Genomic DNA, 144179 nt, shown 5'->3' on the forward strand with positions numbered 1-144179 from the left:
AAAGAGGAAGAGGAAGACAGGCTCACCTCATTTCATGCAGAAATGCAGCTCTGTGTGGTCAGGCTTGCGGTGGTGGTTTGCGTGTTTACATAAACATGGATTGGTGCAAGTACTCCCCAAACTCCTATTGACTTACACTGACAGAAAGCTCAGAGCCCAGCTCAGAATGATTCTGATTCCAACTCTAACTGTCAAATCTCACCGATAACGAGGCCTGATGCCCCTGTTCTCTCCCTACCACTCTGTCAATGAACCTGGAGCAGAGATTTTCCATCCATCCATCCCGCTTCCCTCCCTCCCTCTTCCCTCTCTACATGCATTGGCATGCTATCTATCTTATCAACCCTAGAAATATTAGCATCATATGTATCTATGCATCTGAACTATTGAAGTATCTGAAGAACTATCTGAAGTATTGGCATCCAATCTATCTAACACCACAGAATGTCTACATCCATCTATCACACTAATAGATTTTTAAATATTTTTAATTATTTCAATTAATTATAATTATTAGGTTTTAATTTTCTTGTTCTTTTTGAAAGGGCTGAAAAAAAAAAATAACAAATTGCTTGAATGATTGCTTGTGTTCATGAAGGTTATTTGAAGTATACTCTGAATATTTTCTATAATTTGTTGCAACACTCAGTGGCAGGAAAAATGGAGAAGGATCATGATGTCAATCAGTGATGTGTTTCACTGATTCAAGGATATGGATAAATGTAACTTTAAACTTGGTATCATTTTTATTTTAGTTTCTATACTTTTGTAAAGCTGCTTTGAGACCATGTCCATTGTTAAAAATGCTATACAAATAAATTTAATTATATTTTGAAAATTTATTCTAGCATTTCAATTCAATTTATTATAACACATTTGAAGTTCTTTATACTAACCTAACTTATGTAGCTACAAATAATATGTTCACAGAGTCGATTCCACTAATTGTTATTTGCAGACCCCCAGGACCTTATTCTGAATTCCTCAGTGAATTTGCAGATTTTATTTCAAACCTTGTTGTTTCTTTAGACAAAGCATTAATTGTAGGAGACTTCAACATTCATTTTGATAAGTCAGAAGATCCTCTGAGAACAGCAGTTGGATCACCATCTTAGATTCAGTTGGTGTTAATCAAAATGTAATAGGACCCATAATGGAGGTCACACTCTGGATCTTATTCTAACATTCGGCTTAAATATAGAAAACATAGTCACTCTTCCACAGTCGGAATCTATCTCAGCTCACTGTTTTGTTTCATTTAAAATGCGTCTTAGACACGCGCTTAGAAAAGCGCAATTTGCCATGTTACCGTATTAAGCGTACATTTACGTCTGCTACTGCAGAGAGATTTACCAATAGTCTCCCAGAATTATCATGCATGATTGGTTCGCCGTCTGACCCCACAGAACTTGATCAGGCGACCAATTACCTGGAGTCAATGTTACGCAAAACCCTAGACACTGTACAGTAGCTTCACTTAAAAGGAAAATAATTAAAGAGAAGAAACTAGCACCCTGGTACAACGACCACACACGAGCTTTAAAACAATCAGCTAGGAAACTAGAGCCTAAATAGTGTCAAACTAAATTGGCAATATTTCAGTTAGTGTGGAAGGAAAGCCTTCAGAGTTTCAAAAATTCTCTTAGTACTGCTAGATCAGAGTGTCTCTCTCCCCTAATCGAAGATAACAAAAACAATCCTAAATTTTTATTTAGTACTGTAGCAAAACTAACTAGGAGTTACTGTAGAGAAGAGCACACCCTCTATATGTAGCAGCAATAACTTCATGATTTTTTTCAATGAAAATACTGATATCAGGCAAAAAATTCAAACTATTAATTTAACACCAAATTATTTGATAGATAATCCTTTAGATAATATAACTATTTCTGATCAGAGCTTAAAATGCTTTACTCCCCTTCAAGATCCTGATCTATTTCACTAATTTCCTCTTCAAAACTTTCATCCTGCATTCTAGATCCTTTACCCACGTCTTTCCTTAAACAGATATTACCAGTAGCTACTGAACCCCTTTCACCAAGAGTTATAAATTCTTCCCTTAGCACTGGCTATGTGCCTAAATCTTTTAAGCTAGCAGTTATCAAACCCCTGATTTAAAAAAAAAAACAGACCTCGACCCATGTCAGCTGTCTAACTATAGATCAATATCAAACCTGCCCTTTATCTCCAAGATCCTAGAAAAAGCTGTAGCACAGCAGTTATGTTCATTGATCGCACTATTCTACTTTTTTTTTATTACCTAAATTAAGATAGAAGAATGTGTAAAGGACATTAGACAGTGGATGGTCACAAACTTCCTCTTGCTTAACTCATATAAGACAGAGGTGCTTGTACTAGGACCACATGCAGCTAGAAGTAAGCTTTCTGATTACAGAGTAACTGTGGATGGTCTTTCATCTCAGAAAAATTGCCAAGATAAGAAATATGATGTTACTTCTTGAGGCAGAAAAACTTATTCATGCTTTTGTTACCTCTAGGTTGGATTATTGTAATGCCTTACTGTCTGGATGTTCCAGTAGGAGCATAAACAAGCTCCAGTTAGTCCAGAACACAGCAGCTAGAGTCCTAACTAGAACCAGAAGATATGAACACATCACTTCTATCTTAGCCACACTACATTGGCTCCCAGTGAAATTTCGCATTGATTATAAAATACTATTACTGACCTATAAAGCACTAAATGGTCTTGTGCCACAGTACCTTAGTGATCTTTTGGTTTTTTATGATCTGTCACACCTACTCTGATCAAAGGGTGCAGGTTATTTGGTAGTACCTCAAGTAGCAAAGGCTACAGCAGGGGGCAAAGCTTTTTCTTTCAAAGCCCCACAGTTATGGAACAGCCTTCCAATTAGTGTTTGGGATTCAGACACAGTCTCAATGTTTAAGTCTAGGCTGAAGACACATTTGTTTAGTCAAGCATTCAATGTATATTTTTTCTTAGGCAAAGGAGCAGATCTGGAAGGTTCATGGGCATAGAGTGTTTGGTGTACTGGGAGGTTTGGATGCTGTCGCCTTACCACCCTCGCAAGTCGCTCAGGTTTGCTGACTGTGAAGTGGTGGGACGCTTTATGTCCCGGGTGTTCATGTCTGTCTCTTTCTGGCTCTCCCTTTTAGTTATACTGTCATAGCTAGTCTTGACGGAGTCCCTGCCTGCGCTTTACACATAATCTACATTGTCTTTAAACATCACATAATGTCGAGCTGTTGAGCTATACATCCCAGTTTGAGTTTCCAGTATGACCACTGCCTCTACCCCTGGTTGGAGTCTCGTCGCTTGGTGGTGCTCACTGTTGCTGTGGATGGATCTGTGGGCACAGCCTGTGACCCAGGAGACATCCATGGACAGAGCCACTTGAGGACTTTCACACCATCACAGATCTGCCATTACATCTGTCAGCTTGTGACAGCAAAAAATTAGTGCCTATAATGAACTCAGAAACTACACTGACCTAATAGTTTCTCATGGGCCCTTTGTTGCTGTGGTAGAAAGGACATTAATTAGTTACAGTTACATTATTTACTGTTCAATGTCACCCAAGTGAGGATGGGTTCCTTTCTGAGCCTGGTTCCTCTCAAGGTTTCTTCATCTTAGGGAGTTTTTCCTTGCCACCATCACCACAGGCTTGCTCATTAGGGATAAAATAGGGATAAAATAGTTTAATAATTTAATTTAATCATTTATTTTTATTTATTTTTTGTTCTTTCTCTCCTTTCTCTGTTTCTCTTCTTTTGTAAAGCTGCTTTGAGACAATGTCCATTGTAAAAGGTGGTATACAAATAAATTAAATAATAATAATAATGAATAATTTCAATAAATAAAATGTACTAGACTAGTCTAGAGCCAACATCAGACGTTAAATCATCTACAACCACTATGAACAGCACTGTCCAGCTAAGACCTAAAGAGCTTTATAAAAAGTAAAACCAACCGGCTAAACGAGGTATAGTATAAGGTATAAACTAGTCTGAAAGACCAACTAAAACCAGCCAACCAGCTTTGCCTGGTTTTAGCTGTTTTTTCATGGTTATCTGATGGTCAGATGTCTATAAACCTTTCACCATATAGTGTCTGTACAAATATTTGGATCAATCAAGATATTAACTTGTTATAAATCTCCAACATTGATTTGACATATATAAATATAAATACCTCACCACAGCTAATTGAACAAGGAGTTCATATTTTTCCCCATTTTGTATTTTAAACATGTGGAGTTGCGAGGACTCATCTGAGCTGAGAGGATCCACCAACAGCATAAAAAATCACACTTCACTATTCAGATGGGTAACTTATTGCAGAAGGCAAAGCTAGATTAAAATCATGGGCAGCATTATTTTATTTTATTTTTATTTATTTATTTATTTATTTATTTATTTATTTAGATTAAAAGAATAGCTTGTGTTGAGTAAATTTTGTTGCATATTTCAAGTAAAATGAAATTAAATCAACTTCTTTTTCGTACATTACTTTGATTAACATGATGGATTAGCACTGTAGTAGTACTTTAATAGTAGCACTACTAGTACTCTACAACATGTGGAAACACTGGACTTTAGGTAATGACCGTCTATCTCACAGCATCGGCACAATGCAAGGGAATGTCGACGATCATTGCATGTGGACGCAAAGTCCGACCGGACATATCGAACGCGCATGCGCTTGCTCCAATGACAGAACTGCAAAAAGAGTCGGATCTTTATTCAGAGATTTTTAAAGTATAATCAGTTCACCTGATATTCACCTTCCAAATACACTACACAACATACCTGCTTAGACAAGCAGCAATGCAGTCGAACCCTATACTCAGTTACGCGCAGCTGACAGTGAAACATCTGAAAATGATCTTTAGGTATGTGAGTCGGCTCCCAACACGTAAAAGAGCCGTGTGAGAGTCGACTCAATTGAACGAAAACATCCTTAGACTGAACATGGCGAATGTAGTGCTCGAGTTCAAGGCTTCTGTCGGTGATTTAGACCCACAAAGTTGCCCACTGCTCATAATTGGGCAGCTCGGGTACTTGCAACAAATAAACTGGACTCAAGTTAAAGGGAAACTGCTGCCGGTGGTGACCAAAGAGGCAAGGAACACTAGCCATAGCACATATACATGGAACATGAGAGCTAGGCTAACTGGTATTCAGCATTATATGTCAGATGGGCTGTTATGCGTTGTGTAAAATCAGCTACATTAAAATTCATTATCTGCTTCGATTGTTGTTACGTATGTAATGGGTCTTCATTGCTGGCCAAATGCTGTTATATAAAGTAAATGTTATTCTAAAAAAAATAATAAGAACTACCCTTGCACTGGAGCTAACGCAGCGATTGTAGCTAGGATAGGATAGGTTAGCTTTTCTTTTAGCATCGGGAATACACCGCTGCTATATACGCATTCTTAGGTAACCTATTATAATAGAATAATAACTAAAATAATAGTCTTATCAAACTTCATCTTTATACAGTCAGGCAAGCATGTCTATTTACTGAACACATCTTGAGACAATGTGTGTAATATATATGTATGTAAGACCACTTGATCAGTCTCATAGAATATCCTCTTATTTTGTTCACAATTCTAATTAGAAATGAAAAAGACAAGCTTTCAAATATGTAACACAAATTTCTAAGGGAGTAATTTTCCCCATGACTGAATATATGCTTAATTAAATGCACAGTGCCTTTGTCCTGTAACCTTTGTACTTATGCCTGCAAAAAAAACCTTGACTGTGGGTTTCGATTCCTGAATAACACAGCTCTAATACATGCAGAAGGGTGGGGAAGCATGTGATGCACTTTGTTAGAAGTTACAAAGCCTATATAGACTCTAGCTCTAAGGAGAGAACAAACTGTTGGCTGCTGCTGATATGCACCACTTTATTCAACTGTTCTCTATTTTCATCTCTCTGTATCAGTCTACCATCGTTTGTTCCAACGTATGCAACTACATGATGGCTAAACACATTTGAGCCGTTCTTCTAAAGCCACTATTCTTTCTTAAACACTGAGCTTCTTCTTGTTTTTTAATATGAGGAAGATATAGTTCTATTAACATGCTCTTTTAAGCCTCATTTACAGAAGACAAATGTTCTAGTCACTCCTGAGGAGCATCCTCAGCAGAGAGGTTCCTCCTGCTGTTTCTGTACTCACCATCCACATGGCTGGTTTGAGTATTTGAACTAAATGTAATCCCAGTGACTATGGCATGATTGTTGGGTTTGAGTATTTCAGAAATTGTTGATCTCCTGAGATTTTCACACATGAATTATAAAGAATGTGCAAAAAATCCCCCCAAAAGTGTGAAATAAGTGGGCAGAAAAATATTGTGAATGAGAGAGGTCAGCTGACAGGAAGGCTACAATAATAGGCAACTGGAACTTTTTCTCAACATATGTCTGTATGCATAACTAACATTTTATGCTTTTCTTTCAGACATGGCAATTGGCTTTGAGCAGTCTCAATCCCAACCCTACAGACAGTTGCCCACTGTATCTGAATTATGCGAGTGTGGCAGCACTGCCCTCCCGTGTAAGCCGTCACAACAGTCCATCCTCTGCCCACTTTCTTACTCGGTTGGTTCGCACCTGCCTGCCTGCTGGCAACAATCGCTGCATCCTGGCAAGTTTCACTTCACTTCTCTGTTTATTTGTTGAAACAGATGATTTTGATAATGTATTAAATATGAATATGAAATGTTGCATCAAAGTTTAAGCTTTTAAGCATTTTCTGATATTACATGTACATTTGTTAAACAACATAGAACATGGCTCCTGTTGCTTGATTCCTTTCATTTTTCAAGTGATTAGTAATATTTAGATTGTGTGACTGACAGCTGTTTCTTGTTGCCCAGGTGTGCCTGTTAGATTGATTGTATAAACATTTAATATAGCTTTGAATGTCTACCATTGGTTTGAACCCTGCATTTCGCTGCATTTGTTGCTAAAGAAAAAAAGATATACCAGCACTGATAACATGAAAGAAAGGCATGCCATTTTGGCATTTCAAGTTGAGAAGAGAGGGGAAATTAGTCAGAGCCACTGCACAAGAATTGATGAGCCACAAATGTTTTGAGACCAAGATCAACCTCCACTAAAGTGATATAAACGCCAAAGTGTGGAGAAAAAGGATCTGATCCTGATTTAAAACATACAAGCTCATTAATTGGTCAAGCATAGTGGACCGAATGTCATGGCTAGGGGTTGCCTGGCTACTTCTGGAATGGGCTCACTAATCTTTATTTACGATGTCAATGTTGGCAGCAGCAGAAGGAATTCAGAGGATAGAAACTTTGTCAATTTACAGAGAAATGTATACAGTCTAATTAGGAGGAACGTTATCCTGACAATAACCTAAAAATAATGCTAACACAACAAGTTTTTATCAGGGGGAAAAAAGTGTAAGCAAGGTATATCATTTAAGACTGTAGGTTCCTGTAATATTGCTGAAGATTGGATGGCATGCCACAAAGGTGCAATCTAGATGTAAATATCAGGAAATAAAAGCTGAAATTCTCATCTCATATATTCAGCTCAAACAAAAACCAAAATGTCTTCAGTGTATAGAAGAAAAAAAAGAATTGTCTGTGTCTTTCCAGTACTTTCCGATTGTGAATATACAGTATGGGTTATGTTTCACTGTGTAGCTGTATTGTATGTCAGAAATGTAAGATAGCTTTACAGTTTTTCTTTTCTCTTTGCTCAGATGCTGTGTGAACTCTCTGATGTGTTTGCATCAGCGTGTGCCATTGCCCGTGCTTTCCCACTCTTTTCTCGCCGCTCTGCCTCATGCACAATGGAGAAGAAGCGTGTCACTGTGGAGTTTGTCATTGTTGGCCAGGAAACTAACCATTTGGATCCTTCCATGTTGGAGGTAATTCCTACTAATTATTAATTATTATTATATTTAGCAACACACCAACCTGTTAAATACCATAAAAATGTGGCCATTTTCAGGAATTCTCTATTTAACTCCCTGCCCTTATTAAGCCCTAATATTTTTGATGACATACTGCAATCATTCTTTGTTTCTAATTCTATCATGAAATAAATGTAAACGATTGATTGATTGTAGTCTCTTAACAACGTGGCTGATGGTGTTCGTCTGGCAGCACGAATTGTGGACACTCCTTGCAATGAGATGAATACTGATCATTTTCTGGAGGCAAGATATCTTACTCTAGTTATATAAGTGTGGATACATTTTACTAAAAAAACATTTTTTCCTCTGAAACCATTCGTATGACTTGATTAAGGATTACATTTCTGTATAGGAGATCAAAGCTGTGGGAAATGAACTGAGCATCACCCCGACTATTATTCGGGGCAAGGAATTAAAACAAAGAGGCTTTGGAGGTAAGAAGTGAAACATTATTACTAGCTTAGAAAGGACATGTTTATAATGTTATAAAAGAAAAACGTGCATTATCACAAGACACACTTGAGTAGATGTTTTTTAAACTACAGTGTAACCTTAGTTACATATTGTCTAGTGTAAACTTTAGCTTGACCCATTTTAGTGTGCTCACCAGTGGTTATAAAGTGTTTAAAAGCCCTCATTAATGAAATATTTAACACAATAAAATATAGTGTAATCAATTTTTTTTATATCTTATTTCAGGCATTTATGGTGTTGGTAAAGCAGCTGAACACCCACCTGCTCTGGCTGTGCTTAGTCACACCCCCTCAGGTGCCACTCAGACCATTGCATGGATTGGCAAGGGCATTGTATACGACACAGGTGGCCTTAGCATTAAAAGCAAAGTAGGTATGACTTTGACCTGCTAAACAATCTGGTTTGAGCTGTAGTGGAAAACAAGTAATGCCATTACATATTCAAAACTGTATCTGTGTTCAGTCCCTAATACATTAAAAAGACAATAATTCAGAATAATTCCCTTTAAATAGTTTCCAGCCTTGTGCAGAATGAACCAGTGTGTGCAGGTTTTCATTCCAACTTGATGACCTTTTGAAAGCCAAGATCAGCTGATTAACAGGTGAAATCGGGCATTGCTCCTGTTTGATTGGAATGAAAACCTGCATCCACACCAGCCCTTTGCATATAAAACAACCCTGCTATACAGTTTATCTCCAGTGATAAAAACAAACTAATAAAAAGAAAACACCAGTACCTGTTCATTAAAGTCACCAGGCCAACATGTTCTTGTTTGTGTGGAGAAAAGGCAAGCAAATAATTAGCATTTTGTAAAATAATAGTTCATTTTTGCTGTTAACAATACGAGAAGTTTTGAGAACCATATTTTTACAATGTCAGCTTCATGTAATGACCTTTTTTTATTCTTTTTATGCACATAAAAGTATCTGAATGAAATTAGAAACTATAATGTTAAAGTAAACCTGAAGTTAGCATAAGCCAGGCTTTACACTGTGTGGATTTGCACGACATGCTGTTGCTGACAGTTTATTTTTAATTATGGCTAAATTGCATCTAAATCAACTTTAAATTGCTAATAGCAACACTTAAAAAGCTAAATGGTGACAAAAATGTGTTCTCCCAAGCTGTTGCAGGTCAAGAAATTATTAAGTTAAATTCTTTATCATTTATGTTATGTGGATGCTCTGTAACTATATTGATATGCTGGAGGCATAATGTATATATTTTAGGAGGGTGGATTCAGTCATCAATAATTTTCAGTCCAAATGCTACACATGTAATCAACACAAACCCGCACCTTGGCATGTTGTGCCCAGCTAAGCGTAACAGTTGTCCAGTATAACTCTGAAACACTAAAATGCAATGCAGACCTTGTTGTCCCCTTAATCAAGTAGTTTGTACTGTTTAACAATCTAAACACCTATTTCTTCTCGTTTCACAGAGCACTATGCCAGGCATGAAGAGAGACTGTGGTGGAGCAGCTGCTATTTTAGGAGCTTTTAAAGCCACTGTCAAGCAGGTAAAGAATCTGTGCAGAAGCTACATATTTAATTGGAGTTGAGAGTCAACAGACTGCATTCTTACGTGGCAGAGCAGACCTTCTAATAAATTCACAAAGTGACATCTAACAAGTTCTTGGAATAAATGCCACTGTCCTATAGCATCATGCATATGTCATCTTTCCCTGGAACTCAAACAGAAAGGTGTTCATAGACCACCATTGTTGTGCTACAGGGGGCTGATGCTTGAACCTTGTAAGATCTGTAAAATGTGCACACAGTGACGCCTACATAGTAGCAGTAAAGAATTCCTGGAGTAGCATGCTTTAAAGTAATGCCTATGAAATACACCACATAGAGTAGGATGATGATGATGATGATAAAGATGATGTCCACCACCCACTGGGCCCCCCAGTGGCTTTCCTTTGTGGCAGAATAACACTTGGTCTAAACAGTACAGTAGGGTACTATTGAGCAGCAGCACCTTTTTTGCCAATATCAGAAACACCCATTCCAGTTACCACTCAAACTGTTAAAACCTCTAAATTCCATAGAAATACAATTAAATGATAATGTATAAACCAAGCCCTTACAAATCAATTAGATAATATTTAATTCTTATTCAAGCCATTTTGAGAAAAAAGTTGTTTACTGCTGATAGTTTATATGAGAAATCTCTCTGTATATCCTAGACTTAGTCCTAGTCTACACCTGTGGCATTCGGGAAAGGGGTGAATTGGGTTGCCTGCCATTTGAAGGCAAACCATAAAAGTGATCATGTTCTGGAGTAGTGAAGACATTACAAAGGCAACAGCTTCTGTACATTTGAGTAATTATTCCCATGCTAGCAGTAAAATGGCTAATGCTGGATCTTTATCAAGCTGGATACAAACAGATGTATGCCTGAATCATTCATGTGTACATTTACACAAAACATTGGGCTAGCAATGCTAATGAGCAAAAATGGATTCCATAGTGACCCCCCTCATACATTGAATGCTGATTGTTGTTAAAATGATTGTTCCAGTATATATTTTGCTGTTTACATCAGGGATTTAAGGATAACCTCCATGCAGTGTTCTGCCTGGCTGAGAACGCTGTGGGACCTACAGCCACCAGGCCTGATGATATCCACACACTGTATTCTGGAAAGTAAGCACTTATTTCACTGTACTAAATGTAACCTTTTCTGAAGCTGATGTTACCAAAATTTCTTTACCCCACTCTAATTACAGGTTCACTCACATAAAAGAAGCAGCTATAGCAAGTTAAGATACACTGTGTGGATAAAAGTATGTGGACACCTTGCCATCACACTAATACATGCTTGTTGGACATCCCATTCCAGCGCTTGTCCCCCACTTACTGCTATAACAGCCTATACTCTTCTGGGAAGACTTTCCGGGAGATTTTTGGAATGTGTCTGTAGGTATTTGTGCCTGTTCTGCCATAAGGCCATTAGTGAGATTATGGGACAGATGTCAGGCGAGAAGATCTGTTGTGGCATCAGCAATAAGCAGGCCTCATATGGGTGTGATGATCAGGTATTCACATATTTTGACCACATTATATATTTATGGTTACCATAAATGTGTGGGTAAAAATATGGGAACCATGAAAGTACATACAAAACCACAAAGCCAGCCAAAGCAAAGTATAATCCAATAACGCCTTGGATCTAGGCATGATGATCAGTTTTGGTTCTATCTAGTATGGAAATTTATATTCTGTTTTCTGATTTCTTGCACCAGGACAGTGGAAATAAATAACACTGATGCAGAAGGAAGGTTGGTTCTATCTGATGGTGTGGTATATGCCAGTAAAGATCTCTCTGCTGATATTATCCTGGATATCGCAACTCTGACTGGAGGTCAGGTGTGTAACTATCAGTTAATAAGCTTAAATATTATTTTCTCTCTGTATGCTGACTACTGACTATTTTGAAATGTCAAAGGTGGGTTAAAGAAGCTTGTTTATTAAATAAGTAAGTCTTACTACAGATTTGTAGTTCAAGCACATTGTATTACCTTAAACCTTAAAAATCACATGTGTAGAAAAATGTTAGCAACACTAAAGCATGCACTTAATAAGCAGGTTTGGCTGAAACAGGCTGTTATTTAAAAATAATACTCAGGTTTGTTCCATTATCCATCCGTTGTAAAAGGCATGTTTATAAAATACTCTTTTTAGCAACAAATGTAGGTCTGTGCCTTTCATGCTCTGTGCATGTTTTTCAGAAAAGCTGTTGCTTCCTTGGCAAAAAAAACCCCACAATTTACCAGTTTTTTTTATTTCGCTTTACTTCACGAGTCAAAGAATTTTGCTGATATGCCATAAAAAAACAGTAAATATTACTGCTTATTATAGTAATAAATAGAAATAATAGATTTCGTTCAGTTGCTGTATAAGAACAGAATTAGAAAGAGTCCCTTTAATGCCAATGTTTGGTGTGTTTTGCTTTAGGGAATCTCCACTGGAAAATACCATGCTGCTATTATGACCAATAGTGAGCAGTGGGAGACGGCATGTGTGAGAGCAGGCCGCAGCAGTGGGGATCTCACACATCCTCTTGTCTACTGCCCCGAACTCCACTTCAGTGAGTTCACCTCTGCAGTTGCTGACATGAAGAACTCTGTAGCGGTAAGATAACTGGAGGGACTTGGATAAATAAAACAGAGATAATGAACTTAAGTTATAGTTTTTAAACTTTAAAAAAAGTTGTTTTTAACTTTCTATGTAACATATACTTGGGTAATTAAATATTTGGACATTGACGAAGTGATTATTTTAGCCGTCTTTCACAGTACACTGAAGGAAATTCAATAATTAATGTGATATCAATGTGCAGAATTTCAGCTTTAATATGAGGTTATGTATATCCAACTCAGGTAAATGCTGTAGGAATTACACTATTTATGTTTCCCCTTGTTTTAAAGGACTAAAAGTAATTGGACAAACTCACAATTATAAATAACACTGTCCATCTGTGCTGTAAAGTGCCTTCCAGTGGATTTTTGAAACAATTGGCTTAATCTGGGCTGATGATACAGCACTTCAGAATTCTAATCTTATAATTAAAAGAATGTTGAGGTGGTATGAGGCCTTGAGGTGTTCCTTGGCTATGGTACTGAGTTCTGTAATTCCTATACCATTCACTTAATTTGGATGTGGTAGATAAAATAATTGCTTTGGGTCAATGTCCAAATATTTGCCAGTTAATTATTTACACTTTATTGGCAAACATTTGTGGACACCTGACCATCACACCCATATGCCTTTTATTATAATAACTTTTTATTATACACTGATGTATGAAACAAAAGGTGCACATATGGCATCATAGAAAGAAATCCTCCATTTGCATTTATTAATTGTCATTCTGATATATATTTTATTTTAGCAGTTGGTGAGATGCATTTTTTTCTTTGCAGGATCGTGAGAATGCTCAGAGCTCCTGTGCCGGTCTCTTTATCGGCTCTCACTTGGGTTTTGACTGGCCTGGGGTTTGGGTACATGTGGATATTGCCTCACCAGTGCACTCTGTGAGTAGAATTTATTTCTAAGCTATTTCAAAAGCACATCATCACATTTTTTCTTACTTAATGTTTTCCCAGTTAGCTCTCCACCTTCAGTCAAGAAGTACCAATTGAAGAGTGTGAAGGCTAGCATGTGCTTCCTCAGAGACACATGAAGCCAGCCACTGTTTTTCATGCTATGTCACAGCATTTATTAACACCTACTGCTCTCTTTTGTTTCTCTCTCCCTGATTAACAGGAGAGATTAACCCTGTCCATCTTGCCCAGAGAACACAGCTAAATTTTTTCATTCTTGGACTCTAGGCATGATATTTGGATTTTAAAGTGCAATCTCCTAACAACAAGGCAAATGCTTCTCTGTTGTACTATTTGAGGTCATATCTATATTTATTCTGATAAATCAGGTAACTAACAATGTGTAAACCAAAGTTGGTGCATGACAGTAGAAGGCAGTTGTGCCTGATAAGGCTCTAATCAGAAGGTCGGGCCCCAACACTGCCAAGCTAAACAGAAAAAAAATCCCTGTACTGTAATGCATGTATGACGAATAAAGCAGCTTCAGCAGCTTCTTCACCTTCATAACCAGTATGTCTGTAGCTTTTAGGCCATTCTGAAGGCAACAAAATATATTGAGAACAAAATATATTGAGAATAAATTTGTGGTTGTACAGTCATGGGAAAAAGAACATACACCTCTTAAATAACAATTGTGTGGTCCTCACCAACTTCCATAAATAATCAGAAAACTTCAGTTGACAACAGATCAGATTTTAACTTGTAGTAATTTTTCCAGAAAGTAAACATTCAGAATCAGAAACCAGATTTGAAAAACGTGTAACCGTTAGCAAGAAATGTTTCTCACATAATTTTGGATTTATTTTTGGCCCTCTTCTTTGCAACATTGCTTCAGTTCTTTGACGTTTGAGAGCATTCCTTTATGGCACAGCTATCTTAGATTTTATCTTATTTAGCCATTCAGATATTGATTTGCTACCGTGCTTGGGTTTATTGTCCTGGCCTCATATTTTTCTCAAGAATATTCTGGTATAAAGTTGTCAGAAAGAAAGCAAGTTTCCTGTGGCTGCAGAACAAGCTCAAATAATCACCCTTCTTCCGCTGTCCTTGACAGTTAGTATGAGGTGTTTGTGGTAATGTCCTGTGTTTGGTTTGACCTAATCTCACTCATCTGGTTTCTCCAAACTGTCAAAGTTTTTCCTTTTATAGCGGTAGTAACAAGAATAGTATGTGCTCATTTCATGCAGATATCCATTCCGCCAGTCATGTGACAATAGCAAAATACATGTTGTATGTAAATCCCAGATTATCAGCAGTTTCTAAAATATAAGCTCATCTGACATCAACAACCACCCCATGGCCTGAGTCACAAATTGAATTGAATGCATTGTACCGCTTCCACAAGTTTGGCTGATGGGATAATTGCATTAAAATATAGGTGTTCCTAATAAAGTGGCTAGTGAGGTGAATGTACTGTATGTAACAATTGAGGTTTAATCCAGAACACAGTGAAGCAGATTTTAAAAAGCTGAAGCAGTCTGATGAGTGAGAAATTGTGAAAAGAGTCTTCTGGTGACAATTAACTGGTACATTATTGTTATTAATTCATGTATTATTATTATTATTATTATTATATTAGCAGGGTATCATTTGCAACTTGCTGAGTAATTAAGCTAGCTTTGGAACAATGCTGTGTACGTGTCTAATAAATAAATAGTTTATTTTACATTACAGGGTGAACGAGCTACAGGTTTTGGAGTAGCTCTGCTTTTGGCTCTGTTTGGTCAGGCATCTGAAGACCCGCTTCTCAATATGGTGTCTCCACTGAGCATCACTGATGCAAATGCTTCCTCAGGAGACCAGATGGAGAGAGACAGCAAAAGGAGAAGATTAGTCTGAAGGGAACCTCAGTCCGCTCTAGTTTCTATATTCTGAAACCAGTTCAAAGCAGCAACATAATATTAAGTGGATAAATACTAAAACTCTCATTTGTTTGACGATCAAGCACTCGCAATCTAAACATTACTGTTTTTATTCACCTTTATTAGACATAAGAGCACAAGACATAATGATGTATGGAATAAAATTAAGGTATCGAAATAAATTTGTCATGGGAACGTTTACATGTATTTTATTTATCACAGTGTTTTTGCTGTAGTCCAGTGAAGTCACTTCACACAACCCAACATGTGAGGATAGTGAGAATTACATAATCTGTAATGGTACATAGAAAAATATAGTGGTGCAAAATGATGTAGACATTGAATTTCTTCATATTTGTGTGCAAAGTGAAACATTTGTTAAAGCTTCACTGAAAGGAGTAACAGGATTACAAGGTCTGTGCTACTATACAGTGAGGTGTGGATGCGGGACAGGTGTGCCCTTATGCTGCTACCCCAATCATATATACTGTATGAGTTACAATTAATATAACAGTCAAAAATAGGCAATCAAAAGAAAACAAGCATCAGTAAACTTGGCATGCTAGTTAACATGTCTAGTTCACATTACTGAATCAAACCTACATACTATTGTTGGTATTGTAATGGTAAAGACTTCTATATGCTGCTTAGTTTTTTTTTATATGCGTTACTGTTTTCAACCAGAAGGTGAAAACAATACCCAGAATGCAATACGGCAACTTGTAATTCAAGCACGTGCCTTACTGTGATTGATTAATCAGCACCTTTGAGGCACGTGACTCTGACGTCTCATGTGACTGCGTGCCAGGAAATGTAGCAGTGCAGACCTAAGGATTTTTCATCTTAAAAAGCCAGACTGCATGATCAAAACTCTGTACACTATAAAATCTGGACACATTTCAGTCCAACAGATTTTCAACAATATGGAGAGATATTTCTATTCTATTCTTTTAAGTTGCTCTGTCTCTGCAGATCCCGTTTTATCTTGAGTAAGTGGTGAACTATCAGTAAACTTGCTCAGAGGTTTACAGGTTAAGCCTAGTTAAACATGACTAGTTTATATCGGTTTACAAACCTGTAGTTCTACACCGATCGTGCTGTTCCAGAGGAGCTGCCATTAATGGGATATCTAACTTCAGCTAATAAAGTTTGTAGGGTCTGGAGGAGCAACTCCATTTTCAGTGTAACAATGTCCTCAGTGTTATAATTGTACAACAAAATGTATCATGCCTCCTAACAACTAAGGTGCACAAAGTGAAGCCCCAGTGTTTATATAGTGCACATCCTAGTGAAGTGCTGTGTGTTTGTTTGTTTTGTTTTGTTTTGTTTGTAAACAAAAAAACCCAAACACACCATGTGTACAACGAAGGCCTTCCTTGTTGCCCAGTAGTTTGAAGTGGCTTCCTCGGTCTTGTGACTTTATTGTATTTAAAACTTTTGGGGAAATTCTATAGCTGAATCGTGATAAGTCGGGAGTTTTGCGTTAAATCGTTTGCATGAAGAGAAAACACAGAAGTACTATAAAGCACAGCTTATAGAAACCATTTCAAATCAACATGGCTTCATATTTTAATCAGCACACTTGGGCCTCTAGAAGGATAAATACATATAGGGATTTTAACTACTGCATTAGTGGCTGTTAGATACTTTTTAGTTTTAAAGTATCTAGTAACAGCCACTAATGTGACTCCCTGTGACATTATTCTCCTCCAGTGCCAGTCTACATAGAGGTGTGGGTCCAAGCTAATAAATTATACTATAACTAGTGTTATGTATTTATTAAGGGAAATTAAATAATTAAATAAAACGTTAACGTCCGGCATGCGTAATTTACGGGTTTATTTACATAATTCACCTTAAGTCACCTTTGACATTTTACATAAGCTACTTAACTCCTCAATATCGCGAGTGTTGACCGATCAGCTAGCTAATGAAAAAAATATTGTAGAAATATTATCAAGGCCACGCCCTTTGAAGTCTTGCCAAACCTCTATAGCTATATAAAGCCTACTGCTCCTTATGTACTCACATGACTGTCAGACTGCACCATGCTTCGCCTGCTGCTCTTCTGTCTGTTTACACTGTCCGGTGTTTTTGCCGGACGCTATTTTAACAGCGATGAGCCGTGTTTCAGACCTCTACCCAGAAGAAGTCAACTGGGCGTCAAGTAAGAATGTGTTTAATTCACCTATTCCTAGTTATTGTAGAATGACGGGGTGTATGGGGTATTTGTGTGTTTGCCAGGGCATTAAAAAGGGCGTTTTGACTTTCATTTGCTAGTGAAAAGGTTTGTGGTTGTTTATAAGATATAAGGTTTCAGGAAGGGATTTTTTTAATTTCTTTACATGATTAAGATAAAGGGACCGTAAAGTGTTTAGCACGCTAACAAACTAGCCACAGTAACACTGTAAGTAGCTACATAAAGAACTTTCGAAAGTGTTTATTGTGAATTTCCTTTAAAGTAACGCTTATTTGAGCTAATAACATTATATTATATGATAATCTCCGCAGAGGCAGCATATGAGCCGTTTAATGTCTGTACGCAATTCACAAGAACTTGTTTCCCTTTGAAAGATAAGGGAAATGTGTAGCGCATCACGTTTCTGAACAGTTCATGGGTTAAAAAAGGGTTGTGTCTTACTCATTTTCCCCTTCTGACTGAAAACAAGTTATTTTTCCTGTTTGTTCAGATGCTGCACAAGCTTGTTGGCTTATTTACAAGTTCTTTTGGCATTTGAGATTTACTTGTTTTACACAGGTTGACAGAAATGTATCATTATATCAAGCTTTTGATCCCCTTAATTCTTGAAATGTTTGAGCTTGAAACCACATAATCCAGTCTGTTTTAATATAATCCAGATTGAAATTGATGTATTTTCTCAGGACTATTCCTCGTCTTCATGAAACTGTGAATGTTCAGAACCTGCCTAAAGCCTGGGACTGGAGAAATGTCAATGGCACCAACTTTGTCAGTACTACTCGCAATCAGCACATCCCCCAGTACTGTGGATCATGTTGGGCTCACGGTAGCACAAGTGCACTTGCAGGTACATTCACATGATGAAGGGAAAAACTTTTGCTGGGTTTTTTTTGTGCATGTTTGTTACGAGGAGCACTGGCTAAAAAAATTACTCATTTTGACTAGGCATATTTAGGGTGGGGATTTTTTTTTTTTTTTTACTGTGTAAAGTCATTCATCACATGATTTTGCAGCTGATCTGGCTGCACCACATTTTCTGCATGAATAAGGAAGTAGTAAAGAAACCATAGTTCTCTGCTATGATGATCAAGTGACCATGCTAAATTTTACATAAAACTGGAAAAATTGAGTTTGGAGAGTATAGGTTCTTCAGTAAATGATCAATTAATTCTCTTTATATTGCTGATCTATAAAAGATTCTTTGTTATACAGATCGCATTAACATCAAGCGGAAGGGAGCATGGCCTTCTGCATATCTCTCTGTCCAGAATGTTATTGATTGTGGGGACGCTGGGTCCTGCCATGGAGGCGATCATTCAGGCGTGTGGGAGTATGCTAACCGCCATGGCATACCTGATGAAACATGCAACAACTACCAGGCAAAAGACCAAAGTAAGACTTTATTTGGAGACACATAATGAAATATAATGTTTGCATGCAGTGTGGAAAATTTATGGTGTATGGTACAGTCATCTCTAGAATTACTGGAACTCTTATCAAAACTCAAACAAATTTTTAACGTCACAATTTCTCTGCAGTGGAACTATGAGACCTAGTCCAAACAGTCCCTGTGCTACAGTGTTTTTTGTCCAGCAAGACTATGCTTCCCGTAAGACCTGCTGCTTAGCAGTCATCTAGCCAACACAATTTGGCCCTTGTCAAAGTCACTCAGATCCTTACACTTGTCCATTTCCCGGCTTCCCTTGCTGCCTAATATATCCCACTCCTTGATGGGTCATTGTACCAAGATAATCAATGTTTTTCACCTCACATCACATCAGTGGTTTAATGTTAGAATATACAGAAGAAGAATTACACTGGAATTTCCCAGCCTTTAAACGCAGAAATTTTTTCAAACTTTTTTTAAACCCATGTTTAACATGTTGGTGTGTTTCTCCATTTTTCCATTATTGAGGAAATAGGTTGTAAAATCAGTCATACTAGTAGCACAAACATGCCTGACAATGTGTCACAATCAGAAGTTCTTACTTGTCTGGTTGTTTTTTTTTTTTCACCATTTGAAATGTACATTCCAGAGCATCTATTTGGAAGTTTGTTGACATCGTATACATTCATACAAATGAAATAATCACAGAATTGTTCTTTAATATGCCACGTAATGAGAGTTCACAAACTCCAGGATGATTGTAGACCTGATTAGAATGATTTAAAATGAATAATTAAAATTCACATACCAAGCCTGAATTCACTTAATATTTTGTTTTTTGTTTTTTTTATTGAAAACTAAAAAATGATCTCTGTTCTCTATGACCTGCATGGTTTCAGAATGCAAGCCATTTAATGAGTGTGGCACGTGCACTACATTTGGCCAGTGCAATGTTGTGAAGAATTACACTCTCTGGAAGGTTGGAGACTATGGGGCTGTCAGTGGCCTGGAGAAGATGAAAGCTGAGATTTATGCTGCAGGACCCATCAGGTACATGAAATGAAATATGGATAGAAAGATTTATCCTGTGCTTTGTTTGTTTTTACTTTTTATGCCTTTTTGATTTGCATACAAAAACAATATGGTTGCATTTGATCACATTAAATGCACACTTGGTTCCGTTTTAAGGTTCAACATTTTAGCAAACGTGTACAGAAGAATGAAATGGTATTTACTATGAATCAGCAGTGAAACTCGAGGCTCTGTTATGCAGTGAACAGTATTTTCCTGACAGGGAATGGATCCATGACCCCTCAGAGGGTAGTGTATTTACAAATCCATAGAATACTGGCTGTTCATCCAATAATGAAACCTTTCTATCCTGATGGGAGTGGCCTCTTCCAGGTTGACAGTATTCCCACTAGGAGTTACTGAATGGGTTGATGAATGTTTTTGTTTGCACAGTCATCAAATTTCAGCCCAGTTGTTAACACCTGTTTGATTTTGGATCAATAATAAAAATCTGGGATTATCTTTTAGAAAAATGGTGTTCATCCCTCCAGTAGATTTCCAGAGACACCTTAAGAACCTTTGTTACTTTTTCCTATAATTTTCACGTCTCTGTTTGTAAAATTAAACATAAAAGCAGCATGTTTATGCAAGTAAACAAGTGCAACCAGTTTTTCCAGGTTATAACCCCTGCAGTATTCTGTCCGATTATTTTATATAAGAAAAAACACCTTAACACCTTTAGACTTTAAAACAGACTTTAAAACACCTGTTTTTGATTCCAACACCCGAGCTATATACACACAGTAATACATTACCCACTCATACCGTCTATTATACAGAAATGACACGGAGATTTTTACCAAACATAGCTAGACACCTGTGCTGGAGGAAGTGAATCATCTTCCTTGTGTGCGACTGCATTTGTTGAAGAGAGACTCCTAACTTAAGGGTAATTCCTACCGTATAACAAAAAAAGAACCCCTAACCAGATTGGTTAAAAGGAAGTGCAAATGGTAAAGGGCTGCATGATCAGTAGGCTAAGTTTAAGAATCAACATTTGCATTTTCAGCATACAGGGCCATTGCCTACCTTTTCCTTGTGATATGTCTGCCACTGTGCATAACGCTGAAATTCAAAAGGTGATGTGCAATAAACAGAATGAAAGGGTTGTGCTGGCTGTGTATAGTATAAGAGGCAAGTTGTGTTTACACCATTCATTTTTGGAAAACTGAATAGTTTGTGTGTGTGAAGGGGGAACTAGTCAGTTCTGTTTTGTGAACACATTTCAATAAATAAGCCTTGTGTGTTCCTGAACCTGGTGGATTTGATGATATGTGGTGCCTCCTACCCAAAGGAACAGTCTATGGGCGGGGTGAGTGGGGTTTTTCCAAAATAGGTCCTCCATATTTTATTATTTGTGTACTAGTTTAAAGGCATTTCCTTAGGATCATATAATATGTACAGCATGATTAAATCTGATTGTTGCTGAGAACTGTTAGATGGTCAGATAGTTTCCATTTTATGCAGTTACCTTGCATAATGTCTGGATGGGACCACATATGATCTGTCAAAATAGATTTGCATTGGTTTATGGTTCTGCTACAAAATGAATAACTAGCTTAAAATATCTTTAAAACTAGTACTTTTTATATTTAAGTATGATCTTATATTTTAATTCATTTGAAGAAAACTGTAGTTGTAAATAGAATTAAACTAATACTTTTTTTTTTTTTTGCATTAATATGCATTTTTGGTTTTTGTTTTGTAGTTGTGGAATAATGGCTACTGACAAACTGGATGCGTACACTGGGGGAGTATACTCTGAATATGTACAGGATCCCTTTATTAACCACATTGTGTCTGTGGCTGGCTGGGGCGTTGATGAGAACGGAGTGGAGTACTGGATTGTCCGTAACTCCTGGGGTGAGCCATGGGTAAGTGTGATTCAATGAGTAGGTTTTTTTTTTCTCATTTCCTATTAGATCACATATTGTAATGTTTGTGTCTGAATTATGTTTAACTGTGACTGATTTATAGTTTGTCTTTGGAATACAACCTAATCCTAAAATAACTCATTTACGTGTAATAGCCATGTACATGTGTGATAGTCAAATGGATTCTTGAGTGCACATTTAGAGTGGGGGAGTCTGTAGGCTCACTCTAGCTATCATTTCAATTAAATAATTATTTGGATTACTTTTTTAAAATGATTTATTTTTAAAAATTGAATGTTAAATATCAAAATATTTATTTTAAAATATTAAAAATTCAGGTAGTACTGGTTCACTAGGTCACAGACCAACGATATCATGAGTTTAAAACTCAATGGGGAGTAAATATCAAATAATGCATCTGCTTAAAATATATAAATAACAGGAAACAAACAGTATTTCAGGAAGATGTACATTAAACATTAATCTTGATCTCTTTTTGAAATAGTCTAGGCACATAATCTAATAAGGCACAGAGATATGGAACTACACTTTCTGAACTGTTTATTTTATTATTTGTTATTTTTGTACAGGGTGAGAAGGGCTGGTTAAGGATTGTGACTAGTGCTTATAAAGGTGGCAGTGGGAGCCATTATAACCTGGCACTTGAAGAAGACTGCATGTATGGAGACCCTGTTTTGCCAAAAGGGTACATATCATGATCTGGAATACACATGGAGAGCACCCAGATTCACCTGCAACACTGGAGTTGTTTCCTAAATCTACTAAAGCCTTATTTCAATTGATTTAGGCAGGGAGTGTCCGTGTACTCATTGTCATTTCTGCAAACAGCTATGCAATGTTTTTATAAGTTTATGAAATTGGATGATTCACTATGTTTTGATAATGATTGTTATAGCTATGTACATGATTGTTTTTAATTTTTTAATGCATTTTTTAAACCAGTGATTTCTGGACCATGTTGAACATGCAGTGTTTTACAGCAGTCAATAAAAGTAATAAAGTATATAAAAATGCTCTAAATACAAGATGCTTTTTTCCCTGTACATTTGACATTCATCATGTTTGAAATACTACCTTTTATTTAATTCTTTTAAGCTAAAGTTTTGCTTCTTTGCTACTTCACAGCAACTGTGTGTGTGTGTGTGTGTGTGTGACTTTTCCTATGTACACAAAAGGCCTAGTTCTCTCAAATATTGTTCACAAATCTGTCAAAGCACTTCTCCTTTGCTGAGATAATCCATCCACCTCACAGGTGTGGCATATCCAGATGCTGATTAGACAGCATGATTATTGCACAGGTGTGCCTTAGGCTGGCCACAATAAAAGGCCACTCTAAAATGTGCAGTTTTATCACACAGCACAATGCCACAGATGTCGCAAGTTTTGAGGGAGCGTGCAATTGGCATGATGACTGCAGGAATGTCCACCAGAGCTGTTGCCTGTGAATTGAATGTTCATTTCTCTACCATAAGCCGTCTCCAAAGACATTTCAGAGAATTTGGCAGTACATCCAACCGGCCTCACAACCGCAGACCACATGTAACCACACCAGCCCAGGACCTCCACATCCAGCATCTTCACCTCCAAGATCGTCTGAGACCAGCCACCCGGACAGCTGCTGCAACAATCGGTTTGCATAACCAAAGAATTTCTGCACAAACTGTCAGAAACCGTCTCAGGGAAGATCATCTGCATGCTCAAAGTCAAAAGTCAAAGTCAAAGAAGTTTTATTGTCACTTCAACCATATATAGCAGATGCAGTACACAGTGAAGTGAAATGCTCCTCCTAGACCAGAGGTGCTACACAGAACACAGACAAAGTACAGTGACGCAGACAAACATAGAGCTATAACAGAGATAAAAAAAATTAAACTATAATTTAAAAATTAAATTATACTTAAGGTGCAGTCTTTAAGAACTAGACATACAACAGAAGTGCACAGGAAGACAAGACAGGACAAGACAGTGCAGACAAACAACATATAGGCCGACTTTGTGCAATGAACAAGACAATGTTAGTCAATGAAAGAACAGTATATACAGTATTGTACAGTAACGTATGTTCGTCGTCCTCATCAGGGTTTTGACCTGACTGCAGTTCGTCGCCGTAACCGACTTGAGTGGGCAAATGCTCACATTCGATGGCGTCTGGCACTTTGGAGAGGTGTTCTCTTCACGGATGAATCCCGGTTTTCACTGTACAGGGCAGATGGCAGACAGCGTGTATGGCGTCATGTGGGTGAGCGGTTTGCTGATGTCAACGTTGTGGATCGGGTGACCCATGGTGGCGGTGGGGTTATGGTATGGGCAGGCGTATGTTATGGACAACGAACACAGGTGCATTTTATTGATGGCATTTTGAATGCACAGAGATACCGTGACGAGATCCTGAGGCCCATTGTTGTGCCATTCATCCACGACCATCGCCTCATGTTGCAGCATGATAATGCACGGCCCCATGTTGCAAGGATCTGTACACAATTCCTGGAAGCTGAAAACATCCCAGTTCTTGCATGACCGGACATGTCACCCATTGAGCATATTTTGGATGTTCTGGATCGGCGTATACGGCTTTAGGTGGATGAAGCGTGAATTCTGAACAACCAAAGATTGCTAATTCAGCATGAGGACTAATATCTTTGCCGTAAGCTTTGGAAAACCATGAAAAAATGTCTGACCAATATCCTGAAAGTGTATGACAATGCCAGAAAGAGTGCAACAAAGTACCCTCTGAAATTTTACACCTGTCACATTAAGCTGAAAACTTGTGCAGTTTGGATTTGGAATAGTGAAGACAATAGGAAGACAATGGAATAGTGTACAACTTTAAACTGAATCAAATAGTGTCTACTATTAACGGAACAAGAGTGTATTCTGGCCATGATTTCAGTCCATTAGGTTTCAGACAGGTCAATGCCCAACTCACTACTCCATGCCCTTCGCAGATGATCAGTAGATGTTTTAACATGACGGATGAAAATAGATACAAACAGAGAGACCAGCTGTCTGGAGTCAGGGGGACGCACCAAGACATCGATAAAAGGATGTTGTATTGACATATTTTCAAACTTTTTTATTCTATCTCTGACATAATGCCTGACTTGTAGATAGCGGAAAAATGTGAATTGGGAAGCTGGAATTTGTCCTTAATCTGATCAAAGGAGGCAAATCTACCATTCATATAAAAATCTTGAATGGTTGTTAGTCCGCTCTTACTCCAGGCCTCGTAGCATTTGTCTGACCATGGTGGCTGGAAGGAATGATTAAAACAAATAGGGGTTCTTACAGAAGTCTCGGGTATATTGAGCACCTTCTTAATCTGATTGAGAATTCTGATGGAGTTTCTTGTTATATAACTCAGGTTAACAAGGGTGTTCGGTTTACCCAGCATAGAAAACAGCAAGGCCTATAAGGAAAAGCCACCCACCGAGTTAGCCTCCATTTTTACCCACAAAGGGGGATCAGGGGTATGATCCATTGTGCTGCAGGTGTTCCAATACATTAATGCTCTTGCGTTAGCAGCCCAATAGTACCGTCTAAACACTGGAAGGCCAAGCCCACCCTGAGATTTGGGCTTTTGCAGGTGGGCTTTAGATATCCTGGGGGTTTTATAATTCCAGATATAAGAAAGAATAACTGAATCCAAGGTTTTGAAAAATGCAGATGTGAGAAAGATAGGTAAGTTTTGACACAGATAAAGAAATCTGGGAAGGGACACCATCTGAATCGAATTGATACGGCCAATCATAGATAATGGGAGAATTTTCCAGCAATCTATATTATGCTTTAACATTGATATAAACTCTAAGAAATTTATTTTAAATATTATTTGGAGTTTTTAGGAATTTTTAAGCCTAGGTAAGTGATCTGATCGCTAACTATCCTAAATGATGTATGTTTTAAGAAACCTGGGCTATAGATACCTGACAGTGGCATGAAATCACTTTCATGCAAAAAGAGCGGGTGAAAGAGGGCAGCCTTGTTGAACCGAACGATATAGGGGGAATAAAGCAGACTTGTCGCCGTTGGTCAAAATAGAGCACGATGGACTGTTATAGATTATTTTTACCCAAGAGATAAATGATTGACCAATGCCAAAACGCCGCAGTCAATGTCAATAATTTGTCATGTGCCCTTGACCATCAATTACAGCTTGACAACGACGTCTCATGATGTTCACAAGTCGACTTCTTCTCTGCTGAGGCATGGCATTCCACTCTTCTTGAAGGGCGGCCCTCAGGTCATTGAGGTTCTGGGGTGCAGGGTTAAGAGCCTCTACACGGTGACTCAGGTCTGGATTCAGGTCTGAGCTTAATAAATAAAAAGACTGGGGATGCGGAAAAATAATAAAAATAATAAAAAAAGTGGGGCTGTGATAAAATAATAAATAAATAGAGTGGGGCTGGTGTGCGTGCAGGCAGTTTAGAACAACATCCGTATTTCAACCCAGTGTCATGACTACACCGGCTCTCAGGGTCAAAAAACAGACCGGCCCACCGGGTATCCTCCGGTGCTCCTGATTAGCCAATCCAGGCCTGTCTATAGCTATATAAAGCCTACTGCTCCTTATGTACTCACATGACTGTCAGACTGCACCATGCTTCGCCTGCTGCTCTTCTATCTGTTTACACTGTCCGGTGTTTTTGCCGGACGCTATTTTAACAGCGATGAGCCGTGTTTCAGACCTCTACCCAGAAGAAGTCAACTGGGCGTCAAGTAAGAATGTGTTTAATTCACCTATTCCTAGTTATTGTAGAATGACGGGGTGTATGGGGTATTTGTGTGTTTGCCAGGGCATTAAAAAAACTCCTTTTGACTTTGTTTTGCTAGTGAAAAGGTTTGTGGTTTAAGATATAAGATATAAGGTTTCAAGAAGGGAATTTTAATTTCTTTACATGATTAAGACAAGTGTTTAGCACGCTAATGAACACTCTTGAGTATCTATATAAAGAACTTTCCAAAGCGTTTATTCTGAACTTCCTTTATAGTAACGCTTATTCGAGCCTATAATAATAATAATAATAATAATAATAATAATAATAATAATAATAATAATAATAATAATAATCTCATAGCCGTTTAATGTCTGTACGCAATTCACAAGAACTTATTGTAGTTTCTCTTTGAAAGATAAGGAAAAGGGAGAACACAAAATATCCCTGAAACCAAACAGAAAAGCATGCGATCTTTACATTCAGCTGAAACCTAAACAAAGATTAGGATGATCTGTGTAATATAATAACATAATCTAGTCTGTTTTAATATAATCCAGATTGAAATCGATGTATTTTCTCAGGACTATTCCTCGTCTTCATGAAAATGTGAATGTTCAGAACCTGCCTAAAGCCTGGGACTGGAGAAATGTCAATGGCACCAACTTTGTCAGTACTACTCGCAATCAGCACATCCCCCAGTACTGTGGATCATGTTGGGCTCACGGTAGCACAAGTGCACTTGCAGGTACATTCACATGATGAAGAGAAAAACCTTTTGGTCATCACATGACTTGCTGCTGATCTGGCTGCACCACATATTCTGTATGAATACAGACGTAGTGAAGAAACCACTGTTGTTCATCCTCTGCTATGATGATCATGTGACCATATTAAATTTTACATAAAACTGAAAAATTGGGTTGCTGTTTGGAGAGGATAGGTTCTTCAGTAAATTGTCCATTAATTTTCTTCATATTGCTAATTTATAAAAATCTTATGTTTTTTGATACAGATCGCATTAACATCAAGCGGAACGGAGCATGGCCTTCTGCATATCTCTCTGTCCAGAATGTTATTGATTGTGGGGAAGCTGGGTCCTGCCATGGAGGCGATCCTGCAGGCGTGTGGGAGTATGCTAACCGCCATGGCATACCTGATGAAACATGCAACAACTACCAGGCAAAAGACCAAAGTAAGACTTTATTTGGAAACACATAATCAAATATGAGGTTTTTCATACAGTATGGAAAATTTATTGTGTAAGATGTGGTACAATTATCTCCAGAATTACTGCCACTCTTATAAAAACTAATTTTTAATGAAATCCACATGTGCCCTTAACAATAGATATGGCTTTTCCATCACATGGTTATTTTTTATTAAGGTCAACACTTTTTCCATCTCATGACTTTTGCTGTAATATCACAATTTCTCTGCAGTGGAACTATGAGGCCTAGTCCAAACAGTCCCTGTGCTACAGTGTTTTTCGTCCAGCATGATTATGCCCCATTGCATAAAGCAAAGTCCATGAGGACATGATTTGTCTGTGACTATGCAGTTCCATATGTTGCAAAGAACTGTGTGTTCTGACACCTTGCAGTCATAGCCAGCAATTTTTTTTGGGAAATTTACATTTCAATTACATTGTTTTTCATCAGGCAATTCCTTATTCCCCACACACATCACTAAGCTTTGGGCTCCCATTAAACTTTTGGCAATTCACCACTTGTCCTTTCTGGGACCACTTTAATGCTTTTTCTCCACTTATCACTGCATACTGGGAGACCTGCTGCTTAGCAGTCATCTAGCCAACACAATTTGGCCCTTGTCAAAGTCACTCAGATCCTTACACTTGTTCATTTCCCTGCTTCCAACACACAAACTGACTGTTCCCTTGCTGCCTAATATATCCCACTCCTTGACAGGTCATTGTACCAAGATAATTAATGTTTTCAGTGTGATTACATCACATCAGTGGTTTAATGTTAGAATATACAGAAGAAGAATTACACTGGAGAGCAGAGCAACTGTAGGCCTTTCAACATTATACTGAGACACATAACTAAAGTGTGCAGCAACACAAGTATAGCAGCTACCATCTTCCTACTGTAGCAGTTTACATGATATATTGATTTATCTTTGTGTTCCTGACCTTACTAGTCATCTTACTAGGCTACAAGCATCCCTCATTGCTAAGCTACACAGCTCCCTTTATCCATGTTCTGTTGGATTGGAACGGTGTCCTTTTTGACTTTTTGATATGCAAAAAAACAAAAAAAAAAACAAATTCTGGCTTCAGGAGCATCAGAATTACATAAATTGCACAATGAATGCTGGGTGTTTTGCCTCATGCTGGTGTGGAACATTGGAAACCTATAAGGTTAACATTTAAGGTAATTAAACACAGAATTTTTTTCAAACTTTTTTTAAACCCATGTTTAACATGTTGGTGTGTTTCTCCATTTTTCCTTTACTGAGGAAATAGGTTGTAAAATCAGTACAACATTCATACTAGTAGCACAAACATGCCTGACAATGTGTCACAATCAGAAGTTCTTACTTGTCTGGTTGTTTTTTTTCACCATTTGAAATGTACATTCCAGAGCATCTGTTTGGAAGTTTGTTGACATCGTACACATTCTTCCTTCTACACCTTCTACTCGGGTTAAGAGTTTGGGTGTCCTCCTGGACAGTACACTCTCATTTCAATCACATATTAATAACATTACCCGGTCTGTGTATTTCCATCTACGTCATATCAACCGTCTTCGTCCTTCCCTTACACAGAATGCTACTGCTATTCTTGTTCACAATCTTGTTACCTCACGTATTGACTATTGTAACTCCCTTCTTTTTGGTCTCTCTCATAAATCTCTTCTTAAACTTCAACTAGTTCAAAACTCAGCAACTCGTATCATCACTAAAACGCCTTCATTTCACCACATCACTCCGGTTCTGCAGCAGCTTCACTGGCTTCCAGTCAAGCTTCGCATAGACTTTAAGATTCTTCTTCTCACTTTTAAAGCTATTCACAATCTTGCCCCTTCTTACTTGTCTGATCTTCTCCATATTCATGTTCCCTCTCGTTCTCTTAGATCTGCCTCTTCTCTTCATCTTTCTGTGCCTTCTGCTCATCTCGCCACCATGGGGCAGAGGGCTTTCTGTTGCTCTGCTCCCCGGCTCTGGAACTCTTTACCTCCAGACATCCGTAACCTTGACTCTCTGTCTATCTTTAAATCTAGACTCAAGTCTCACCTGTTTAAGCTTGCTTACTCTTCCTAAATCTTACTTGCCCTCTCACACAGTCACAGTCTTCTGTATTTGTTTTTTGTTATTGTTGCTTGTTTTTTGTCGTATTGTTCCTATGTGCTTTGTTTTGTAAACTCATTGTTCGGTGTCCTTGGGTGTTGAGAAAGTAAATAAAATGTATTATTATTATTATTATTATTATTATTATTATTATTCATACAATGACTGTAGACCTCTCATCCTTAAAATGAATAATTAAAATTCACATACCAAGCCTGAAGACCAATTCACTTAATATTTTGTCTGTTTTTATGGAAAACTAAAAAATGATCTCTGTTCTCTGACCTGCATGGTTTCAGAATGCAAGCCATTTAATGAGTGTGGCACGTGCACTACATTTGGCCAGTGCAATGTTGTGAAGAATTACACTCTCTGGAAGGTTGGAGACTATGGGGCTGTCAGTGGCCTGGAGAAGATGAAAGCTGAGATTTATGCTGCAGGACCCATCAGGTACATGAAATGAAATATGGATAGAAAGATTTATCCTGTTCTTTGTTTGTTTTTACTTTTTATGCCTTTTTGATTTGCATACAAAAACAATATGGTTGCATTAGTCAGACTTTGATCACATTAAATGCACACTTGGTTCCGTTTTAAGGTTCAACATTTTAGCAAACGTGTACAGAAGAATGAAATGGTATTTACTATGAATCAGCAGTGAAACTCGAGGCTCTGTTATGCAGTGAACAGTATTTTCCTGACAGGGAATGGATCCATGACCCCTCAGAGGGTAGTGTATTTACAAATCCATAGAATACTGGCTGTTCATCCAATAATGAAACCTTTCTATCCTGATGGGAGTGGCCTCTTCCAGGTTGACAATATTCCCACTAGGAGTTACTGAATGGGTTCCAAAATAGGTCCTCCATATTTTATAATTTTTGTACTAGTTTAATGGCATTTCTTTAGGATTATATAGTATGGTATGTACAGCATGATTAAAACTTTGTTGCTGAGAATTATTAGATGGTCAGATATTTTCCATTTTACACACTTATACACAGATACCTTGAATACCTGGATGGGACACCATATAATCTGTCAAAATAGTTTTGCATTGGTTTATGCTTAAAAAAAAAAAAAAAAAGCTTAAAATATCTTTAAAACTAGTGAATGATGAAAACTGAGTTGTAGTTGTAAATGGAATTAAACTAATACTAATGTATTTTTTTGTTTTGTAGTTGTGGAATAATGGCTACTGACAAACTGGATGTGTACACTGGGGGAGTATACTCTGAATATGTACAGGATCCTGTTATTAGCCACATTGTGTCTGTGGCTGGCTGGGGCGTTGATGAGAACGGAGTGGAGTACTGGATTGTCCGTAACTCCTGGGGTGAGCCATGGGTAAGTGTGATTCAATGAGTATGTATGTATGTGTGTGTGTATGTATATATGTATATATGTATATATGTGTGTGTATGTATATATATATATATATATATATATATATATAATATTAATTAGAGATAGAGATAGAGAGAGACCACATATCAGTCACAGTTAAACATAATTCAGACACAAATATTACAATATGATGATATAATAAAAAAAGATATATATATATATATATATATATATATATATATATATAAAAATATTTTTGTGAGTAGTGTCTATAAAGATGTATTAAACATGTTTATTAGATATGATTGCAGAAAACGTGTTATTGTAGTCTAAATGTGTTGTAAGCAGAAAAATACTTAATGAATTAATTTTCAAGTCTGTAGGTCAAACATTTCTTTTTGAAATAGTCTAGGCACATAATCTAATAAGGCACAGAGATATGGAACTACACTTTCTGAACTGTTTATTTTATTATTTGTTATTTTTGTACAGGGTGAGAAGGGCTGGTTAAGGATTGTGACTAGTGCTTATAAAGGTGGCAGTGGGAGCCATTATAACCTGGCACTTGAAGAAGACTGCATGTATGGAGACCCTGTTTTGCCAAAAGGGTACATATCATGATCTGGAATACACATGGAGAGCACCCAGATTCACCTGCAACACTGGAGTTGTTTCCTAAATCTACTAAAGCCTTATTTCAATTGATTTAGGCAGGGAGTGTCCGTGTACTCATTGTCATTTCTGCAAACAGCTATGCAATGTTTTTATAAGTTTATGAAATTGGATGATTCACTATGTTTTGATAATGATTGTTATAGCTATGTACATGATTGTTTTTAATTTTTTAATGCATTTTTTAAACCAGTGATTTCTGGACCATGTTGAACATGCAGTGTTTTACAGCAGTCAATAAAAGTAATAAAGTATATAAAAATGCTCTAAATACAAGATGCTTTTTTCCCTGTACATTTGACATTCATCATGTTTGAAATACTACCTTTTATTTAATTCTTTTAAGCTAAAGTTTTGCTTCTTTGCTACTGCCAGCCTGTGGCTATCAATAATCTCTTTGCTACTTCACAGCAACCAGAGGTTCAATTCCCTTTTTATTGAAAGGAAAATAGCATCATACAAAACAATAATCAAAATAGTTACAGTGGATTCTTGCCACAAAACACATTTCAATAACAAAAGGCTTTTAAAATAACCTACATTAAGTGTGTAACAAATTTTCTGCGTAACACCTGGTTTAACATCAGCTCAACTATCCATAAAGATGTCTTTTATTAGGATCTAAAAATCAAATCATGACCATACTAAAGTTAAAGCTGAGTCTAAATTGTTGATGCAGGTGAGATTTCACTGGCCTCTTGATTAGACACTATCCAGGTCTTCTTGCACAGTTTCTGTAGGTTAGACGTTTCAGGCTGGTCTCAGTTTATCATGATGAAATTGGATTTGCAGTGTGCTAAGGAGAAATGGTATTAAAACAGAAAATCAGATTTAACTGAGGTAGTTAAAACAAGAAAAAAAAATTTGTGTCTATATAAATGAAAATCACACACACGTAAAGCTCCTATATATTAATTAATCCCTAGGTAGCAATTCCTACACAGCTGACCTGAAGTCCAGCATGTCTTAAGGGTTAGAAATTCAAGAAATTCAACCGATTTTACCTAATAATAGCGAGTTGTAAGAAGCCTTTGCCATTAAAAAAAACATTTACAATTTACTCTAACATATTAAAACTACATATATTTTTTGAACATTATTGTAGTTGACTCACCTATGAATTCAGTCACAGGATCATGCTCCCCTTCAGTGCGGATGGTTCCAGCTATACTGTCATTCTCCAGGATTGGTAAAAATAGCTGAACAAAGTCAGAGGTATATGGTGGAGCAATCACATCCAAAACCTCAAGGAAAAAAACAGAATTAATAATAAATAAATAAAAAAAAAACCCCCACAAATTTTGATACAATGAAAGCTTAGTAGTTAAAAATCCAAAGCAATAAGGGCTACACTGATTTAAAAACTCAATGAATTTTTAAGCCTCACCTCTGTTACAAAATATCTGATGAGTGAAATATCTGTATTGAGTTTCTCCAGGCATTTACGCATGTAGCTGACAACAGGCAGGACATAACCTCGACTTAAAAGGTGAACCATGCGGTCAAGCAAAGTCTTCTTCAGTTCCAGCTACATACATACACACAAACACAAGGAATTTAATATCCTTTATACTGGCCTGCATTCTTCAAATTAGAAAAAGAAAATAGAAAAAGAAATTAAATCAGAATGTGTGTGCAGACTTCAGTGCACACTTTAGTAAACAAATGAAAAATAATTTATTGGCCAAATATTGAAGCATAATTAGTCATACTTGTGTCTAGGACTGCTGCACCATCCATGTTTCTGCAATATACCTACACATTTATGCAGTTTTTAAATTAAATTAAATTAGCCTACTACTTGGCAGTAGCACAATGGAAAAATCCTGAAAATGCAGTAGTCATGTTCACATCAAACACCAAAATTTAGGAAAAGTGTGATCTCTGTGTCTTGGCATGGATAATGGAACCAGGTGGACTGGTATTTCAGAAACTGCTGTTCCCCTGGGATTTTCACTCAACAGTATATAGAGTTTATATAGTTAACATGCCCTTCAAGTCTTGTGGTTTAAGTACACTTAATTAAATTCCATTGCATGTGATAGTGGGATTTTATGTAAAAATACAACAACAAAAGTTTGGTGGGTGGATAAGAGATTTAAGAGGAAAATGTCAGAATTTAAGCTTCCAAGACTGGTATAAATTTACTCATATAATCAGTCTTCACAGCCATAGTAAGCAGATAGCATCTCAGCATGCACAAAACCCCAACCTACAGATGAATGGGCTACAACAGCAGTAGACAGCACTGGGGTCCACTTCTGTCAGCCGAGAAAAAGAATCTGAAGCTATCATGGGCAAGATTTTTTCCAGTCTTTAATGGTTCAATTATGCTGAGTCTGTGTCCATGATAGCCTCAGATTATTGATCTTTACTGACAGAAGTGGAAACTTTATGTGGTCGCCTGCTTTTGACGCTCATTAACCTGAATGTCTGATGAGCGTTCTGAGATGCTCTTCTGCTTACCACAGCGGTAAAGAGTATTATTTTATTTACCATAGGCTGTCTGTTATCTAAAACTATAACCTATTCCGATGTTTGGTGTGAAGATTAACTGAAGCTCTTGACCTGATTTTTTTGCACTGTGCTGCTGATTTGAAAACCGCATAAATTTACCTAATAAAGTGAACAGCAAGTGTATACAGATGTATTTTTTGAAACCAAACATTAGCATAAAATGTGTAAACAAAATGAAAACTTTAAGATCACCTGCTGACTGTTTCAGCAGAAAAAATAATGGTTCATGTTGGCTCAATAACGGTGTGCATTATGCATCATAAATATATTTAGACAAGTAGGGAAAGGTGACCTTATTTTAAGTAAGCTATTTTAATCAAATCAAGTAGAATTAATTAATTAGTAGAATATTCAAACGACTCTCCATATGGGGTGTTAAATACCGTAAATGTAAATTACACTGGGGCAAATTAGCACAATGTTCTTCAGTGGCCTTCCCAGTCTGAATCCAACAGAACACCACTGAGATTTGGTAAAAAGGCAGACTCAAAGCATGAAGTAGTATTTAAAAAAACAAACAAAACACAGGAACTGCATGCTGTCCATGTCAACATGAACCAAAATCTCAACAGAATGTTTACATCATCTAGGGAACTCTGTGTTCCTCAGTGTATAGCGTTCCTAATAAAGTGCTCTGTGAGTGTAGTATCTCATAAAACCTACTCCTTATCCATGTGAGGTTATTCGATCCTGGCTCTTCAAAGAAAAAGCACTGATATGAATCGGGATGTTTTGGCAATTAACAACACGCTGTCACAGTTCTAGTATGTTTTAAACATGCAGTGGTCCAATCACTATTAAAAACAAAAACAAAATAAAACAACAGGATTCTCTAGTTCTGAGTAATTACTGGCCCCTCTTAAAAACTTAAAAAGTTCTCTCCCTTACATCATTTTTAAATAATTACAAAATGTATGCAGTTTTCCAATCTGGTTTTAGGCCATTTTCATTTTTTAAAATGACCTATGACTTGTTACTTTGCTGCTGACTCTGGTGTTTGTTCCGTTCTGGTTTTACTGGGTTTGAGTGTTGAATTTGACACTGTCGATCATGCTCTACTCACTGAGCCCCTTCAGCACGGTGTTCTTATCTCACATATACACGCACACACAACATTTTCTGTCATCATAGGCAACCACAGTTCTTCAAAAGCCACAGGAACGTCAGAGGTTCCCTAGGGTTCCATCCTGGGGCCTGTAGTTTTTTTCATCATGCACATGCTCCCAGTGGGACAGATTATGAACTTACATGATATTGCAATTGTATTTAGATTAAAAAAAAAAAATTACTCAAATGAATAAAATGGTTACTTTCAGCTGCATCTTCCTCTGCAAAATGCAACCTAGTGCCTCTTAAAGAGGTATGTAGTGGATATGATGTTAAAAATTGGATTCTGTAAAAAGTGTATATATACATACATAAGAACTTTCAATGTATGATATTTAACTGTTCTCATTTTCTGTATGTGCCTTAACAAGTCTTTTGAACAAGAGTAATTTGTAGGCTTTGTCTGGGGTTATGATATGTGTATACAGAAATGCACCTGTTCCATGACGTCAAGTTGAGAATGTTCTGTTTCAAAGAGTTTCACAAGTAGCTGCAGCACCTGTGGGTGTAGGAGCTGGTGGCATGTACTGATCTGAGAAGGAAACAGACAGACATAGACTAGAAACATTTTCTTTCATTTCTTCTTGTTCCAACTAAAGGTACATGAAACAGCAAGCTGTAAGACAAACCATAAAATTTCAGAGTTAACCAAATTCTTCCATACCTCTTGAACTACAACGTCCAAAACTGTAGCCAAAGAACACCAAATGACTGTATGACAGCAGATTGAGCAAAATATTTACCTCATCCAGCAAGGCCAAATGGATGGGAGTGTGATCTGTCTGCAGCTGAAAGTAACGAGGTTCAGACACAGTCCAGTCAACCCACTTTAACACCCCCATTGCTACTACTGGAAACCTGACACACAAAAGTGTTCTGATTACAAAACAACGACAACAGACTAAAATGTGCATATTTTTACATGGAACACTGAAAAAGCTTAGATTTAGTGTATGTGTATGCAGACACCTGATGCACTGGTACAGAGTGCTGAGTTCTGCCACCAGCTCTGTAGCTCCTTTATTCTCATTACAGCACAGATTATGAACAGTCTCGATGGCTTTGGAGGTGGACTTCAGTTCATCCTTATTGATATTTACACGCTTGTTCTGAAAGAAAAGTGAAAAAAACATATACCATGCAATATGACAAAATTAAAAACGTTTAAGCAATTGTTGTGATAATATTTCTCTTCTTAATTAATATAAATTTTTGTGGCTTCGATCTATCTTTTTTTGTACCCACTGTGCTACAATTAAGGTATCTATTATTGTGAGCAAATATTAAATTTTAAGTATTTAATATAAAAACTCTGACAGAAATCAACATTTCAAAACAATTCCTATTCATACCTTTTTCCATGTCTCCACCACACTAGCTGCATAGGCCAGAATGTGAATATATTTGTGTTTGTGGTCCTGGTTTATCTTGGCTCCGGGTTTAAACAAAGACTGCATGAATAGGTCCAGGAAGGCTGGAACACGGATCTAAATACCCAAATAATGTTATGGTTATCCTCACTTACAAATCAACTTTGTAAACAGACAACACCTAATAATTATAATCCTCATGACGGAAATACACTACTGTTCAAAAGTTTGAGATCACTTGGAACTTTCCATTTTTATCTATTTCAAAGACATGATTTTTAAAGAAAGATCTACATTGTCTCACAGAGGCCCTTGCAACCATCAGCCCTCTGTTTCAACCTCATGTTATCTTTGTTATGCCATGTCATGTTTAAAAACTGTTGTACTGATTAAGGGAGCAATAAAAAACTTCTTTAGGTGAGTTTTGTATCTGGAGCATCAGGAGTTTGTGGGTTTGTTTACAGGCTCAAAATGGCTTGAATGAAAGTTTTCTTTTCGTTGTATAAACGTATCTTACCACGCTGTGAGCTACTCCCTTCATAGAACAGCGCAAACTGGACCTAACCAGAACAATAAAAGTAGTGGGAGGCCCCAGGGCACAACTGGAAAACAAAGACATTTCCAAGTAATCCCAAACTCTGAATGGTAGTGTATGTAATATAAAGTTTAAGCAGAAAAAGGCATGCACAGGCAGCAATGATGACAGGACCTGACACTGCAATAGATTTCTTTTTACATTTACTTTAAGTAAACATTTAACCAAAGTAAAAAGATGAATCTGGTTTAAAGTGAATCTAGCTTGAAGTGGAGTCTGACCAGTTCCACAGGTGGAGGGTCCATACTGCTGAACATCTTAAAAAGAACTGTGATATCTGCAGGATTAAGAGCCCCTTTGGACAGCATTGCACCGAGAGCCTGGCAGGCACGTGGGTACGCTGCTGCTGTCCCTAATGCCAGTGTGATCTGACTTGCATCATGACCACTAGGAACATAAAGAAGGAAGGGAGGGAAAAAAACAAATAGATTAAGCTAACAATCCATACACAAAAATGATCTACCCAATTTTCATTTTTAAATTATTATTATTATTTTTAATTTCATTAAAATGTTATAGAAAATTTTATTAGGGGCCAAGCAACAAGGGTTTATAGGCACCCTACAGAAAACATACTTGTGATATTTCTGTTCTTCTTCTACTTATTATTATTATTTTTTTTATTATTGTTATTTTTATTATATACCGTCGCCACAGGCTTGCTTATTGGGTTAATAGGGATAAAATAGTTTAATAATTTAATACTTTTTTTCTCTCCCTTCTCTGTTTCTCTTCTTTTGTAAAGCTGCTTTGAGACAATGTCCATTGTAAAAGGCACTATACAAATAAATTGAATTGAAAATTGAATTTAATTATTATTCAAGTATAAGAGAAAGAAATCTCATTTTTATTATTATTATTATTATTATTATTATTATTATTATTATTATATACATTTCTTCAAATCATCATGTATTGCTAGAAGGTTATATATGAGTGCTGGCCAGTTATCTGATATCTTACTGCACCTCTGAAGGGCAAACTTCTGCACTTCCTGCCCAATGCGACGAACAACAGATCCACCCTGCTCCTCCTGTGCCAGAATGGACATCATGGCCTGAGCAAAAAGGTATGTGTGCTCACCGTGACACACCATCTTCTGCTCAACAGACAGAACACACATGCAATTAATGTACTGAAGAAGCTTTGATAAATTAATATAAAAAAATTTTTTTGCAGAGACTCCACAAATAAATTAAACCCTAAAATAAATTTGGAGAAATCATAGGTCCTGTCTTATTACCATCTTATAGATCTCTGAATGTCACTGATGTCAGCTGTGCATTCTGGGTAAAGGAACATAGCAATGGTATTTTAGTGGTTTTTAATAACCAGAATTGAAGTCAGGTGAGATTTTTTTTCCCTAAAATGCAGTGTTGTGCTGCTGGGTGTCAGAACTGGAAAAGTACTAATAAACACAGTACTAATAAACACAGAACTGGAAAAGTACTAATAAACAGATTTAACCACATCCTACAGAAACTGAATGAAACAGAAGACGAATGTCATTATTGGTGATTAGAAGTAATAACTGGTCTGAGAAGCTCCCTAATCACTCATCTGAGTAACTACCTGTCAAATCAGTTAGCTTACTAAGAATTTAACAAGATTAGCTTGTTTCATTTATATTGCTTAAAAAACTATGATTAGCATACAATAATCTACCTAAAGAATTGTGATCAAAAGTATTGGAACAAATGACTAACGTGTGTTTTGTTTTTTTGTTTTTTTTTTTCTAACCTAGGTGTGCCCTCTTAAATTGATTACTTCAACAGTTATTAGCTGCGAACAGATGTTTACACTGGGTTTGCCTGTGAAGAATGATCAACCAACATGAAAAAAATAGAGCTATTTATGACTGAAAAGCACACCCTTTTGAATTTGAGAAAACAAAGAAAAAAAAAGGCATAAATAATGGGCATAGCGAATACAACAATTTGGAATATTCTAAAAACCACTGCTGTACTAACAACCAGACACCAAACAGGTCAGGCAAGGAAAACAACAGCAGCTGAGATTTACATTGTGAGCTCTGTTAAGAAAAGCCCAAAAAACGACACTCAGTGACATCACCCACAACCTCCACAGCCCAGGAGTGAAAGTATCACAATTCATTGCTCATAGATGACCTTGGAAGCAGAAATATAGATGCCATAACAAAAAACCCAATCATCAGCAGTAACAATCAGAAGCCAGAGTGGAATTTGAAAAAGAAATACAGAGATGAGCCATAAAAGTTCTCTAACTAAGATTGACCTCTACCAAAGTGATGGAAAGGCCAAGGTGTGGAAATGGAAAAGATCATGATCCAAAACATACATGACTCATCAAGTCAAGCACGAGGGATGTACTGTCTAAAAACGCCAATCAAAATTGAACTAAACTTCATTAAAATAACGGAACATTGAACTAAGAAAATTCATCAACAAATACCCAAAGCACACAATGCAACAAAGGACTTCATTAAAGGAAAAAGTGGAAAATGTTAGACTGACCAAGTCTACTAGACCTTAACTCAAATGAGCATGCAGAAGTGAAGACATCAAAAGCATCACAAAAGAAAATGCAACAGTTTGATGTCAATTGTTCACAGGCTTGATGCAGGTATTGCAACAGGCAAATAAATATGGTTTAACACTATATGTTCCAATACTTTTACTCACTTAAAAAAAATGGGTACACTGAAAGTGATTCTTAAACAGCAACTGTCTTGAGAAGTTAAATAAATCGTCATTTCATGCAGACCGACAGGAACAAAATGTTTTCTGCTATCCAGCGTAGCCTTGGTTTTAAAGGAGTGGTATTTCAACAGTAGCATGCAATACTTTTCCAAAACTTACAGCAAACTCAGGTAGGTTTTTCTCTAGGTTTTGTTCTCCGCCATCAAGCAGTGTGGAGAGCGAGGTACGCAACACTCGGGAGAAAACTTCCAGTTGCTGACAGGCTGTAGAGACACTCGTGATCTCCCCCTGGTATCCTGCATCTGAGATCAGCTGAACATCATCAAGAACAATGAACACACAAAACAGAATCACTTAGGATAATGAGAACTAATCCATAAAAAAATATAAACTCTTAATTGTAGAGTTGAAAAAACATCTTACTTCTATGTAATCCATACAAAGAGAAACTCATTCCACTTTATGCAAATTCTCACAAGCGTTACCTTGACTGTGAAGTTGAGCATCAGGCAGTCTGGATGAGCTTCAGCTAGTTTGTAAAAGAGATCTCTCCATGTAGTGTGAGCAATCATCTGCTCAAGCCAAGCTGGTGTCTGAAAAAACAACAGCAGATTACACACACTGAAAAACTAAATCAGAAATGGCAATAAAAATTATATATTGAATATCAATTCAAATTGCAGAAGCTGACTGACACATAACATTTAATCATGATATAACAATATATACATGATAATAATACAAAATATAGAAATTAGAAAAGCAAGACTTTACCTCTCCTTCTACTGTGAAAATAGAGTCAGCTTTTTGTGGGTCAAAGTGTTTGATGAGGAGACTCTTCAGATGGTTTTCTACTCGTTCCTGCACCTGAGCTGGCTCCACACCTAGATACACATGTAGGGGAAATGGTAGCATTTATACAGAAGTTTATACAGGACTTTATACAAGGAGTTACTCATGACGTTTAAATGATTTCTTATTCTATAACCATCACATAGCCTCAGGTTAAACACAGCAAAATCATTTTCATATTGAATTTTTAACTTCAAGATAAATATAGTAATATTTATTAACAAGAAGATTTATTTTACCTAATCATGATTCTATCATTTAATTGTCTGACAGTCATAAAAACTGAAACTACTGGCCCTGGTATAACATATTACAGAACTTGAGACACATTCTCATATTTTATTCCTCACTCCTTCAGTCCACTCCCTTACTGACTGGACAATCAGTGCAAAAGCTACTGATTACATATCTGTGATATCTCCACTTAGTGTTAGCTTGTGTGTACTAATCATGATTTCTTTTTATGGCTGTCAGTAATCTTGGTTGAGTCTCACCCATCTGAATGAGCCACTCGGCCAGCAGGTTCACAGTTTGGGCCACAGCAGTGTAATTCTCCGACAGGAGCTGAATAACATGCTCAGGGGAACCACCTGCCTGAAAATAGCTGGAGCAGTGAGAGACAAGGATAAACAACATGTGTATGAGTTTTTAATGACAAAAGATAAATGATCACTTCACCTCTGTGTTTTTCACAGCAGTTAAACTATCCGCTCTTCGTGAAACCATGATTAATCTAGCTGCTTGTTAAATTTAGAAGCGTGGCTTTTTTAAACAGTGGTAACAACACCAAAAGCACTCTCTGCAAACACAATCTAAACAACTTAACATACTACAAAATGATGATTATAAATAAATAAGTAACATAGGAAAACATTTCACAGAATTTTTGGGTATACAGATAAATAATTATAATAATATTATAGTATAATATTTTGCATCTAAAAAGTTACTGTAGAATTTTAAAGTAGATCAGTCCACATAATTGCACCAGGAGGCACTGTTTTATTCATTATAAAACACATTTTAAACTGGTAGATGATCAAATTCTCTTACATTAATTCACAGTGAGCTATGCTCTATGCTCCAAATAAATATGAAAATTTTATTGTAGAAATCTACAAAAGAACGAAAGTGTGAGGCCTCTTTCAGTGGGATAGTGCAGCATCCTGCCTCACTGCAAACATTGTTCAGGAATGGTTTGAGGAAGATGGCAAAGAGGTGGAAGGAAGATCTGTGGGAAGTCCAATATCTCCCAATTTACAGGACTGAAAGGATCTGCTACTTATGTCTTGGTGTCAGATACTAGAGCAGACATTCACAGGACTTCTGAACTCCATACCTCTCTGGAGTTAGGGACAACATTAGGAAGGCTGATCAGTGTGTGTTTTTTTTCTTTTATATTGCATTAAAATAGCCTACTGATTCGATTATTTTAACACTAATTCGTTTCTCTTGTAAACACAGAGCAGGTAACAGCTGACGCTGAACTGTTTTCCGCGAATACCGTAAAGTTTCTAAAAGCCGCGCCCCTGGACTTTAACGTGCGGTGAGATAAATCGTGGTTTCAGGAAGGGCAGCTGGCTAAACGCCACTTTTTCGACGTTAGACAGTACTCACGTTTTCAGCGTGTTAAACACTGTGGGCTCCATGATGTAGTCCCTACTGGAGAACTTCTGCAAGCACTCATCCTGCACTTTATCATCGGTCTCTGCATCCGCGTAGCCGTCTTCTTCCTATAGAGAGTAACAGTATGCTAACAACTGGAGAGAACGCTAAACGTCTTCAATTCACTTTACATACAAACATTCAGTTCATTCCAACTAATCGTGCTAGCTTGCTGATGATGCTTCTTTTCCATTTCTCAACAAAATGCCCTTATTTCACACCCGATTTCACACTGCGACCTGTGAGCTACATCGCAGCCGTAAACAAACAAAAATCAAGCTTTACAATGAATAACTCTATTCACCACATTAGCCTCTTGAACATCCCACTCTGCAGCACCGCTGTAATATTCTTCATCCATAATTATGTGTAAGTCGTAAAAAAAAGCATTTAATTTGTTTTATAGATGGTTGCCTTTACAATCATGCGAGACTCTAAACAGTTGGCGCACATGTATTACGTCATTAGACAGAATTTTAGCGCGTCCTTAACGCATTTCCGCCATCGTCTGGTCTCTGTATAAACTCACCCTTAACCCCTCAAAATACTCACATTCACCTTGTTAGTTCTTGCTTCTTCTGATGTTTTTCATAAACAAATTAGACACCGATTAAAAGTCTTTTTTTGCCGCATTCTAACCACATTTGCGAATATGTACACAAGTCCAGATTAATTCTCTTCATACTCAACATTTTGAAGAATATCCCCAGTTTTGTTTGTTTGTTTGTTTTTGTATTGTTTTTATTTTGAAGAAGAAGAAGAAAATATGTTTTATTTTATTCCAGTATAAATGTTGAGAGAAGTTAAGCTTATATAAGAGAGTCAATGCTAGTAACATTTTTTGTGGAACTTTTAAAATAATAATAAATTAAAGCCCCTCGAATCTGGTGTGGGGTTTGGTTTAACGTCTGAAGTAATTGAGTATTTTATCATTTACCCCAAGATGGTCAATTGATGGTCATCTGAATCATTAAATTTCTGCAATCCTAAAAAAAACAAAGGCTGAGGCCCTTTCATTTGTGTTATGTATAAACTGTCCAGAATATCAAAAATCTACAGAACAAGGTTTGTTCAGATTCTACAAATATTATTTAGTTTGTTACATTTATTTTACAGTTGGTTAGTTTATTTTCCTTCTTTATTGTGTTTGCTTGCATATAAATTCAGCAGGACTGCTATGTTCATTGTTGTTTAACTTTAAGTCAGCTGAATGCAAAATATGATACTGTTAAGGTTATATGTGCAATAATGTGCAAATATTCCTGCATAGAAATAACCGTGTCGAAAGATATAAGTCCTACAAAGCTAAGATATGTACTGCGCTGTTGTGCTTATCTGCAAGTGAATTTTCTGCTCTAATAACTGGGTTATTAAAAATAAATAAAAGCATGTGGGTTATCAGCCAATCAACCTACACGTTTAGCATAAAGCTACCAACACCAGATTTTAACAGTAAGCGTGATTACCTATGTTAGCTTTAGTGTTGTATGCAACTTGGCAAGAACTAGCTGCTTATGGTCAATATTCTCATGGTGCTTGTTCCCCAAAGGATCTGAGGTCACGTTAAACATCAGAATGTGATCTCAGTGATTTTGACTGAAATAATTGTTGGTGCCAGACATATTTCATAAGAGTATTTCTTTAACTTTTTAATTGTATCTCAGGTGATTATTCATGCATAACAGTTTCTACAGTTCACTCAGAATGGTGCAATAAAGAAAAAAAAACATCCAGTGACTGGCAGTTCTGCAGATCTGAATGAGAATGACCTCACTGGATTAAGTTAACAGAAAGGCTACAGTAAAACAGATAATCACGTGTGCTTGAGCTGAGCAGAAAAGCTTAGTCAAATGCACAACAGACCTTGAGCCAGAATGGGCTACCACAGACTAGTTGAGTATTTGCTGACCTTGTACATTCCCTGAAGTGATATGTTTTTCAGTAACTGTGAATAAACATTAACATCAAATTTCAACATACAGTTAGCAGAGCTAACACTGAGCTGAACCTTGAATACTAAGTGGACTCACTTTCATTGAAATTGGCCAATGGGGGTGCATTAATGTTCATCATGTATTTGCTTAATTTGCTTGCACAACACTTGCCTTTTGGACTTTAATGGAATTAAACCTAGACTGTTTATTAGTCTCTTTACTGTTCAAAGTACCTTGGCAACGACTGGCCAGTGGGGAGATGTTGCTGCCTGAGGCTATATTTTTTAGGATTGAGCATAGTAAAGCAATGTGCAGCTTCTTGCAGAAGAAAAACTCTAACTGATCTCAGATTTATTATTATTATTATAATTATTATCATTATTATTAGTATTAGTAGTAGTAGTATTCCATCTGCACATATTATTTCTGCACGTACACTATATTGCCAAAAGTATTCGCTCACCTGCCTTGACTCGCATATGAACTTAAGTGACATCCCATTCCTAATCCATAGGGTTCAATATGACATCGGTCCACCCTTTGCAGCTATAACAGCTTCAACTCTTCTGGGAAGGCTGTCCACAAGGTTTAGGAGTGTGTTTATGGGAATTTTTGACCATTCTTCCAGAAGCGCATTTGTGAGGTCACACACTGATGTTGGACGAGAAGGCCTGGCTCTCAGTCTCCGCTCTAATTCATCCCAAAGGTGTTCTATCGGGTTGAGGTCAGGACTCTGTGCAGGCCAGTCAAGTTCATCCACACCAGACTCTGTCATCCATGTCTTTATGGACCTTGCTTTGGTCACTGGTGCACAGTCATGTTGGAAGAGGAAGGGGCCAGCTCCAAACTGTTCCCACAAAGTTGGGAGCATGGAATTGTCCAAAATGTCTTGGTATGCTGAAGCATTCAGAGTTCCTTTCACTGGAACTAAGGGGCCAAGCCCAGCTCCTGAAAAACAACCCCACACCATAATCCCCCCTCCACCAAACTTTACACTTGGCACAATGCAGTCAGACAAGTACCGTTCTCCTGGCAACCGCCAAACCCAGACTCGTCCATCAGATTGCCAGATGGAGAAGCGCGATTCGTCACTCCAGAGAACGTGTCTCCACTGCTCTAGAGTCCAGTGGCGGCGTGCTTTACACCACTGCATCCGACGCTTTGCATTGCACTTGGTGATTTATGGCTTGGATGCAGCTGCTCGGCCATGGAAACCCATTCCATGAAGCTCTCTGTGCACTGTTCTTGAGCTAATCTGAAGGCCACATGAAGTTTGGAGGTCTGTAGCGATTGACTCTGCAGAAAGTTGGCGACCTCTTCGCACTATGCGCCTCAGCATCCGCTGACCCCGCTCCGTCAGTTTACGTGGCCTACCACTTCGTGGCTGAGTTGCTGTCGTTCCCAAACACTTCCACACTCTTATAATACAGCTGACAGTTGACTGTGGAATATTTAGGAGCGAGGAAATTTCATGACTGGATTTGTTGCACAGGTGGCATCCTATCACAGTTCCACGCTGGAATTCACTGAGCTCCTGAGAGCGACCCATTCTTTCACAAATGTTTGTAAAAACAGTCTGCATGCCTAGGTGCTTGATTTTATACACCTGTGGCCATGGAAGTGATTGGAACACCTGATTCTGATTATTTGGATGGGTGAGCGAATACTTTTGGCAATATAGTGTATTTCCTCCTACAGTTCTTGAGATATTTGACACTGCAAACTCTAATGTGTCCAGTCCGATGTGGAGAAAACATTCCAGTAACATTCCATGATACTTATTTGCATGAAATATATAGATTTTCCAACGAAGGATCTCATATATTTGTCAAATTCTTGAATCGCACATTTAAAATGTTACATTTCAAAGCCATGTCCTTACTGTACTGCAAATGGTGTGCATTTTTTTGCAAGCAGTACATACTTTGTATGCTGTTGGTGATGAATAGAACCTGGGAAAATCATGAAACATTCACAAGGAGATCCTCAGACTGCAGTTTCTTTAGCAGGTTGATTGTGTTCCCTGGACATTTATCTATTGTCATTAAGAGAGAGCTTCTATAAAACAGCTGGAAAGTTACACTGATATGTTGACATAACATTCATTTCAGCCTGTAGACTTTCACATTAACTTTTTTTTCTCTAAAAGCAAATTTCACTTAGAGAGCACCTAATCAATACAGCATGCAATAGATGCATATTAAATATGTTTCTTAATAAAGATTTCTTTTAAATGCTGTGATCTTTTGAAAGGATTCCCTAGTCATAGGAGCAACAGACTGCACGTTACATCTCTAGAACTCTAGTAGAACATGATTTATGAATTTACAATATTAATGTTCAGGGAGGGGTATGGTACATTACATACAAGTGTAATGTTAACACATGACACTGGCCTATTGTACTCTTCATCTGCAGGCTTATTGAACCTGTGCTGCATTGCTGAGCACCAAGCAGGGTAGAACATAACTGTCTTTAATCTGGCATGAAGAACACATCACAGTCTGTTAAAGTATTGTTACTGGTATCAATATGGCAGTGTAAAACCAGCTTTCGTCAAATGGGTAGTCTTGGATAACAGTTGTATCCAAAATATATAATATATATACAAAAAAAGTAATTATAAGTGTTTAAATTGCCTCCAGGTTTTAATGGTAGATTGTCAAATTCATTCCACTGAATAATTTCAAATCAATATATGATAGACTATTTGCTTAACTTAAAAACACACATGACTGATGAACTAATGAAAACCTCTAACCATAATACTGTATGTTTTCCATAAAAATGTTTATTGATTCTGCCAACTGCTTTAAGGCTTCCATTCACACCCTTAGTACAGAACAACATGTAGAAGTTGTCTGTGCATGGAAAAACCTTAGACTAAAATGAATTAGTTTTCATTTAGAATCAATACATAATACAGTGTGCCTTATGTTTTAGTGATAAACTATATGAAAAGACAAAATTGTCTTAAGTAGGTCAAAGAATCCAGGGGTCACGTGCAAAATAGGCATGCTGATTATTTCATGCTGACACCTTGTCATCCAAAGTGGTAGAAATTTCAGATTTATTCACCCACAAATGAAATGTAATGTCAAACAACATTACAGATTATATAAAATTGAAGCAAATCTCATCCAAAAACAAAAATCCCACTGGTCAGGATATAAGTTTCGGAAGACAGTCAGTCCAAACGAGTTTGAGGAGTAAATCACCAAATTACACTTAATTGTGTAAACACTCTAGTCTATAGAACTGAGAAGCAGCTGGATTCACTCAGTAAAACAATCAGAGGGTAAGAACATTCTCCGAGGCTGTGAAAACAGTCTAAGTAGGTTTTTACACTCCATGGGGACAGTCACTGTTGTCCTATCGATCAGGCCTCTGAAGACAGAAGACTTTGGCTTTGTGGTCCCCACCTGCTGTCACAGCTATGGATGCATCTCTGGAAGACAGATAGCGGAAAGTAAAAGAGTTGTTAGATGCTGGTGACAGGTCTATAACTGTATATTTACCACCTTTAACATGTATACATTCTCTCAACATAATGACCCCTTCACTCATCATAACTGACCATCCTAGCCAATATATGCTGGTGTCTAGGGCATTCCATACGTAGTAAGAATGCCATTCATTCCTACCCATAAGGAAAAAAGGAATTTATTGCAGAATATTTATTAAAGTAAACTAGCTAAATATGAAAAAAACAAAAACCAGCAAAGGGTTTAACAAAGGGTAAACATTGATAGAATTAATTTGAAGTTTATTAAATGCATTTTTTGCCCATTAATCTAGACAAAACTGTTTTTAATTTTTTTTTTCAAAATTTTTTAAACATAAAAAAAAAACATGTGCCTCACATCAGTTTTGTTCATCATAGCTTAGAGGCTATGAAGCTCTCTTCCACATACCCATACTCCCAGTACCCTCGTCCACCTCTGATTCTGAAGCAGTGGTGGTAGTTGGACACTGAAACCAACAGTATGCTGTCTAGAAAGCTGAGTTCACCTTGGCTTTAACTACCCTCCAGTCTCTTCATTTTCTGGCACTGACTGAGACCTGGATCACTCCAGAGAACTCAATTATACTTGTTGCTCTGTCCTTAGGTTTGTGCACTGGTATGCAGTCATGTTGGAACAGGAAGGAGCCATCCCCAAACTGTTCCCACAAAGTTGGCAGCATGAAATTGTCCAAAATGTTTTGCTATGCTGAAGCATTAAGAGTTCCTTTCGGGGCCAAGCCCAACCCCTAAAAAAACAACTCTACACCATAATCTCCCTACACAAAACTTTACACAGCCCTGACCCGTCGAGGCATGGACTCCACTAGATCCCTGAAGGTGTGCTGTGGTATCTGGCACCAAGATGTTAGCAGCAGATCCTTTACGTCCTGTGAGTGGATCGGACTTGTTTGTCCAGCACATCCCACAGATGCTGGATTGGATTGAGGGAAGTCAACACCTCAAACTCGTTGCACTCATCAAACCATTCCTGAACCATTTTTGCTTTGTGGCACGGCGCATTATCCTGCTGAAAGAGGCCACAGAGCCATCAGGAAATACCGTTTCCATGAAAGGGTGTTCATTGTCTGCAACAATACTTGCCTTCTTCCCATAGTGCATCCTGGTGTCATGTGTTCCCTAGGTAAGTGACACACCCAGCCATTTACATGATTGTAAAAGAAAACGTGATTCATCAGACCAGGCTACCTTCTTCCATTACTTCGTGGTCTAGTTCTGATGCTCACATGCCCATTGTTGGCACTTTTGGTGTTGCACAGGGGTCAGCACGGGCACCCTGTCTGGTCTGCGGCTGCAGCTCCGTACACAACAAACTGTGACGCACTGTGTATTCTCTATCGAGTTTCAATAAAAAATATTTTCTGTAGAATTTGCAAAAGCAGTTTTGTGCAAAACATGTTTATGGCTAAATATTTCTTCCTATGAGGTAAATGTTGCCTGTGGGTTTTATACTTTAGGATTTGCAACCAACTAAAAATTATACAATTATATTATATTTCACCCAATTTGGATGTAATTGTCCTCAAATTAAAAGTGGAAAGTTTGCACTTTGAGTTCATAATAATTATGTAATTAAAACTCCAAAATATTGTGAGTGATAGTTATTATTTTAGTTATTATGTCCAAATATTTATATGCCTGATTCTATTTGTTCACCAAATTTATTTTATGTGCATTTTTGTTTTAATAACATATTTGACATTGCCCCTGAACAGAAACTGGTATGGTTACCGATTGAGCTTGAAGTCTAAGATCTCTGCTGTGTGACCACGGTATTCTGCAACCATTTTTCCTGAGCGAGCGTCCCACAAAGTCACAGCTCCACCCAGATTACAGGTAGCCACCACTGCCGAGGCCTCCTCCCACTGAAGATGGACAATCCCTACCTGAGGGTAAGAGAGATCCATACAAGTTAAATTTAGTCCCAGTCAAAAAAATAAACAATTATTAAACACCAGTCAGCTATAACATTAAAACCAACTGCCTAATATTGTGTAGGTCCCCCTTGTGTACCAAAACAGCTCTGACCTGTCGAGCCATGGACTCCACAATTCTCGGAATGTGTGGCACCAAGACATTAGCAGCTTAAATCCTTTAAGTCCTGGAAGTTGTGAAGTGGGGACTTCATGGATCAGAATTGTTTGTCCAACACACAAATGCTTGATCAAATTAAGATCTGAGTCATTAACCCTGTCATGTGTGGCAGGGGGCATTGCCCTTCTGAAAAAGGCAAGTGCCACCCCTTTTGATAAAGGGGTGTACTTGGTCTGCAAAAATCAGTGGATCAATGAACCTTGATCACTGATGACCCTTTTGCGTGTTCATTGGTTGTCCTTCTTTGAACCACTTTCAGTAGTTATTAACCATTGCATATCTGGAATACCCCATAAAACCTGACATTTTAGAAAGGCTCTGTCCCAGTCATCTAATCAACCCAACACCTTGTCAAAGTTGCCTAATATATCCCACCTCTCGACAGGTGCCAATGGAATGAGATGATCAAATGTTATTCACCTTATCTCTCAGTGGTTTTAATGGTATGGCTAATTGGTATATGTAGAATCACATATTCTCAGTTTGTATACGATGCAGTGTTATTTGCACTTACCTCATGTTTACACCTGTGTCTAAGGCTCTGTGTAGTCAAATCGTATATGGCCAGAGTCCCATCCAGATATGCCACAGCAACCAGGGGCAGCCTGACACAGTTCCATGAAACCAGATATCAAAATTTATAAACTTTGAAATAAAGAAATAATAATGATAAACTTCTTCCTAAAAAGCATAACTTACACATTACAAAATCCTACAGACTCCACTGAGATGGAATCCTGCAACTCCGTCATGTTTTTTTCCTCACTGTTCCCGACTGAGAATGAACCCAGTACCTAAAGCAAAAGCATTATATTCATTACAATGCATACGTTTTGCTCATATTTTCAGTTCGATACTATAAGACCAAAACCACTGTTAGTGGATTAGCTTAGTTGTCATATGCCCCAAAAGTTGTGAGTTCAAATCCCAGCACCTGCTAAAAAGGCACTGTGGGATTATTCCTAAATCCTTAATTGTACTAAGATTGCATTCTGTCAGTAGTCAGTTACACTTTATCCACAAATGACTGTGCATTATGGGTATTTTTTTTATCTTCCAGGGTATACTGTCTAACATACAACATTCTATATCCATATGTCTAATAAAGCTTCTTTGTGATAACATCCTATGGTTAAAAGTGCCATATAAATAAAATATATCTGAATTCTACTTCATCATTACACTCTGAATATTTACTAGGGTATTGGACAACAAAAGCAATTCCAAAAGCAATGGACCACATTGTAGATCCTCACCTTGCCTGTTGATGTATTAATAAGTTTAGTCTGTCCATCAGTCGATCCTGTGAGAACCAGAGTTCCATCCTTGTTGCACTCCATGGATGTCAGTGGCCCCTGGTGGCCATCATGACCTAAGAAAACAATACAGTAATGAGTAAAAGACTTCACCTTTTTATACATTTCCCCTATTCTAAACACTTATAGGCCCATTTCTAGGAACCTCAGTCAGTTTATATAACTGCTTAAATAATTTGTTGAAATGAATGTGTAACTATCGTATAAACACACTGAAATGGAGTATTTCTACAGCTGACAACAACACTCCAAAAAAAAACACTGACACAAAACTAATTTAGCACTCTGAAACTATGAAACACGAAGAAGAGAATAGATCAAATCATAACAGGAGCATGACAAAAATATTCTAAACTACTCAAATGTGATATAAATAATTCCACTGTAATTAAAACAAAACTTTTGACATTTACCTTTAATGACATGGATTGTATTTCCTTGCTTAAGGTCCCACAGACGCAGGGTCCCATCCTCATAACCCACCATAACTCTTTTTCCTTTGTGTATGGAGAAGAAAATGGACATATATAAGCACATGGTGAGACTCATTTTAACACTCACAAATATGTTTTTTTTTTTTTAACTATTTGTATTACAATATTAAATTCAGGGCAGTACAGGTTCAGAGGTTAATGGCTGTGGGGTACTGATCACAAGGGTCAGCACCACCAAGATGCCACTGTTGGGCCGTTGAGACCACAGCTTCGTGTACTGCGATTTCAAAGAAGGTATTTCGATATTTCATTAACATATATGTGACAAGCAAAGGCTTGACCTAAAATTGACAGCACAGTAGATAGTGGCACAAGGCTACCTCTCTTGCTAACATGCAGGCTTGGTCTATTTTTTCTGTATTTCCTTTGTATACTGTTTGCTAAGAACGTGCAATGTAAGCACTATCTATTATCGGCACACATTACTGAACATCAGAAATAGCACAATCAGAAACATTCAGCCAACCGTTTCTTGAGGAAATGCTGTGTTATTTTCACTGAATCCTCATTCCCCAACAGCATATCAGATTCTGCCATCATGCCGCAATGCACCACAAAACAGAGGACTGTGTGTGTTTGTAAACAAAAGAAGGTGCACCAACTCAACTGCTATTGAACATTTCTGACCTCCTTATCTGGAGTTCATTATAGTACACTGCCAGTTCTACTACATCTAAACAAAACACATGTTGGTTATTATCGTGGCTGTTACATTCCTTCATAATGCTATGGTAAGCTAGCAGTAACAACACTAATTAATGCTATCTGCAAGCAGCAGTCACATCAGCTGGAGGCAGCGCTTATCATCACAGAGGATCAAACTGATCTCAGAAAATTGTTTAAGTTTCATTGGCATGTTTCCTTCTGACATGAGAGCATAACATGCTGAATCACGTCTACAGCACCTCGGCTAAGAGCACCACCCCCTTCCTCCATTCCATATCTGTCATGACATTTCACTATTGGTGATGCCTACATATATGTAGCTGCTGAAATGGGTTAAAGCCACAGTGAGGCCAGTGCATCTGTGGCCAGAAGGGGCAGAATCAGTATTACAGGACCACTTTCAGTGTGCGGACTGGGACGTATTAAAACAGCAGCTGATGTCAGTGAATATCTGTAACTGTATTCATTACAAAATGTGCTGATGTGATTCAAACAATGCAAATGTGCACACTTCCAAACCCAAAACAAATGATGACCAGTAAAGTCAGCAGTCTTCTGACAGATCTAGAAGTCAGCCTCAGTGAGGAACTGAGCCCTTTAGGGCTGCAAAAAACAAGCAGAGCATGCCAAGTTCCACCCGCTTCCACACCTCCCAAGTAGGTATGGCACAGAATCCAAACAATTACTGACTACAAGAGCAAAGCCTTTAACTCAACAACCAAAGATGGATTTCTGCATGACGAACTGATTTTATGTCCACTTTTATGCACACAATGGATAGACTCCAAAACTCAACACTCAGGAAACTGGACTGTAGACCTCCCTACCAACGGACCTCTATCTGTTAGGATAGATAACCACACCTTCTCCTCCGTTACACTCCACAGGGCTGTGCTTAGTCTCCCATGCACTAAAACTGTATACTTATGACTACATTAGCAAACACAGCTCCAAAACCATCACTGAATTTGCTAATAACAAAATGATTATCAGTCAACATCTCTAACAATGATAAGAAACTGTATAACAAGGAAGTGAAACATCTAATAAAAAGATGTGCTGAGAACACCCCCTCCATAAATGTCAGCAAAAGGAGCTGATTATACACATCAAGGGGCACAGAGTTCACACACACCTGTGCATCAAGCGGGTGATGGTGGGAAGGGGGCACAGCTTGACGTTGCTCTGGATCTGCACTGTTATCTAACTGGCTGCATCATGGTCTAGTAAGGAAATGTCACTACTGCTAAAAGCAAGGCCATGCAGAGGATGGTGAAAACCACCCAGCACATCACTATAACTGCCCTCCAACCCAATCATGACTGTCTACAATAAAAGATGCACTTGGAAGACAGCAGCATCATCTTGGACATCACAAACCCAACCCACTTCAATTCAATTCAATTCAATTCAATTTATTTATATGCACCTTTTACAATGGACATTGTCTCAAAGCAGCTTTACAGAAGAAGAAATGAGAAGAAAAAAAAAAAAAAAAACTAAAAATAAATTATTAAACTATTTTATCCCTATTGAGCAAGTCTGTGGTGACGGTGGCAAGGAAAACTCCCTGTTATGATATGAGGAGGAAACCTTGAGAGGAACCAGACTCAGAAAGGAACCCATCCTCATTTGGGTGACACTGAACAGTAAATAATGTAACTGTAACTGATTAATGTTTTTTCAATAACAGCAATCAATGGCCCATGGGGAACTATTAGGTCAGTGTATAGGCACTAATTCCTTGCTGTCACAAGCTGACAGATGTAATGGCAGATCTGTGACGGTGTGAAAGTCCCAATCTGGCTCTGTCCAAGGCTATCTTCTGGGTCACTGGCTGTCCACACAGATCCATCCACAGCATCAGTGAGCACCACCAAGCAACGAGACTCCGATCAGGGGTAGAGGCAGTGGTCATACTGGAAACTGGCAAACACTGGGAGCTCAGCTTCCCATATTACCCTACACCATCTCAAAAAAGGTACTAGAAATTACAGGCCAGAACTACCAGGTTCAACAACTGTCCTTACCAGGAAGTTGTTAAACTGGTCACACCAGCAATCCCAACAACATGGGCAGCACTGTTCCAGAGATATGTTCCACAACCCTTGTATTGGCAAAGTTGAATTGATCAATTACTGCCTGACTCCGTGTTCTATTTAAAATGCAAATTAAATGTGATTTCTTGTATGAAGAAAAGTCTCACCATCAGGAAGGATTTTTCCACTTGTTGCCTGGCAGTTGGGTCCTTGGAAGGTCTTACATTCTCCACTTGGAATCTTCCACATCCACATATTGCCATCAGCAGCGCCTGCAAGCAACACTGGAGCACAGGGATGCCACTGCAGCCACTAAAAAAAACACAATGGAAAACAAAAAAGCTCAACAAAGCAAATCAGGCTTTACAAAGTACAGTATATAGCATTCACTGAATAGGTAGGAAGCTTGCTGGTTGGTCTGAGTCTACTCAAATCCCTGGGTACAGAAATATGAATCAGATAACCAAGCTCTCATGTCAAGATTTTAAAGACGGTCTGCTGTACATAATGAAATGTTTCTCCAGGATTATGGGGCTACACAGAAAGCAGAGCTACATAAAATAACACAGAACTAAGTACATTAACATAGTTTGACGTGAAATGCACAAGTGCAAATTTGTGCAAACACTGCAAGACAGGCAGATACTACAATATAACAGTGTACAGAGAGCAGCGCTGACCAGTAAATAATTCTGTAGTTGAATAACAAGCGCAACAGCAGATGCCTGTAGCATTAAAAAGTATTATACAAAAACTGCAGTGGAAATGCAGTGTGTGTGTATGTGTGTGTGTGAGAGAGAGAAACAGTCCAGATTCTGTGAATTAAGGAGTTTGATGGCTTTCGGAAAGAAACTGCAATCTGGTTGTGAGGGCATGAGTGTTTTTTCCAGACAGCAGGAGAGTGAAGATTGTGTGTGAGGGGTGCATGGGGTTATCCCTAATGATGTTGGTTTGTGACATGCCAAGATGCATGAAATCTGTGATTAAAAGTCAGGGATATTCCACCAGATACTAACTTTTCAACTTTTCCTTGGTTAAAACATTAGTATTGTATTGTTTAAAAATGAATATGAGCTTGTTTTCTTTGCATTAATTGAGGTCTGAAAACACTGCATCTTTTTTTTTTTTTTTAAAATAGCTGTAATTTTCTGCAAATAAATGGCAATATGTTTTTTGGAATTCAGAAGAAATGCCGTCAGTAGTTTATAAAATAAAACAATGTTCATTTTACTCAAACACATACCTACAAATAGTAAAACCAGAAAATCTGATCATATTGCAGAGATCTCTTAATTTTTTCCAGATCTGTACTTTAAAACACTCTTTTCACATGGTTCATGCTTAAAGGTAAAAGACTGAGAGACCATATATATATATATATATATATATATATATATATATATATATATATAAAATCAGTTAACCTTACCAACTGGAATCAGATAATGCAGTTGCATGTACTAAATATTACATCATCATCAAATATATTTAATTAATGAACAATACACAAATATGACCATTAATTGTACCTTTCTGAATATTTTGCCTTACGATTGGCTGTTGAATAAAATCTTTATAATTGCATCAAATGTCAAAACCTTTCCTTTTTTGAAAACTGACTTTAATTTACAAACCTCTAGATCTCCTACTTCAAAAGACCAGATCTCCTCTTTGGTATCAATCTTCCACACTTTAATCAGTCCACTCATGTCTCCAGTCGCCACCAGTTTGGAGTCATGGCTAAATGTTGCACATGTAACCGAGTCCTTATGGCCTAAAAAACCACATGACCAAAACTGTAGATTAAAAAAAAAAAAAAAAAAGCTGTGTACAAAAAATCCATCAGAGTACTCGCAAAATGGATGTGTATGTGAATCACACCTGTGCACTCAAACACCACCTGTCCGTCGATGACGTTCCATAAATAAGCTTTGTCGTCCTCACCACCAGTGACAGCCAGGTTGTTTGTTACTGGGTCCAAACTGATACAGAAAACAGAACCTAAACCAGAAAATTCACATAGTGATCAATTATAACATCTCCAACGTATCCAAGTTCCTGTTAATACACATTTTATATTAGCAACCAAATGCAAATACAGAAATGGTGCCATGAGGGCCTGACAATGTTATGCTGGCTGCATCATCCTCCCGCATGATCGGTTTTGGCAATGGGTCAGTAATGATCTGTGGAGGAATATTCTTAGAGAGATTCTTCAGGTCCAGGACACCATCACCCATTTCATAAATATCACATACTCTCAAACGGAGTTTGCCCAGATGTTATCAGGACTGTATAAAGGCATGTGCTGGCTATACACAATACTGATTTATGTAATAAGTTGCTGTGATGAGATTAATTAATTAATTAAGTTTCTTTACTTTGATTTTCAGTGTGGTTTTCAATCCAGCTCTCAATGGTTTGGTGATTTTGGTTACCATTAAAGTAAAGTTTTTTTTTAATATTTCATTTATCGAGATCCAGTGTATGATTCAATTGTTCCCTGAACTTTTTCGAGCACTGTTGATGTATACTGTATACATCTATGCATCCCTTACAGATACATCAATAAAATGGACTTCAGTAAACCAAAGGCAGGATGGAAAATGAATGATGTCACCGGTGTGTTTGCTGAATGTGAGATCACTGTCATCCTGCTCGGCCTCCATCTCATCCTCAGTCTCCCAGCCTTCATCATCAGCATCGGCGAAATCCACATCTTCCAATTCCTCGACAAGATGATCTACACACACACACACACACACACACACACACACACACTTTAGCTTTCCTCAAAATACGTTACATGAGCAAACTTTAACACAGCGTTGCATGACATTAAGTTCTACATGTCACCATCTTTATATCTATAACAATCTCTAGCCTTGCTGATTAAACAATCCCTAATTTCAGAAAAGTGAACCTCCACGACAGCATCTGGGTAGTAATACAAAGAAGTAGTGAAACTACACCAACCTGTCGTTGTCTGTTCTGTGTCATTCAGGTCAATAACTTCGATGATTTCCTCGTCTCCATGAAGCTGCACGGTATCTTCTTCAGTATTCTCCATGGCCTGTTCCATGCTGACAAACTAAACTTCGCTAAGCTCAGCGTGTCGACTTGTCTCTATTATGACACTATAGCACAAGTAAGCGGTTGATAAAACGCGTCTCTAACTCCAACAACGTGTCCTAATATGACCAAAAGTAAGTAAAAAATATTTCAGGATAAAATTCGTGAACCAAATCGTGTTCCCAAATTCACGTGTTAGCTGGATTAGCATGAAGCAGCGATGACGTATCCAAAGCTGACTGCTTCCAAACGACTTACAGTTGAATAAATAGTGCACTAGATAGGACGCAGACTCTATTGCTTTCGTACACTTAAACCATGTGTTGTCATTTGGGATACGGCCGTACACAGGGAACCGAGTGCTGCGTTCGACTTAAGGTCGCAACTTGTAATTTCCCACTTTCAGTCAGTAAAAGCCAAAGAAAACGCCCCTTTACCTCTTATCTAATCTTAGTAGTGAGCTGACTTAGGGGCAAATAAACTTTATTGATTTTACCACTTTAAACAATACATTCAAAATAAATTATATAGACAACTTCATTAATAAGCCCTCATCTATCTGCAATCACATCCCTGATGTTATTATTTATTATTTTCCAAACTAGGTAATGTAAGATTATTATTAATCTGTAATTATGATATAATGAAAATCCCTATTAAAATGTCATTTTTACATAGGCAAATGTAATTAGCTTGGTCCCTCATTTTTTAAACACAATTTTATACATCATTCATATTTAATTTGGAATATTAAGGACTTTCTGAATAAACACAAATCTCTTTTCTTTGATAGCCGCTTTAAAAATGATGTCATTTTTGTATCTCTTTTCAATCCAAACAGGTCTATGTGTAATTATTCTGAATTCTTAGCAAAGCATGGAGTTCCTCTGACTCTGAGAGAGTTGTGCAGTTCCACAAGGAGTTCTTATGCTTTTTAATGGGTTTTCTTTTGCACCGTCCTCTTGTCACTCAGTGGATCTATGTAAAATATTTGTAAGTAAACAGTGGCTCTCTTCATCTAAATAGAGTTTTTTTGTTTCAGATGGAGTCAGTTTCTGTGCCTTATGTATTTTCTTACTGGAATAGTGTATTTGTAATATTCCCTGGAGGAAAATTTTTAAAGATTTTACCTCACAAGTACTTACTAGCTAACAAAGAAATTACCTTTCACTCGATTCATAGATTTTATCCAGATAAGTGCTCTCACAAAAGACTTGATATTAACACACACTGTAATTTTTGTTTAGAGAAAAACTTGAAACCTCTTTACATTTATTTTGGAATTGCTCTCACACAGTGGCATTTTGGTGTGACATTCTTGATTTTTATTAAGTGTTAAGTGAATCCCAATTTGAATATTGAACCTATTAAGTTCTCTAAAACAGTGGCTTAGTTTGAGAAGTGAAGGATCATGGCTTGTGGTTGTATTGCTATATTATGACAATGATGACAACTGTGCTCTGTCAGAAACTGTGTTCTGCCCACATTGTATATCGGTTTGATTTCCTTCAGAATTATGGAAGTGTTTGTCCACTGGAGGCTCTCATTGTGCCCTTTCTGTTGTTGTTCCTTGTAATTTACCAGTTGACATAATTCTCACCTGTGCACAGGTTTCCTGTTTTAAAGTAGTATTATTAAAGTAGTTCTGTTTTCCCTCTTTATTTGCTTTGTGTTTGATTTCTTTGTCTCCAGCTCCTCCGGTTGCCTCTGTATTTTTTTTTTTTCTCTTTTCTGGATTTTCTGCTTTGTTTGTGTTCTTGGTATTAGCCTGCTGTTTCCTTTTCTGTTTTCTTTCATTTGTGCTATTTTTGTGAAGCCTGCCTTCTTTGAATTTTTTTTTTTGTTTTGGGGAAGCCTGTTTTCTTTAATGTTTGTGCTGGTTTTCTTGTTATGTATTGCATTTTCTCTTTGGCTGTTAGATGCCCTTCTAAAAACACTGCATCTATAGATGTATGGACTCCTTGACAACTATTTTTTGTACCACTTCTCTGGCCTAGCTTGTGTGCGTTTGCATTTACATTTTGAAACATTTTCTTTGAGCTATGGTTTAGACTTTATTTTGGCTTGCTTTTCCTGATTTCATTTTTGGGACATATTAAAGAGATGGATGGACTCATACCTTGTGGAGGTATAAATGTTCTTGACTTTGTTAAGTAGCTGAAACAATTCCTTATTACTCCACCTTCTTTCTGGAATACCATTCCACAATTTTTTTTTTCACTTAGGTGGCTTAACCATTTTTTATTGTGTAATTATAGTACTAGTAAAATCCCTGTTACATCAATAAGTTTGACATTTTTCATATGCATGTGCTTTTGGTCTGGTCTTTAATTGAAACACAATTTTTTCAATATATTTTTTAAATTGGGTAAAAAAATATATTTCACTTGTAAATCAACAAATAAATTACTTCTACATATGTTTCAGTTGCTACAGATCATTGCATACAGTCATTAGACACTCATCTACAACCCACCTATGAGACTCCACCAGGTACACTTTCACATCAACCACCATCCTGACTGGTCTATCAAAACACCCAACAGACTGCCAAAGAATAAAAATCACTTTTTAATGTAAAGCATATAGTACATAAAATAAGAAATAGCATACAGTGCTAGAAATGTTGATTAATTTTCAACTTTCACTTACTTTCATTCTCTGTTAGTATAATAAAATCTTGTCTGCCTTTAAAAGAAAGTGTTGTGTGTCATGTTTATGAACCTTAAGCTACCAGTCTTGTTACTGCGCTCTTTTAGTGTTTTCACTATATTTAGGATATTGAGGAATGGGGTGTGTTTCTCAATTTCTTCGTAGAAGGCTTTTATGTTAGCCAGATGCATTGCATGTTCCAGTGTTGTGACTTCCTGTTCCGACCTTGGCAATATGTCACTGCTAATCTGCAGTAATTAATAGTGACCCTGTCAGGATGAAGTACGGTACTTCTCAAGTACGGTAAATAGAGAATTGAATACAATTGAATAAATTCTTCTTTAAAGGCCTTATCTTAAAGATTGATTGTCAATGCTTGTTCTATTGCCAATTCAATTCACACTATGCCATTAACAAATAAAGTGAACTTATGCTTGCCCTTTTATGTCTGCCAGCAGAGTAAGTGTGAGACATATGTCTCATTATGTAACATCGTGCCAGTGTTCGAATTCTTTCACAATAATTTTATTTTGTTTATTATGGTTGTGCACATAGACATAATGATGGCAGAGCGCAATCATAGACTTGATCCACTAAAATCTTTCCTTTTCTCTACAAGAAATTTTTTATTTCTAGATTTACATAAGAAATTGAGATAAAATAAAACTTTAACCAACCCCTCCTTTACTTAACCTAAATTTTGCTTTCTCCTGTTGAACACAGAAAGTTCTTCTTTGATCAAAGATGCCAAGCAGCTACTGGAGAAAGCAGAGCCTGTGGTCAAGGACAAAAACTCCTAATTCAAGCCCTTGGAAGGCCATCTGGAGAAGTCAATGTGTGAAATGAAAACTCTGACCCAGCAGCTCAACCACACCAGAGAAGGGTACTACTGACTCAGAGAAGACCTCAAGCATGCCTATGCACTGCAAACAGATCCAAGAAGGATAAGAAACCTGCTAGCATTGCCACTGCCCAGCAAAGCAAGATCCCTAATTTAATGGCTGATACAACATATAAGAATTGAGGGGGCATAAACTAGAACCTCTTAGTACCTCACAGAAGAACCTGTCCTGGTTGACAGAAAAAATGGACCCATCCACATAGACTTCAAAGCCGTATATTATCAGGCTCCAAAAGAATTTGACAGTTTGGCCAGAATCATTAACAATTTCACCCCAAATGCTGCCAGAGGCTTTAATGTACAGGCCTACCTATAAGACACTAACTTTCACCTGGAAATTAATCTTTCATGGGCACAGACAGGCAATCTACAAATCTGTCAATTAAAATCTGAGATAACGAGGCACTTGGGCTCCAATGGACTAGAAAAGGGAGAGGTTAAAACAGACTGACACAGCTCAGATTTCTATACATGACACCACACTAACATACATCTAAACAAGAAACATTCCACTGTCTTCCTGATAGGTGGAACTTCCTATACTTCCTGTTGCTGGCTTGCTGCAGCCTAATATAAACTGTCCCATAAACAATTGGAAGTGTTAGACAACTCTGACTAAGGGATGACCCTCTTAGGAAATATTTCATTAACCTATTGATTTAGCCCACTAACCAGTGACAGATTGTATCCAAGTTCCCTCACCCAGAAATCTGATAACCTTCAACCAAAGGGGGTGGGGAAAGGGGTGACTAATGCAGGGAGACCTCAAGAAAGAGTTAACACATGCTCCCCATTCTCTCATCACCATTCATACATTCCACAGAACCCATCATTTAAGAAATGCATCTTAATTTACAGTTCCTAAAAGGACAATGATTTTGAAAATTATATTACTATCTTTCGGAAAACTTGTGCATTTTAATGGCTTGCCTTATATGCATCATGCCAAAAACTACCAGTTCATTATTATGTTTTGAGCATTTAACATGTAACATAATGCTTCTTGAGTGTGTGTAACATACTGTAATGCTTAGTGAGTATGTGATGTTTGGTATGAGTGTGATCATCATTTCATTTGCTAAGAGATGTAATAAAGTAAATTTGAGTATGTTTTTATTACATACATGTGACAAAATCCATGGCCAAGTTCTAACTTTACCTTGTGGGAAATTTGGAATGCACATAACTCAGTGATTGACCTGTTAAATTTATGAGAATTCTTACCTAACAAAAATGTTTGATTTCAGGTTTTGGGGGTTGGCCTTAAGAGAAAGGGTTAAAACCCTATGACACCAGTGAACAAGTCAAGTCAATCCAAGCCAACTAATCATCTACATCAAGACGAGTTTACACAAAGACTCTGACTCCTTTGCACCACCATGGACCATCTCCGTCTCATCAGACGCTCATCTGTAACTTACCTACAATCCTGATTAGTCTACTGACATGCCACTCAAAAGCTGACCAGACCAGCAATGAACAAACATCACCAGGAACCCGCTAGACAATGATGCAAAAATGGATTCCCCATTCAATGAGACCATGTAAAACCAATTCCAGTACCTCGCACTGAACTCCTGTGGTGAAAAAAAAGTTTAAAGCATACAGTACTACGGGTGTCCAGTCTTATCCACTAAGGGCCGGTGTGAGTGCAGATTTTCATACCAATCAAGCAGGAGCTACACCTGATTCCACCTGTTTAATCAGTCAACCTTGGCTTTCAGTAGACTCAGGTGTGGTTTCTGCTTGGTTGGAATGAAAACCTGCACCCACAGGTTTCCAACATTGATTTCATTTCATTAATTCTCTGTTTGAAACCCTGCTTTGTTTTCCTGTGTCTGAGTCTATGTGTTAGAATAGTTTCTGTGTATTTGAATAGTATAATAATGTCTTGTCATTCTTTCAAGAAAAGTGTCTCATGTTTCATTTTTACAGATTTCTTGTCTTAAGCTGCAGATTGTGTTACTATACTCAAAATATTTTCTAATATATTATGGATATTATTTCTCTTGGCTACAGAGGTTATATCCCATGCTGATTTAGTAAATACATTAATAACAAATTAATGTATTCATTAATTGTACTGTACGAGTAGAAGCTCAGCTGTGTGTATTACGTTTGCAAAATTGCGATAATTGTTGTCAGACTGACAATTGTACCTGAGAGGGTGAACATGTTTTAAATTGGATTATTCCTCTTGATATGACATCATTTCAATAGGTAAACAACACGTATATTTTAACCATTCTAAAGTTACAATTAATGGTATGGAACATGCATGCATAAAGCTAGTTTCTGGTAACACTTACATTGTAGCAGCTATACACAGTCACTGCCTCATCCAATCTTTTCCTTTAATAAGTTAATAGACAAAAAAAGGTCCTGTCAGAAGTCTTATAAAAAGTATTCCAGTTATAAAAAAAACCTACTAAGTACTTTCTTCCACTGATAAATAATAATTCTATTAGGATTTCATTATGTAGAAGGACATAAAGCCTTTGTGAATGATCTGTTACTATGGGAACTATTATGTAATAGAATGAGCACAAATACAAGCCTGTGTCTGTATTATTATGAGCTGTAGTTATAGAAAATCAATCAACATATAAAAAATAAGTTTCAAGAATTCAACAGCACTATGGTGTAAAATCACTTGACTTTTATACTCTTATACTCACTCACCCTGGGCAGAAGCTTTTATTGCTCAAAGAAAGCATATTCAGGCAATAGGAACTCAAGTTTGATTTACATTTGTAAGATGAATCCATAATTTCTTGCAATAACAATAATGATATTAATAATAATAATAATAATAATGTTACAGTCTGCACATCTCATTCAAATGATATTTTATTCCCACACAACCTTAGACTGATAGCTGAGAATTTAGCTGGGAATGTCATTTTTTTTGGAATTACAACCCTATTGTATGTGGTAATAGAGAAACCAGTGTGTGTATTTAACCTTTTTTTTAAATATTATTATTATTATTAATTTGACCTCTGTGCATCAGGTGTGTTTAACGTAATTTTGGATGTGCATACTTTTGCTGCTTTAAATACTTTCATAGTACATGTAATGTCTGACACAAGCTCCAAGAGTTCTTATAAAACCTGTATTTTTCAATAAGTTTCTCAGCTCCCTTCAATTATTTGTACTTGCAACTATGTGTAGTTGAAAATGATGGCCCACACTTGATTTACTAACAGAGCTACTTCATACTTATTCAAAGATTCAATCTACCCAGAGATTCATGGCTGCTACTGTCATTTTTTTTTTGTATTCTATTATTGCCTACTGGGATCCAGTTCATGAAAATAATAATAATAATAATAATAATAAATTATTATTATTATAATAATTATAATGAAAAAAATAAAGAAAAAGATGTGCTTTTCATCCCAAAACATAAGTCATTTTATTTATAGTACAAAAAATTTATATAATGTATATAATTCAAGACAGGTTATATATAACTTATATAACCTTACAGCAGATTATTGAACACATTCACATTCTTGGTGAACAGACATAGTTGCATAAAAGCATAATAAAGTATGCAAATAAAACAAATTTGCTTGTTCACAGACGAGGTGGTAAGGATTTGAAGAGACCAGTTTTCCGAAGATGTCGCACAATGAGTGGTACGGACACAAGAGTGATGCTGATCCGAACTGGAGCAAAGAGTTTGTGAACAGCGTAAGCGAGCACAAATGTGCTAGTGCCAGCAGCCATCTTTGACTGAACCACAGCCTCACTAAAGCCCAGCTTGCAAAGGAGATCTGCCATATTGATCCCGCTGAGGAGAACAAACAATAAAGCACATTAAAGCATTATTTTAAATAATAAAATAAAGCACATTTAATTTAAGAGAATAAAACCACAAAAAAATCTACAGTCACACATACTATTGTACACTTTGTAGTTTATTTATTTCAGAAATAGCCTAAAATTGTACATTTTCAAGATAGGCACCTTTAAAGAATGCAAATGGTATGTTGAAATAATCACGAACTCAACGGCCTCTTTATATAATCTTCAGTTAAAGTTTTGCGTAAATGTTTGAGTAAGCCAGACCAAACTAAGACCTTTTTGCACCTACAACATGCAAAACATGTTCCCAACACAGCTTATTTGCATGTATTGCTATAAAAGTTTAAGAACACAAGCAGCTGTGAGTGCAGGGAGTGGATGTGATTTTGACTCACTTCTATTAGCAATAGAAATATTTATTAATATATTGCATTAATAATAAGTGAGTGCTAAATCTTCTGTCAGCTGAGGCATTTGTTTACAGCTTTTTTATTTTTTATTTTTTTAAAGTCATTGTTTCTTTTATTCAGTACACTGGGAATTTTTGATATCAAACCATAGTTAAAAGAGATGAAAATATGCATATATTTTAGTCATTTTGTAAAAAGAAGAGCTGGATTCAGGGGTGCATGATAAGACTGAATTTTAGACTGTGAATATTTGAAATGTTTTCACAATCTGTTTTTTTATGCTTCAAATGCTCAAACATGGCACTCCACATTGTTTCATGAACCAAACTATATTCACAAGTCCAGATCATGTTCTCTCTGACAGACCCACACACCAGCCCATAATAAGTAGGCCATTTCTTCTCTGTTGTGTTTGCCAACATGGCAGCACTCTGATAGAGTTGCTGTCTAAAAAAACTGCACACCAGTTTTTTATGAAACTGATGAATTTTAATTCACTTCTATTTTAATGGTGCTCTTCACAATAGACCTTTACAGAAATTCAAATATGGACTATACTTTTCACTAATGAGCAGACCAGAGGTGATGGTGGCAAGTAAAAATTCTCTGTGATGACAGGAGAAAGAAACCTTAAGAGGAATCCAACACAGACCCAGCACTGCAGCATTGTTTGCAAAACATTTAAGATAATATTTGTTTATACCAAGAAAGCAGAAACAGAATGGAACTAAGCAAATACATTTGAAGAGGGCAATATTTATGAGAAAACACGTCAGTCCTTCAGCCAGATCTGTGGCTTTTACCAAGGTGAAAGGAATCATTAATAGCTACAAATATCATGTGATTTTAGTGCAAAACCTTCAGGCTTCTGCTAATAAGCAGATGATGACTTTCACTGCACTAGAATAATTCTAATATACCCAAATAAACAAAGGAACCGCTTAACCAAAAGAACAGGTTTTTTGCATGACCTGCTCAGAGACCGGACCTGAATCTAACTAAAAATCTGTGAGTTGATCTGGAGCTGGCTTTACACAGGAAATGCACTTACAATTTGATGGATCCATAAAGTCTGACTCCATAAAAGAACTGAAAACGAAGGTTAAGTTTTTTTCTAAAAATCTAAGTTGTACTTATATAGTAGTTATAACAACTGACATTTTCACAAAGCAGCTTTACACAAAATCCCCTTATAATGTACAAAATCTTAAATAAAATGTAAACCAACTCTGTATACCGTATTTATTGTTATTTTACACTCAAACAGCATTAGAAGAGGTGATGTACTTTTATTTATTTTTAGTTTTTTAGTTTTATTTTTTATATATTGTTGAAAAGTAACTAGGCCTTGTAAAGGAACTTTAGCCTAGTGGTCTTTGTTATTCTTTTTTTTTTCCTGAGGTTTTGCTTCCTTGATGAATTAGCCAGTCATGTGACCAACTATGCTGGAAAGAAATAACAGGAAGAGAGATAAAGCCTATATGCATTCCTGAAATAATATTCCATGCCTGACCACACAATGTACCAACAATTATAATTACTAAATTTTTAGTAATATACAATTATAATTACTAAAATTTGTTTTGTATTTTGAAATTTTTATTTTGAAATTTTGTTCAGTTTAATGATCACTTAAAAAATATTCATTCAAATAAGTTGAAACTGACTTCTATTCATGTTAAGAATGATAAAAATGTACTTTAATTAAATTATGTAATTAAATATCAGTAGCAACGTACTGTTAACATGGCTGTTTCTATTTACTGACTGCTCTTCATCTATGACCTGTTGCAATTTTTCAGTATCTAGAGCCAACATTTAGAAAGGCATTATAATGCCAAACTTAATAGCTGAAATGCTAGGGTTTCCCCACACATACCTGCTAGATAATGCTGCTAGCTTGTGCAGTGCTGTTAGATGCAGGCCATGCAGGAAATAAATTAATTTAAAAATGACAGCATTTTACATGCTGTAGCATTTAAGTAACTGTTTAAGGCCATTTTGTGATTTCAGTCTTCATACAATCCATAATGCTGTCTTAATGGATCTCTGATGATACTGATGTGAAATAATTAAAGCATTTTGGTGTCTTTCTCCCCTAATTTGGGGAAACACTGGAAGTGGCACTTTCACAACTGTAATGTTGCAGCGTTTCCCCATTTAAGTGTAACGACTATGAATAAAAATGACACATTTTAGGAGTGTCAATCCATTGATGTTTGATGACATTTCAATTTCCTCAATACTATAAAATGATGTCTGGAGAGGGTAATCTATTTTTTCACTGGATTTATTAATATAAAGTTAAAGTTAAGACCCTAAGGCCCAAGTCTGTCATGTTCAAATGTGCATAATGTACAAGCAGCAAGGATCTAGTGGTGTCCAGACAACATCAAAACAATCGACACCATTACTCGATTAAAAAAATGTCTAGAGTAAATGTAAATATGTAAGTCTTTACTTTGCATACAGTAATTGACTTTCATAAATATTTTGTGAAAAATGCTCAAGTACCTATAGTTTTAAAAATCACCTCCCCTTAAATGTAGCTTAGTTCTGCTGAAAAACTGCAGACCTGGCAACACCTGGGTCAAATAAATACCCACAATCAATGCCTTGTAAGATTTAGGTTGATAATTAGCATACTGGATGAAGAAATGAATGAATAAATAAATGCATATCAAAAAATACACAAATAAATAACCTTGCAAATAAATAAAAGCATAAATAAGATGTGTATAAATAAAAAAAAATGTATTTGTACATTTGCTTCAACCGTGATAATTAAAACCATTTTAAAACAAACAAACAAAAAAAAACAGATCTTCCTTACCTAGACACAGCAACGTAGAAAATTCCAAGAGAAATTAAAGATATTCCAACGTGAAATGAAACACCAACAGCACCGTATTCTCGAAAAACTTTCTTCAGCTGTTTTGTTTTATTTTGCTTTTCCTCAGGGTCTGGCTTTTCAGCTCCTCCATGTGGACTCTTAGAAAACGGTACCTAATAAGACACAGAATAACAATGTGAGAAATAAATGTCACAGTAATTATATATATCTTCTTTAGTATATACACAGACGTATGACAAGTAAAAGGTGATAAGAAAAGTGCAGATATTTCCAGATAGCTGCAACACATGATACTATTAAGCAGTTCATATTCTGCCTATGGTACTATGGCATTTATAAAAATGGTATGTAGAAAAATGCTGAGTGGGCCCAGATGACCACAGATCAATACATGACCACAGATAGGAGCAAAAGCTGATTATTTGGGCTCTGCTAACAAGCTCTTCAGTCTTCTGTGCCTTGCTCCACTTAACCTCCATTTTTAAACATTTCCATATTTAATTGGACACAATAAGTTCAGAAAGTATTTAGATGCTAAATATATAAATAACAAACACACAATGAGTCATAACATTATTATAACATAACAGCAAGCATAAGGATCTGTGCCAAACTGTGATGGATAGACGACTAGTTTGGAGCATTTTCGTCTCCAAAATTGTGGGATGTTCAGTTAAAAGCATATTTGCTAACTGGGGTATTCCTGTTAGACTAATTAATCTGCAGTACATATTAGTAAATAGGCACAGTGTTGTGCATGAACATTCAAAGAGCGTGTTCATTGAACAAGCTCATTTTTTTATGAGTGAACCATAGTGAACTTGTGGCAAACAATTTGAAAACAGGAACTATATCACAAAAAGCTGGACAAATATGCACATACCAGTTATTTCATATATTATTATCAGTAACAAAAACCAACACAAAGTCAATAGGATTTAAGTCAAAACAACGTCAGTGGAGGTAAATCCAACACTGCGATTTTTTTAGTATTCTGTTTACAGCTGTGTTACTGCATTAGTGTATGGGTGAACATAGCTATAGTAGAATAAGAACAGAGAATTTTATGTTTGTTTGCTCAGAGTTTATTTTAATTGGAAAATAGTGCTCACAGTCCCATCTGGGTGGCTGGATCTATTAAAGATAAGCTCAGAGTCATTTATTCTCATTTTTTACCTAAAAAATATCAAATAAACTGAATGTAAACTGGTTAAAAATTAAATTGAAACGGTGAACTACAAATGTGAGTTTACTCATTTTTATCTGGATGAAATGAACTTTGAGCTAATCCTGGTAAAGTGTGAACTTGCACAACACTGCCCAGTCATGTAACCCATATCAGCAAAAAGACAGAGCAGGCGTTGTCTTTATATCTCAGGGCAACTAAGCATACTGATCAGTTTCACCAGATAAGAATGAAAGCCTGCATACTAACAAAAATGAAATAAAGCAGACAAATACATTGAATGTAACCATCTGTATTACTTAAAGGTTTCCTCTAACTTCATAAGCAAGTTCAATTGATGCCTTTATTGATCTCTACCATTTCATAGAAACTGACCACTGTGGGCATTACTTGAAAAACAACTGCATGGACACCACTGATTACTACTTTCTGCTATTTACTTTGAATATATTTGCACTGGGTAGATTATTATAAGTCATGGAGTTTCCACAGCTACAGAATGACCTACAGTTAAACATATGTTTGAAGCACCAGATGATGTAAGTGCTGCTGATAAGCTGTTCACCTGTTTGTCCAGCATTGTTGGCTGGATAAATATAACTTTGTACTAAATAAAAGCAAAAACAAAAATACTGTCAAATGAAAGTGAATCAAAAAGAAAAATAAGATATGGAACAAGCTCAGAAAACTGGTTCTACAGTCAAAAGTTAAAAGTCTTGGTGCAATTCTTGACTGTGGCTAAACTTTAAACTACAAGTTTAGAAACATTACAAAAGCTGCATTCTATCATGAAAAGAATATAACACAGGGTGAGACCTTATGACTGGTTACAAGATGCCAAGAAAATCCATGCTTTTGTTTTTTCCTGCCATTCCTCCAACAACAAATTACAAATAGAAAAAAATGCAGCAGCAAGGATCTTAACATCTAGACATGTAGCTGAAAAACGAAATCATAAAGAGACCAGTTTTAGCTTCATGACACTGGTTTCCTTTCTCCTGTGGAACTGGCTATAACAGTTTATTATTAGTTTTCATGTACCTTAATTATCTATCACCTATATGAATCACTGATTGTTCAATAAACTACGTTCCAGTATGCATTACCCCTAAACAATTATCAGTCTAATCTTGCATTAATTTTAAATAAACAAACATTTAAACAAACAATTACATAATCAATTAAAATGTTCTCCTTTTCCCTCTCTAGTTTTAACAAGCTTCTTGGCATATTTTCATTCACACATTACTTTTTAGTTGTTTTAAAGTATTCCACAATTTTATTTTTGACTAACTCATGTGTGGTGTGTGTGCTGTGTGTGTGTGTTGTATAATATTCTTATATAAGGAAACTAAAGTTGAATAAACGTGTTCTTCTTACACCGTTCTTACAAAGTCTGTTATGTGGGTTAGTCCTGTTAGATTAATGCATCTTCAGGAAGTGTCCCCAGTAGTTTGTCGCTTATATGAGCCCACAGACAGAGCGGGCGTTGTCATTGTGTCCCAGAGCGATCTGACCAGCTGAGAATGCATGACAACGTCATAACAAAATAATCAAAATAAAACCGACAAAGGAATCAAACGCACCTATCTGCGCTAATTAATGACAAGCGGACAGCTAATAATTGTCGTTTGGTGAATTTACCTCTTTAACCTCTGTGGCTGGTTCTCCCTTCGTCCAGTCCGCTTCGTTCTGTTTTGAAGCGTTAGGTAACGCACTTGACAGGAGATCGTTCGTCGAGGAGTGAATGATACACGTTTGGGAATCAGGACAAAAAAGGCTTTTCTGTGAATTTAGTAGGTCAGCCGTGTTTCCACCTTTGCTCCTCCACGAAAAAGGCAAAATGAAGTCAAGTCTTGAAATCGATTTGTAGGCCGTCCAAGCACGAGACATATATTTATATTTGTTGCTGTTCCCAGATTCGTCCTGTAGCATGCCATGAAGAAGGCGTAAATGATGAGCATTATTTGCGCCTCTGTCACGGACTTGAGAGCCGGAAATAATGCTAGAGTTATGCAATGACCATATGGCGTCCTGTTGTATGTTTGTGGCAACCTGCACCGAACCAGCTAAGTTATACAAACTAAATGATTGAGCAACAACAGACCGTGATCCTCGACACAGAAACATTGTCTCTTCCAAACCCTTATGGCGACTGAGCAGCGCTTTGAGAAACGATTTATCTTATGCGAAGATAACAAAAACTACCAGTCATGCTGGTAACGTGCTAACCTAACCAGAGACACCAGATGAGGACAGAGAGAAACACGGCACAACACCCGAGCACTGCTCACCCCTGTGCTTTAAGACCAGGAGGAGGTTCTTAGCTGTGTGTTCGGGGGCGGGTTTTAACGTAATAGCGGGTGATACCACTTTTAAGATCCAATAGCAGGCAGTAGCGAGACCTTGCCGATACTTTCAAACCTTCTTGTATATGAAATGTCAAAGTTGCAGTAAGATGATTTGTGACGTTAGCACGACTCCAGCCTTTTCATCTGGAAGACATTTTATTTAGGGATTTTGATCATCTTCAGTAGAGGTATCTATCTAGGAATCGTCTGGTTTTGATCGGCATTGTACTTAATATCACCTAAATGTACTATTGCTTGAAATAACTTCATTAACAAATAAATAAATATTTCTAAACAAAGCGCATCTAGATTCGTCATATTAAACAGATCAGCGCTATAACATAACCCTATACTACTATATGCATTAATACAAATTTGACAAAAAATATTTTCAGTCGGCCAATTAAACAAAGCAACCTCTAAATGCATGTACAACTATTCATTTATTAACAATATAAGTATGGAAAGCAGAGAATCAATTATATGGTGCTGTATTAATAAACAAATTACAATGAGAACATATTTTCCTAATAAAACTGTTAAATCAGATCAGAACACACACACACACACACGTGATAAGGAGAGAATTGGTTGTGTTGCATGGTGTTTTGTGTATATACACTATATTGCCAAAAGTATTCGCTCACCTGCCTTGACTCGCATATGAACTTAAGTGACATCCCATTCCTAATCCATAGGGTTCAATATGACGTCGGTCCACCCTTTGCAGCTATAACAGCTTCAACTCTTCTGGGAAGGCTGTCCACAAGGTTTACGAGTGTGTTTATGGGAATTTTTGACCATTCTTCCAGAAGTGCATTTGTGAGGTCACACACTGATGTTGGACGAGAAGGCCTGGCTCTCAGTCTCCGCTCTAATTCATCCCAAAGGTGTTCTATCGGGTTGAAGTCAGGACTCTGTGCAGACCAGTCAAGTTCATCCACACCAGACTCTGTCATCCATGTCTTTATGGACCTTGCTTTGGTCACTGGTGCACAGTCATGTTGGAAGAGGAAGGGGCCAGCTCCACAACTGTTCCCACAAAGTTGGGAGCATGGAATTGTCCAAAATGTCTTGGTATGCTGAAGCATTCAGAGTTCCTTTCACTGGAACTAAGGGGCCAAGCCCAGCTCCTGAAAAACAACCCCACACCATAATCCCCCCTCCACCAAACTTTACACTTGGCACAATGCAGTCAGACAAGTACCGTTCTCCTGGCAACCGCCAAACCCAGACTCGTCCATCAGATTGCCAGATGGAGAAGCGTGATTCGTCACTCCAGAGAACGCGTCTCCACTGCTCTAGAGTCCAGTAGTGGCGTGCTTTACACCACTGCATCCGACGCTTTGCATTGCACTTGGTGATGTATGGCTTGGATGCAGTTGCTCGGCCATGGAAACCCATTCCATGAAGCTCTCTGCGCACTGTTCTTGAGCTAATCTGAAGGCCACATGAAGTTTGGAGGTCTGTAGCGATTGACTCTGCAGAAAGTTGGCGACCTCTTCGCACTATGCGCCTCAGCATCCGCTGACCCCGCTCCGTTAGTTTACGTGGCCTACCACTTCGTGGCTGAGTTGCTGTCGTTCCCAAACACTTCCACGTTCTTATAATACAGCTGACAGTTGACTGTGGAATATTTAGGAGCGAGAAAATTTCACGACTGGATTTGTTGCACAGGTGGCATCCTATCACAGTTCCACGCTGGAATTCACTGAGCTCCTGAGAGCGACCCATTCTTTCACAAATGTTTGTAAAAACAGTCTGCATGCCTAGGTGCTTGATTTTATACTCCTGTGGCCATGGAAGTGATTGGAACACCTGATTCTGATTATTTGGATGGGTGAGCGAATACTTTTGGCAATATAGTGTATGTGTGTATTTTCTTTTTCTTTGTGCATGTGTTTACTTTGGGTGTTTTGCTTTTGTGTGGGTTGCTGTGTTTTCTTTTCTTGTTGTAGGCAGTATTCCAAGCCACATATTCATTTAGGTTAATTGGACTAGCGATGGGATTGGATGATGGATTAGCGCTTGTTTCTTTAAAAGACCAGCTGGGGACAGGTGTGAAGTGGCAGTACTGTGTGCGGGAAATTGGAACTGGCTTAACGAGAGGCGAGAAGAAGAAGAAGAAGAAGAAGAAGAAGAAGAAGAAGAAGAAGAAGAGTTTCTGCGCCAGTGTTTCCAGTAAGGAGTGCTCTGCTGTGAGTACGATTGGTGGCTGTGATTTCTGATGCCCAGCTGAGTTTTAACTCCCGACTGCTACTGAGCATGGACTTTGGACTCTGGTTTTGTGTTTATTCTTTCCTGTATCCCTGTGACTTGTAATAAAGAATTGTATATTTGAGTTTTGTCTGGTGATGTTTTTCCACTGTGTTCCACACCTTGCAAAACGAACCTGTTTTGGTAGGGAGTTCCTGGGGTCTCCATTTATACCCTAGGTGGCGTAGTCGGTTTTGAAGAAGCTTTTGTAAATTTAATTTAACTGCTGTTAATCACACCAAACCCCGACACACACACACACACACACACACACACACACACACACAGTCTTTGTTGGATATGCCATACCATATAATGTTCCCTCAAAACATGCATATGCAAACAAACCCTGCTATGCCTGTCCGTATCCAGCGAAGACACTACAGCTGGAATATAACCGAAAACATCTGGACGTCTGGATTTGAGAGCGTTCTATTTATTTGTGGTATTAAGGACTGTGCAGCTTCACCTGTCATGATCACTGATGTTGACAGTTGATTTACAAAAGCATGAGAGCTCATCCGTCCCTGTTTTGTCATATAATAACAATCTTAGCTTTGCATAGCATGCTAAGCAAATATTAAATAGTACTGGGTTCTAATTAGTTTTTCTTGCTATTTATTAAATCTGGCTAATTACACATTTTGTTAAAGCAATCATATGTTTATGGTAAGAGTTTCTCCAATATCTTTATTTTAGTCAGTCAGAATAGGCCTAACAATTTTAAATGTACTTTTTTTTTTTTTTTTTTTTTTTTTTTTTTTTTTTTTCCCAACCCTGACAAGGATTTAGAATTCAAGTTTATATGCTCTGACAAACTAGTAAATAAAATCCAATTCATTTGTGTGCAAAAATCAGGCCTTGATTCATGTTATTTCCCTCAGATGGCAACTCTATATATGTTTTTAGAGTCGCTGGCACAAACCTTGAAATCTCGTTCTGTGAAACATGACAATTCTTTCATTGTTTGCCACTGCTAACCTGCACTGTTTTGAAAATAGAAATGTAGGTCACAAAAGAGTAGTTTGCACATGTAAACAGCTGCCTATAGAGAGTGAACAATCAAAATGCCTAATCAGATGTTTCTGGCAACACTAGCCATGACTCGGCTAGAGAAGCTGTAAAAGAACAGAGTTGATCACAAACAGCACAGGAGTCTGATATGGACATCCTCCAGCTTATGCCCAAGAAGCAAACACAGACGCATAACAAAGACATTTTCTAAGAGATCGGTGGGAAATAAAGGTTGATAACTGTAGTTTGAATTTCAAATGAATGAATTGAGTGCACTTGTGAAGGACAGTGCACTAAGCAATATTACAGCAGATTAAACATGGATGGTGCTTCGTCTACACCACTTAAACATGAATGGTGTAGATGACGCACAAGCTTCACCAAACCTTGCTTCACTAAACGTTACTTCACTATGAGTTACTTCACTAAGCAAATTAAACCATTCCCAGCTGAAAGTTTAAACAGGGATAGATTTAACCATATATCACAATGTTTAATTTTTTTCTACTGCTCCTTTTCCTTCTCTCCCTTTCTGTAGCACGTCTAAGGTTTGGATCTCTTAATCCGAATGGGAGATCAAGGGTAAAGTTAGCTTTACTGTCAAAAGAAATTTAGCAGAGAAAGTTAGTTTTTTCCTTCAGTGAAGTTGAATGGGGTATATGCTGGAAGGGACAGTGCTATCTCAGTCATGGGACAAAATTTAGTAGCAATCTTGTTTTTTATGTAGCATTGTTTTTCAGTGTTTTATCTACACTAGAGGTAGTAAATGCCATGTGATAGCTAGTAAAAACAAAGACTGAAAGAATTCATTTTATATTAGCAAATGTATATGTCACTAATGTAAGTCAAAAGTATATGGAGGTTCTTAAAAAAGGACACACATCCTGTATCATGTAATTATGTTATATTTCTTATATTTGCAATATTTCTGAGACAAAAGAAGGCTATCCTAGTAATATTATCTACATGAGCTTTATATGAAAGACTGGAGCCAATAATTACACCAAAGACTTTTATTGCTGCGCATAATGAAACAGGTCATCCAGAGTTACTCAGCAGTCAGAAAGCTTATTTCTAGCTGCATGTGTTCCTGTCAGACTTAAGCAGGAGGAAGTAAATAAGCTTTCAGTATCTCATGTCCTTTATACATTCATCAATTTTAATAAGCTCTCATTAATAAGATGCCTCTCATCTGGCTTTGGTGAAGCATACAACTGTGTCATCAACATAACAGAGGAAGGTAATACAATGTTTATGAATAATTTTACCCAGATTTGGGCCTAAAACAAAACCTTACAGATAAAGATAAGCACAACTGCTGTGGGACAAGATTTTCTAGAATCTTCGAGATAAAGAGGAGGTTTCATATTGGACTATAGATGGACAGATAACAGGGTTCAAAATCAGTTTTTTTAATCATGGGTTTGATAACTGCTTTTCAAAAAGATTTAGGTGCACAGCCAGTGTTATAAGAAAAGAATTAGAAAAGTTTTGATTGCTTCTGGTATTATCTGTTTAAAGAAACAAAAGTAGGCAAGTGATCAAGTTGATGATTCTGATGAAATTAGAATCAGATCCTGAAATAAGTAAAAGTAGTTCAGTCTCTCGAAGAGGATTAAAAAATTCTAACTACTGATAATATCTGAGTATTATTTTTTACCAACATGATTAGTTATTCAATTGTCTGGTTTTAAATTTATAGTATGTTTTTTGCCTGATATTTTCAATTTTGCTATTTATTAAATTATTCATAAAGTCTTTGTTGATACATATTGACTGTGTGCATTTGTGGAGGTCACATTAATAGTGGGACAGTATTAAATAAGAATCTAGAATTATTAGTGTTGTCTTCTATTAGGGTATATGCTGTTCTATCAGCACTAAGATTTTCTGTAGCTGAAGGAGGCTCTCCTTGCATGCTGTTTTCAATGCTCCTAGTGCTATTTTTTCTCTCTAATAATTTTTCTTTTATGTGGAGCCTATCTAGAGTGTGGCAGAACAATGACTCCAAACATTCTGTTTCCTGATCCAGTCGAGGTCAGATGGTGATCCACAATACACACTTTACAACAATAAACACTTAAGATGAGAAGGCATCTAGTATTTTACATTTCAAAGGTGCAGGCTGTGCATTCAGTATGATCCAAATTTATGTTAATTAGGTTACTAAAACAAACTTTGAGCATTTCTCCATTTTTGTTTAGTTCATTATGGAACCCAAGTGACAGAGAAAGAATGACCATCCTACACTCAACACTGAACAAGCTTAATGCTTGCCATGTTAAAGATTTTTTTTGGTGATATTTTAGAGATATCCAGTGTGGAAGTGAAAAATACAACAAAGAAAAGAAGTATAGTTTAAACACCAAGTAACTCGGTGCAAATAATTCAAAACAGGGACCATGTCACAGGAACCTGATTATTCACAAGAATTTAACAAAGTAAATGAAGTCAGATGTTTCAGTTCATGGGATGGCAATCAGGTGTGAATTTATCATCCTCTTGTGTTTCAGGAACATAAACATAAACATAAACTCTGGGCAAATTCTATAGGACAAATGATAAGTTCCTTCAACCCATTGTACAGGATTGATCACCAATTTCTGGAAATGTCTGATTCAAATTATTGCTGCTGAAATTGAAATCAAAGGAACAAATAAATAAATAGATAGATAGATAGATAACAAAAACTGTAATGTTTTGCATCCTTTGTCTTATTGAGTTCCCTTTATCTGGACTAGTTTCAGAACATAGATGAAGTTCTGATTACATTATTACATTTCAGGTCAAAGATCCTGTTCCCATCTGTTCACTGTAATACAAGTAGTGGTTTATTTACCTATTTAAGAGAATTTATTTTATTTGTATAAATGTTTGGTAGACTGGTTTACCTGAATATCAGAGTTGCTGTAGCTGTGTTAAATTAGGCAACTTTAGGTGTGTCTTGACTCTTAAGAAGTCTCGTAATTGCAACTAACTGAAGAATATTATACCTAATTTTGAACTGTTAATGCTCCATCCTCTTAGCATTGTTCTTAGCAGCTAATTCCTTTATCAGGCAGGATTTTAAAGACTTTATCCTGAAAACATTCTGGAAGTAATTTGTTGCCGCATATTGGTGTCTTTAGGGAGAGAAACTCCTTCTGTAGAAATGTCTGTTCCATTTGTTCCTCATCAGAAACTGAGTGAATGGTCATATGGTTGTTGGTTATTTTTTTGACATCCCAGCTGTACAGCATATCTGTGGGATGATTTGCCTTTGTTTTCAATATTTCTGTTTCAACCCATGAGGGGACAAGATCACTTTCAACAACTGGAATGTGCTGCAAAAAAAGTTTAAATTTGGTCATTTTAGACCCCTCGATTAGAGTCTAATAATTGGGGAAGCATTAAGATTTTTGCCCCGTCATATGAAGTGTCTGATCATACCATTGCGAGAGTTAAAATAAGGAGGCTAGGATATGATTTGGGAAGGATTGAAATATGTATAGAAATGTAGTTGAAAACATTAATCCTCCCAAATAGTGTAAGTGGTAGGTCCATCCTGTTAGCAAGATCATTCCCTAGTTCTAAACTTCTCGAAAGGTTTAAGCAGATTCAGCTTATAAAGATTCGTCAAGTCCTCATAAATATTTAATACCTGCAGGTGAGAGTTTGAAAGAAAGTTTTAAAGTTACTTGAAGTTTTAGATATAAATACAGATATGGGCATTATTTTAATTTCGTCAAAGTTAACCTAGTGTCCAGAAAAGGAACTATATGAATGCAAAAGATTTGGCTATTTTATGTGAGTCAGTGTTAAAGCCCTATAAATCAAGGTTATTTCTTATAGCTTCACTTGCCAATATGAACAGGGATGGGTTAAGTGGGCATCGCTGTCTGCATTCTCCAGACAAAGGAAACCAAGCAGGTGGCTCCACTGATGACAATATTGGCTTCAGATTTGTAGAGTGATTGGATCAGGTCCATAAATGTCCACAAAAATCACCTTTCTCAAGCATTTAAAATAAGTATGGCCATTCAACACAGTCAAATGCCTTTTCGGTGTCTAGGAAACAGATACTCCAGGTGTACAATTTCTATTAGCAGTGTGGATTATATGACACCTTAGGGTATCTGAGGACAGAATGTTAAGTACAAAGCCTATTTTCACCAGTATGGGAAGGTGCATTTCTCTTAGCATTTTAGATACTCTTTTAAAATTGGCACCAGCGGCACATTGTAATGGATCTTTTCCTTTATGACTGTGTAAGTAAAGGAGTTTGAGAAACATTTAATCTCTCTACCTTTCTCAAGCATTTAAATATGGCGTAAACATAACTGAGATTTGTTTGTAAAATTTACCCTGCAGAATCAAGTTTAGCATTCAGTTTGTGTGTTAGCCCTTTATTAGTGGTAAAGCATACATCTCCAGGAAAAGATAAAACATCTATCAAAAGAATGTATCTTGGCGTCAGAAATTATGGACGTCTTTTCAACGTCTTATAAAGTCAACTACAGACATTGTGTCTGAAATTTTTGTTTTATTTCACTGGGGACAAATGTGACACTAAGACAGTTACAATAAACATTTATTTATAGTTTAAGCCATTGCTTTTAGTTGCAGAAGGGCTTTTCTGTGACATTTCTTTATGAGCTTAAATGTTTTTATAGAAGTCGTCGCCAGTTTCAGCAATTTGTCTAAGGAAGCCCAGGGGAAAGTCTTCCTGAGAGACCCATCTTTGGACTAAATACTAAACATACAAACAAAATAATTTACATTTACACAATGCATAGTTCTTATTAAACAGTTCCATTGTGTAGTTGTTCCCTGTCTTGTGACCTCGACTCTGTGTTAAGATCGTGGCCATAGAAGCACAAAGCTTTCCTTGTGTGCAATCAGAGTATCACACATTCCAAACATTATTATGATCATTTGTGAATCCCACTGACCAGCCATGCAGTCATTTCTCTTTCTGTACTGCTAGAATGTGTGTTATTCCCTTTGGGGAATAACAAAGTGGTCTGTCTGTCTGTCTGTCTGTCTGTCTATGAACAATTTGTGTGCACAGGCTGGACTGTTCACATGAGGCAGGTTGGGTAGAGGATTCATGTTGTTTTGTGAAAATTCTGACCCTTCCATTTGTATAAGTAAGCAAAAACAGATATTCTTCAGACCTGTGCAAACTGCAGCCTCAGCTTACTATTCCTGGCTGACAAAAATGGAGCCCAACTACTTCAAGGTTTTGATGTGTTGTCTGAGATGCTTTTCTGCCTACCACAGTTGTGTTCCAACAAGTGTTCCAAATAACATGCACCTTTGTGTGTATACAGTTTTAGTAATTAAACTGAGGAATTTTGATGACACAATGTTTACTCTAAATTAATTTATTATAGGGCACCTTAGCAGCTTAGCATAGAGATGCAGTATGTCAAATTTCAGCCTGATCCGATGTACAGTTCAGAAAAATTTCTGACCATATCTCAGGGGAAGAAATTCTAACCGTTTTAAAATGGGTTACAAACACTTAGGCTCCTAAATATATCTAATAGCAGCAACCTGAAAGGACCAAACACTCCACTCAAACAGCATCCCAGTGGCTAGTTCTTGCGCACATACATGCAACAATAAAAAGGCCATACATAAACATACAAACATCAGGTTTTGTGACAATAGATCACTGTTAGTTGCATGAAATACCTGGGGAAATATGATTAGCTGAAAGTGACCATGTTTCACAGCTATTTGAACTTCAACCCCTTTGAATACAAAAAGTGCCTATGAGGGCAAAAGCAACTTATGAATTTATAAATGGTTCAAAGGTCAACTTTGAACAAAGTAAAAAATCAAGCAAATCTTAAGCAAGTCTTAACTGAGTCATGTGCCTGAACACTGATTGGCTGATGATGGCCATGTTATTTCATTAATTAGGTTATCATCAAAAATCCAATAAAAGACTAGCTCATATGTGGACCATAGCAAATTTCAGTTTCATTAGACATTATTTCTGTCCTCTATGTCTGTCCAAGCCCTGATCTTTGAAGTTGACCTCACAATCTAGTCCTGTATGACATTAAATTTTGTGCAAATCTGTGCATGCACTTGTCAGTTAAAACTATTTGAGTAAATAAGCTTCTGCTTACAGCTGTCTACATTATTTTAATTGATGTTCACACTGTGACTCATGGCTCTTGAGAGATGGGTGAAAAGATAAACATATGCACTCTAGTGCCCTCAAGAGGCCCAATTTTCTCATTAGTTTTTATTTCAGAAGTTGAGATGTTTTAGCAGAGAAAATGTATAATGAGAACGAATCAGAAGAAAAACAATATTATATTGTATATAGCAGGGATGTTGCTAGACATAAATTTCTACCGGGGCACAGGCCCCCCATCACTGAACATTTTTGAATAAAACAATAAATGAGTGTAGCATTCATACTCTACAAACCTCACCATTATCTCATTTTGAATTCTCTGTTTCTTTTCTGTGGTATGAACCTCACTGGACTGGAAGTAACTGGTCTTAATATCACTCTCATCTATGAACTTGCCTCCATCACTTCCACTGCTACAGCATAGGCATGTTTTTTTTAAACAGTAAATCTTTGGCCTTCTTTAGCTGAAATGTTTGTAGTATGGATCGTAAAGCACAAAGTCTGGCAAGACTTTTTTAGATGAACAATTAAGTAATTTGGAAGAGCTCAAAACGTATACCATCATGCCCTGTCCGTCACATCTAGTGAACACCCAGGGAAACAACAGAAAGAATGTATTCCTCATCTTTTTTCTTTTTTTTTTTTACTTGTGGAGTGATACAAGCTTTTTGGTGGCAGCTTGAAAATTATATTTTTTAATTTTATTCATGAATCTTACAATTTCACATTAAAGGAAATAGTTATCTTTTTCCATCACAGTAAAAAAAAGATAGTTGAATATATTGTCAACTTTTATATTCTAATGGCAAAGTTCTACATTCATAAATGTAAATTTTCTAAATCATCTCCTAAACTATCCCTTTTCCTCTGTGAAATACAAAACCTTTTGAACTGTTTAAATCTAATAGAGAATCATAAATCTTCTCTGCTCTTGTCTCGACACTCTGATTTAATAAATGGAATTATTTATTATTTTTGTTATTTAGTTGGTTTATTTTTTTCCCTTTCCTTTTTAGTTATTTATTTGTCTCTTTATTTGTTAAGTTTACTCTGTCTACTGTTATCATTCATTCCTTTGCATATTTTTGTTAAGTTCGATTATATTGTATTATTGTATATCTTCTATTTAACTGTGTATAGTTAGTTGTATAATTCAATTTTTACACCTGTATCTTGTACTGTTATATTTTATTATTGTAAGAGTTTTTGTTAAATAAAAATAAAATAAAATAAAATAAAATAAAATAAAAATAAAATTAAAAAAAGAACACCCAGGGAAAAGCGTAGTGAGATGAGAGTCTGCCCCCTAGTGTTACATCACTGAAGTGAATGGTCGTATTTACCCATGGTGCATTGCTCTCGCAAAGCACAACACATCGCCATTTTCAGCGGGTTGGGAGCTTTGCCGACTGGAACAGCAAATAAATAGGTCACAAGATCCTAGAAAGGAACATCAAGGAGCAGTCTCGGATTTTATTCGTCTGTCTCACTGCACTGAACCTACTGACCTAGAGCAAATGATCGTGATCAGTTGGGCCGCTCGAATGAAGTGTTCCAGCTCAGGCCCGGGCTGATGTGATTAATTGATCGCCTTTCTAATTGCGACTTAAAAATAAAGCAGGTAAGAAGAGAGCAGAGGTTGTTTTTTTTTGCACCACCAGCGCTTCCATAAGCGTTAATATTAATTAAGTTGTAATTATTGAGGGCATTAGTTACGGGCATTTGACTTCCTCCTAGTCATGATTGTTTTGTGTTTTGCAGTAATTTGCTGTATATGTTGGTAAGTGAGTAGCTGAACTGTTGCGTATTACATCGCAGTCTGAGCTGGGATTGATTAGTAATTAATAAATATTCATAAATGCGTGGGGAAAAATCCCGCTGACCTATTCGTCTGCTCTTGATTGCGCATTAAGTAGTTTATTTACTGATACAAACTGCATACAAATATTGCAAAAAAAGCGTTGTTATGCTATTATCATTATAATAATAATAATAATTATTATTATTATTAATATTATACGGTTGAAGTTAGCCTGATTAGAATGTTTCTGTTCTAGGGGGCGTGGTCGTCTGTGAAGTGACTAAACTACAGTCTGATGCTTAACTTGTGTGTTGCGTTCAATTTACCGACAGATAATTTGTCGTTTTCTTAAAGTTGCTCTGCATTTCGCGACGATATATATATATATATATATATATATATATAAAAGCTAAACCATTTCACGAACTATTTAGGAAAATACTTTTACAGCTTAGTTACAAATGTATGACATTTAAACAGTTTACTCGGCAGTGATATTCGTGATGGACTTTAAATCAGTGCATAAATCAGACTTTGGACCTTTGGATATCTTAGTCTGGTTTTAATGAACTGTTTCTGTCCAGAAGTCCAGACCCTTTTGGTTCCTAGAGGGTTGTTTTTTCCCTTTTGGGTGGGTATTTGATATTTGTATTTTTCTAATAGGTTTCTTTTCGAAACCTTTTGTGAAAGAGAAATCTACAGAGACCCTTTGGTTCCCACAGATCTAGAGGATTATAAACCCTGTATGGTGTTGGATGTAATCTCTGTTTTGTCTAACCAATAAATAAGGGTGATCAGTATCTGTGGAAATATGGCGTGTATTAATAGACGTGAGGCCATTAATTGCAGTCTGAAACTGTGACAGAATATCGTATTATCACAATATCAAGTTGCATTTAATGATTTAATTTGACTTAAATCGTGTGAATTGAAAATGATGCTTCCTGGCAGACTCGCCTGTTACCCCTGATCTCATGTGCTTTTACATTCTGTCATATAAATGGAGAATATTTAGGGGAAAAAAATTATATTATATATTGATATTGTTCATTCTGATGATCAATCGAAATTGATTAAATACTTTTTAGTGTTGATTACATAATTTAAATGTATTATAATAATAATTATAACCGACCCGCTACTGTTCTCTCCTCCCCTCTCTCTCTTTGTTGCCTGTTCAGCAGAATCAACAGAGAAAATGTTGTAAATGTTGATTTGTTAAAGAAGTGTGTGTGTGAATGTAATATATTTATATATTTCATTTTAAAATATGTTTAAATATAATTGCCATAGGTTCCAAAGCATACCACATCTGCACATATGGCAAGCAGTGTTATGGTATTGGCATTATGGCTGTCAATGGAAGAGGGTCATTAATGTTTGTTGGTGATCTGACTGCTCTTAGAAGTAGCAGGATGAATTCTGATGTTTATAAAGCTATAGTTTCTGCTCAGATTCAGTCCAATTCTGCAAAATTTATGGGATGGCCCTTCACAGTACAGATGGCTAATGGCCCAAAAAAACATTCTTCACACCTCTCATAGTGTTTCTTTCATGAAATGCTGGTGTTTTTCTTGTCCAACCTGTTCAGTGTCTGGTTAGTAGTACTTCTTTCTGTTTCAGGATCATTTTTCTTCTTTTCTCAACAAGAACGAATGTAGTCTTCATAAGTGAAGCCTGTTTTTAATCATTCCAATACTTTTGGATGAGACCTTTTTTTAATTGTATGTGTGTGTTTTTTTTATTTGAGAAATAATTGAAAATCAATTAAAAAAAAATACTGAAAGGCCAACATGAATGATTTGGCTATTGGCTCAATGCCTCATGCTGTGATTGTAATACAGTGTTACTAGAATTGGAATTTTTGTAGTGATTACCCACAAGCAGACTGATACAAACAGTGAAATGTACCAGTGCCTTTGTGCCAAATGTTAGCGTTTTTTGGAACGCTGCTTTTCCAACCATATAAGTGGACCCGAAGTAATGCTAATAAACGATGGAATTGTCTGATCTTATTGCCCTATATTATCAGCCTCATTCAACATCTGTGTGCTTTTTTTTTCTAGAATGAAAAGAGGGCAGAAGAGAGAAGATCAGCAGGAGGATGGAGGAGGCCCAAGCCTTGGTTTCCCTGAAACCTGCAAAAAGCTTCGTATCAAGGGTTCAGAGGAACTGCTGCAAGATCAGGGGAGCTGCAACTCAGAGAGCAGAGTAGACTGGGGCTGCTTGCCTCAGGAGATCCTTCTGCAGATTTTCCAGTACCTGCCCTTGCTGGATCGGGCGTTTGCCTCACAGGTGTGCAGGGGCTGGAACCAAGCTTTCCACATGCCAGAGCTGTGGAGGTGCTTTGAGTTTGAGCTCAACCAACCTGCCAGCTCTTACTTGAAGGCCACACACCCAGACCTCATCAAGCAAATCATCAAGAGACACTCCAACCACCTTCAGTATGTCAGCTTCAAGGTAAGGATCTGTGTTTCATAGTTCCTAACACATTAGATATTTGTCTAAGCTGTGGTGTAGTGACTTTCCAGTACAAAGATATGATCTGATATTCAATAATGTGTCTGCATGTTTTTGGACCTCTCAGGTGGACAGTAGCACCGAGTCTGCAGAAGCAGCCTGTGATATCTTGTCTCAGCTGGTGAACTGCTCGCTCAAGACTTTGGGGCTTATATCCACAGCTAGACCCAGCTTCATGGAGTTGCCTAAGGTAAATGTAACCACCTGGACATCTCTCAGGAGGAAGATCCAAACCTTCAGTTGTAGATGAAGGCAGATTCACTATAAATTGGCTCAGTTTTGCAGACGTGCCAACTTTAGCTGTATGATTTTTGACAACATTCTCTGGTGATACAGGAGACTGAAATCTTTATATTTGTCTTGCAGACCAAAATTCACTTGTGAGCCAATATAAAGAAGGCACGTGTATGGTCTCATTGTCTCTATGGGGAGAAACAAAGGAGCTGCTAATAGTAATAAGTATTTGTGGAAAATATTAATAATTGTGTAATTTCCCTATGATACAATTGATTGATTACAATCTGTCAGCAGATTGTAAATTCTGTAAAACAAAATCTTCATCAGAGAGGCATCACACTTAAGGTCCCTTGGTATTATGCCATGTTTCAAAATGTGTAGGTAAATTCAGGTAGAAATTCCAAAGTTTTTCAGATTACTTATCCTAGTTCTATCTAGTAAGACTGAATGAAAAGACAAAACCAAAATATGTGTGTTGGGGTGTAGGGATATCAAGTAAGGATGGCTCAATGTTCCACTTATCCTCATAGGCAGGGTTGCATCAGTATTTAAGCAGTCACAACTGAGCTGGTAATTAATGATTCCTGATACAGGGTACTCTTATGCTCCCTCTGTCTCCCTTACAAGCTACAGTGCTGAACATTTGTGGTCTCTTATTATTTCAGTGAATCTGGGCAGTTGCCAATTCGAATCACTAAACTGTTAAGACTGGACCTCTGGAAGTGACAGACACATACAGTAATATAGTAACAAAAAGCCAAACTAAAGCTATTTATAAAAAGGAAATTGACAAATCAACCAATGAGATTCACATTGTCCAGTCCAATATAAGGCAAGTGCACACTGCATGGTTTGAAAAAATCCCCACAAAAAGTCACAAAAATAAACTCAAGAGCTGCCCTTCATATGACTGCCAATAATTTGTACAGAAAAAGGTAAAAAGAGAAATCTAAAAAATGGAAGGAAATATTGGTTGGTTGGTTATACATGCAGCATATAGTGAAAAGAAACAACACCATTTTTATTCTGTGCACAGATAGGAATCATGTCTTGTTTGTGTTAATTCTTCTTCTTCTAAACAACCTTGGAAAAGGAATTCATATAGAAGCATTAGTAGCTCATGCTCCTACACAATCAGATGAATGAGTAACAGGATACAGGAATCTGCACTGCACGAGAACAGATGCATTTCATTTCCCAAGTTGTTTCTCAAGATTTAAAAAATCCTGCAATACTTTATATGAAATTTCTTTTTCATGTAGAACCAGTTTATAGCTTTTTTAGGGTCTATTGAAAGTTTGACTTTTGAGTCATGTACTCTGTCTCTCTTCGCTTTAGTCTCATTTCATCTCAGCCCTGACTGTGGTTTTCGTAAACTCCAAGTCCCTCTCCTCACTGAAGATTGATGACACACCAGTAGATGACCCGTCACTCAAAGTTCTTGTGGCCAATAACAGTGACACGCTCAAGCTGCTGAAGATGAGCAGCTGCCCTCATGTCTCACCTGCAGGTAAGAGGAAGGTGGACACACAGCATGAGTGGGTGCTAGAGACTGTGCATTCATTAATATTTGCTTTGTGCTTTGACATTCACGCAGTTTGTTGGGTCAGTAATCTATATATATCACAATTTAAATATAGGTTGATATTGATAATAAGTTATAATGTCAGTGTATTATATCTGACTGGAATGGTTAACATTACGATGGTGTGAAATCTTTGCTGGGTCATGCCACAGTCTTTCTGGTTTAGAGTATATAAAAAGCATTTATTCATTCATTTTCAATAACTGCTTTATGACAGTCAGAGTCTCTATGGATCTGGATCCTAGCCCAGGAACTCTGGACTACTTTATTGGACAGTTTATATAGATATTAGTTATTCCCTTATTCAAGACATTGTACCATCCTTATCTGCCTCATCTTATGACTTTTTCTTCATCACCTATTAAATATATTGAGTACTGAAAGCAAATACTATTCATATACTACTCCTTTTTGTTTCAATTTGGGCAACTGCCAGTTCTTAGTCACTGGGGAGTGAGGGCAAATACGTGCTTCCTCTGGGACACATGATGCCAACAACATCTTCTCATGGTGTATTATAGCGCACTAGAGATAAATTTCATATATAATTCAGAAATTCACTGTCCATTTTGTATACATGTACTATAGTAGCATTTCCTTACTATTTCAGCAATTGGTCTCTAGACATGCATTATTTTTAGCAAAAGTAGTAAACCTTTATATCTGATTTCTTTCCATATTGGAATCTACATATGTGAGCTCTGCACATGTATGTTTGAGACATAGTTCATGTTGTGCATTTTCATCTATTGTGAAGGTAGTTTTAGAGCTAGATTTAGAAGATTCTAGTGGGTAGTGGTAGGTGACCAGAGGATTAAGTGTTCAAATCCACAAACTTGTGGCCTTTCTGTCGCTTTAACCTTTAACCCCTCAGCAGCTTCAGGAGCACACTATAATGAATGTGTTCTGTTCCTGGTTTATGAATTTTTAAATAACTGTTATTTTTAACTACATAACATTTGTTTGGGTATCTCTAAATTGCTTTGTCTTGCTGGTTTTACTTTCCTTGCTTCTTCAGGCATTCTTTGTGTGGCTGACCAGTGCCATGGCCTACGTGAGCTTGCACTAAACTACCATCTGCTGAGTGACGAGCTGCTACTGGCATTGTCATCTGAACGTCATGTGCACCTTGAGCATCTACGGATTGATGTGGTGAGTGAGAACCCAGGGCAGATGCAGTTCCATACCATCAAGCGCAGCAGCTGGGAGGCAATGGTTCGCCACTCGCCCAAGTTCAGCCTTGTCATGTACTTCTTCCTGTATGAGGATGAGTTTGGGCCATTCTTCTGTGATGAGGTGCCTGTAACACACCTCTACTTCGGCCGCTCAGTAAGCAAGGAGGTGCTAGGCCGTGTGGGGATGACGTGCCCTCGCTTGATTGAGCTAGTAGTATGTGCCAATGGCCTGCGCCCTCTCGACGAAGAGCTCATTCGTATTGCTGAGCGCTGTCAGCATCTGTCAGCCATTGGCCTAGGGGAGTGTGAGGTCTCCTGCAGCGCATTTGTGGAGTTTGTGAAGATGTGTGGCCGCCGTCTCTCTCAGCTCTCCATTATGGAAGAGGTACTAGTCCCCGACCACAAATATGGCCTTGACGACATCCACTGGGAGGTGTCGAAGCATTTGGGCCGTGTCTGGTTCCCTGATATGATGCCCACTTGGTAGGGTACAGCCACACCACTGTGCATGGGGTTTACCCACTTCTGCAAACCAAGCCTTGCTCTACCCACAACTTCAACTCATAATGGAGTCAATATTCCTGGAGAAATGACACACATTTCACGGAATTCACAGTATTACCTGGAGGTTTTTTAGTTGAAATTTTAGAAGCACTGCAGCTTTAACCAACTGCCACTACAAAAAAAACACGCTCCTAACTTGTCTAGTGTGAAATCAAATACACTTTAGTCCTGTGTTGAATATTTTTATTTATAAGTTTGAAAGCTGATTTATTTGTAAATTATTACCCCTCCACCATTCTTATTATCATAGTAGTATTACTTATTACGTGACATTTTTTTTTCAATCATAAAGACATTTTGCCATTTAATCCCCTCCATTTAAAGGCATGGTAGAAAAAAGAGATGGGGTACCATTTTTATATAACCCCTGAAATTATTCCATTTTGACAAAGCTGGCCTCCTTTACCCCTTTTATGTTTGTCCAGAATGTGTAAATCATACTCATAATCATACAGTCCCTTATCCTTCAGGTTCAGGTAGCTTTGTCATCACTTGGAGAATTTGCCCACAGTGAGTAGTATTGCCACCTTGCAGCTTCATCCTGAGCTGGAGTTACTGTCTGGCTTGAGTTTTGCATGTTCTTCCCATGTAAGAGTGTATGAATCTTTGAATATGTGTAAGAACAGTGTCTTAGCATGGACATCCCATCCACTAATACATTCCAACTATCTTGTTGGCTGTTCAGTTGAACGATTTAAATGTCAGTTGGAAAACATGCTTTCTGCAGATTTAAGATTAAAAAATAGTTGCATCTCTCAACAGAGTTGTACCTCTTAAATGTTTCTTTTTAGTTTGTTTTATAGCCTGCTGTTTGATTTTGGGGCAGAGCAACAAAACGTATTTCTCCGTTGCATCTTAGCTTCCCTTGATCATTCTACCAGCAGATAGAGCTGTCAGTGTCTTCACTTGCAAAACATTAACAGATTTAAATTAAGAAATTGACAGGTAGCTTATCAGGGCCGTGTAGCTTTATTTCAATTTTCATAGGACTGCTTTCACTTCAGTTTTATAAGCATTCCTGTCCTTGTTAATAACTAAGTAATCAAAATAAAAACCTGACTAAACACTAATGCTAGCTATTGCAGCTACAGTGAGTAGTAACCAGCTTCTGGTATTTTTTACTGCTGTAATTATGTATCATTACATATGCTATGTATGTCTGATCACGCTCCCTTCTTCTTGGCAATACCATGCTCACATATGGCATCCTAGACGTGTCCAGTGCCACAGGTTATAGATATCAGGCATGATAGGACAGTGGCATATTGCACGCAATCTCACAAGCCTGCTTTGCACCCAGTGTTACTGGGAAAGGCTCAGTCTCCACTTTACTGAAAGTGAGTGCACTGTACACTGTACTGTTTTCCCAGCTTGTTTTTCCTAAGTTTTTCCTAAGATGTTTGCACTATTTGTGACTATTCAACATTTACCTTGAGACACTACATTATTTTTTACCACTACTTGTTTTCTAATTGGTGATGAAAGTCAAACGGTAAATACTGACTAATGAGTTGGTTTACTGTACCATTCTCCTTTCTACATTCAAAACAGCCCAGCATCTTCCTCTGGGAACTTTGTGAAAGGAGGTGGCATGTCAATATTTTTGTCAGAGGTATAAATCACAGTGATTAATAGTGATTAAATCACAGTGAGTCAATAGATTTTTCCAGTAATAAATACTTACTATTATGACACATGTAACATAACCTGTATGACTGAAAATCTTCATAGTCCTTCTGAATAATATTCTAATTATGTATACATGGAAACATTGATCTGCTCACTTTTTATGTCCATTTTGTTTTGGTCATTTTAGCTGAAACCATAAGTGATTTTGAATATATATTATGCCCCACCTGAAAATGACTTTTTCCAGCAAATCAATGTGTCACATTGCTTTATGATGAATCTTATCCATTAGCATTTCAGTTTTGCTTTTTGTGGCTTTTTGATAAATGTTTCTGAAAGACATTTGCAAGGTGGCACATAGTAGCACACAAATTCAAGGTAAGGTATTGGAGAGTAGGAATTAATAATTGAATTAAGGGGTATATTTTGCTTTCACAGTGTTGGCGTATTTGAGGTGAAAATGAACGTTGATTGATCAGTATGAGCAATGCAATCATTCTCAGTGTTACTGAGATTTTTTCTTTGTAATTAAAACATCATTCATGAATCCAAAACACACTGCTCTTTAAGGCAAAATAATGTTTTGAGAAGAGCTTTCAGCTTGAGCTTTCAGTTTTGTAAGGATCGTGTAATGTCTGCCACTTCAGTAAAAGCAATTAGTCTGTCTAATCTTTCCCCTGAATTACAGACTAGAATTCTGTTTACCTTTTAGAATACACCGGTCAACTAAACATTCTTGATGAGAAGCAGGCAAGGAAAGGCAGTAGTATGTGGCATCAATAAAATTTGTAATGTTATTGTCTTTATGACTAGAATTCAATATACATATATATATTTGCCAGAATTTGTTTTCTAAATTGTCACAATGTGCTGTCAAGTTTTCGTAAATTCTTTTGGTTTCCTGCATTTCCTGTGGTCTGTATCCTCCAGACAACTACAAATATTTTTGTGTTTGCAGTCAACACTTCAAACTGGACTATGAAACATGTTTGAAATCAAAAATGTTGGCAAATTTGTTTAAGAAAATGCAGATTCCATCTGTGTTCAGGACACAACGTGGAGCAGATTGCGGTAGAAGTAGTAGCTAATCTCTTCTAGCAAATACTTATCTTCATTGACAAGAAAGTTGGCTCCTAAGGTCATCACAAAGCTAACCAATCATGCAACATTATGACCATAGTGTTTGTGTTGATTCCATCTTCTGTTATTTGGCTCAATGTGATTTTGAATGACCTGCAGTTGGTCTCTGCTTGCCTCCTGCTGATCTTCTCATTGGTGCAGTTTTTCTGCATATTCAAGCTTATTGGTATGTGATAGCTTAGTGGTTAAGGTGTTGGACTGGATTAAAAGGTTGAGTTCGACTCCCAGGTTTGCCAAGCTGCCACTGCTGGGCCCCTAGGCCCTTAACCCTCAATTGCTCAGTTGTATAAGATGTGACAAAATGCAAGCCACCCTAGATAAGGGAGTTAGATGTCACTGTACAACAATAACTCAAAAAAAGAAAAGTCCTTTCTGTCACTAGAATTATCTATTGGCTCCAATGCATACATACAAAACAAAACGATGTTTTAATAGCAGTACCCATATACCCACTCCCAATTCCATCCCTACATTCCCCACACAAACGTTCTAGTTATTCACGTTTTTTGCATCCACATCCAAGATATGTAATCTGAAAGGAGTTTCCCCAGTATTTAAACTGACAAATCCTACAGCAGGACCACTGTGTCAGTGCTATATGATGTGGTAGCATGTATGTAAATATGTCAGTGGTTCTAAATGTAGGTCTTAAAATGATCACAGTAGTCTACTTATGCCATTGGACAAGAGCCAACAGCCAGGTTAGTCCGAAAGGAAAGAAAAGCACTAATTATCACTCATGTTTCCATATTCTTTTCACTTGTGAATTTTTTTGCTGATTTTATGAAAGAAGGCTCAGGTCTGGTGTGTGTGGAAAAGCTAGTTAGTTATAGGAATAGATTGCCAGGTGCCCAATGATCCATACCAACCATCCTTCACAGTTTATTCAACATGAACAGATCCATACCAAATCTTGTTTTATTATACTTATTTCCTTTCATCTTTGGGAAAGGGACTTTGTACTTTCTTACTGAATATTATAGAAACTTGGTCATGTGTTTTACTTTGTGTAAAAACCTGTATAAAAAAAAAGGAAACACTTATTTTTATACCATGCAGAACTATTTTGCTGTTTAAAGGACAGTTATTCCTTTCTGACAATATTTTGATATACAAAATGTCCAGATTTTTCTTTTTCCTCCACATTTTCTTTCAGTTAAACTGACAAATTGACAACTGTATAAAAGTTGCAGTGTGACACTAGGAGATTGAGAAGTGTGATACAGGTAGCTTATATTCATTCTGAGTTCCTTGTAGGCATGTGATTCTTTTATGTGGATCGACTTTGCCATTGCTTTCTCCTCTGTCTTATTCCTGTTTTTTTTTCTCTCCTTCTCCAGACTGAATTAAAACACCTTTACAGTCACAGTGAGCAGCTAAAATTTTTCTGAATTATTTGCAGTAATTGCATGTATGCCTTATGGCTTTCTGTTTGTCACAACCTTGAATTTTCTTTAGTTTGTACCATGAAAGCCGTAGCAGGTTTTATCCAAACAACATCCTGTATCTTTCAATTAATCCTAAATTCTAGCCTCTCTATGAATTCAATTAAATTAAATCCTGCACCTCCCTCATTTTGTTTAGTTTGATTATAAGTGTATTTAGAGATTTGTTTTTACTTTTCAAATCATTCTGCCATGCACTTTATTTGGAGTTGTAATGCTTACATGTACAAGTAAGTAATATATTTAAGCTTGTTCCAAAGGATATCTGTGTTCTTTCATGATTTCTTTAATGTCTTTTAAGCCAGTTTAATAAAATCCTTTTGTGTATATTATCTTAAAGCATTTTTTAAGCTGAAAAAGGCACTTAATGTCATGGAAATGTTTTTGTTGTTTTGGAGTAAATTTTGTGAATGTAATTGCTGGTCATTTTATTTGTATTAAAACATATAACTTACAAATCTACGACTGAGGAAATTGTGTATTCATAATTTTGCTGCTCAGAGGACATCAACTAGATCAACAAGCCTCTTGATAGATTTGGCAGCCTAGAATGTAAAACCTGGGACTTGTATATCCAACAAAAATCGGCATTGTTTATAACTTGTGTTGAATAAATGGAGTTATCAAGGAACAGGCTCTCTGGATACATCCAGGTCTTCCAGGACCTCTGTTCTCTCAATCACAATCTTTGTGCCTGCTGGGGCAGATGTCGTGGCACCACTAGGTACAATAACCTTCATTACTTCTTTGGTAAAATCCTCATCATCCTTTGTGGGTCAGAATCAATGTTGGTGTATTATATCATCATAGTTAAAAAGCAAAAGTACACACAAAATACAGTGTGTCTGAACTTGGGTGTCTGATTTTCCTAACAAGTTTTCTTTCCAGAGATTTTCCTTTGCTCCAAGGTACCACTAAGTAGGATCCCAGACTCTCTACTTGTAATAATTAATTTGTTAGTGTTTCAAATTATGCATTACAAAGGGAAATAATGCTTGTAAAAAACCTAATTACATTTACTCTAACTATTGCATCTCATTGCTGCTATAGTATTTATAATCCTGGTTGTAAACTGATGTTCCTTTCTTAGTCACTTGGGGGTAGAGAAACATATCTCCTTATAAGCACAAATTTGCCTTTTAAAAAATCCAGGAGACAGTGAACATGTTAGAACTAATTTGAGATTGTATTTCTCCCTACTTGTCAAATTTAAGGCCAATATTCATGCTCCGTTGACCCTGAACTAGCACAGCACCACCAAGCCAAACCCCTTGATAACCTAATAGAATAAAATGAATTTTCTATATGTAAGTTTCATTTGTTCATATCTCTAGCAGCATGTTCCTTATTCACTGAATATTCATTTTTGCAGCCCCTGTTCTTTAGGACACCAAGGATGTTATTTTAGGGAGTATTATCCAGTTTAACAGCAGTGATCCTTCTGAATTCTTCATTTATGTGTATAAAAAATAAGGCACAAATTAAAAAAGGCACTGTAGAGGTGGGGATTTGTTGAGTAGCAGCTTGTGTATGGAGGGCAGAGTCAAGAATAGTTATTGGTAAGGAAGAAAGCATAAAGTGGGCAGAAGTGAGTGAGTGAGTTGAGCATGGATTGAAATATAACAGCTGTAAAGTGATCAAAGTAGTAATGACCCTTTCAGGTGTCCTAAACCTGCCACCAGCCTCTTTACCCTCAGAACTGAAGATACAAGGTCTGGGGATTCGGTAGCTTAGTGGTTAAGGTGTTGGATTACTGATCAGCTGTGAGTTTGAATCCCAGGTCCACCAAGCAGTCACTGTTGGGCCCTTGAGCAAGGTCCCTAAACCTCAGTTGTATAAAAATGTGAAAAATATAAGTTGCTTTGGATTAGGGGGGTGTCTGGCTAATGTTAATGTTGAAAATCGACTCTAATAAAGCAGTTTACTGCAAACAATTTTCTGGAAAATATTTGACTCATGGAGCATGATTGACAACTTTCTGTCATTTCTATATATTCACTGACTGACAGTTGTTCCTGTTCTTCCACAAGAACACTCTTCCATGTGGAAGAGCTTCCACTCTTTCACATTCCAAAGCTCTTTTGGATTCTCTTCATGGGTAAGGGGGTAAATAGTTCACCTCTGCCTTTCTTGACTTCTTGATGTTCTTGGGGGGTGCTTTTTCATGTGCTTGCTTCTTTTTAAGAGTTCACATCAAGCTCAGGGCATCCAGTACCTCTCAGTTTTGTTCTGTTAGCAGCAAATGTTTTAGTTTTTGTGGTGTCCATTATACAGTATGACCACAGTTTATTAAGTCAAGGATGCTCCTGAATTAGCACTTTAGAAACATCAGACAACTGCATGCTTGTTGGGTAGGTACATACTGAATGACACTTTCAGACAGTTTCTCAAGGATGTCTGGAAGCATTGGGGAAAGGTTGAGTTGAAATCCATCTTTTCTGAAAGCTTCATTTCCTGAGGCAAGTACAAATTCTGTGTCAGAGGCTCAATTAACTAGAATGCAGAAAATAATGTTTCATATTACACTGGGACATTTTTAATGAGCAACACATGTCTTAAGGGTATCAACACATTTTTGTCCAAAAGTAGACTTCTACAGACCCTAATACAAAACTTACATGGTCATTATATTACAGATTATATATTGTATAGCAATAATATGATTATATAGCTCCTAATGCAAAACTTAATATACAATATATATTGTATATTATATTATATAGCAAATTACATGGATGAAGCAGGTTCATTATATTTTCTACTGAAGCATAATGTATTTAATGTGGAATGATTAACAATTTCCTCTGACAAAGTAATGCAGTATTTTCACACAAAAAAACTAATTCATAATGGCTAAATATAGATTCAACATGAACATTTAGTGGATGCTCAGTAGATATACAAGTATCACTAATTGAAACTTTTATGTGAAGAAGTGAATGTAAAACTGTTTATTCAAAATTGGTATATTAATAATTTAAGACAGTTTTCTTTATTTTCATCTTGACAGACTTTTTAATATTTTATCAGCCTATACTTATACATGTACCAAACTTATTTTTTTATGCTGAAAATATCATTTATTTTAAGCTTTACTCACTAACCCCATTAATCTTTTTTTTTTTTTTTACAGTGTAGGAGAAGAACTGTTTAGAAAAACTCTTTTTGACAGATTTCTAAATGGTGACCAGAAATTTGTTATGATCCAACATTGATACCTTTAACAGGATAATCTATTTGAATAATATTACAAATCTGTTCATTAAGTTTCAAAGATGTTTCAGCAGCACAAGTAGAACAGGATAATATTTGGCAGGTGGTTCTAATGTTATGGCTGTTCTGTGTAGCTTGGTTGACTGGACATACAGTACCTGATAAAAAGTTATTTGCCAAAGACTTCAGAATGCCTTCCTGTATATGCCCTTCACATTTCACACTAGTGAATATGTGCAAGCAATTATGTGTAGCTGTTTGAGTAAATAAATATTGAGTGTCGCTGCATATTTTGACACTATATTTGTGAGGCTAAAAATCCTAAGACTAGTTTGAAAAAGGTTTTACAGCTCACGCAAATTAGAGAAAAATCTCAGTGAGTGGAGCAAAATGGCTCTTTCTAAATGGTCCAAGGTATCACTGGCAAAAAAACAAATTTATTTTTTGTTTGTAGTACTCACAGTTCATATGGACCAATATGTATACACTTTATTCTAGTGCCACCTTTGGGCCATCGAGACCCAATTCACTTGCCTGAGTAACTGGAGGGAGTAGTACCTGTTGACAAAGTTTTATGTCTCTAAGACAAATATATTACAATGTTATTACAATACTGTTCCAGCACCACTGGTGCTTAAACCCCTAATAATGTCTTACTGGTATACTACAGTATTGTGTTATTGCCAGTCCATTTCAAAACATGATATATATTCAATGAGCTAAGCACCTCTGAACATTATTGAAAAATGACCTAAAAACCTGTTGGGTAGGCATTCAAACATTTAGTTAGCCAGGAATGGTTAAAAGGATGAAAAAGACATTACTGCACTCCCCTATTTCACCATTTCAATAAGTTCTGCAAATGAAATGAATCTACTACGAAGATCCAGATTTATCCTCCAATCCTTTGCATTTGCTCAAAGTGTTACTCTGGTGTTAAAGAATATATTTATGGTGACCTTGACCCCAGATTGGTCCTGAAGACCTGCTGACCTGATGGATGGAAAGAACCACAACCATGGTTATTAGTGCCACACATGCTGGTTTGATTATTTCAGATACTGCTGAGAAGAAACATACAGACTTTTCTGAGCTGACTATAGTAACTCAAATAAGTGATATTTACCTCCTTGTTGTACAGAAAATCTTCAGGCACAAACACACTGGGACTGAGATAGTAGAGGAGAGAACAAGTTGGGAAAAAAAAAACCAAGATAAACAGAACACTAAGAATAACAAAACAACAAAAGCCAAAAATCAACAGGGAATCAGGGTCCAAGGTGTGGTACAGGATGAGAACAGATCATCCCCATTCAGTATAGACAGAACACCCCAGATAAGACAAGCTTTACTGACTGTTGGGGAACACTGCACCAACAACCTAACGACCTATACACCACAACACAGAACAACCACTCTCTACAACTTAATAAAGTTAAAGGAAATTACTCACTGTCAAGTTATTTCCCATATAAACAAAGTCATGAAAATCTTAAGATGCTTTCACCAAGGAGAATATTAAGAATTAGAAAATGGACAGCAGATGTAAAATGATTTTACTTTAAATCTGTTATAGACATGCTGTGCATACAGGCGTTCTTGCAGACTTTTTTTATGAACTGTTCTGGGAATCGGATTAGGACTGAAAGGATTTTGGGTGTGGGGGTGTGAGTGGGGAATCAGAGGCTCTTGTTTGTTATAAAACCCTTGGTAATTTTTGTTGAATCAATATCCGTCAACACAATGATTCCTCATAATGGATATGTATTAGAGGAAAAACGTTTTATGTTGCATGAACTATATGCATATTATAATTTTTTTTATGTATAATAGTTTTATGCTATAAATATATCAGCATTTGGATACAAGATAATATAATAATAATATTTTAAGTTTTATAAAGAATGCATGAAAAGAGGAATGGGATTCTATGTTTTTTTTTTTTATGTCGCTTTGTCATGTTAAGCTTTGTAATGTTTTATCAAGCATTTTAAGTACATTTACCACATTTCTGATGGTAGAACAAAACCTATCCAGACACTGACGTAAAGTGATGATCTACTAACCTACGGAGTGCTTGGGATAACGTTACTAAGGATTGGCTGTTTTGTGGTGATGGATTTTCAGTTGGGGAGCAGGGGTGGTCAGGAAACTGCTGGGCGTTTAGAGATGAGGCGCGCCCTTATCTGGACATCTTGGCTCAAGTGTTGTACTTCACGTATTGGCTTCATCCGGGACTTCGACTGCGTAAATGCATCCATGTTGGCTCTTTATTTTCTAGTTTCCTACATTTCAGAGGGAGGAGCCATTGGATTTTGGACAGGAGTAACAGCTTCGGAGCATCAGAGTGGCACTCAGGGAACGAAGGCCAGAAGAAAACCGATAGCCGTACATTTGGGATTTTTTTTTTATTGGAATACGCTGCATCCATTGGAACCAGGGCGTGTTCTGCAATTTCAGAGGGCAGCCATGCATGTCTTGGAAGAGTAATGTAAGCTACAGTGATTCGTGCAGCTAACGGTATAAATCAAGAAACGTTATACATAAGGCTCCGTACCCTATAGAGTCTAATTAATCCTGCTAGCTAGCTTTAGATTGCCAACCATTTTCCAGTAAGCTAGGATCTTAGCTAGCTGCTTGTGCAGCCGCGCTACGGATGTTGCTGCCAAATCGTCGGAAGACTGGTTTCTTTCTCACCGACGACATCATCTTCGGATCAGCCTTTTAATCGACGTTCCCGATAGTGTGGTCAGCGCGGATCAGCGGATTAGAGAGCCGGGCTGCTAGACGAGGAAGCAGAAGGTGGGGCGGAGGAGTGTCAACCCCATAACCCCATCGCGAAGCAAGCGAGCTGGCTAGCTAGTTAGCCGGTTTCTGTCATTGCCATTCCTGGGAATAATCATTTGAACGGGAAATATCTGCATTCAGCGGTGAATAGCAGCCTCGTGATTTCCAGCGCGTGTTGTCTTTGCTTCTAAACGCAGAACGAAATAAAGCTGCAGTCGTCGATTTTATTCCCAAATACATCCCAGGTTCTGACGGATTTCCCCGGAGATAACGTTAGCAAGCTAGAATCCCTGATTCCTGTTGGACCATGGCTGACGACGACGTGCTGTTTGAAGATGTATATGAGCTGTGTGAGGTGATCGGGAAGTGAGTATCTCAATACATCCATGTACTGATTATCGTCTTTTCTTTTATTATCATGTGTCAGTGTACAGTAACTTGCTCATGTATGGAGGATGAGATACCGGTACACACCGCCTTATCTGGAAATGAAAGATGGGTTCATTGATTAGCCTGCGATGTACACGATTCACTTGGATAACTGTCATTGTTTTCCGAAAACGTTGGCAAAATCCTCTCTCCACCTTTCAGTATCACGATTAATGACTTTTTATTATGTGAAATATTTTGGTCTTGATTGATCTGAATAAAGGAATTGTACAGATGGATGGGGATGGACAAGAATCGCCCCCTTTCGAGCAGTAAGAATTGAATCAATGATTTTATATGATCTTATAATTAAAACCCGCAGGTTAATGAACTGTTTTGTTGGACAGATTAATTATCATTAGAGATCTTGTGCAGTATTTTAGCTCAGAGTTGTAGTGATGAAAAAGCCCTTGAGATCACCCTCAGTGTTACTGAGGTTCCTTCAGGCCAATTCTCTAAGACTAGTTATACAGCTCAGTAACTGAACCAAGAATAGTTCATAACAGTTATATACTGCATACACAATTCATTCTTCATTTCTGTAACTGCATTAAAACTTTCCTCCAGGTTAATCATTACTGCTTATAAAAAATATAACAGTGTCAAATAATTAGTTTCATGCAAACTCTGTGCCTAATTGGAGCTGGATGACGTGACATTATAATATCAATATTGTCAATTGTTCTGTATTTCTGTCTTTATTTATTTATTTGGTCATGTGATGGATGAAAGGCAACACTGTGAATACAGGAAATGCAGAAAATATATCATTGCAAATCTAGAACACGGATGCAACAACTGTGCATGCTTGCATGTGAATGGATGTCACTGGGTTACTGCGTGCTCTTTTGCAAAAATGATTGTTTATTAGCAGTAAGTAGCCAGCTAGCTGTCTGGGTTCCTTAAATATAACATTAGCGAGTGAGCTCTACCCATGTTTCCCATTCCTACCCGAATATCTACCTGTAACTGTTGAAGCCTTTCAGATTTTCCAATCACCTCCAAGATGTGAAGTCTTGAGGTGGTTTTCCCAGTAATCAAACTGGGAAATCTCATTAAAGAGATTGCTGAATTATCACTGTAAGAAGCAAGAAAGCACATGTATGAATGGTTGCACTTTAATATTTTGACCCTTTAAATAATGCATTTTAAACGTGTTACAATATGTAGTATTTTTGAGAAGTTTTATTTGGAAAGGGTTTAGAAAGGATTCAGACCCTTTTTATGTTAGAGATGTAAATCTATTAAAATAAGGTTGGGTCAGTTGGGTCATCAGTGTTTTCAGATTACTACTATAATATTCTAGGCTATTTGCAGATCAGATGTAGATATTTCACATGTATATAAGGCACTGTGTTTTTCAGGTACTGTGCGACACTCCGTTGTATTAATAGTTTCTGATCAGAGCTTAGCTACTTCTCAGAGATACAAGATAATATCACATCTGTCTTATTCTCTGAAATGTGGCTTATCAGTTGGCTGAAAATGCAGTAATTGCATTGAGAAGTCACTGTGAAGCACTTTTCAGATGCTCACATAAAGGTCAGTCTTGTAGATACAGTTAAGGTCAGTTTATATACGCTCGTTGTTTATCTACTTTGTACAGGACACAAGAATTTTTTGCTGTCAATTTTTTACAGATAGATTGTCTCACTTTTAATTGACAGTAGGTCAGAAGTTAACAGTCTGGAAAAAGTCCTGAAAATTACACCAAGCTATTAGGCAATTAGATTCCGATTAGCTAATTAGAGTCCAATGTAGTGGATGTATTTTAAGGCCTACCATTAAACTCAGTGCCTATTTGCTTGACATCATGGGATAAAGAAGAGATGATGGGATAGAGATGAATGTAGTTTGGTCACGCAACACTGTCGCTTACTCAGTGTTTATTGTTTTAGCACTATTAACAAGAGATCAGCAGTATCTGAAATGCTCAAACCAGCCCATTTTGTACCAACATCCATGTCATGTGATCAAAGTCACAAAGATCACAGTTTTACTTAATTCTGAGTCTTAATATGAATATCACCTAAAGCTGTTGACCTGTATCTGTATTGTGCTGCTTCCACATGATTGGCTGATTAGATAACTGCATGAATGTACAGGTGTTCCAAATAAAGTGGATGGTAATTGTACAGTAATCCTACCAGTGGTTCTGCAGAGACAGTAACATCATCTTCAGTTGTGTGTTCGATGTTCCTCCTCTTTTTCTCAGTCATAATCTCAGCCAAATGTCACGTTATACCTGACTTGTACTGCTGCAACCGCACTTCTATCTCTTGTACACTAGACACAAAGGTGTCTTTAAAACTCAGATCCATAAATGTAGCACAATTTGAAGTTGTCTGTAACTCTTCCTGCTTGTACTGGCTTTGCAAATCATATCTTATGCAATCATTGATGTGTGAACTTAGTTTGCTTTCAGAGATAGATAGTGTTACAATTATTTGAGTTTTCCAGCAGTGGGAGGACTGGGAATCTTCTTGCGATGCTGCTCTCTACTTAATTCCTTAGATGACCAAGAACATTTTTCAGTGTCTCCAATTCTTTTGATGACCAATTCTTTAGGCTTGAGGTGGCACTTATTTCTGTTAATAGAACACAAACAGTTTGCTGTTGTTCTAAAAAGTGATCCACCATGTTATATACTCCCCTTCAGTGTTCATCAGGTATCAATTTGTGTAGTGGTCTAGACCAAGGTCAGTCTGCTTTAACTTCAGCTGTCTTTGTCAGCGTGTTGGATCATGAAAAAGCTGAGGCAAGGTATTGCTCAAATGATCAACATTGAGACCCATGTGAATTGCTGAGTCAAAATTTTGCCTAAATAATGGACTCCAGTTATAATCAAACCTTTGTTATTTGAAGCATAATCAGTTGTAATTCCTGCCATGTGATGTATCAAGACCCCACTGCTCTCCCAACATCTCAATAAGGGTCTCTCGCAGGCTCTCTGCTGTGTGGACACTGTTAAGTTCTGCACAGTCCAGGCACCATGACTGCATCTGCATCTATCCCTTGTTATGAACCGAGTAGTTACAGCTGTGTAGGACTGCATTGTTCTGCTAGTCCAGAGGTCTGTCCTTCAAATTTTTACTCTTATTTCCGCTCTAGTTTATGTGTACAATTTTGGTATTTCAGTGTTCATCAAAACATTTCTGTAGAGCAGCTCATATTGCTATTGTGTTTTAGTTTGTTCACACCAGTTGTTTAAATCCAAATCTTTCCACTGGTCAATGCAAATGAACTTGGCCAATGTTCTGTTTGCTTCATTGGATATTGCTTCATTCAATTTGGTTCAATTTTATTTGTGTAGCACTTTGTCTCAAAGCAGCTTTAGAGAAATATAAAAAACTAGAATAGAAACAATCCTTATAGAGGCTTTCTAAGGTGGGTTGAAACCTGCTGGTAACAGAGTTTACTGTAGCTGTCTGAGTATTAGGTCAGTATGATTATTCTTGAAATAAATAAATAAATAAATGATTGGGATTAACTGCTTGGATTCTTTAAGTTTGGAAATTGTATAGAAAATGTTTCATGTTTAATGTAATAATTTAATAATATCATTTATGCTTTTTCATTTCATTGTTTCCCATGTACAGTAAAACAGTACTGATTAATCCCTTTGTAGTATAAATGTGACATTACACATTGGACTTTGTGACATTACACACTGGAAGACTGTATATTAAAACATAATATGATATTGATTTTTATAAAGCATTGATACTATGAATAAGATCTAATTGCAAATTGGGGAAGTGGTAGCTCAAGTGGTCTGGGTCATTGACCGGAAGATTGGGGTTCAAGCCCCATCACTGCCAAGCTGCCACTGTTGGGCCCTTGAGCATGGCCCCCAACCCACCTTGCTCCAGGGGTGCTGCAACATGGCTGTCCCTGTGCTCTGACCCCAACCCCCAAGGACTGGATATGCGAAGAAAGGATTTCACTTTGCAGTTATAAATATGTGACAAATAAAGATAACTTAACTTAAATGCTGCTATGTTGATGCATGGGATTGCTGTCGTTATAACAATTAGCAAAGATGGTTTGGTGTTACACTTCACCGCAAAAGTGGTGAAATGTTCAATGGATGAACTGGGAAAATACCTTCTTCTATAAAGATATTGTGAAATTGAAAAGTGACGTGATGTCTGAGCAGACATTTACTGAGAAGTAAGTAATGTTGTATAATATTTCAGATGAAACACACGTTGCATACTTTTGGCATACAGACATTAACCAGATAGCATAAGAAAGCTCATCTTTTTCTTGATGAGAAAATGATGTCGTGAGTTGGATGTGGGGAGGCACCTTTCGAGTTTCTAGAGTTAAATAGGCATGGCTCCTTTAAGGGTACTGAGGAGGGGAGGATGAGGTGTTTTGTGCATGTGAGAGAGTAGAGAGAGAGAGTAGTGAGAGAGAGAGGATGCTTATTATAGGCCTAAAATACTTTGTTAAAACAGCAAATTCAGGCAGTTTGCTGTTGTGATGACATCACTCTAGCTTTCCTGTATAAAATGAATAGATAAAAAGAGAAGGATGAGTGTAGTCTGTCTGTGAGTTTGACTATGTGAATTTGGTGGGTGTAGAATTAGAGCAGTTTAATCAATGTTTTAATGTATTACAGTGGGGAGAAAAAGCACTTTGGCTGTCCAGGAGCATTGCTGGTTCTTCCCAAAACCACAAGCACATTATTCCCATATAGGATTTATGATCCTTCAGAAGCTCTACATGAAAGATTGAGGCCTATAAAACAGAAGAATTATGTGGAGATAATAATAATAATAATAATAAAAAAAAAACATTAAGGATAACACATGGTGGGTCTTTCTAGCCATAATAACAAGAAAATTGCATTTTCTGAAGAAATTGTTGTAGTAAGAAAATGCTGTTTTACCTGAAGCAAGTTCCTAACACATTAATATATTGCTAATATGTAGCTGCGGCATTGCTAGACAGTTAGAACAAAGATAATAGTTGCCGCCCCCTTGTGCATAAATTAATTTAAAAAGAGACCGTCAGCTTCGGTTAATGTTCACATTTACCATCAGCATTAGGGGGGAATGTGGTCTCTGTGATTTTGACAGTGGAATGATTGTTGTGCTAGACAGTCTGGTTTCACTATTTCTAACACTGCTGGTTTCACTATTTCTGAACTTCTGATCGCCTGGGCTTTTCACATACAACAGTCTCTCCAGTTACTCAGAATGGTTTAATAAAGACAAAATATCCAGTGATGACCGGTCTGTGGACAAAAATGCCTTGTTGATAAGACTGAGAATGTTCAGACTGGTTTGAGTTGACAGAAAGGTTTTAATATAACCAATTAAATAACCACTCTATAATTGTGGAGAGCAGAAGAGCATCTCGGAGTGCACAACACGTTAATCCCTGAAGTCGATGGTTTCCCCTTCCGTCAGCCAAGAACAGAAAGCTGAGGCTGCTTTGGACACACGCTCAACAAACCTGCAGGACAGTTGGACAGTTGGTAGAAAACCGTGGCTGATCTGAGTAGTCTTGATTGGTGAATGGGCAGAAGAAAAAGTGAAATATTCTTTGATTACATGCACGTTTGTGTGATGGATTTATTGATTGTTAGATAGATACTCTGTGTGGTTGTTGGTAGAATATAAATGTTAATCTGGGAGGACTGGGAAATAAATAAACAAATTGTGGGTCAGAATGTTTTTTCTAATATAACTTCTAATCTAGTTTTTAATTAAAGGGTAAAATGTTAAAAATGGTTTTAAAAAAAAAGGTTTTAGTGTTAAAATGCTAAAAGAAATCCATTTGGTTGCTATGGTGTGTCTAATTAGTTGCTATGAAAAGTGAAGTGTGCAAAGGTTAAAAGGCTAATGGACATGGTAAAGTGTTAAAATTAAATTTTATGGCCATTAGGAGGCTTAGTCCTATTTATGCATAATACTTGCATACATACTTTTTGTAATTTTAATGGATGTCTGCTGCAACTTTTGAATAGCAGACTGAGGTTTCTCTTTAAACAAATGCATGTGACAAAATTGGAATACCCATAATGCAGTTCTCCTCAGTGAGCCAAGGGTTTTGATACGTCACAAGAGAACTGTCTGCAAGTTGTAAGTATGTATTGTGTGTGAAACTGAAACACTGGCCAATTTAGTGTTGGAGGTTTCATGGCTAAATTTGACCAGCCTGGTGGCCAATCTTCATTGATTGCACATTCCACCAGTAAGAGCAGAGTGTCAAGGTTTAATTAGCAGAGTAATAGCACAGTTTTGCTTAAAATATTGCAATGCACACAACATTATGGGTGACATATCAGAGTTCAAAAGAGGACAAATTGTTGGTGCACGTCTTGCTGGCACATCTGTGACTAAGACAGCAAGTCTTTGTGATGTATCAAGAGCCACGGAATCCAGGGTAATGTCAGCATACCACCAAGAAGGATGAACCACATCCAACAGGAGTAACTGTGGACGCAAGAGGAAGCTGTCTGAAAGGGATGTCCGGGTGCTAACCCGGATTGTATCCAAAAAACATAAAACCACAGCTGCCCAACTCACTGCAGAATTAAATGTGCACCTCAACTCTCCTGTTTCCACCAAAACTGTCCGTTGGGAGCTCCACAGGGTCAATGTACATGGCCGGGCTGCTATAGCCAAACCTTTGGTCACTCGTGCCAATGCCAAACGTCGGTTTCAATGGTGCCAGCAGCGAAAATCTTGGGCTGTGGACAATGTGAAACATGTATTGTTCTCTGATGAGTCCACCTTCACTGCCTTTCCCACATCTGGGAGAGTTACAGTGTGGAGAAACCCCAAAGAAGCGTACCACCCAGGCTGCTGCATGCCCAGAGTGAAGCATGGGGGTGGATCAGTGATGGTTTGGGCTGCAATATCATGGCATTCCCTAGGCCCAATACTTGTGCTAGATGGGCGCGTCACTGCCAAGGACTACCGAACCATTCTGGAGGACCATGTGCACCCAATGGTTCAAACATTGTATCCTGAAGGCGGTGCCATGTATCAGGATGATAATGCACCAATACACACAGCAAGACTGGTGACAGAGTGGTTTGATGAACATGAAAGTGAAGTTGAACATCTCCCATGCCCTGCACAGTCACCAGATCTAAATATTATTGAGCCACTTTGGGGTGTTTTGGAGGAGCAAGTCAGGAAACGTTTTCCTCCACCAGCATCACGTAGTGACCTGGCCACTATTCTGCAAGAAGAATGGCTCAAAATCCCTCTGGCCACTGTGCAGGACTTGTATCTGTCATTCCCAAGACAAATTGATGCTGTATTGGCCGCAAAAGGAGGCCCTACACCATACTAATGAATTATTGTGGTCTAAAACCAGGCGTTTCAGTTTCATTGTCCAACCCCTGTATCTGTGCAAGTCGGTCCATACTATACTACTTCAGCCGCTGCATCATCAGCCAAGGGTTGCCACATCCGCTCCGAAACGACCTCATCATTGGGCGACAGTATATAGCTGTGGTGAAAACCAATGCCAGCATTGATGACTTGGCTTGATAACCCTGGTTTGGCACTTTCTGCCCTGACTACATACTTGATCTCCCCCTTGGTTTTTGTTCAGTTGTTTAGATTTGTGTATTGTTTTTGTAAATATCAATGTACTGTATATATTCACTGGTAGTAGGGGTGTGACTGCCATTTATTTTGGGCATGGCTTGTAGTCTCTGTTTTTGGTAAGGGAGTTTAAGGAAGAGAATTGCTTTTTGGTTGTGTTTTATTTCTGTAGGTCAGTTGGTCCCAGAAAATAATGATTTTCTGTTTTTTTTTTGGCCCTGGTCCACAGTCAAGTTTTCCCCGGTTCCATTGTGCTGTTATATTAAAGTATAACACACTGAGTTAACTCCTGTTGTGTGTGTCTCATTCCTGGCAAGCTCTAAGGCACCATATACTTATTCCACTCTATTTTATACATAATCCCTAGCCTTTACTCCTGCTGTGTGCCCCGACCATAGACTGGGTCATAACAGAACTCTGAGAAAAGTAATAGCATACCTCTCTCAACTCTTTCAATAGGGGCGCATGTTTTGAGGCATGTTTTTTGACCGTGATACAAATGGTGCAGAACTTAATACATGCCAGAAAAGTGTCTGGGGGGGAAAAAAAAAAAAAGATTTAAAGCTGCAAACAAGCAATTTTGTGGGCCAAAGCACCCACCTTCTGTGAGCCTCACATGAGATGTGCTAAAGTTGTTGCCTAAGCAATCACAAGAACGTAGAGCAATAATTTCGGGATTTCAGGAGTAGTGTGTAGTTTCACTCATGATGTGTAGGTTTTAAACATGCAAAGTGTTAGTAGCTGCCACTACTGCTCTGCCCTGTGGTGTTGTTTGTTGCTACTGACTTGTATTCATGGTTGTTAATATCATTTCTGTTGATAACCTTGGTTTAGACAGATCTCATAATGAATGAGCCATATTTAGTGAATAGACAAACTTTGGAAGAGATTTAAGCAAAATGACATACTATTGTAACTTTTGACCAGTAAGTGGCGATTTCACAAAATTTGTTGCTCGGGTCATGGTCCTGAAGATGACCACGTTGATGCATTCTGCTAGTCAGAGGTTGGGAATTACAACATAAATATAAAATCTGTAAATTTTATTTCTTGAACCTGTATGAATACATCTGATGCACCACAACATTGTTCACCATGACAATAGGACTAGATTAGGATTATGTAGAAATCATGTAAAAATTGTTTAATCCAAGCAGTGTTTGTGTTTACATGGGCCTCTGGTCAGTCATATTATAGAAACACCCCCTATGCCCTTACAATGCCCACAGAGAACCAGAGAAAAATGTACTTTTCTTAACAACTTGTGACAAAGTTGTATAATTTGTTCATTCATTGTCACATGATCTAGAATTTATATTTGCCTGTTAAGCAGTGTTATTATAGTAGCTAGGTTATTATCTAATTGTGAAGTAGGGGTGTAACAATCTGATTTTCACAATATTTTGAAAAACGAACTAAAAAGTTGAAAGCAGCTTTTTCAGTGGCAAAACACCCAGATTCGGTATGCCTCACATTCACAGATACCCCACAAATGTTGCCTGAGCAATCACAAGAAAGAAGAGCCATAACTTTAAGCAAAGGGATTCAAGAGTGTATGTTTTGACCACGGGCAGTGGTGGAATTCTTTGACTGTAGGAGGAAAGGTCCAGATGAACAAATGGGCAGTAGAGTTGTGCTGCTGTTGTATCTGTTGCTGTTGCTGCAACCTGTAATGTTACCTGCTGCTACTTTGAGATGTTGACAGGTATCAAGGGGGACCTATACAATATTAGCCATGTGGCCTTAATGTTATGGTTGATGGGTGTAATAACCCCTAGAGAGGTTCTCCACTAGATTTTGGGGCATGGCTGTGGGGATTTACCCATTTAGCCACAAGAACATAAGTGGGGTCAGACACTGATGTTAGATCTGGTTGGCAGTCGGTGGTCAGTTTATCTTAAAGGTTTTCAGTGGGGTTAAGATCAGGGCTCTATGCAAGACACTCCTCCACTTACCCTTTTAATCCATGTCTTAACATTGACCCTTAGTTTCAATGAAGGGAAATTGTAATGCAGCAGCATACAAAAATATTCAAAACAGTTGTGAGATTCTATCATTTCAAATAGTGCATCTCAATACTGTGTATTCAGAGCCACTGCTCCAAAGCCATCATAAAAAGTCAGACTATAGTTTCATATGTACATAGGGACAAAGGTCTGGCATTTTGAGGAAATGTCCGCTGTGTGGTTATGTTTGGATGAAAAAGGGTGAGGCTGGTAAACCAAAGAACAACATCCTAACCGTGAAGCATGGGGGTGGCAGCATCATGTTATGGGGTGCTTTCTGCCAGAGAGGCTAGGGCACTTCACCAAGTAGGAAGTAAACTTATGTGGATATATTGAAGCAACAACTCAATATGTCTTTAAGACATCAGATAGGAATTCAAAGCTCAGTCACAAATGGGTCTTCAAACTGGATAATGGCCCCAATTGTATGTAAACATCTGACCCACTGGGAATTTGATTAAAGACATAAAAGCTTAAATAAATCACTTTCTCTGCTGTTATTAGGATATTTAATTTGTGTATTAATGTAGTCCTAACTGATTTAGGACAGGGAATGTTTTCTGTTAACTTTAAATAAATAACATGATTAAATGTAAGTTTTTTTTAGTGCATATCCATTGCTTTTTGTTTCACATTGTTTTTATTTACAAGAAGCTGGGCAGAACTGAGGCGAATGATGGCTAATACAAGACTACTGGATTAATGATTTATTCCCTATAGGTATACATTGCATTTGACTATATGGACCAAACCGATTTCTAGGAAATGCAGGATTTATCAGGCCAATGGGATTCAAATGCCTCAACTCTGAAATATTAAAATGAAATTTTTAACATTAAATATCTGAAATGTTTAACATTAACAATTAAAGCAAAAAAGGGTCAGTTAATAGACTTAATTGTGTTAGCAATTTTTCTGTATTAAGGTTGTTGTTGTTAGATGAGAACATTAGTAGATAGCTGTGAGCTTTACAATGATCACTTAACAACTTCTTATATGAAGTGATTCTAAAACTTGACTTCTGCTCAAGAATGCACAGACGGCCACTCCAGATGTTGAATTAATTGCAGACAAATTAGTTTATCATGTGTCTGTACTACTCTGTAATAAGTGCTAAATGTCTGTGAATTCTCTGTAATCAGCATGCTGTCACTCTTCAGGAAAATGCAGTCCAAATGTTAATTATTATGCCATTTGTGTATTCCAAATCCATGTTGTCTACAGTAACGTGCTGGTGTTGAATGTATATGGACACCTGATTATCAGACCCAAATGTGCTTTTTGAATATCACATATCAAATTCATTTCCAGCTGTGCATGTAATGTAATTAATGAGAAAAGAAATTGACAGAACTGTGATTAAGCAGAGATGCTTTTGTTTGGAAAGAAATGCTTAACTAAGACAAGTGATAGGTGATTGTGAGTCCAGCAGAAGGCTGTTTAGAATTCAGTTAATGCTAGATGAAAACATGTAAAGAAATTTATCAATTTAATGTTCAGAAAGTTTTTCAACAACTATGACTGGAGGAGTTTCAGTGTGGTGAGGTCTGTACAACCAGGTAGAGGCAAAAATAAATGCCCTCTCTGGCATGGTGAGTAGTGATCTCCAAAGGGGACCAAAGGGATTTAGTCCACATCTATTAAATTTACTTCCTTTCCCAGTGGGTCCCAAAAGTATTGGAACACCAGGGCCAGTTGCTTTGTTTTTGTTGTATAGTTGGTTTGGAATCAAAAAATGAATGAGATGATGGATCAAAATGTTAGTTGTCATTTACTGATATTTACATGATGTCTTTATGAACTTGGACCATGGCATCTTTTGTTTAAACCCACCCATTTATCAAGTGATCAAAAGTATTGGAAGAATTCACAATCCCCCATTTGGGGAGAAAACAGAAATTACAACATGCCACACAGCATCTGCAGATAGGGTTTAATGATTTATCCTGTCCCAAATACAAGCATTGGCTTGAGTTTCCTGCATCACTTGATATAACCTATCCTTAATAACTAAAAATTTTGGGTGGAATATTGCAGCTGTATTTGCTAACTTTTACTTGGTCAGTGATGTGCCTCAGGGTCATGGAAACATCAACAAGGAAATCATAGAGCCCTAGTTAACTTTTGTGCACCTCCTATGGCCCTGTCTTCCAATGCAGTACACCTTCCACACCATGTACATGCCTTGCTACTGCAGGATCCATCTATAAACATTCTCATACCCATGTCTGAAAACCTGGCCAGTTTGTTCCAAGAATAAGTGAATGGGTGATGCAAGGACTAAACATTTCCTCTGCTCTGTGGTTTTTTGCCTCCAGATTGACTCGCCAGGTCCTCCAAGGTCTGCTGTGTACTGCCTTGTATACTCACTGACATGCATTATGTTTCTGCTCAAGGGATGCCTGCGGCACATCAGCTGGGGGAGACATTCAAGATGGAGGAGGGGGAGGGTATAAAATGCAGGGTGGGAACTGGGTTTGGGGGAATGGTTTTTGGAGTTCTGGCACCTTGGTCACTGGGAGCTTAAAACAGAGGGGAAGAGACAGAGAAGAGGTGGAGAAAGAAGAATGGCGAGAAAAAGTAGAGATGTTCAATCCCACAGATGCTGCCCGTTGATCCTCCTGTAGCTGGTTGGGTTTGTCTTTGTACACTGGTGTTTGACACTGTACCAACTCTGCTGTTCCTGCCAGGAGACATGTTATGAACGGCACCGCCAGACCAAGAAATCCTTCAATGTACTGGTGCTGGAAATGTTTTGCCTGTTGCCAATAAAGCTGGTCCTGGTGGGCACTGAAGGTTGGTTCTTCCTCTGTGGAGAAAGGGACCTGGGGGAGACATCAAAGAAGAAAGAGAAGGAAGATAGAAAATGCATGGTGAAAACTGGGTTCAGGGGACTGGTTTTGTAGTGCTGGCACGTTGGTCACTGGGAGCTAGAATCAGAGGAAGGAGAGAGAATAAGAGTGAGAAAAAGGAGAGCCATCTGCTACCGCAGATACTGCCCAGTTGATCCTCCAGTAGCTGCTTGGGTTTGTCCAGTATTGTCCACTTTTCTGTTCCTGCTTGGAGATGTGTGATGAAATGCTGCTCTGAAACCACTGGATCAAGAATTCCTTTAGTGTCCTGCTCATCAGACAACATCCACTGCTGACAGAATTCCTTGAGCTGCTGCACAAAGACGAATGGACGGTCAGTTTTCATTTCCATTGCTGCACCTCATTTTTCAAAGTCTGGTACTACAGGTGTATGTGACGAGCTGGCACACTCTTCCACTGGTCATCCACAGAGAACACTTTGCGGGCTCAGACTCCAGCGTGTGTGGGTGTGGATGTATGTTTGGTTGTGACCTTTGTCAGCTCTTTCTTCTCTCTCTCTCTGGTTCACAGCATTCTCTGTAAAAGTCAAACAAACAGCATGTAAGTATTTTTGCCAGAATTGCACACAGATGATGATTATCATCTGCTGGTTCAGCTTGCCTCCTCTTTGTCCACAGCTGATGCTCAACCACGCTTAATTATAAACTGCTTAATTAAGAATTCAGCATTATAAATTAGGACTAGTATTTTTTGAGAGGACACATTTAATATGTTAAACAAGATACACTTGTTTATTTCAAATCCACCCGTGTGGAATTATATGCTTGCACAATAAAGATCACTGACTTTTTGCTGTTATGAAGACCAAGGAGCTGCCCATAAATACTTGGGAATATCATTTGTGATTTGTGAACATCTATCATTTGTGTAGATTTTTAAATATTTCAGAGGTTCATCTAAATAATTCTTTAATTTTGTTTCTTTAGAGAGTCCGTTCAAAAGGAGCAGAAAAAAATCAAATTGTAATGTATGATGTAACACGGTAACACATTCTGGAGCTACTGTATATTTCCTTTTAGCCTTTTATAGGCCTCATGCTTGTTCTGTAATTAGGTGGGCTGTGTGACAGCACAGAGTGAGGAGAACATGGTGTCAGTATTGCATGCCATGGCATCTTTTGGTTAAGGCCTGGAGTTGTCACTTTTTGGCAGGCTTCACACACATGCATACACATATACAGTGGATATAAAAAGTTTACACATTCCTGTTAAAATGGCAGGTTTTTGTGATGTAAAAGAAAAAAAACCTTTCATCCTTTATCATAAATCATGTCAGAACCATGCTGTATGTTAATGTGAAAAACAATAATCATTTAAAATTAATACTTAAACTAATATACTAAATTAATACTTAGTTGAAACATCTTTAGGTTTATCACAGCATTCAGTGTTTATAGGTAAAAGTCAATCAGTTTGGCATGTCGTGACTTCTTCCTCGCAAAAGTATTCTTACTCTGATGATCTCCTGTACACAGTAGGGATGCCACAATACATATTATATAATATAATATTGAACCGTTCGGTACGACCTCCATGGTTCAATATGCGTATGTGAACCGCAGTTTTTCGTTTTTTTCCTTAAAACAATAATAACCAGGCGTTTTTAAAAAAAAAATTTCTTCATCCGTTCTATTACTCTCTGTACCTCCTGTTTGTGTTTGCCTGTACTGTAGGTCTACGCGCTGAGACAGACACGCCTCCCCGTGAGTAAATATACAATTGGTGAGCGCTAAAGTTGGGGCGGTGACCATGCTTGTAATGCTGGTGTCAGATTTCACTCTAACCCTGGAGAGCGGTGAAGTGAGGCAGAAACACGAGGAAGCAGCGCCGTGATTCAGATCTGTGGTGTGGGAACATTTGTTGTTGACCATGATGCCGATGAAACAAAAACAGTTAGATACTGACATGGAAATACTTCCAACATGACCACACATCTACAGCTCCATCACCCAGAGATATCACTGTGTGGAAGCGGGAGCCTTTTTTCCTGACCTCTACGAAAAAACGCGCAAAAAAATTGAAAACGCTTTGGTTAAAGAACAAAGTCTTGCTCTAATAACAGATAGCTGGAGCTCGGGGGTAACAGAGAGTTATCTCACAGTGACTGGTCATTACAGAGAGTTATCTCACAGTGACTGGTCATTACAGCGCGGATTGGGAAATAAAGAGCGCCGTCCTCCAAACCCGTCTCCTGTAGTAAAGTCATACAAGTGCTAATTTTTATATCTCACTATTTTCAGTACACTTTCATTGTGTAAGTTGATTTTTGCATTTAAGTAAAATAAAGAGAATTGCAACTAAAACCAGTTTTTTTTCTTCCTAACATACTTACTGTTCCTGTCACCTAAACAAAGAATAGTGGAAAAAAAACTTTAATTTGTCAAGCCATCCGAATTGAACCGAACCAAAAACCGTGGGTAAAAACCGCGGTACGCATTGAACCGTGGGTTAACTGTATTGTTGCATCCCTAGTAACACAGCCCTCTTTTTTGAGCTTTTTGATTGGATTTACATCTGGACTCATTCTAAAACCTTGTCCTTGTTTTGGAGAAGCCATTCCTTTCTTGATTTGTGGTGTGCTTCACTGTCATGCTGAAAGGTGAAATTCCTCTTTCTCTTAAATATTTTAGCAGAAGCCCTAAGGTGTTACACCAAAATTGACTGGTATTTGGAGCTGTGTGTGATTCCACCCACTCTGATTAAAGCCTCAGTTCCAGCTGAAGAAAAACAGCCCCAAAGCATGATGCTTCCACCTCCATGCTTACCTGTTGAGGTGGTTTTGTAGGTTTTTTATTTTATCATTTGGTATTTTTGCCAAAAAGTTACGCTTACAATTTTTAGTTTGAAAAAAAGCCTTCCGTCTTGTCACCCTCTTCTGTAGTCCAGACCTATAAAGAATATGGGAGATTGTTGTCACATGTATTGAGCAATCGGTACCTACCAGAAATTTCTGAAATTCTTTTGACATGCTTGAATGTTAATGGTTGATTCTGAGCACTGCCTCAATCTCAATTATAAAAAGGTTTGTGCACTTATGCAACCTTTTTCTTTTTTCTCCTGAAATGATTCCTATTGTTTTTTATTTTAATAAATGAATTGCAATTTCACAATAAAGGTAGAAAAGGTTCTGACATGATTTTATCTAGGTTTTATTTTTTACACAACACAAACCTGCCATTTAAGCAATGTGTAGACTTTTTATATCCACTGTATGCGTATAGAGTAAGAGTGCATGGTCATGCTACAGAGTGACATCCATGTAACAGGGCCTTGTTTCTGCTTGTTTTCTGACTGTCATACACAGAAAGGCTTGAATTCATCGCAGTTATTTGGCTGTAAAAGTTTGGGATCTCATACATTTATTTTAGTCAGCAGCCACAGCCATCTTCCTGTTTTAAGAGGGAAAACATTTCTATGTTACTTGACTCCTTTTTTACGTCTTTGCTGATTTCCTCTGCTTACACAGTCCTTTCAGGGAGCTGTACATTACTTTTATCTTAACATATGCCATACTAAAATAGTAGTATGGCATATGTTTAGTCTTGTGTACAGAGCTTTCCATATGTTGTACTTGACTTGACCCTGTAGGCATGTATACGGATTGGAATAACAATAAAACGTGATGGATTGCACCAGTATGCACGTTTTTACAGATTTTCCTAGTAGTTAAACCCAACAGTTCCTAATTCTCCTTGTCTGTGTTTCCCAGGGGGCCGTTTAGTGTGGTGCGCAGATGTATTAACCGGGACACAGGACAGCAGTTTGCTGTGAAGATTGTGGATGTGGCCAGTTTCACCTCCAGCCCTGGACTCAGCACAGAAGGTGAGTTTATATAGAAAACACATCCTGGCTACTCTGGAGCTCTGCGATGACGATATGAGATACAATGAAAGAAGGTTAGATTATACAATTTTGGTTGTGATTTTGTTTCATTTAAGAGGTAATATGTTTGTAATTCTCCCCTTAAGCAAAAAAGAACTATTGTACAAAGTGTAATTTAAAATATAAACATACAACTTATTATTGCAGAACTTCAAGCATTTTGCATTGTATGGCTAAAAGCAGCCAGTGTTTCTAAGGTATCTTTTTCTTTTCCCTAAACAAATAAATATATAAATTCTTGTCTAGAATAGGGCAAATGTTTGGCCATTTACACCTCTCTGCGTAGGAATATATTTATGTATCTATGTCCTGGAAACAGGAATGAAGCTGAATCCCACATGGCTTCCTTTTCACTATATATGTGCTATGCATAGGGTCATTCTGTATTATCATTTCCTGGTCCTGTCTCTGCTCCTTGTTATGTCTTGTGTGCATCATCTCGTACCTGCTTCCTAACTAGTTTGTCTTTATATACCCACTTGTTTTGCAGTATGTTTGCAAGATTTATGCTATGTATTTGTGAGACTCTGAGCCTTATTTCCTGATTTTCTTCTTTCAAGCTACCTAGCCTCTTTGTTTTCCTTTTTGCCTTTGCTTGTGTATCCTATTTATGATAATGGATTATCCCTTTTTGGTGATTCTTGCCCGTCAATGTACTGACCCTTGCTTTGGACTTGGATTATGATTCATATTTTGCCCGAAATAAACACATTAATTTTTAGCCTTCTTGATGCTTCCTGATAGCAAGAATAGATAATAAGCACATAAAATATCACAGTATGGGTGAAATGCAGCTCATGCATGTGTGTAAGTGTGTGTGCGCCATGGTATCCTAGGCATTATCCTGCTAGTTTGGCACTGTACTGGGTTTTGGCTGCGGCACACTGCCATCTGCGAGTGTATGTGCCTGTTGGGTACAGGCCAACACTGAGACGGAAAGAGGGATGAAGCTCAGGCTGTGCTATTCTGAAGGAATTTGTGACAAGCCTGAGACAATAGCTCTTATTCATGAATTAAAACGGTTCCATTCTGAGTAAGTATTAAATTGATTGTGTGTGTGTGTGTGTGTGTGTGTGTGAGCGTGTCCAGTGCAGAGTGTAGTAAGATGACTCTTCGTGTTACATAGCCGGCATAATGATGCTGTATATAATGTTGGATAGAAAGACATCTAATTTAGATTGCCTGTGTCTCTAAGCAGAGCAAATCTTGATAGGTTTAGCTGACTAAGAGGGGAAATGACAGTGTATAGTGGTAATAATAAAACTGCAAAAACTCTGAATGCCAACAGTCGCAACAATATGTAAGCAAGTACTTCAGCCTGTTCCTACTCAGTTTCTAGCCAGAGATGGATCAACATGAAAACTGAAGGCCTGATCACTGAAAAACTGAAAACTGTTCACACATATACAGATATTTATGAAAAGCTTTTTCCTTATTTTTGTAAAAAATAGGGGAAAAAAACAGCATGGCCAGAATTAATTCATTCATGCATTCCTCTTCAGTTACTGCTTTATCTTAATCAAGGTCATGGTGGGTCTGATCATGAGGTGAATCTTTGCTTATGGTTATACTTTTGTCTTCATTTTTGTTCCCAAAGCAAATTTGTATTGCAAACACATTATCAAATAAGAAATTAAAATTCAGGTTTCCAATTTATTACCTAGACTGTGGACAGTCTAATTACCTAGACAGTATAATTGTCATGTGACAGTTTTATAATAAACCAAAAATATTGTACACTTCTCAAAATATCGTAAAATATCTTTGCTTTGTGCCGTTGCTTCAGCAAAGCATCTCTCACTCCAAGTCAGTCAGACCCTTCCCCTGGTCAGGCATATCACTCCCATCTCCTCCCTCTGCTGTATGTGCACATGCTTACACACACACACACACGCACACAAATCACCTGGCTGCATGTGACTTACCGAGGACCGGGTGTAGTTTTAGGTAAGTAACATTAACCTCTTAATTGTTTTCAATTATTATTGTTTACAGTGACTGCACGCTATTACCATGTCAATCAAATATATCTATTTTAGAAGGATTTAGGACACTAGCGTTGATATTTGACCTCCGTTTATGATAAAAATGGTTACAGTGACACTAATTTCTTAATTTCTGTGAGGAGTGTACATCACACATGCAAAATCAAACAGGTAGTGATAGATATTTTGAATGATCTGATGAGACACATACGTATTCAATTACATCGGTTTCCATTTATTTGTGATCATAGGGCTTTGCTGAACGTCCTCCGTTGAAGCTTTTAGTCCAAAGGTGCACAATTGGAGAAATATTAATGGATTCCCACATGTTTACTTGTATTTCTATAGACAGAATCATCATTTCCATACATTTTTTATTTTAAATTATACAACCTGATAAGCATGAACTGTCATACACACTCCCTCTGTCTAGATATCAGGATAGATAAAAAAAAAAATTAATCAAGTAAAATTTGTAAATCGTATAATCCACCTTCCACATGACAAATATCTCATATAATCAGCCGTATTCTGTGTCTCCGTAGAATACTAACTGATAGAAATGTTTCTACAAATGAAACATATAAGCCAATGTGTGTGTGATATGTACGATTGTGACAATATATGGTCTGTGTGTGTTGTTCATGGGATTTTCATTTGATAATAAAGAATGTTTACTGAAGAAATCCTAAGCAGTTGTAGTGTTAAGCCTAATATAGGAATCTGCAAATAATCTATTTTTGCATTATTATATGATCAAAATCCACATTAGCTCAGAAGTGGTGAGCTCTGAGGAAAAAACATAGTATTAATCTAATAATTTAAGCTAATTTTAGCATGTGACGCTTGATGCTAATTATAGCTATTAATAACAGGCTGAGTACTTCAGAGTCTTGAACAGTAAACTCTTAAGTGGCAGCTTTCTGAAGATACCTTGTCATGTGCCTAGTCAGAAGAGTCATGATCATCAACCGTTTTATTACATACTGCATAATCTTTTTAACTAAAAGAGAGTACAGATAATGTGCTCCAAATGCACCTTGGATCTTCATTCATTTGGATTATTGTAGTTATAGTCATTTTCAGGTCAAATCAGACCTTCATTCAGGCTGCAAGGAGAGCACCTGGCTGCCTGCCTGAGAATCTTCATCAATGGGCCGTGCCCAGAGGAACTGAACTACAAAAGTGTGTTAGAACTGTTTTTCTCAAAGCCCAAGAACATTAAATCTCCACATTCACAGTTTACCAATAGGGATTTAAGTTGATCAACACCATGTCCTTCTTATTCATCTATCTATCCATCTATCCATCTATCCATCTATCCATCTATCCATCTATCTATCTATCTATCTATCTATCTATCTATCTATCTATCTATCTATCTATCCATCTATCCATCTATCCATCTATCTATCTACTAGAATACAACATTCTTTATAGATCTAGCCTTAATTTTCTCTCACGGTGCACCAAATTGCATGTAACCAGATGCATTTTCATTAAAATGTACAAAATTGTCTTTCAGGGATGTCCACCCACTACAGCCCATGGGAAAAATTGTAATAGAACGCATTAAAATAGGACACCTCTGATATTGACAAATAAAATTTTCATGTGAACAAAAACAGTGAAAACATATTTACGTTTTTTTCCACCATGGAGGGTGTTGTGTGTGTGCAGATTGTGTGTGTGAAAGAGAGATGGAGAGCGAGAGAGAGACCCTATGACACTGCACATGTTAAATTCACATTCACATATAAGAGGCAGGTGTGGCACATTAAATAGCTCATTCCCCAACTCCCCCACTGCAGACTCCCGCTAAACCATGCCCCTACTTGCCACAGTTTGGATGGTGCCTAAGACATAAAGCAAGATTCAGCTCACCACTTATCTGAATAGAAGATAACTAAGATGAGTTGACCGCTATGGGTACCTTTGAAAATTGCATACAGTTTTCTTGATTTTGGCTTCAGTCATGCTGAAACAATATAACTGACCATTAAAAGCATCTTTGATTTTGTGTTACATTAGGGATGTAGATATGTATATTACCCTGTAATAGACCTCTGATTATCATGTGCTTCATCTCATCTCCATCACACAAAAAACAGTGGGTGCCATTTTATACGCTGTTTTACATTTGAATAGAGCGGAGTATAGTGTAAAACAGAGGCGTCAAAATAAAGGCCTGTGAGCCAAACACAGCTCAGTGTCTTGTTTCATTTGGTGTGAAAAAATAAGATTGAAACATCCTGTAGTACCTACTGTTACCTGTCTAATATTCACCCCTGCCCCGTAAAGTAATTACTGCCTGAGTTTTTGTACATGACACTTTACAGCACACAGTCTGCTGTGTTTAGTGCAAGTTGGACTCAAAGAATTTGACACCTCTAATATAGGAAACTGCATTCTTTACTTAGCTTACCTGTCTTTGCTGGTGTGTGTCACATCAAACCAGTAAACCTGCAGTTTGAGGTAGTGTGTGAAATCTGTCTGAAGTTTTGTGAACAAAAACAACTCTGAGCTACTTTTTTGGCCTGCTTATATGAGGCCAGAATAAAATGCTGAGTATATGTACGTGTGTGTGTGTGTGTGTGTGTGTGTGTGTGTGCGTGCGTGTGTTCTCGCATGTATGCATGTGTATAAGTGTGTGTATGAAAGATGCTGTATTAAAAACGGCACATGCTGTGGATTTCCTGGCATTAAGAAGTGAAATGTTGCTGTTAAGAAGGTCAATGACTCAGTCATATTAACACCCACGGGTTTGCTATTAATATTACAAGCATGGAATATTTAGACAAAAAATTACATTATATTTTAAGAGTGTATGTGAAAAATATTAAATGTATTTATCAGCCAGAGGCTCCAGCAAAAAAGTTGAACTCTGTAGCCTTGCAGTCACTTACAGTTTCCTTTTCAAATTAATGACATTTTAGAAATTTAGTTGTCTGCAAGCCTAAATAACTGTGGATTGTGGATTTTAGGAATTTACAAAACTCTTATTTGATTTTTAGACGTTCAAATAAAGTAGAGAGACAAATTTTGATCAGTGAAGCATCAAAAGGCCTTAAGGAAGAAGTTTTTTCTTCTTCTTTCGGCTTTTTCCTTCAGGAGTCGCCACAGCAAATAGTTTTTCTCCACCTATCCCTATCTTCTGCATCCTCAACACTTGCACTCACTAGCTTCATATCCTCATTTATTACATCCATATACCTCCTCTTTGGCCTTCTGACAGACAGTCTGAACCCCTGAAAAAATGAGAAAGGAGGGATAAAGTATAATCACAGTCGAATCAGAGATTAAAGAAGTCCTCTTATGATGGCATCTCTCAGTTTTGTTGTTGGTCGACTGTGTGATGCAGCAGTCTGAGAAAGGGGCAGAGCACATCTTTGCCCCCTCTAGTGTCCCTTTAGGAAAGAACAGTGACGTCAGCCTGTCTGGCTTTAGCACAATGGAGCTGATGAGGTATGTCATGCAGGCTGCTGCTGCTGCTGCTGTGTGTGTACACTGAGGATCCCACTCATCACAACACACTCACACATGTAAAGGTTGTTTTATTGGTTATTGATAAATAAACAGTTTTAATCATACAGAAGGTGTGAAATTTGTGATCTATAGGCTTCATTACTATTAAATTGATTTCACTTAAGATAGTATCTGATGTGTGTCCTATCTTTTTTTTTCTTCCTTTGTAGATCTGAAGCGAGAAGCTAGTATCTGTCACATGCTGAAGCATCCTCACATTGTAGAACTCCTGGAAACCTACAGCTCAGATGGAATGCTCTACATGGTTTTCGAGTTGTAAGTCAGTTAGTCGGTCTGTCTGTCATGATGAGTGTAAATAAAAGTGTTTTATTTTCCCTAACACATTCTTTCTCCTCTGCTTGTATAGTATGGATGGCGCAGATCTTTGTTTTGAGATTGTGAAGAGGGCAGATGCAGGTTTTGTCTATAGTGAGGCTGTGGCCAGGTATTTAGCCATATTCTTATTTTTTCCTTGGATATTTCTGAGTAGCAAGCATATGTAGTTTAAAACTCTGCATCATTTTATCTTTCTCGCTGCCCTCAGCCACTACATGCGTCAGATATTAGAAGCACTGCGCTACTGCCATGACAACAATGTTATTCATCGAGATGTCAAGGTAAGACTGTTCTCCTATATTAATCTGTTAGATACGCAGTCAGTGTATGCAGTCAGCCTTTGTATATGCGTTTGTTGCTGTAGTGACCATTGTTTTATTATTAAATTTTCAGTTTCAATATAGAGATTAATTTGCCAGACCAAAACCGCCATAACTAAAGTATAAAACATAATGGGGCAAACTCTTATAGTAAAAATAATTAATGAATGAATGGTTCAACTGATGTGGCTCAACATGAAGTGTAGCAATTTCCTAGAAGTTAAACCTTTTTATTACATTTACAGTTACAGATATCTAATGATGTGGAATGTGTACGAAATAAGTTGCTTCTAGTTATCCTTCAGGGGACTTCTTGTTTTCCTTGAAGTTATTAAGACAAAAATGATCACAGCTTGTAATTTTACAGTCCTCTTTAAAAACACTGACACTCCATCCATAAATAGTATAAAAAGATATGCTTATGGAAACCTTCACCATATTAGCAATATCCAGTTTTCTGAATTAAATGACACCTTGGTAAATCCATTGTTTATTAGGCTTGGATTACATGGGCTGTCTGCTGTACAAGTCCTTGTAAATGAGCTGTTACTGTAGAAACAATCATTTCTTTGAAGGAGTCTTAGAACAGTATAAACCTTTATGTTGCAGCCAGCACTGCTGAATATGGAATACACATAAAGCACATGGAATACACACAAAGCTGTGTATGGAATATTAATTAATCTGACCAGACAGAATCAAGAATTCAACAGTGCTGTTTATATATTAATTGCTGTCTTGCAGTGGAGCAAACACAATGACTAGAAGGTCTGAAACAGATGGCAATGACATATACGTAAATGTGGTGAGAAGATTGCGTTAGGGGTCATGTTTGTGATTGGATTCTATGAGGGCTGATATTTATTTTTAATTCTACTTTGTATTTTATTTCACATACAAGCCAATGTTACTGCCTAGTACTCAAAACCACAGAGCTGTCAACAGTGAGGGGATGAGAAACATTACCACTCTCTGCCTTACCTGAAATGAGTCACAGTATAAAATCGGTATACTTGAAGGGGGCTCTTAACCACATGTGTTCTCACCGATTGTTTAGTTCCTTGAATAAGTGCTGACAAATCATTCTTGCAACACTGACCACATCCCTCTTCTGGCTTTACAATTTTTTTGACTTTGAGACATCATGTGCTCTGTGTGTGCTAGAATTTGTGTGCATCTGCATCTTTGTTCTTGTGATTCATTTAACAAATTTGCAGTGCAGTTATTTCTCATCAGGAAAATAATTGCTTTAAAGAGTCCTCACACATTGTTTAACACTGAGTTCCAATGATCACAAATAGTATTCTAACATTCCACCTATAAAATTAGCTATTCGTAAACTATTGATTTTACTCAGTTTGGTTTTGTCAATTTTCACCCATTATCATCACTATACATCACTGAGTTTTGCAGTTTGTAAGTCTGAGGCCACTTAACCATTTGTCCATGGTTTTACAGCCATGTGGTTATTTAAGGGAGTTTTTGTGTAGCTGTGATTTTTTTTTTTTTTTTAGTTTACAGCTTTGATCAATGATATTTTTCAAAATGGATCGAGTGTCCTATACTAATAATACATTTTGGCACATTTTTGACCATATTATCAGATTTTAGCAGAAAGAATGCACGGCTACCTTTCTCTTATAATGATGGACTTTTGAAATGTCCAGAGGAAGTGCTGGTATAATCCACATATACAGTCCTTTAGCTTTGTGAGGATCTTCACGCTTTGAGATTGACTGAGCACTGAATCTTTCCATGATCCATCTGTTATAGTCTGAAGAGTCTTTCGTGTAAAGGCTTCTGTATTCTCATTTAGAGTTCATACCCTCAGAGTTCATACACATATAGATACATGTGTGAATATATGTGGACATCTGATCATCACACCAATATGCGGGTCACACACTGTTGTCGCAAATCTGTTCCAGCATGAAAGTTACCAATGTGCACAAAGTGGTTGATGTGGTAGAATTTGAGTGGCCTAAAAGAGCCCTCACTTCAACCTCACTCAACACACTTGGGATGACTTGGAACACAGGCTGCACAGTGCTTTCTTCCCCAACACTTATAGCTACATTACAAAATCTAGTGGAAAGACTGTTATGTCTTTAAATGTTAGACCAACTCCATATTAATGGCCAATTTGGAATGAAATGCCCAACAAACACAAGTGGGTGTGGTGGTCAGGTCTCCACATACTTTACAGTTACATTTCTGTGGTGTTTAGCTTGGGACTTGGGACCCAGATGCCCGCTGGAACTCTGTGGTAGAGGTGTTGATGGTGGAGTGATTGAACATACAGAACAGACGGGAAATAGCACTTAGTGTGGCCTTACGCACTGAAGCTGATAACACAAAGTACATCAGAGGGTCCAGGCAGCTGTTGAGCGCTGAGAGGAGCAACATAAACTCATTGGCACGGTCTATATGACGGCGCATCTCACAGGGGGTCTCAGTAAGTTGAGAATGCACATAAACTCCCCTGAAGGCATGGTAAGGCACGAAGCAGACGGTGAACAAGAAAAGTACCACAAATGACTTTTTAGCAGCACGGGAGTAGTGGCCTGCATTAGGCAGGTCTGGCTTGTCATGGGATACTTGCAATAGACGCCGGGCAATCTGCCCATATGAGACCACCAGAAGCAAGAACACCAACCAGAAAATGGCCACCATAAATATGTTAAAGTACGCCTTTCCGCGTGCCTGTCTTCGAGACTTATACTGGAAGCACTTCCCCTGCTCCTCGTTGCCCTCAGCCAGTGCAATCATAGGCACCACAGCTAGAAGTGAAGCAATCCACAATATACTGCATGCCACCACACTCCATCTGCTTCCCTTTAGCCAGCGGTGGCAGCAGGATGCCCATGTTTTTGGCAAACCTTGTATCTTGACATAGCGGTCCAGGCTGATAAGACCAAGCAAGGTGATGCTTACATACATGTTCATATAGAAGAGGTTGCCAACAACTTTGCACATCCTGGGCCCTAAGGGCCAATAGTTGCCCATTGTGTGGTATAGGATGCGGAATGGCAGGCAGGCTACAAGCACTAGGTCAGCCAGAGCCACGTTGATGAGGAAGATGCGGACCGAGTTGTGGCGTGAGTGGAGGAAAATGAAGACCCAGAGAGCCAGCACATTCCCTGCCAATCCAAATAGGAAGATGAGAGAATAGAGCACAGCAAACAGCACACGCTGGGCATCTTCTTCCAAAGAGCAGGAATGATTGAGTTCTGAGGCTGTGTGATGGATGAAAGAGTTGTTTGACAGCATGTCTGTTCGGTTAATAATGGTGTTTGTCAGTGCAGTTGTCATCTTCTTGGTACAGTGGTGTGTGTTTATTCAGGCAACTTTAAATTGTGCCCTGTAGAAAGGGGGGGAAAAAGAGGTTTTCAGTTTAAATGGCAATGTTTGTCTTAATATAGAAAAGCTAGAAGACTTACACACAGACTGGCAGAAAAATAGTCTATACATGACATTAAAAAAGACTTGTCAGAGAATCATGGCACAATATGATGATACGTTATGGTCATATGACATATGTGGTTAAGGTGTTGGAGTACTGGTCGGAAGGTTGCATATGTATAATAAGGTTGCAAATGTATGGTTAAGATAAAAGTCTCTCTGATTTAGGGTGCCTTTCAAATACCATAACTGTAAATGTAAACATTCTTGCGATTCAAGTACTCACTTGCAACACTCACAGATGTACACTCACAGAGCACTTTGTAAGTAAAATATACTGGGTAAGGCCTCACTTTGCTCTCAAAACAGCCTCAATTCTTCATGGCATGAATTCCTCATGATGTTGGAAACATTTCTTTTGGTTTATGTTGAGATCATCATACAGCATCATGCAGTACCTGCAGACTTTTCTCAAACATATTCTATTGAATTCAGATCTGGTGACTAGGAAGGCCAATGAAGAACACTGAATTCATTGTTCATGTTCATGAAGTCAGTTTGAGACATCTTTTGCTTTATGACATTTATGGCATTATTATGCTGCACGGGAAAGGATAGGTAAATTGTGGCCATGAACGGATCCACATGGTCAGCAAATTGGTTATGCCATTCAAGCGATGATTGATTGGTTGGCCAAAAATGGTATTAAATTGTATTACATTTAAAGTAGAAACCATCCCCACACCAGTTACACCACCTACATCAGGTGTAGGTGTACAGGTGTTCCTAATAAAGTGCTCCATGGGTGCATTTACACATAATAATGGCTAAAGGTAAAGTGTGCCACTGTGAGCCCAGTATAGGTAATTTTCACTCATGTTTTACGTTTGTATAATTTAGATTGCATAAACACAAACATTTGAGTTCCAGCAATACATATTTTGTATTATTAAATAAATAATAATACAATGGGTATTTCATTCAGCATCAATTAGATAGGTATGTCTGAATTAAATGCAGTCCTACATTAAAAATAACAGCAGAAATGGAAAGAGCAGGCTACCAAATTTCATGTTTGTATCTCCAAAAATAAGAATTTATTTGAAAGGAAATCTTTAAAAATCGCCGAAAAATATCCAGAAATTTTGATGAAATTTCCGAATTTCATACGATCATATCTCAAGTTCTAATAGAGATATTTTTAAAATTTGTAACTTGTATGTCTATGTGTATGGGTTACTTGTAATATTATGTTATAATGTGCAAACACTTTGGAAAATAATCACTGTGGTTGCTTTTAAAGCAGGAATCTCTTTACACTGGATAGTTGCACTTTGCAGTCTCAACAGTTTATTTGAAATGAAATATATAGTTACATGAAATTTCTGGAGCTGTCATTCAAAAATGGAGTTTGAATGCTGTAATCTTTGGTGTATGTAAATTTTTGCTTTTAACCATAGATCAACAAAAATTTATATGCTTTGACCATCTCAGTGGCTTAATGTCTTAAAATCATTTATCAGAAAAAAAAGACTTGCCATTTCATGGTCTTAAAAAGTCTCGTTAAATAGATCTGTGAAGCCTTCACTTGAAATTTTCACACATTTAATATTTTCAGTAAGGGTTCAACCTAATGAAATATTAGGGAACATGAGTAAACAAATAACACATTTTTATCCATTCTGACTATAATGATGAGCAACGCTACGTCAGCCAGCCCTGAATGAAGACTGAATTGCCCCTAATTAAACTGAACCTATTAAACCAGAGTCAACTGATAGAAAAGACATGCTCACTTATTTTGATCTTTACCATCAGAATCAACACAAAACATTAGACAGACACAACTAAATAAAATCCACATTACATTCAGACTAATTCAACCTTATTTTAACCCTTACAATAAGAGTCACAGCAATTCAGCAAGCACATAGTACGGTTTTAATTTATAAGAGCTCTCACATGCAATCCCAATCTTCAAATCTTCAAAACAGGACCATAGTAAATCTTTCCAAAGATACCTTTTTCAAAAAGCATTCACAGAACTGTAGACATCTCTCACCCCAGATGTGGTGTGTTCAATGACTGATAAAGACTGGGGGGGGAAAGTGCTTCATGGGTTTATTTAAGGTATCTGTGAGCTGAAGCTGGAGCTGAAACACAGACGCTTCATCCAGCAAGCTAATGATCCAAAACACATCACATTACAGAGGATAAAAGGAAGGAAAATAATGAAGTGATGGTCACATTCAAAACCCAGTAGAAGTGATATCGTAAAAACTGAGGTGAACGGATCCACAATCTACCAGTGTTTCTGAAAAAGCAGTATGTAATAAAATGAACATACTGCTATAGAATTATTATACAGTATGGATAGGTCTTACAGTCTTTCACATTATTATTTCTAAAGTGAAAATATAATGCATGAAAACAATTACCTACCACCATTTACAGTGCACATCACTTTCTCTCCGTGAAGTGTTGTACTCCTTGTTCACATAAAAAGTCACATAAAAGTCTTCAATCTTTTTCCAACCCCAGTTTTACTTCGTAATTATTCATTTCTTTAGCCCCCTTCTTGATGCTGTGATCAATGCTGTCTGAAACACATCTCAGAGTCTTCTGCCTTTCTGTTGACCTTTCTTCCTCTTCTTTGACTGCAAACGCCTTGCATGTTGGCCTGTTCTCATTTTGTGGCTTTGCAAAGGAAGAAATAACCACAAAACAGAAATGAGTTAGCTCGTTTACTGTGAGAAGTAAATATAGATTTGTGAATAGGTTTATCTAGTGAAATAAAGGTAACATTGAAAAAAATATAAACAAAAGGTTTGAAATAAATACAACAAAATATTATTTTACTTATAAAAAGTGTATTGTAATGTTTTTTAATATTTATTTGGTATTTGTTAACCTTAGTGACATTGAAAGCTGGCCCCTAAGCTAAAGGGCTGTTTAGATTCTCCATGGCCAGTTATGTAATGTTACTTCATAATAAAAGGCATTATTTCTGATACTGTTAATTCTCAATATGAAGTCCAAAGTGCTGTCACTGCCAGTGCTGTAAGCCATCATTAGGCTGAAATCAAAACAAACCCACCACAGAGGTAGCAAAAAAGCATTAGGTGTGACGAAATCAACTAGTTTTTTTTTGTTATTATTGAAAGAATGCACTGGTGAGCAGAGGAATATCAAAATGCCTACAAGACCCAGGAAAACAACCCTGGTGGCTGTTAGAAGATTTCTTACCCTTTTAGAAGAAAACTTTTTTCTTTCAGTACAAACAGACCAGATTAGACCAGATTAGAGTTTCCCGAAAGCACATGTAAAAATCCATTGTATGTACAAGTGAGACACAGACTAAGTTCTATCTGAATAATGGGAATAGGAAAAGGATAGGAACTGCTCAAGATCTTAAGCAAAGCCTCTCAACCTTATGGTGTCAGTGTGTATGGCTGCCACTGGAAATTGGAGGATAATTCTGAAGTGTAAAGCGCTATCTCGGATTCAGCCAAACCCTTCAAATGACTTGAATGATACTTTGAAAGCAACTCGGTACCTTTAAGCCAAGATGTGCTGTGTTCTGCACTGGCCAGGTCAATCACCAGTCCTGAAATCCCTACACCATTCACCCAATTTCAATGTAAATACCCTTAAAGCTTAAAGTGTACACTCATATCTCAATTCCAGTATACAGTACTAGACAGCCAAAATAACAATCGCTTTCTCAATGTCTAAATATTTGTCTTTGGACAAATATGATGTTGTTCTGGTCACTGGAACGTACCTGTTTTCCTGTTTACCTGTTTTTGTTTGAACAGTGGTGCTCATACTGTTGGACAAATACCTCTTTCACCCTTATTGTCTGTCGTCTATGAAAAGTGTTTCAAGGAGAAAAATGAGAATGGCACAGGAGAATGTAGCTTAACTGTGCTTGCTTCTATATTCCCATGCCTTATTATTTTGCTCAGATTGCTGATGCATTTAAGGGCAACTGTTTTAGTCAATTGCATTTATTTTGCTCCTAGCTTAACAATTTTGTCACTGCTCATGTCACTCTTCATATTTGATGCCCTTCTAAACTGCTGCTTTATTCTTTAAGCCTCACTGTGTGCTCCTGGCATCTAAAGAGAACTCTGCTCCTGTCAAACTGGGTGGTTTTGGGGTAGCCATTCAGCTGGGCGAGTCTGGCTTGGTGGCTGGAGGTATGTATGTGTATGGGTGCATGTGTGGTAACATACTATTTGTAGATAGTAGATAAAAACAAATCGTCATTTAGGACTTTCCCACCTTCCAGTTATTTTCCTAATTATTATTATTATTAAAAATAACTAGTTTTTTGTTTCTGTCTTTTTCTTTGTTGGAAGGACGGGTAGGGACGCCTCACTTCATGGCCCCTGAAGTTGTTAAGAGGGAACCATATGGGAAGCCTGTGGATGTGTGGGGCTGCGGTGTTATCCTCTTCATCCTGCTCAGTGGCTGCCTTCCATTCTATGGCACTAAGGAGCGCCTGTTCGAGGGCATTATTAAAGGCAAATACAAGGTAGTGTTCTATTTGCAGAATTCAACAAGCATAATTGTCCTAACTAGAGCAAGTTAGACCTTCTGGATTTTTTTGAGATTTTCTCAAAAGTAAAACCTGCTGAACATGCCGTAAAACTTTTGTTAATTTAATGAAACAAAATTCATTGAATTCTATTCTATTCTATAGATTATATACTGTCTTTTGAGCTTAGGTCTTAGAAGGCAGTGGTTTGGTGGCTGTGACTTTTTACCTTGTAGATTATCTGTCTATACCAGTAAATGCCTGTTAGATTATCTGTCTATATCAGTTATTTGTTGTTCGTAAGTCAAAAACAATCGCAAAATTAACGGCTCCTGTCCCCAGTGTTTTTCCGTCACTATCTCCATGTATGCATGCCAATTCAGACATGACTTGACATGTCCTCTTTCATCTGAAAACAGCTTTAGGCTGTGTCATGAATGACAATGGTGTCTGTTTGATAATCTCTAATAATTAAGGCTGGGTCATGACACATCATCTCATACCACTGCAGCTTGTTATCACCTTTTCTGAAGGTATCCTAAAAATCCTGAAAAAAAAAACAGATTCCACATGTAGTAATTATAGGCAAATGCTACATATTACAAATGGTTATCACCTGAATTATGTAGCCATATTTATCCTCTACTGTATATTAAAGCAAGAATTCTCTTTTGAATTTACTTGTAAAATATTACAAATGTAGTTAGTATAAAAGGTGTATTACAGATATCGTGTGTCCTTTATCAAAGACCATGTCTAACTGATATTGTTTTGCTGTGAATTTTAGGGCTGTAAGCATTTATAGTTGCTGAATATGTTATAATAAGCTGAACAAATGGAATTTATAAACACTAACTGAAGTGTGTCTGCATGTTTACATCAGATGAACCCTCGGCAGTGGAGCCATATCTCCGAGAGTGCAAAAGACTTGGTACGGCGCATGCTGATGCTGGATCCTGCTGAGAGGATTACTGTCTATGAAGCCCTCAACCACCCTTGGCTAAAAGTAAAGTATAGATATGTATTGTAGGTATGAAGTGAGACAATAAAAAGCAAACCTTGAATCTAGAGAAAAAGTATGAATGTCATTTGCAAACCCAGGAAGGTGGATGTGGGTGCAGGCTTCCTTTTTATTTTTTTTTTATTTTTTTTGGAACCAAGCAAAAATACAATCCAAGAATCTAACCAGAATAACGCTGTTGCAGCTAGCTACTCATTGGAAGTTAAGTCATGTCAATTTGACTTCTTTTTTAGTTAGATCGACATTCTGGATAATCATATCTGGATGACAGAATTTTCGCAGACACATTACCCACAATCACAACAAAAAAAGACGTTTATCAGTTCATAAAAGGAAACTAATTAAGGAAAACACAAGACAAGTTTGCAAATACAACTTGCACATACTTCTCTATGCACATACTGACATAGCCTTATTCACTGATGTACATATCTCTTTGCACTTGTGCACAATTTCTCATATTTGCACTTCTGGTAGATGCTAAACAGCATTTCGTTGCTATGTACTTATACTTTGCAATGACAGTAAAGTTGTATCTATCAGTCTGTTTATAGGAAGTCAGGGTAATAGCTACGAAACCTGAGTGAGGTTGGGTTCTGACAGTCTAGAAGGGAATTGTCTATGGTAGACTGGAGATGCACATAAAGCGTGACCAACATTTTCTGTCGATGTTTTCAAAATGCTTGCACACTTAAATCACATTATATCTTACTAATAAAGGTGTATTTTGGGTTTCATATGTTGATTGTGGTTTTGTCTAGTAGGTTCTGAGCAAGTGTTTGTATTTCTTACTGTTCTGAAGGAGAGGGATCGTTACGCCTACAAGATCCACCTGCCTGAGACTGTTGAACAGCTGAGGAAGTTCAATGCCAGGAGAAAGCTGAAGGTTCAGTATTCCCTGAATATTATTATTATTATTATTTTAACCTAGGATACCTGTTTACCATTTATTTAACAGATTGTATATCACTTTTACATTAATTTATGTGAACATCCAGTAGGTAATAGATTATGAAAATGGGGAAAATGTGAATAAATAGATGTTTAAAGATGTATGAATGTAATAAAAAAGAAAAGAAAAGAGATTTTCTCTCTAATGACTAATATATTGATTTGCAAACTTTACCAGTCAACCCGTGTTATTAATGAAACAGCTAAAAACTGTAGGCTTGAAAGGAAAGGAAAGTATCTGGGTGTGCTAATAGAATGCTGCTGAGTTTTAGGTCAGTAGGTATAAAGTTCTTTTCAGAGAGACAGCAGCTCTACTTTGTGGTCTTATCAGACAATTGACATATATCAAAAACAACTACAGTCAGATCAAACCGTTGGTTTGAACAAGCTTGGTAAGCATGTTCTTGATTTTCAGGTCTGTGTAAAGGTGAATAGATGTGTTTTGATGTGGAGTTGTTTGCCTATTTTTTGTAGGGGAAGTGTCAGTCCCTAGGATTTTGGGCTTCAGTTCATTTGAATTGAAGATACTTTAATGCATGTTTTTATGCCAGATTACACTTTGACAAAGGCATTATTTTGCATTGTGTCAAATTGTCAGGTCAGATTAAAATTCTTTAATTTTCTTTGATAGGGTGCAGTGCTGGCTGCTGTATCCAGCCATAAATTCAACTCTTTCTATGGTGACCCCCCGGAAGAGCTTCACGATTTTACAGAGGACCCCACCTCCTCAGGTAGGCTACTGATCACACCTCTGTTACCCTAAAATCCTTTCCTTTTTTTTTTAATTACACACAATTAGCATAAATGTTCTTTAGTCATACTTTAGGATAGCATCATGTTTTTGATGTTTTTTTACCCACATATAAGCAGTTCTGAGAGTCACATATAACGTTTAGTTTAGACGTATTGGCTCTTAAATTCTAGAGCATTAAAATATGTCATAATCTGTGGCAAAAGTATTCACTTTTCAAGTTCTAGGAAACAAAAAACACTTAATTTTGCCTGCAGTCAATCTTTTATTTTTATAGTAACCAGTGACAAAAGCCATATGGTGAGGAACAAGCATGCTGCATATTGTGAAATTGTTTCCACTTCCCTGTCTCAAAAGCCATCTTTTGTATTTTGCTGTTGTCCTGAGAGACAGACACACAGGGGAAGTTGGATAGGTGCTGCCCCTTGACTGTTCCTGAGCTGATACTAAACTTACTAAATAATTTAGTCATTTAGTTAAAACATGCGTTAAGGGTTTATAAATGCATATGGAAAGTGATTGCATGGTTCCCTGGAAATACCTGTGGAATAAAAACTGTAACAATTCAAATCCTATTTGGAAAGAATGGCAAGAAAAGCTGAGCTGATTTGGATGCATCCATTTGTCTTGGTGAATAATAAAAATCATAATTTAACAAATCTAATTATTTAAATATTTCAATAAAAAGAACTGGTCCGTTAAATGCTAATCAAATAATGTCTCCTGAAAAGGGCCCTGCAGCCAAAAAGTACAGGTTCTTGACACACCAGATGAATCTTTGCCATGTGTTTATTTAATATTAAGCATTTATCGTTTAACATTATATTTTATTTAATTAGTTTATTTAATATTAAGCATTAGCATCATATGGCTATCATCCCATGTAACATTCAGGCTGTTTGTCAGCATTATATATATATATATATATATATACACAATATCAGTCTTGTGTCTTGAGTCTTGAGTCTTGTGCAATTATATTTTTTTATCTGTCACTTTCTTGGGTGTTCACCCTTTGATCGCTATCTCATTTCTATTTTTAAATGGGTGTGTGTTTCTGGTATGATATTCTCTCTCCTCTCTTATTTCCAAACTCATTTGTTCTAATGCTGCCCTCCCTGTAGGATTGCTTGCTGCAGAAAGTAGGTATCCCATGGATTCTGATGTCATCACTGCCCCAGTCTTATGTGTTGCTCTTTCACTGTAATACAGTTTTTGACCTCAATGCTTATCCCTGCTATTATCCCATCTGAGCAATCTCTAGGCTGAGACTCAGCATTTAACTGTATGTGTGATTAACACATACATGACTCTGTAATGTCATTACTAATGAATGTTCTTGCCTTAAAACCTGAGTGTTCCATGTGTTTTGAGCCTATTTCATTTTCATGCTAATATAATATTCCATGTCTGAAGACTCCATTCTACATAACATGAGCCTGCATGTGGGATTGTTAAAAAAAATAAGCAAACACTGAATGCATTTGTTTGTGACATTCTCACCTTTTGCCTGTTTCATTTACCCTCTCGTGTGTTATTTTTTGTGATTAAGTTTGATGCAGCCACTTTGAAGTTTAAGTTGTCATTGTACATTTTTTTGTGTTCTTTCTTAATGTGTATGTGTATGCATATGTCTGTGTGTGTGTGCGGATTTGTAGGAGCCGTTTCTCAGGTTCTGGATAGTCTAGAAGAGATCCATGCCCTGACGGACTGCAGTGAGAAAGATCTGGATTTCCTACATAGTGTTTTCCAGGACCAGCACTTACACACACTGTTGGATGTAAGGACCTTACATAAACACAATACACATCTTACACTCATTACATCTCACTTGCACTCTTATCATTGTGCACTTTCTAAAATCTTCTGCTAGTAGTGTGCATGAAACCCATTCAGGAAATCTGTTTCTTTTCTGATCACTCCTTGTTTCTTTTTCGAACTTTGGAAAATGAAATGCAGTACATTTATTAATTTGGCTTACATTTTTGATCCAAATTGATTTACAATATTGTGAAAGAATATAAATAATCAAAGCCATTAAAACTTGGTCTTAATCAAGAATGCAACAGTGATGCTTTGTCAGTTGCAACCTTCTGATTACTATCTCAGAGCATTAACCATTGCATTTTTTTGCTTGAAGAGTAGGGCTTTCTTTTCATTTCAACCACACACTCAGTACCTGAGTCTAAAAAATGCTTCATGCTAACTGAAGCCGAGACAGACAAAGAGGAAGTGGTCTTGTGAGTCATATAGAAAATAGTTTTCTCATAATTCCCTCTCAGTAAACTACACCCCCTTCACACAGACGTTTCCACTTAAATATCTACAATAAGAATTTGTATATTTGTTAGGGCTAAGAGTATTTTATTTTTAAATTTTCCATTGCTAGAACTAAAAAAACATTAGTAATACAGTAACTTTGTAATATATAGTAATGGGTGGCTAAAGCAAATAACCTTAAGTGGGGAGGTGTTGGAAGCCAAGTGTTGGGAAGAAAGGGGTTGAAGATACAAAAGGCATGGATTAAATGTAGCAGAAAAGAGAAGCAGACGCAGTGCATTTCCAGAGACTCCTTTTTTATGCAGAATAAGACCAAAGCCACCCCTGAAAACCTATCCTGACTTTCTACTGAACTATTCCAGAAATTGAAAGTCAGTCAGAAGAAATAAAAAAGCAGAAGAGAAATTGAAATCCAATGGCTGAGGAAGGAGTGCAAGATCCTGAATAGGAGGTTTAAAATAGCTGAAGCTAAGAAGTAAGAATGAATCAGGGAACTAACCACCAGCCAGAGTGAGCAACTCAATATACCCTGTAAAGTATACAAAAAGTGGCCTAAATTGCTGTGAAGGTTGTGGAAGCTTATCCTGAGTATTTAGAATAAAGATGCCATACCAACCAGCCAGAGAAGAGCAGATGGTTGCTTTGTTCTAAATAATTAGACTTCTTACATATAAGCCACTTTAGGACCATCTCCTTTCTAAATATAGAAGGAAAGATCCTTTTTCTTGGTCACAGGACATGACTGAATGTGATTATGTAGACATTTCTACTCATGAGGGCAGAATCCCAGGCTTTCCTTTGCTTTGAATATATTGGTGCCCTCATCTAGCAACTTATCCACAAAGATTACCACAAAGCAACTTTACAGTTGTCTGATTTGACCTAGCCAACACCTGTAGCTCCATTCACCAAAAAGAGTAAAAGAGTCTGGTGATCAGAAAGGGGAGAATGACCAATAGGCACAAGCTTCTGGTTCAAGAGTAATTAATTCTAGCAATTAAGGAAAATACCATCAAGTACCAAGGTAAATGGTATGATGAAACCCTTTTTAACTACCACCACCATGGTCCAGGCAGACTGTGGAGTTTGGAAGAGAAAGGAAGAAGTTCCAGGGCTGTTGAGCTGGGGCCTCAAGGAGCCTGGACAAGGAATATGGGGCCATTCAAAATATAATTTATGTTGAGGATGATCTCTGACACCCTTCCAATCTCAGTAAATCTGCACTTGAGGACTCGCTGTGCAAGCTGTGTGGTGGGAGAGGAATTATGGTGCACATCCTGTCCAGTTACGAGACAGAACTGACACAAAGAAGGTACATGTGGCACCATGCAAATGTCTTATCTGTCTTATAAGTGATCAGATCAGATCTCTTGGAGAAGGAAATGCAGAAGAAACACCAAGGCAAAACATTCCACTCTTTCCTCTTTGTCAAGGGAGGAATGAGGCCTGAAACCTGAAATGCAGCTAGGTTGGGATATGAGAATAGGGGCGAAAAGCTCCCAGATCTCAGAATTAGTACTATCCACTATCCTGAGGCCAGATGAAAGAGTCTCATCTTGGTGCTGGCATAGAAAGGAAGAGATGAGCTGGAAGCCAGGAGAGGAAGGGCAGTGATTTGGCCACCATTGCTGGGCCACCAGCTGGAGCGTGTTATGGTTAAGCATCAAATCACTTGATGAAGGTTGTGCACTACCTGATGACATCTTCTCCTATACAACCAGATTAGATGGATGTATGAAGTGCACCCTAGTGTGTTATTCTGATTTATAATTTCCACAGCTGTAACAAAAAAAAAATCATAAACCTCAAGGTTAGATTTTTAAAAATGCCATTTTAAGAACTACTGTATTATAAAGATAAAACTGTAATAACAGTGAGAACTGATGCATTTCTAATCGCAAAGGGTAATTTTATTAAAAAGTAAAAAATTAACTTGCTTTTATATAATGAATTACATTTATTTCAATCTTTTGAAAGGTGGTAGACTGCATCCAGGCTTTTGAGCTCTTTGCAGGATTGAGTGTAATTGTTATTTGTTGTTGTTAATTGACTTTGCAGTTTTGAAAAGCGTATTTTTTAAAGTCATTAATGCAAAACACAAACACAAGTCTGAAGCTGTATAAACAGTTAGGGTACCTAAGATTTTTACAGAATGCTATACGAAAAAATCTTTTGAAGTATTCCATTTTTAAAAATGAAAAATCTATAGCTTTACTGAAACTGTATTTGAAAGTATAAATAGACATAATTCTGCAGTAAGTAATCATAGATGAACAGTTTTGTTGGTGTAAAATGATATCATTTGTCTGTTCCAGCTTTATGACAAGATCAACACAAGGTCTTCACCACAGATCAGAAATCCACCCAGCGATGCTGTTCAGAGAGCCAAAGAGGTGTTGGAGACAATCTCCTGTTACCCAGAGAACATGGATGCTAAAGAGTTGAAGCGGATTCTCACACAGCCTCACTTTATGGTGAGTTACAGAGGGGCAAAAGGGCAAACTGCATGCAATGTTCAAGTCAGCTTGCAGTCATGCAGTCTGCTAAGCCATCTTATTAGAGCAGTAGTGTTACCATGGCAGTGTAGAGCATTCAGATAGAGAGTGGAATGAGACAAGATGAAGGACAGGGAGGGATAACTTTTAAGGAAATGTGTACAGATAGCAGGTGGAACTAAAAGAGGCAATGCTGATATAGTACCTAATGAAGAATATCCAATCTGCAATCATTATTTGCATTATTGCAATCATTATTTGTTCGTACACCAATCAGCCATAACATTAAAACCATCTGCCTAATATTGGATAGGTACCTTCCTCAGTTGCTGCATGGTTCAGTTCTAGTGCTAATATGCCCATTCCAGGCACTGTCAGTGGGGCACACGGGTCAGCATGGGAACTCTGACTGTATATATATATATATATATATATATATATATATATATATATATATATATATATATATATATATATATATATATATATACAGTCATGTGAAAAAATTGTGACACCACATTGAATATTCAGTTCTTTTAGGGTTTTTGGAGACGTCTTTAATCATCTTCCGGTCTGCTGTTGGGGTGAATTTGCTGGATGGCCTGACCTGGCTATGTTGGCAGTTGTTTCAAATGTTCTCCACTTGTAAATGATTTTCTGGAATGGCTGATTACAAATTCTTTTGAGATCTTTTTATATCCCTTACCAGACTCATAAGCATCAACAGTCTTCTCACCATGATGATACCAAGCTAAATGTCTGAGGTTTAAATAAGGCAAGCCTCCTTCAAAATGCTCTGTAACAATGTTCTAATAGTTTGCACCTGATGTGTTACACCTGCAGGTCATTTTATCTATTTTAAGTACATAATACACAAGAATTTGGATTTTTTTAAATTACGTTTTACAGATCATTCAAAAACAATTGTTGGTTTTATTTGTTTAGTTATATTTAGTTATATTTAGATATATTACTTGAATCTTTCAATATTGTTAAAATGAAGATCAAATGCCCATATTTTTAGCTATGTTAAAAAAAGTATGAAGTATGAATGCAAGCCAGCTGTTGCTGTTCCTGGAAAATTCACCAGAGGGCTTATACATGTGGTTACATGTGTTTCGTTTGTGAAAGAGCCTTTACACTGCATGATGTATAAAATTCCTGTCCCTAAAATGTGTAGAATGATTCCATATGCCTCAACTCATGGGGAGTAGCTCACTGAGTGATGTTGTTGTTGTTGTTGACAGGCACTACTGCAAACACATGATGTTGTGGCTCATGAAGTGTACAGTGACGAGGCACTAAGGGTCACCCCTCCTCCAACCTCACCTTACCTGAATGGAGATTCGCCTGAGAGTGTCAATGGAGACATGGACCTTGAGAATGTCACCCGGGTTCGACTGGTGCAGTTCCAGAAGAACACCGATGAACCTATGGTATTTAGTGTTAACTTGATATTCTGATAAGATTAACTTCCTGTATGTTAAAATTTAATGTAAAATATTTGACAGTTTATGTATGAAGTATTTGAGTATAAAAGTTTCAGCAATCAACTAATTTCAACTAATTGTTTTGACAAACTGACTTCATACTAGGTTACCTTTCATTGAAATACACAGTCAGCCATAACATTAAAACCACTGATAGGTGACATGATTTTCTTGTCACAGTGGAACATGTAAAATGGTTTGATATATTAGGCAGCAAGTGACCAGTCAGTTCTCGAAGTTGGTGTGTATACATACTTTGACCAGTTTATCAAATGGAAATCACACCATACAAGACAGGTGTGTTTATAATAAGAGTCACACAAACCGAATTCTATTTGTTTCCTGAACAAATATGATAATGTATCACCACATTGTTCACCCTAAAATAAGGATAGATAATAATTGTAACTTCGAGAACTGACATGCCCTAAAGAGTATGCTGGTTTAACATAAATGCAAACATTTTTTAATTCACATGGTCTCTAGTCTCTCTGACCCACATAACTGATCAAATTTTTCTAACCAGTTCCGTTACAGGTTACAAGACATGACAAACCATGCTGTTAAATGAAATGAATGCTCTTTGGTGTGGCGGGGGATAGGGTTTGATTTTGCACAATGTGCAAGTTGAGTGCACCCCTGAAGTGTTTTATTTGAAAGCATGGTTTGGAGTGTGGTGTTCTGATTTGCCAGAAATAATAAAGATTTTAGGTATGAAGTTTTTACACATTTTAGAGATTTGTACTATGTTTTAATGTTGTGGAACATTTGAGAGACAAGTTATTTTGCTATTGCTTACACTCCACAAGCACTTTATTAGAAACACTAATACTGGGTAGGGCCTCCCTTTGCTGTCAAAACAGCCTCATGAGTGTGGATTTCACAAAAGTTTGGAAGTATTCCTCGGAGATTCCGGGTTAATGTTGACATGATTACATTACACAAATCCTTCAGACTCTCAGGTGCACTTTCATGCTGCAAATCTCCCATTCTGCTAGATCTCAAAGATGTTTCTATTGTATTCAGATCCTGAAGAACACTAAACACATTGTCATGTACCTTAAGCCAATTTGAGCAGCTTTTGCTTTGTGACTTGGTGCATTATCATCCTGGATATATCCATTAGATGATGGTTAAACTGTGGCTATGAAGGGGTGCATATGGTCAGCACTAATACTCAAATAGGCTTTGGCAATTAAGCAATGTTTGATTGATATTAATGTGTCCAACATAAGCCCTGAAAACATTCTCCACTTCCATTGCACCACCTCTACTAGCCTGTACAGTATAGGTAGGTTGGGCCCATGGATTCCAACTCTTCCATCTGATTTCTGCCTCAGCAGAAATTGAGATTCATCAGACCAGGCTATGTTTTCCAGTCTTTAGCTGTCCAGATTTAGTGAGCCTGTGCCCACATCAGCCTCAGCCTTCTGTTCTAGGCTGACAGAAATGGAACATGAAGTAGTTCAATTCTTCTTCTGCTGTAGCCCATCAACCTCACGGTTCGACATGTGCATTTCCAAGATGATTTTTTGCTCACCACATATGTATAGTGTGCTTGTCTGAGTTACTGAGTTTCTCTCTCTTTCTCTCTCTCTCTCTCTCTCTCTCTCTCTCTCTGCCTCTCTCTCTCTCTCTCTCTGCCTCTGCCTCTGCCTCAAAAAAAAATGCAGCTTGTCATTTTAGAGAGAAACCAGAAAGTGCAATCTCCTCTTTCCTGAAAGCTGGGGTTGATCAACTTCACAAAGCATTAGTACAAAATATGAATCCTTCCATAAATTATAATTGTCTCCTAGCAAAAACATCACCACATCAGTGATTATAGGTTTTACTTTGTTAAACAACTCAGGTTTTACCTCGTTAAACAAAAAACAACTTTTTAGGAGACATTTATTTAACATTTATGGAAGGACTCTCAGGTAGTAAGTGCTCTCGGCTATTTCTATATTCACAAACTGGAGTGTGTGTATGTTTTTATTTTTGGTTACTGAGGTACAATAAATATTGTCTGTGGTTTAGTTTTGCTGTTGCTGTTGTTGCATATTATAGTTTCAATCACAGGCTTTCTTGAAGAGCATGTTGACCCAGCATCAATGCTCGTGACACGATAAGCAAAGATTGAGCACAATGTAATGTTCATGGAATCCAGGAAACAACATGATATGATCTCTGCATGAAGTATATTAATTATTTTAATTAATAGTATAATCAATTAAGTTTAAAATCTAAGTTATATAAGTCTACGTTTTAGATTAAATTAGATTTAAATTTGTCAATATACAGAGTACAAACACAAAATCAGTGAAATGTGGTTAGTGTTTAATGAAAAGTACAAATAGCAAGGTAGCTTTGATTGGTAAAATGCAAGGGACAAATGAGGTAAGATGGCAGTAAGGGGTGATGTGAGTATGACATTAATCAGCTACAGTTCATTGTCATTAGAAGATCCTCTCAAAGTGAAAAACATGTGTGCGTGCAAATGCATGCATGTCTGGATGTGTGAGCATGAGCGTGGTTGGTGAAAAATGACTTTATTGCACCTATGATGCTGGTGAGAACAGAAACTTGTCTCTTGGATGTTTCACAACCTTAATGCCAAATTTCAACGTTTAAAATGTGCAGTGTATCATTTATTAACAAAGACTGTAATGAGTAGCAAACCACTGTGGAATAAGCATGCTAATGCACAACAGACCTCATTATAATGTGTGACTTTATTTTTGCCCTAATATTTTATAAATCGTTAAAAAAACAGATGATTTGTTTAATGACTGATTATGTAAAATGAAAGGGTTTTGACAACCCTTATTTATTTATTTATTTATTTATTTATTTATTTATTTTACAGGGCATCACTCTAAAAATGAACGATCTGAACCACTGCATTGTAGCTCGTATTATGCATGGAGGAATGATCCACAGGCAAGGTAATGCTCATGTCATTATTGTTCCACATAATTGAGGTTACTATGTGAGGGCTTGTTTTGTTTATAGTGACTGCTTTATGATGATGGATTTTTCAGGGTGCACACACCATAGGATTGCTGGATTTATATTTATTGCTTGTGTCAATTCCAGGAACACTGCATGTGGGCGACGAAATTCGTGAGATTAATGGCATCAGTGTGGCCAATCAAACAGTGGAGCAGCTTCAAAAAATGCTGGTATGTGAAAAAGTTTACATTTGAGTAAATTGCTTACCTTTGTTTAAGAATTGGTATGAACACTCAACCGTTGTTTTGAGATACTGTAGTGTTTAAGAAGAACATTTTTTTCATCGTACACAGAGGGAGATGCGTGGGAGTATCACATTCAAAATTGTCCCGAGTTATCGCAGCCAGTCCCTTTCTTGTGATGTAAGTGTCTCTAAAATAATAATAATAATAATAATAATAATAATAATAGTAATAATAATAATAGTAATAATAATAATAATGGGGGGTCACATTGTCACACCCTCTGTATTCATACAAAAAATCTATTAATACATGTCATCCTTTTCTAAGCTTCGTACAGTGAGTAACCCTAGTTAATAATATGGAGTACCTTATCCTCCTCTCTTATTTTTCTTCTAGACAGTTTAATAGGTGTCTCATTGTATTATTTGCCATATTGATAAATACAGTATCCTCCCATAGAAGGACTCACCTGACCTGACCAGACATTCTCCTGCCAACGGTCATGCTAGTGTCACCAGCTCGATTTTGGCAAGTGATTCATTCAGATTTCTGCTACAGCTTGATTGTTTTGGTGTATACACAGGCTTTGGAAAGTCAGACTTCTTTGGGGGTTTTTGCACACTTTGTTGTGATGTAGGTTTAATTTAGGATGGATTAAGGATCCTATCAAGCTCATTCAAATTACATAGGGAGGGTCCGTGAATTGCAGTCTTCAGGTCTTGCCTCAGATGTTGTGTAGAGTTAAAATCTGGGTGTGGGCTGGCCACTCAAGGACATTCAGATCCACTGTAATTGTAGGAGGGAATTAGACAGCTTTCAACCAGATATAGCACTTTGTCTTTAATCTTCTAGCTCGGTTACTGAGTTTGATCGGACGACCAGCTCAAGATAGATTATATTAAATGTAAATGTTTTTATCCCCTTTACCCAGATCTACAGTTCTTTGCTTAAAGTTTTTGGCAGATATAAAGAAATGCAAATGCAATGCCTTAGAAAAAAAATAATTAAGAATTAAAATTTCTTAGAAATTGCTAGCACTATGTTTTCAAGAACACATATTAGGCCTTAATGAAGGCAATGTTTATTTTTCAATAAATAACAAACTAAACCCTTCTATATTTATATACCTGACTGGTGCTGTTTAGCTTCTGACTCGTAACTTTAACTTAAACTGTACTGGAGAATATGGGGCAGATGCAGCATTAGCAACTTATTTAGCATTTACAGGCTTAAAACTCTGGTCACTTATTGCTGCTTAAAATTTACAGTTATAACATATATAATGCAGTCACCTCCGAAAGATTTGGAGCTTGCAATTTGTATTTGCGCACACACACACACACGTACATACATACATGTAATGTTAATTCTTGGACCTTAACACCTAAAACCTAATGTTTTTACTTTATAACGGTGGTGGGCCATCAGGGCCAGCAAGGCCTTCTCTGCTGGCCTAAACAGCAGTGATCTGAATCACTGACTTGTATTTTAATATATTTAATATATTTTTCCATGAATGTGTATTAAATTATTCCCAATAGTCTATTCTCTACATTTCATAGCTTT

At 37.3% G+C, this 144179-nt stretch overlaps 9 protein-coding genes and 2 long non-coding RNA genes across 19 annotated transcripts in view; 6 read left to right on the forward strand and 5 right to left on the reverse strand.

Moving 5' to 3' along the window:
• The first annotated feature begins 4914 nt into the window (after window positions 1-4914).
• On the forward strand, window positions 4915-15581 carry npepl1 (aminopeptidase like 1). Its single transcript, XM_058404053.1, has 12 exons — window positions 4915-5100; window positions 6452-6637; window positions 7721-7888; window positions 8090-8179; window positions 8289-8370; window positions 8636-8778; window positions 9852-9929; window positions 10961-11061; window positions 11661-11784; window positions 12373-12549; window positions 13341-13451; window positions 15195-15581. The coding sequence occupies exons 1-12, from the start codon at window positions 4951-4953 to the stop codon at window positions 15357-15359; spliced, it is 1575 nt and encodes a 524-aa protein (XP_058260036.1). The 5' UTR covers window positions 4915-4950; the 3' UTR covers window positions 15360-15581.
• A 1809-nt stretch (window positions 15582-17390) lies between these two features.
• On the forward strand, window positions 17391-22960 carry LOC131362203 (cathepsin Z-like). Its single transcript, XM_058404054.1, has 6 exons — window positions 17391-17549; window positions 18266-18429; window positions 18795-18974; window positions 19869-20019; window positions 21749-21914; window positions 22505-22960. The coding sequence occupies exons 1-6, from the start codon at window positions 17431-17433 to the stop codon at window positions 22631-22633; spliced, it is 909 nt and encodes a 302-aa protein (XP_058260037.1). The 5' UTR covers window positions 17391-17430; the 3' UTR covers window positions 22634-22960.
• Window positions 22961-26492: 3532 nt separating this feature from the next.
• On the forward strand, window positions 26493-32070 carry LOC131362040 (cathepsin Z-like). The gene is made up of 6 exons (XM_058403761.1): window positions 26493-26651; window positions 27232-27395; window positions 27663-27842; window positions 30259-30409; window positions 31141-31306; window positions 31799-32070. Exons 1-6 carry the CDS (start codon window positions 26533-26535, stop codon window positions 31925-31927), a joined length of 909 nt encoding a protein of 302 aa, XP_058259744.1. The 5' UTR covers window positions 26493-26532; the 3' UTR covers window positions 31928-32070.
• A 192-nt stretch (window positions 32071-32262) lies between these two features.
• nelfcd (negative elongation factor complex member C/D) lies at window positions 32263-43236 on the reverse strand. The gene is made up of 15 exons (XM_058403760.1): window positions 43070-43236; window positions 42718-42833; window positions 41595-41704; window positions 41023-41132; window positions 40734-40841; window positions 40408-40560; window positions 38536-38666; window positions 37789-37954; window positions 36955-37089; window positions 36572-36711; window positions 36346-36460; window positions 36039-36134; window positions 33366-33506; window positions 33093-33222; window positions 32263-32774 (listed from the first exon to the last, which is right to left on the reverse strand). Exons 1-15 carry the CDS (start codon window positions 43124-43126, stop codon window positions 32740-32742), a joined length of 1743 nt encoding a protein of 580 aa, XP_058259743.1. The 5' UTR covers window positions 43127-43236; the 3' UTR covers window positions 32263-32739.
• Window positions 43237-47470: 4234 nt separating this feature from the next.
• On the reverse strand, window positions 47471-57948 carry aamp (angio-associated, migratory cell protein). Its single transcript, XM_058403876.1, has 11 exons — window positions 57808-57948; window positions 57452-57574; window positions 56713-56832; window positions 56466-56605; window positions 54999-55143; window positions 52046-52129; window positions 51573-51688; window positions 51016-51110; window positions 50831-50921; window positions 49954-50108; window positions 47471-48147 (listed from the first exon to the last, which is right to left on the reverse strand). Exons 1-11 carry the CDS (start codon window positions 57911-57913, stop codon window positions 48072-48074), a joined length of 1251 nt encoding a protein of 416 aa, XP_058259859.1. The 5' UTR covers window positions 57914-57948; the 3' UTR covers window positions 47471-48071.
• Window positions 49205-50406, forward strand: LOC131362107 (uncharacterized). The gene is made up of 3 exons (XR_009206126.1): window positions 49205-49345; window positions 49938-50114; window positions 50221-50406. It is a non-coding gene; the product is annotated as an uncharacterized LOC131362107 (long non-coding RNA).
• A 6901-nt stretch (window positions 57949-64849) lies between the features above and the next one.
• fam210b (family with sequence similarity 210 member B) lies at window positions 64850-72021 on the reverse strand. The gene is made up of 3 exons (XM_058404052.1): window positions 71364-72021; window positions 68513-68685; window positions 64850-65255 (listed from the first exon to the last, which is right to left on the reverse strand). Exons 1-3 carry the CDS (start codon window positions 71847-71849, stop codon window positions 65039-65041), a joined length of 876 nt encoding a protein of 291 aa, XP_058260035.1. The 5' UTR covers window positions 71850-72021; the 3' UTR covers window positions 64850-65038.
• Window positions 72022-82842: 10821 nt separating this feature from the next.
• Window positions 82843-94162, forward strand: fbxl3b (F-box and leucine-rich repeat protein 3b). Its single transcript, XM_058403406.1, has 5 exons — window positions 82843-83097; window positions 85344-85737; window positions 85865-85987; window positions 87373-87544; window positions 88638-94162. Exons 2-5 carry the CDS (start codon window positions 85345-85347, stop codon window positions 89279-89281), a joined length of 1332 nt encoding a protein of 443 aa, XP_058259389.1. The 5' UTR covers window positions 82843-83097; window position 85344; the 3' UTR covers window positions 89282-94162.
• A 2216-nt stretch (window positions 94163-96378) lies between these two features.
• LOC131361626 (uncharacterized) lies at window positions 96379-98985 on the reverse strand. The gene is made up of 3 exons (XR_009206056.1): window positions 98852-98985; window positions 97912-97954; window positions 96379-97778 (listed from the first exon to the last, which is right to left on the reverse strand). It is a non-coding gene; the product is annotated as an uncharacterized LOC131361626 (long non-coding RNA).
• Window positions 98986-99126: 141 nt separating this feature from the next.
• caskb (calcium/calmodulin-dependent serine protein kinase b) overlaps window positions 99127-144179 on the forward strand; it is a 57053-nt gene continuing 12000 nt past the window's right edge. For 2 of the 7 annotated variants that reach the window (XM_058402978.1, XM_058402981.1), the window contains exons 1-18: window positions 99127-99938; window positions 116163-116275; window positions 122016-122121; window positions 122213-122290; window positions 122390-122462; window positions 130003-130105; window positions 130268-130443; window positions 131330-131452; window positions 132270-132353; window positions 133050-133149; window positions 134294-134311; window positions 134828-134949; window positions 137765-137923; window positions 139192-139380; window positions 142283-142361; window positions 142513-142598; window positions 142722-142790; window positions 143073-143141. In XM_058402978.1, coding sequence (XP_058258961.1) covers window positions 99880-99938; window positions 116163-116275; window positions 122016-122121; window positions 122213-122290; window positions 122390-122462; window positions 130003-130105; window positions 130268-130443; window positions 131330-131452; window positions 132270-132353; window positions 133050-133149; window positions 134294-134311; window positions 134828-134949; window positions 137765-137923; window positions 139192-139380; window positions 142283-142361; window positions 142513-142598; window positions 142722-142790; window positions 143073-143141 — 1806 coding nt within the window. In that variant the 5' untranslated portion in view covers window positions 99127-99879. The remainder of the gene's footprint in view (window positions 99939-116162; window positions 116276-122015; window positions 122122-122212; window positions 122291-122389; window positions 122463-130002; window positions 130106-130267; window positions 130444-131329; window positions 131453-132269; window positions 132354-133049; window positions 133150-134293; window positions 134312-134827; window positions 134950-137764; window positions 137924-139191; window positions 139381-142282; window positions 142362-142512; window positions 142599-142721; window positions 142791-143072; window positions 143142-144179) is intronic. The other 5 variants (XM_058402977.1, XM_058402980.1, XM_058402984.1 and 2 more) reach the window with 3 other exon arrangements.
• Window positions 121860-128538, reverse strand: LOC131361625 (probable G-protein coupled receptor 34). 3 transcript variants are annotated; one of them, XM_058402986.1, is made up of 2 exons: window positions 128342-128538; window positions 121860-125862 (listed from the first exon to the last, which is right to left on the reverse strand). In XM_058402986.1, the coding sequence occupies exon 2, from the start codon at window positions 125811-125813 to the stop codon at window positions 124725-124727; it is 1089 nt and encodes a 362-aa protein (XP_058258969.1). In that variant the 5' UTR covers window positions 125814-125862; window positions 128342-128538; the 3' UTR covers window positions 121860-124724. The 3 variants fall into 3 exon arrangements, with proteins under 3 accessions (XP_058258969.1, XP_058258968.1, XP_058258970.1); XM_058402985.1 differs by having other exon boundaries at window positions 128346-128537; XM_058402987.1 differs by lacking the exon at window positions 128342-128538 and adding an exon at window positions 127925-128006.

The sequence above is a fragment of the Hemibagrus wyckioides genome, linkage group LG11 (assembly GCF_019097595.1).
Source record: "Hemibagrus wyckioides isolate EC202008001 linkage group LG11, SWU_Hwy_1.0, whole genome shotgun sequence".
Taxonomy (NCBI): Eukaryota; Metazoa; Chordata; class Actinopteri; order Siluriformes; family Bagridae; genus Hemibagrus; species Hemibagrus wyckioides.

What these genes read in the sequence shown, in the direction of transcription:
- npepl1 (XM_058404053.1), top strand. Translation starts at nt 4,951, where the DNA reads ATGGCGAATGTAGTGCTCGAGTTCAAGGCTTCTGTCGGTGATTTAGAC. An exon ending in ATACTGATCATTTTCTGGAG is followed by an intron (nt 8,180 to 8,288) that starts GCAAGATATCTT and finishes ATTTCTGTATAG; the next exon opens with GAGATCAAAGCTGTGGGAAA. An exon ending in TTAAAGCCACTGTCAAGCAG is followed by an intron (nt 9,930 to 10,960) that starts GTAAAGAATCTG and finishes TGTTTACATCAG; the next exon opens with GGATTTAAGGATAACCTCCA.
- LOC131362203 (XM_058404054.1), top strand. Translation starts at nt 17,431, where the DNA reads ATGCTTCGCCTGCTGCTCTTCTGTCTGTTTACACTGTCCGGTGTTTTT. An exon ending in CTACCAGGCAAAAGACCAAA is followed by an intron (nt 18,975 to 19,868) that starts GTAAGACTTTAT and finishes GCATGGTTTCAG; the next exon opens with AATGCAAGCCATTTAATGAG. An exon ending in ACTCCTGGGGTGAGCCATGG is followed by an intron (nt 21,915 to 22,504) that starts GTAAGTGTGATT and finishes ATTTTTGTACAG; the next exon opens with GGTGAGAAGGGCTGGTTAAG.
- LOC131362040 (XM_058403761.1), top strand. Translation starts at nt 26,533, where the DNA reads ATGCTTCGCCTGCTGCTCTTCTATCTGTTTACACTGTCCGGTGTTTTT. An exon ending in CTACCAGGCAAAAGACCAAA is followed by an intron (nt 27,843 to 30,258) that starts GTAAGACTTTAT and finishes GCATGGTTTCAG; the next exon opens with AATGCAAGCCATTTAATGAG. An exon ending in TATGCTGCAGGACCCATCAG is followed by an intron (nt 30,410 to 31,140) that starts GTACATGAAATG and finishes TTTGTTTTGTAG; the next exon opens with TTGTGGAATAATGGCTACTG.
- nelfcd (XM_058403760.1), bottom strand. Translation starts at nt 43,126, where the DNA reads ATGGATGAAGAATATTACAGCGGTGCTGCAGAGTGGGATGTTCAAGAG. An exon ending in CGAGTGGCTCATTCAGATGG is followed by an intron (nt 41,133 to 41,594) that starts GTGAGACTCAAC and finishes ATGTGTATCTAG; the next exon opens with GTGTGGAGCCAGCTCAGGTG. An exon ending in TGGTGGAGACATGGAAAAAG is followed by an intron (nt 36,712 to 36,954) that starts GTATGAATAGGA and finishes CTTTTCTTTCAG; the next exon opens with AACAAGCGTGTAAATATCAA.
- aamp (XM_058403876.1), bottom strand. Translation starts at nt 57,913, where the DNA reads ATGGAACAGGCCATGGAGAATACTGAAGAAGATACCGTGCAGCTTCAT. An exon ending in TCTGTAGGATTTTGTAATGT is followed by an intron (nt 50,922 to 51,015) that starts GTAAGTTATGCT and finishes GAACTGTGTCAG; the next exon opens with GCTGCCCCTGGTTGCTGTGG. An exon ending in TTAGACTTCAAGCTCAATCG is followed by an intron (nt 48,148 to 49,953) that starts GTAACCATACCA and finishes TCTGTCTTCCAG; the next exon opens with AGATGCATCCATAGCTGTGA.
- fam210b (XM_058404052.1), bottom strand. Translation starts at nt 71,849, where the DNA reads ATGTTTCTGTGTCGAGGATCACGGTCTGTTGTTGCTCAATCATTTAGT. An exon ending in CAGCCACAGAGGTTAAAGAG is followed by an intron (nt 68,686 to 71,363) that starts GTAAATTCACCA and finishes GTGTCTTATTAG; the next exon opens with GTACCGTTTTCTAAGAGTCC. An exon ending in TTCTACGTTGCTGTGTCTAG is followed by an intron (nt 65,256 to 68,512) that starts GTAAGGAAGATC and finishes TGTTCTCCTCAG; the next exon opens with CGGGATCAATATGGCAGATC.
- fbxl3b (XM_058403406.1), top strand. Translation starts at nt 85,345, where the DNA reads ATGAAAAGAGGGCAGAAGAGAGAAGATCAGCAGGAGGATGGAGGAGGC. An exon ending in TTCAGTATGTCAGCTTCAAG is followed by an intron (nt 85,738 to 85,864) that starts GTAAGGATCTGT and finishes TGGACCTCTCAG; the next exon opens with GTGGACAGTAGCACCGAGTC. An exon ending in GCTTCATGGAGTTGCCTAAG is followed by an intron (nt 85,988 to 87,372) that starts GTAAATGTAACC and finishes TCTTCGCTTTAG; the next exon opens with TCTCATTTCATCTCAGCCCT.
- LOC131361625 (XM_058402986.1), bottom strand. Translation starts at nt 125,813, where the DNA reads ATGACAACTGCACTGACAAACACCATTATTAACCGAACAGACATGCTG.